At 67.6% G+C, this 121,896-nt stretch overlaps 6 protein-coding genes and 1 non-coding gene across 17 annotated transcripts; 2 read left to right on the top strand and 5 right to left on the bottom strand.

Annotated features, from left to right (window-relative positions):
* Positions 1–737: 737 nt before the first annotated feature.
* NAT8L (N-acetyltransferase 8 like) lies at positions 738–3,945 on the bottom strand. The gene is made up of 3 exons (XM_037529808.2): positions 3,579–3,945; positions 2,770–2,934; positions 738–1,395 (listed from the first exon to the last, which is right to left on the bottom strand). Exons 1-3 carry the CDS (start codon positions 3,943–3,945, stop codon positions 1,028–1,030), a joined length of 900 nt encoding a protein of 299 aa, XP_037385705.1. The 3' UTR covers positions 738–1,027.
* Positions 3,946–7,941: 3,996 nt separating this feature from the next.
* CUNH4orf48 (chromosome unknown C4orf48 homolog) lies at positions 7,942–8,900 on the bottom strand. The gene is given in 4 exon segments (XM_037530274.2): positions 7,942–8,066; positions 8,462–8,550; positions 8,769–8,855; positions 8,858–8,900. Coding segments are annotated over 4 exon segments (285 nt in total). The 3' UTR covers positions 7,942–8,000.
* Positions 8,901–20,064: 11,164 nt separating this feature from the next.
* On the top strand, positions 20,065–32,644 carry NELFA (negative elongation factor complex member A). Of its 2 annotated transcripts, none has more exons than XM_037529895.2 (11): positions 20,065–20,347; positions 27,207–27,378; positions 28,338–28,499; positions 28,966–29,055; positions 30,023–30,153; positions 30,233–30,302; positions 30,514–30,602; positions 31,118–31,226; positions 31,450–31,739; positions 31,837–31,936; positions 32,013–32,644. In XM_037529895.2, exons 1-11 carry the CDS (start codon positions 20,138–20,140, stop codon positions 32,195–32,197), a joined length of 1,608 nt encoding a protein of 535 aa, XP_037385792.1. In that variant the 5' UTR covers positions 20,065–20,137; the 3' UTR covers positions 32,198–32,644. The 2 variants fall into 2 exon arrangements, with proteins under 2 accessions (XP_037385792.1, XP_054544467.1); XM_054688492.1 differs by lacking the exon at positions 20,065–20,347 and adding an exon at positions 20,915–21,130.
* NSD2 (nuclear receptor binding SET domain protein 2) lies at positions 25,402–70,459 on the bottom strand. 8 transcript variants are annotated; one of them, XM_037530717.2, is made up of 22 exons: positions 70,417–70,459; positions 63,425–64,031; positions 62,046–62,208; positions 58,900–59,066; positions 57,739–58,221; positions 55,230–55,374; positions 53,655–53,773; positions 52,545–52,626; positions 51,717–51,841; positions 45,168–45,299; positions 44,883–45,006; positions 44,275–44,475; positions 43,800–43,979; positions 43,566–43,722; positions 43,234–43,439; positions 42,376–42,479; positions 41,487–41,756; positions 40,657–40,773; positions 36,454–36,595; positions 36,226–36,332; positions 35,799–36,003; positions 35,275–35,543 (listed from the first exon to the last, which is right to left on the bottom strand). In XM_037530717.2, exons 2-22 carry the CDS (start codon positions 64,001–64,003, stop codon positions 35,275–35,277), a joined length of 4,077 nt encoding a protein of 1,358 aa, XP_037386614.1. In that variant the 5' UTR covers positions 64,004–64,031; positions 70,417–70,459. The 8 variants fall into 8 exon arrangements, with proteins under 8 accessions (XP_054544465.1, XP_054544464.1, XP_037386614.1 ...); XM_037530718.2 differs by lacking the exon at positions 70,417–70,459 and adding an exon at positions 65,068–69,471; XM_037530719.2 differs by lacking the exons at positions 35,275–35,543; positions 35,799–36,003 and having other exon boundaries at positions 36,294–36,332; positions 43,234–43,335.
* LOC119261517 (small Cajal body-specific RNA 23) lies at positions 36,678–36,801 on the bottom strand. The gene has a single exon (XR_005129051.1). It is a non-coding gene; the product is annotated as a small Cajal body-specific RNA 23 (non-coding RNA).
* Positions 70,460–79,112: 8,653 nt separating the features above from the next.
* LETM1 (leucine zipper and EF-hand containing transmembrane protein 1) lies at positions 79,113–95,410 on the top strand. 3 transcript variants are annotated; one of them, XM_037529704.2, is made up of 14 exons: positions 79,113–79,191; positions 81,976–82,036; positions 83,613–84,042; positions 86,079–86,222; positions 86,584–86,721; positions 86,841–87,044; positions 88,082–88,201; positions 88,911–89,042; positions 89,377–89,520; positions 89,840–89,974; positions 90,994–91,128; positions 92,118–92,308; positions 92,912–93,050; positions 93,722–95,410. In XM_037529704.2, the coding sequence occupies exons 1-14, from the start codon at positions 79,113–79,115 to the stop codon at positions 93,869–93,871; spliced, it is 2,202 nt and encodes a 733-aa protein (XP_037385601.1). In that variant the 3' UTR covers positions 93,872–95,410. The 3 variants fall into 3 exon arrangements, with proteins under 3 accessions (XP_037385601.1, XP_037385600.1, XP_037385602.1); XM_037529703.2 differs by having other exon boundaries at positions 89,837–89,974; XM_037529705.2 differs by lacking the exon at positions 83,613–84,042 and having other exon boundaries at positions 79,160–79,191; positions 89,837–89,974; positions 93,722–95,408.
* A 2,856-nt stretch (positions 95,411–98,266) lies between these two features.
* On the bottom strand, positions 98,267–106,120 carry FGFR3 (fibroblast growth factor receptor 3). The gene is given in 17 exon segments (XM_054688142.1): positions 98,267–99,768; positions 99,837–99,942; positions 100,012–100,111; positions 100,114–100,148; positions 100,237–100,307; positions 100,383–100,505; positions 100,598–100,788; positions 101,070–101,180; positions 101,254–101,375; positions 101,553–101,698; positions 101,886–102,076; positions 103,123–103,273; positions 104,007–104,197; positions 104,274–104,397; positions 104,518–104,687; positions 105,698–105,751; positions 105,835–106,120. Coding segments are annotated over 17 exon segments (2,355 nt in total). The 3' UTR covers positions 98,267–99,585.
* Between the last annotated feature and the right edge of the window lie 15,776 nt (positions 106,121–121,896).

Below are 121,896 nucleotides of genomic sequence, written 5' to 3'. Positions count from 1 at the left end.
AGGGGTGGCCCAGAGCCGCCTCCAAGCCAGGAACGCTCTCCCGGGGGAGAGCACCAGGGTCTCCCTCCAGATGCCAAGCCCCGCGGCCCTCCGCCCACCCGGCCACCCACCCGCCAGGCGGGCCGCAGCAGCGCGCGTGCCGAGCCCCGGGCGGGTGAGGCGTAGACTCCCGTGTGTCCCAAGAGTTAAGTCATGCAGGGTGCTATTCTGTCTAAGTAACGGAGCGAAAACTGGGGCGGTTTCAGGCTAGGAGAAGCTGTGGGCTCAGTGGCGCTGGCAGCCGCCTGGGTTGGTGAAGATTCTCTCGGGGCAGGGCCCGCCGGCGCGGGACAGGAAGGGCCTAGGGTCTGGGAGGGGCCATCAGGGTGGAGCTGGTGCCTGGGAGGGGACCCCGGCCCTGCCCCCCAGCTGTCCTGAAAGGCCCGGCACAGCCGTGCACCAGGCTGCTCCGGGACCCCACCTGGGCGCTGACGCCCGTCGGCCAAGCCGGGGCAGGGGCCGAGGGGGAGACAGGCGAAGCGAAGCCGACAAGGAGAAGCCGGGGCGGGCGGGTGGCCCCGCGGCGGCGGGGCGCGGGCCGGGATTCACACCGCCTGGGTCCAGGCTGGCAGGGCGGCGGGCGGGGGCTGTGGGCATGCGGCATGCTGCAGCCCGCACCCCCTCGCATGCAGAGCGAAGCAGGCCCGCAGCCAGCCTAGCCGGCACCATGGCCCGGCCACAGCCTGGCTGGCGACCAGGGGTCTGCCGGACGGGCTCGCGGCAGAGGCGCTGTGCTTGGGGAACCTTCCCCGGGGCCATGGGCCGGGGGCACCCCTCGAGCCAGCGCCGGCAGCCAGGCCTTCGGGGCTGGGTCTCTCCAGGGACAGCCCTGGCAGGCCGGGCAGGACAAGGGGCGGGGGCTGCAAGCACTGGAGCGACAGCCCCACTTCCCGGGAACCAGCTGGAGGCCCGATCGCGTGGTGTTGGGAGGGGAGGCCCAGCGCAGCGCTGAGGGGGTGGCCGCGGGCGGGCGGGCGGGCAGGGCCGGTCACTCCTCGCGAAGCTGCAGGCGGTAGCGGTGGTAGCGGACCTGGAAGAAGAGGCGCTCGGCCAGCGAGAGGGTCATGCCGGGCAGCACATAGTGGTCACTCGAGCCCATGTGTCTGAAGCCCAGCGACTCGTAGAGCTTGTGGGCAGCCACCTTGACGGCCGTCGTGCCCAGCACCACGGCGGAGTAGTTGTGCAGCAGCGCGAACTCCAGCACCTTGCGGCCCAGCGCCTTGGCGATGCCCTTGCCACGGAAGCGGGCGTCCACTGACATGCGCAGCAGCTCCACTGTGTTGTCCGCCTCGTGGGCCCGCGCCGCCACGATGCCCACCACGTTGCCGTCCAGCACGGCCACCCAGAAGCAGGAGCCTGCGGAAGACAAGGCGTCAGGGCACGGACAGCCACCCTGCTGCCCACTCGTGGCCGGCCCCTGGGTCTGACAGCAGCCGGGGAGGCTCCAGGCTGCAGCCCTCCCCGGGGACCCAGGGCTGGCCGGGCCTCAGCCGAGGGCCCCGCCAGCTCCCCCAGGCCAAATGCCCAGCCAGCCGACCTGCCGACCCAGATACCTGGGTCCCACCAAACTCGACACCCCAGGATTGGAGAGCAGCCAGGAGGGAGACCCAAAAGGACCCCTGGAGCGGGGCTGAGGCAGGCGGGGACAGTGGGGCCACCTCTGGGGCACCCACGCCCCTGGGAGCCCCGTGGGCCCCATGTCAGGACACTAGAGGCAGCCCCTGGCACAGAGGACGCTTCAGAAATCCAGTGGGAGACCGAGGACGGCCGTGGTACTGCTGTGACCCCCACTGACCTGAGCCTCTCCTGGGCAGACAGCCCGGGGGCCAGGCCAAAGCCACCCACCGCCTGGCCCAATCACAGCCCGAGCGGGGCAGGAGGGCCGAGAGAGGCCCCAGGAGGCGAGGAGGGAGGAGGGGGCCGCAGGCCGGGGTGGGGGGTCCCCACAGAGGAGCAGCCCCGCCCGAGCCCTGCCCCCCCACCCGTGCTGCTGGTGCCGTGTGGGTCTCTTTGGACCAGACGGAGCCAGGCAGCGTGGACTCGGGGCTGTGAGGTGCCAGGTCTGCCCCGGGGTGCGGAGGGCCTGGGCTCGCGGGGCGACCAACACTGACGGCACAGCGGCTGGCAGTGCCGGGGCCCCCTCACACGGGGCACCTCGCCCCGCTTGTCCCAGCTGCCCTCCCCTGGCACACACGGGGCCCCCACCTGACCCGAACCAACCGTCCCAGCTCTCCCAGCTGGGGACACCCCCGCACCCAGAAGGCCTCGCCCCCCACAAAGGCTGGAGAGACCCAAGTGGCCGTGCCCCAGGACTCAGCCTGCCCTGGGACCAGGTCCAACCTGCCCTGGGCAGGAGGCCGGTGTGGGTGGCCGGATCCTCCCTCCTGACGTGGGGGATCCTGCGCTCCCAGGGTTCTCTCTGCCCCTCCGCGACCTCTACCCTCCGCCCGGTCCCCCGCAGAGTCCCCTGCCCCCGCCCCAGGCTCCCCTCCGCCCAGGGCCCTGGCACTCCCGGCCAGCCCCGCAGCCACAGGCGGGCGGGAGGGTGAGACCTCCAGCAGCCCCGGGCGCCGGCCGTCAGCACCGGCCGTCGGAGGGCAGGGCGCGGGCCGGGGACGCTGGGAGCCGCGCGGCAGGGCTGGGTCTGTCCCCGCAGCCTGCCGGGCCGCGGCACCGCGCGCGCTGGCCGGAGCCCCTCGGCACCAGGCCCGGAGGGCGGCGAGAGCTCACCCGGGGGCTTCATGTAGTAGCGCTCGATGTCCGCCATGTCCGTGTGCAGCGCGCAGTCCAGGTAGGCGAGGACCACCTTGCGGCTGTAGTAGTAGCGCAGGCCCAGCAGCGCGGCCGGCACCAGGCTGGTGAGCAGCAGCGAGCGGGTCAGCGCGAAGCAGAGCACTGCGGGCAGAGGCGCGCCTGAGCCGGGCCCGCGGCCGCCCCCGCCCCGCCCCTGCCCCTGGGGCCCCGGCCGGGCTGTCCTCCCCCGCGCCCCGGCCGCGGAGCGGGCGCTGCCCCGTCGGGCCCGGCCGCGTGACCTTGGCGTGGCGCCGCGCCTCCCGCAGCTCGTGCGGCCGCGCCGGGCCTCTGCGCAAAGGCTGCGCGCCCCCCGGCCCCCCGGCGCGCCCCGGCCCCGCACAAGGGCGGCCCCGCGGGGATGACAGGCGCCCGCGCCCCGCCCCCACCCGGGCCGCCCGCGGCGGCGCCGGTTCCCACGCCCGGGCCGGCCCCGCCAACGCCGCGGGGCGCGCGGGGGTCCGGGAGCGGTGGGGGGGGGTCCGGGCGCGCGGGGAGCCGGGGGCGCGGGGCGGTCCGGGCGCGCGGGGGGCCGGGGGCGCGGGGGAGTCCGGGCGCGCGGGGGTCCGGGGGCGCGGGGGGTCCGGGCGCGCGGGGGTCCGGGGGCGCGGGGGACCGGGCGCGCGGGGGGCCGGGCGCGGGGGGTCCGGGGGCGCGGGGGGGGCCGGGCGCGGGGGGGCCGGGCGCGGGGGACCGGGCGCGGGGGGGTCCGGGCGCGCGGGGGCCCGGGGGCGCGGGCGCGCACTGACCGGCCAGCAGGGCGTAGAGCAGCTGCGCGCGCGGGTGCTGCCGCAGGCCGCGGAAGGCCGTGTTGGGGATGCGCTCCATGATGCCGTCGTAGAAGATGCGGCGCGCCGCCTCCTGCTCGGCCGCGCGGAACTCGCGGATGTGCACCCCGCGCCCCCCCGGCGGCCCCGCGCCCCCCGCGCCGCCCCGGGGCTGGGGGCCGGGCGCGGGCGCGGGCGCGGGCGCGGGCGGGGGCGCGGCGGGCCGCGGGGGCCACCGGGCTCCGGCGGCGGCGCGCCGCGCGTCCTTCGGGGCCCCCGGCCGCGCCTCATGGTCCTCGGCGGCCACGATCTTCGTCTCGCAGACCATGTCGGGGGGCCCACACTGCATGCACCCGGCCGGGCGGCGCGGGGACGCGGCCGGGGGGGCGCGGCCGGCGCAGGGCAGGGGCGCGGCGCCCTCGGGCCCGCGGGGCGGCGGCTCAGGGGCGCGGGGCGAGCGCGGGCGGCCGGGGCGCGCGCGGGCAGCTGCGCCGCATCTTGGAGAAGCGCTTATAACGCGGCGGCGCGGCCGGGCGCAGGGTCCTAGCGTCCACTGCATTGGCTGCGCGGGTCGCCATGTGATCTGGGGGCGGCGCGCTCCGCGCTGCGCCGCGGCCGGCCGGTGCGACGGGGCGGCCCGGGGGCCCCGCCGGCGGCGGGGGGCGCGCGGCCGGGGCGCCCCGCCCGGAGGCGGCGCCGCGCGGGGCGGCCCCCGCCCCCCCGCCGAGGCCGCCGCCGCGCCCGCGGGAGCCCCCGACGCGGCCGCCGCCGCCCGCCCGCCCGCGCGCGCGGGTCCCCCTCCGGGGCGGCCTTGGGGCGCCGCCGCCCGGCCTCGCGACCCCGCCCCCCTGTCTGGGCGCCGAGCCGGGCCCCGGGGAGGGGCGCCCCGGGCGCCCGCGCCCCCACCCGGGCCGCGGCCGTGGGAACCCGCTGCGCGCGAGGTCGAGGCCGGCGCCGCCCGCCGCCCCGCGCGCCCCGGCGCGGCGCAGCCCCCCCCGCGGCCCGCCGCCCGCCGCCCGCCGCGGGGTGCGGGGTGCGGGGCGCAGGACCCCTCCCGGCTCGGCCCCCGCCCTCCCGGCCCGCGCATGCGCCCCGCGGTCTCGGTGCAGGTGCTTCGGGGCTCCCGCCGCGTCCTCCGCCCGCGCGCCCGGCTCCGCCGCTGCGCCCCGCCCGCGGGGCCTGGGGGGGCGGTGGCCGCCCGGCCTCTCCCCTGCCCGGCCGGGCTCCCGGGGCCGGCGGAGGACGCTCGGCGCACGTGGGCCGCGCGCGGCCGGGCCGGGCCGGGGCCGGGGAGCGGCGCCCTCGCGGGGGGCGCCGCCGGCCCGGGGACTCGGCAGCGGGGCTGCGGCGCGGCCTCGGGGCGGTGGGGCGCGGAGGACCCGGACTCGGGAGTCAACCGGCCCACCGCGGGGGGCCCCCGCCCGGCCGCGACCTTCCAGAACGCGCCTTCCCGGGCGCCCCTGGGGACACCGCGGCCCTCAGGGCCCGTGGGGCGGCGACCCCCACCCCGCGGCCCGGCTGGGCGCTTGGACCCGCTGCTGGGGGAGGGGCCGGCGGGGCGGGGCCGGGGCCGGGGTGAGGGGCCTGAGGCAGAGCCCAGCCCGCCTGGCCACGGGGGCGCCCGCTCCGGCCCGGCCTCGCCGCGCGTCACCCTGCACCCCCCCCCCCGCCCCGTCCCTGAAAGGCTGGCGGCGGGACGGCCACCCCGGGCCCTCGCTGGACGGCCGGGAGGAGGCGGCACCCGTGCCAAGCCGGGAAGCTGCGGCGGCCCGACGCCCCGCCCCGGAGCAGGGCGGCCCGGGCCTGGCTCGGTTCCGTCCTGCCCCTCCTCGCCGCCCGGTGCCCGCCTAGGCAGGGGCAGGCCCGTGGGGCGCAGGGCAGGGAGCAGCCGGGGCCCTGCTCCCCCACCCGGCATCGCCCTGAGTTCCCCAGGGAGGACCAGGGCCCGGCGCGCCCCGAGGCCCGCGGGAGGGGCCCCGCCCTGGCAGGGCGCTCCTCGGAGCAGCGCCCCCCGGGAGGGTCCTGCAGCCCCCCAGACGCGGGCCTCCTCCAAGGGCGCGGGAGCTGGGATGCTGGGGCGCGCTGGGGCAAGGCCAGGAGTCCCCAGGAAGAGCCAAGAGGCCGGGGGATGGGAAGGGAGGCCAGTGCCAGAAGGGCAGCAGCAGAAGCCCCGAGGACCAGAGGCCACAGGCACGCCACCCTGTCCAGTGGCGCAGACAGGGCCCCTGTCGTCCTGCCGCCTGCGGCCACGGCCACGGGCCAGGCGCTGTGCCGCCATCTTCCCCTCCAGCCAGGCCCGGGCGGCCATCAGGCTTTGGGCCTGGAGAGAACAAAGCCTGCCCCTGGGGCTTTGCACTGCAGGCCTGCCGAGGAGGGGTCCCACAGACAACCCCCCGCAGAGAGACGGGCAGAGCAGGCAGGTGGGGTGAGGGTCCGGGTGCCCCTGAGGCAGGAGGAGCTGGTTCACTTGCAGCCCTGTTTCCCGGGGGCTCCTTGAAGACACAGGGAGCCGATGACTCAGGGCCTGGGAGGCAGCGTCTCCAGACGGAAGGGTGGTGGAGGCTGAGGGGCAGGGAGGGCCAGACCTGGGGGTGCTCCCCGAGCAGAGAACGCAAGCGCAGGAGCGCGGCAGGCAGTGGGGCAGGGGCAACAAGGCCAACACAAACTCCAGGAAAAACGAAAGCTATCCCAGAGATGACGCGGGCCCCACCCAGGCTTGCCCAGGCAAGCCAGCCCTGGGCGCCACCTCTGGCACCCACCACACAGGCCACACTCCTCACAGTTGTCCAGCTGGCTCTCTCCGCTCCTCCGAGCCCCCCATTCTGCCTCCCCCACCCCCAAATGACTGCTCTTGCCAAGGTCAACAATGAGCAGAGTGGCCAAGTCCAGTGTCCTTGTTTGACCTCAGTAGCATGACATGCTGACCTGCCCCCTGGCAGGGTGCCCTCATGCCATCAGCACCACCTTTCCTCTGTCCACACTCAGGCTACAGGGCCTGGGCACCACCTCCCACCACCTCCCACCAGCTCCCACCAGCTCCCTCCAGCCCCTCCCAGGCCTGTCCGTGCAGTTGCCTCCTAGGCTTCTCTGCTCAAGACACCCCGGCCAGTGCCTTCCTGCCCAGCCACTCCCTTCCTCGGACCCCCCCCAAATCCCTGCTGGCTCCACCTCAAACACAACAGGGATTCCCCGGGTCTCACCCCTCTGGCCCGCCCTGACCCTTCTCCCCTTTGGCTCCCGGGCTGTTCTCCGCCATGCTGCCCCCGCACCCCCGCGGCTGGGGGCACCCAGAGGGCACTCGGGAAGCAGCTGTGCAAAGCAGCCCCCCGCCCCCCGCAGTTACCTCCCTAGCTTTCTGAGGCAAGCATTCCCGAGGTCCCCATCCTCTACAGTATAGAGACCCCAATATGTGCCCGGGCTGACTGCCCGAAAAGTAAGCATTTCCACTGAAATTTTAATTTGGGATAAACAAGGAATAATTTTCAGCGTGGATGTCCCAATATTCCAGGGACCGTACCTGTCCTTGACAGGACTGCCGCTTTTCACACGAAAAAGAACCCCTTGATCTGTGTCTCCCTAAATCTGGCAAACCAAGCCCAGAACCCAGGCTACATCCGCCCTCCCAGCCGACAGGGCCCCCCGGGACATGCCCTTGAAGGTACCTGTGCGCCCCACACCTGCCCCCTCCCAGCGCCCTGTCAGGGGGTCCCGGGCCGGAGGGCCCCCCACTGTACACCCCTCATGTCTGGACATGAGGGCAGTTGAGGCCCGCACCCCCAGGCCTGTCTGGGTTGGCATCATGGCCCCCACATCCAGCCATCCCCCAGGGCCCAGGAAGGACTCCAGCTTGTTGCCTGGGGTCCCAAAGCCTGTGGCCAGGCGCTTCTAGCCAGAAAAGCACTGACCACAGGGCTGGGCACAGGCAGGGTTTGGGAGGCCACGGGATGGGGGGAGCCTGGGGGCCCAGGAAGGCCTGCTCTGCCAGAGCTGGGCACTGAGGGCTCACAGCTCTGCTCTGCTGACAGGAGGGAGCACGGCGGTGCCCACCTGGGAGTCCCCGTGCCCCAGGGCCGCCCGGGCTGCGGTGGCGAGGGGTCCCGGCCTCCGTGCCCAGAGGAGGTGCTGCCTGAAGCTCCAGGGCCCAGGGAGCTCTGGCCATGGGGCACTGAGGAGCCTGGGAGGCTCAGCGCCAGGGTGAGCCAGGCCAGTGGACACTCCCCCCACCTCAAAACAGGGCCCGCGGGCCAGGGAGCAGGCCAGGCCCACACCACTGGGGCGGGCGCTGCAGGGCCGGTGGGGAAACGGAGGCGAGAGGGCTGCGTGTGGGCGCTGGCGCCGGAGCAGGAAGACAGGACACAGGCTGGCCGGGTCATGAGTTTATTGGGGGGCAGGGCTGCGCGGTCCTCAGCCGCCGGGGGGCCAGCAGGCACACAGGGCCCGGCGCTCAGCTTGCAGGAGGAGGGTCTCGGTCTGCAAAGCCAGGCGGGGGCTCCTCAGGGCCTCATCTGCCACGCCCGGGGTCCTGGGGCCGCCCACCCCACCCGCAGCCCAGCCACTTTTCCTTCCCCGCCTTCTCTTTCCAGGGGTCTCGGACACCCTCCCCCACACGCCCAGGGACGGGCCGCTTCTCCGGGAGCCCCACCGGCATAGCAGGAGACCCCGGCGGGGGGCACAGGTCCCCCCGGGACTACTCAGGAACCGCCCGGAGCGCGGGGCTGGCACCGCGGACACAGCCTGGGGCCACCGGCTCGCTGCGCGCGCGGACTTCGGCTGGGAACCGGGCGCGAGGGGGGTCGGGGACCTGCCCGCGCTCCGAGGGTACCCGGGGCCAGCACGGGGGGGGGGGGGCGCCGGCCGGGGCTCACCCGCGCGTCCAGGCTGTGGGCCGTCCTGCGCAGGTCCTGCAGGGCGCGCTGCATGAACTCGAACGCGTGGCAGTCCACGCACGGGCGGCCTGCGGGGGCGCGGTCAGGCGAGGCGAGGCCCGCCCGCCCCCCCGGCCCCCCGGCCCCCCGGGCCCCCCCGCACCTCCTGCGCCCGCCGGCCCCCGCCGCCCGCGCCCCGGCCCCCCACCCTCCGCGCCCCCCGGCCCCCGCGCCCCCCGGGCCCCCGGCCCCCCCGCCCTCCGCGCCCCCCGGCCCCCGCCCCCGCGCCCGGCCGCGGCGCACGCACTCTGCGCGGGGACGGCGCTCCCGGCGGGGGGCTCGGCGCGGGCCCGGGCGCTCAGCAGCAGCAGCAGCAGCAGCAGCAGCAGCGGCCCGGCGGCGGCGACGGCGGGGGGCGGCGCGCGTGCGGGGGCGCCATGGCCTGGGGAGGAGCGGCCCGGCCGGGGTCAGCGCGCCCCGCGCCGCGAGCCCGGCCCGCCCCCCGCCGGCCCCGCGCCCCCCGCCCCCCGCCGCCGCACCCGCCCCGCCCCGCCCCGCCCCGCGCGCGGGCCCGGCGAGCCGCACCCCACCCTACCGCGGAGCTGCGACCCCGACAGCCGCGCGGGGAGGCGCTCGGCACGGCGCATGCGCCGCGCGCGCCCCGCCCCGCCCGCCCGCCCGCGCGCCGGCGTCGCCATGGAGACCGGAGCGCGCGCGGCCCGTTTAAAGGGGCCGAGGGGAGGGCGCCCCGCGTGGCCCGCGCGCCCCGGGGCCTCGTCCGCGTCCGCGGGCCGGGCAGGCGGGAGGGCTGCCTGGAGGCGGCGGCGCCTGCGGCTGCGGCTCGGCGGCCCGGGGTTTGGGGGGCCCGGGGCCCCCAGGCAGGGCCCGGCGCGGGCCGGGGCGAGGGCAGGGCGGGCAGGGCCGCCTCCGCGCCGGGCCGGGCGGGGGGCCGGGGCGCGGGGAACGCGGGGCCGCAGCCGGCCGGACGCGCGCGTCTCCGCGCCCCGCTTTGGCCGCAGCCCCGCGGGGCCGGCGCTCGGGGCCGCAGGCGGGACCGGGCGGGGCTGTCGCCGGCTCCGGGACGGTGGGCACGCGCGCCCGCGGCCACCGCGCGCACAGGCCCTTGCGCGGGCTGCCCCGGGCTGCGGCCCCCCCGCCCCGCCCCGCCCCGGCCCGGCCCGGCCCGCGCACCGCCGCGTCCGCGCCGCGCCCAGGCTCGGCCCGCCTCGTTGGACCGGGAAGGGTCGCTGGTCCGGCGCCTGCGTCGGGCTCGCGCCCCACCTCCCGGCCCCCGCACCCCGGAATCTGCTTCCCCTCCGGGCCTTCCCCCCCTTCGCAGCCAGCCCGCCGCTCTGCGCCCGTGCGCCCCTACCGAGAGCTTGGGGGGAGGCCCCCCGCTGCTGCCTGAGTCCTGGGTGCCGGGTCACAGCGCTCCTCTCCCCCCACCCAGCCCTCCCCATCCCCCAGGGCACCCACTTGCCCCCCCTCTTTCTCCTTGACTGATTTTTTTCACATTTAAACAAAACAACCCCCAGCACCTCCTTGTCTCAGCACCTCCTTGTCTCACGGGCCAGTCTCTCCCCGTCTTCCTCGGACCCTGGTCCTACCTGCCCGCGCCCTCCCTCCCCGGCGACGCACACTCGTGCACCAGGCCCAGCGATCGGCCCTGGCGCCCCTCTGCTGCCCCTGGGCTCTGCTGGCCACCCCTTCGCCCACACCGTGTCCTTGGCCTTGTCCCCTGCAATCGCCCATGGCCAGCTGTCCCCTGAGCGCTGGCCTGAGAGGAGCGGACTCTCAAGGGGAGTGTCCAAAAGTGCTCCCCATTCAAGCCGGAAAACCCACGCTCCCCAGGGCAGCTGGCCCCCACCTGCTGGGCCCAAGGCCCAGGAGCCAGGGAACCCTGCTGCAGGCCTGGCCTCCCGGGCCCTGGTGCCAGCTGCCCGGCATCTGTCTTCAGCCCCTCGTGCGCTGCTGCCCATGTGGGCCAGTCCCCTGAGACAGCCAGAAGGCCCTCGGCTCACGGGGCTGTTTTATAGCGTGATGAAGGGACGTGATGTCAGATGCGCCCTGTCAGGCCTCTTCGAGTGTCCACCGGCCAGCACCGCCCCCATCTCCAGGACGTCCTCAGCTCCGCCAGCTGGAACCTTAGTGGCTGGACAGCAGCTCCCTGCCCCTGGTGCCCACCATCTGCTTCCTGTCTCCATGGGATTGACCCTGCGAGCCCATGAGTGGGCCGTGGGTGTCCTGTCATCCAGGCTCAGGCTGCGCGGGTCAGAGTCCCCGCCTGTGGGGGCTTGCACGGGGCCAGCGTGACTGGCCCAGCTGCTTGCCCTCCCTCCCGGGAGTGGACTCTGGGCTCATTCCACGTTTCAGCCAACGCAGCCAGGGCTGCCCTGCAGAGGGACCTGACCAGGTGCTGCTGACTGTGCTGGGTGGGTCAGGGTGCAGCACCTCCACGGCGCAGGGACCCTCGCCCCAGCCGCACCGCTCACCGGCTGCTGGGGTGCACTCTGTCCTCTCCCGTGGGGAGGGCGGGATCTGAGGTCTCTCGAGGCCCCCTGTGCCTGCAGCATGGAAGAGAGCTGGGCAGTCAGATGACACAGGGTGGATGGGTGTGGGGTGCAGGCTGGAGGGCACGGGCTAGGAGCACAAGGGCTGCGTCCAGAAGGGAGCTGGCCAGGCACTCCCACCTCAGGGGTGGCAGGACACTGTGGCTGGGCCAGACGTTGCGCCCGGTGGCTCAGCCAGATCAAGCTGGAGATCAGACGGGGAGATGTGATACCTGGAAGCTCTGGGACACCCCACCCCAACACACAGAACCACAACCCCTCTCTCTCCCTGGCTGCTGCCCCCTGGAGCCACAGTGCTGGTCTGGGGCTTTGGCCCCAGCTCTCAGGCCCTCAGAGAGGCTGATCATCCACTTGTGCTCACCTTGGGTCCCCCTGCACAGTCTCAGGGACCTCCTCCCAGAGCAGACGCACCTCACGGCCTCACCCCCAACTCTTAGCACTCAGGATGCCCTCACCTCACCCCTGCACTCACCTTCTCAGAGTAGGGCTGAGAGGGGGCCTGGTGGCCTGGGAGTCGGAGGGCAGAGGGGAAGACTGTGGTGCCACCTCGGGGAGGCGGGGCTGCGCGGTGCAGGGCGCAGGGTCAGAGTGGGGCTTTGCTCAGGCCAGATGAACTTGCCCGAGGCTTCCAGCCCAGCAGCTCCGCTCCACCCCTGGTATGCATGGGCCACCCACGGGCCACCACCTGCGGGGGGGGGGGGGGGGGGGGAGGCAGGGCAGGTGTAGGCTGATGGGCCGCCTGGGGGCAAAGAACAAGCAGAAAACGCCCGTCCCTGAGAAGCTTGCTCGGCTCAGAATGGTGCGGCTAACTGACTGACCGAGAAATGTGAAAACTTAAATTGTTTCTACGGGGTTCTGGGCGGGTCATGCCCAGACAAGTGGCAGAAGTTAACTCGGATGCGCTCTGGGAGAAAGCAGCCTCCGGGCAGGCCTGGCCCTGGAAGCCCCCGAGCCCTCTGTCCGGACGCTGGGTGGGGCAGAGGCCACACGCACCTGGGCCCCGATGGCAAGAAGAATTGACCCCGGGCTTCCCCGGTGGCGCAGCAGTTGAGCGCTGGGTTGCGAAACTGCGCGCGGCCTCTGCGGCGCCGGTTCGATCCCCGGCTGCTCCCCGCCCACCGGAGGAGGGTCCCACATGGCGCGCAGACCTCTCCTGCCGCCCGCTGCTCCCCTCAGCAGTGTCCTTCGGTCCTTCTGCCTGCTCTGCTCCCCGCTCTGGCTCTGGTGAATTCTCTCACCCTCCCGCGCTTCTGACTGTACCCAGTGCATGTATAAACAAAACAAACAAACAAACAAACCAGCAAACAAATAAATAAAGCATGCCTCTATAAAAAAAAAAAAAAAAAAAAAAAAAAAGAAGAATTGACCCCAAGGGATGAGAAACACGAAAATGACCAGACGCAGGTTTTGGAGTAACACTACTTAGCATGTTTTTAAGAAGAACCTTAAAAATGTCAGGAAAGGGAACAGAACCAGTAAAAGTGACAGGTAAGGCTTGAAAAATAAACAAATAGCTTTTGATTGCTGAGTAGCATTCCATCGTGCACATGGACCGCATCTTCTTGCTCCTGTCATCCATTTTGGGGATTTTTTGGGTTGTTTCCATAGCTTAGCTATTGTAAGTAGTGCTGCTATAAACATAGACGTGCTGGTGCTCTTTTTTTTAAGATTTATTTTTTATTTATACAAGAGCTGGGGTACAGGCCAGAGGCGCGGGGTGGAGGAGGGAGTTGGATCAAAACAAGGGGGGTGGGAGTCGTACGGGGACTACGACCAAGATGAAAATGCATACATTGTGCAAAAATGAAAAATGATGTAAAAATTAAATAAAATTAAAAAAGAATAATAAAGAAGGGAAGGCAGGCAGGCAGGCAGGCAAATAGAAATTCTAGAGAATTCTAGAAATCCAGTTAGGCAGGAGAGGCCCGTTGGACTCATGTGGAGCAGAGCTGAGAGGAGCTCAGCTGAACAGACAACACACTGTAAAATGGCCCGAATGAAGAAGGAATCTGGGCGGTGACAGAGAAGTGAGCCCCGTGAGGCGAGCCCCCACCCCTGGGCAGCAGGGGCGCCCGCAGCGTCTGCAGCGTCTGCCTGCGCGGCCCTCCTTGGAGCCCTGGAGCCCGCTGAAGGCGCACAGCGCAGGGCGAGCCTTGGACAGTGAACGGAAGTTCCTTTGGTAGATTTGGGCTCCTGACTCTGGAGCACTGCCCGTCCCGCCCAGGTCGTGTTCCCAGGCAGCCTGCCCCGGCGGGTGGAGGGAGGGTGACAAAAGAAGCCTCTGTCCTCCAGATTCGGGAGCTGTGCCTGGCTGATGGCCGCCGAGAAGCAGCCGGGAAGGCAGCCATCTCGCTGCCCCCGCAGGTTCCCCGGCGTGGAAGTGACTGCCGCGTGCTCTGAGGCCTTTTCTCCCCTCACTTGGCTTTCCACCGCCGCCTGTGTGAGCCAGACTTGAAAAACAAACAAACAAAAAACAAGACTTTTAAAAACAATTGCATGAACAGGAAAATGAGCCCGTGATCACACAGGCTCAGGTGAACCCTCCGGAAAGCCCCCGGGTTTATACTTGAGCACAGAGACGACCTCTGACAGCAACAACCAAATAGTCGAGAATAACATTACAAGAGAGCAAACTCCGAGGAGGCGGAACATCTTGTTTCCAGAGTCCCCACATTATCAGGTTCAAATGTCCAGTGAACAACAGAAACAGGCGGGTCACAAGACGGAGAAACCAAAGCAGGAACCATGCCCGGGACAAATGCCAGCGCACAGACAGCGCCTGGAGGACCCGCAGGACCATCCGCGCCAACGGGACTTAAACAAGCGTCTTGGAGGCGCAGCAAGACCTGCAAGAAGACATGGGGGCAGCCATGCTAGTACCAGACACTTCCATCCTCTGATTCACAGCAGTCCCCAGAGCAGGAGGACATTATCCACGAACGAAAGCTTCAGCGCAGCAAGCAGACGTGAGTCCATGCCGCGAGGCTGACAGCGCCGCGGGAAGAAACAGGGCCGCGGGCAGCTGGGGCTTCACCCCTGCGCAGTGCAGGAGCCACCAGCGGGAGCAGCCAAGGGAGCAGAGGAGGGGCACCCGGACCCATCTGCCCGAGCAGGCAGGCCCGGCGCTCGCCGCCCAGCCGCAAGGACACACGCGCACAGGACCTTGGCACGATGGACGGCGAGAGCCTGCCGGGCGGTGTCAGCGACGTCCTCTCAGCCAGCGCTGCGCTCTTTGGCTGCTGTTTGCACGGAGCTTCTCCCACCCTTTTACGTGCGTGTCTTTGGTTTCTTTTTTAAAAAGATTTATTTTATTTATTTATGCACAAGAGCTGGGGTGCAGGCCAGACGGGCGGGGTGAGAGGAGTCACCAGAGACAGAGTGGGGAGCAGAACAGCCAGATCCACTGAGAAACACTGCTGAGGGGAGCAGCGGGGAGACAGACGAGCTCTGCTGCGCCCCATAGGTCAGCTCCCTGGCCTGGATCGAACTCAGGCCGGCCACAGTGGCTGCTGGTAGCTTGATAGCGGCTGAGAAGTAACGCTTGCGCGGCCAGGGAGGCCCCACTTGGGGTGTCTTTGGATCTGTGCAGAAAGCAGGTAGCTGGATGGTGTGTTTTTATCCATATTGGCAATAAATATCATACAAAGTATCTTCTCTAACCAGGAGAGGGTGAAGTTAGACATCAACAATAGAATTAAAACTGGAAAGTTCACAAATTTGTGGAAATTAAAGAACCAATGGATCAAAGAAGTCAAATGGAAATTGGAGGTGACTTAGGGGAGAACATGTTAAAACTTAACAGGACACAGAGAAAGCAGGGCTAAGAGAGAATTTACATTTTTATAAAAGACCTCAAATTGGGGGGGCCTCCCTGAGGAGGACTGGCCCCCAAATCTCAGCCAGTGGCCGCTGTGGCCTGAATCCGAATCCAGCCAGGGAGCTACCCACAGGGCGCAGTAGACCCTCCTGTCTCACTTGCTGCTCCTCTCAGCAGTGGATTTCAGTGGATCCACCTGTTCTGCTCCCCGCGCTGTCTCTGGTGAGTCCTTTCACCCTCCCGCGCCTCTGGCCTGTACCCCAGCTCTTGTATAAATAAATAAATTTAAAAAAATTAAAAAATATATATAGAAAACTATAGAGGAATGCAAAGAAACAGAGTTGCTTCTGCAAAAAGATCAATAGCATTGAAACTTTTAGTCATATGGAGGCTTTCCAGATATTTTTCACTATTGACTTCTAATTTAATTCCATTTTGACCAAAGAACATACTTCTGATGACCTGAATCGGAGTCAGCTGCACTCGCAGCGGCGGCCCTCTGGGGTGAGCTCTGCACTGTCCGCAGCCTGCTCCCAGTAGAGAGGCGTCTGATACCCTGCTAAATGGATGTTTCCCTAGTTCCCTCCTTCTTCTAACGGTTTTGTTTGCATTTCAAAGTTCTATCACTCATATAATTGTTATATGCTTTTAATGAATTGATTCTTTTATCACTATAAAGTGCTTTTTAAAAAAGACATTTATTTCTGCATACAACAGCTGGGGTGCAGACCAGAGGTGAGTGGGGTGTGAGAGGACCCACCAGAGACAGAGCGGGGAACAGAACAGGCAGACGGACTGAAACACACTGCAGAGGGGAGCAGCGGGGGAGACAGGAGAGGTCTGCCGTGCCATGTGGGTAGCTCCTGGCCAAGATGGAACTCCGGCCGCAGTGGCTGCCGACAGCTTCATAAGTTGTGTCTTAACCCCTTGCGCCACCAGGGAGGCCCTATAAAGTGCTTTTTATCCCTCGTAGTTTCTTACTCTGAAGACTGCTTTGCCTCATGGTAATGGAGCTGCTCAAATTTTCATTTGAACTTTTTTTTAAAGATTTATTTATTTATGCATACAAGAGCTGGGGTACAGGCCAGAAGTGGGGGGGTGAGAGGATTCACCAGAGACAGAGTGGGGAGCAGAACAGGCAGATCGACTGAAATCCACTGCTGAGGGGAACAGAGGGGGAGACAGGAGAAGTCTGCTGCGCCCTCTGGGAAGCTCCCTGGCCTGCTGGGGATTGAACTCGTGCTGCAGAGGCTGCGGATTGCTTCAAAGTGCGGTGCTTAACCCCTTGCGCCACCAGGGAGGCCTTTAAATTGAACTTCTTATAGATCATAGACAATTGGGTCCCTTTTTTATGCAATCTGAAAACATGCCTTTTAATCGGCACGTGTAGACCCTGTGATGCGGTCATCGATGTGGCCGCTGAAGGATGAAGTCCTTCAACCACAAGGACAAAGCCTTTCCTTGAGGGAGAGTGGGCAGGGAGTGGGCGCAGCAGAAAGGAGGCTGTAGGCGCTCCCCCCTCAGGAGCTGTCATTGCTCCGGCTGGTCACACGTCTAGCACCATGCATGTTGACAATAAAAAACAGCCTTCGAGCTTGCCAGATGATGAGTGTGGACGGGAACAGCCTGGCGACTTGCAGTTCAGGACATGTGCGGCCCAAATTGGCGAATGCAGGTCCGCTGGCTGGGTAAAAGGACTGCAGCCATGTAGAGAACCCCCCACCCCCAGCTCTGGCTGCTCTGGCGGGCTGCTGCTCCTCCCCAGACAGGATGAGATGACTCTGGTCTGCAGGGTGGAGATGCAGCAAAGACAGGTGCCTGCAGGTGCAGGGACTGATGGCGCCTCAGCTCCCTCTGCAGGCCTCCTAGCTCCAGTGGCAGTTGGGGTGACCTAACAATTTCCTCCTTTTCTGTTGCTCATTGTCTATTGGATTTCCGGTTCCTCTCCTTAATTTACAAACATTCGGGCCTCCCTGGTGGCAGCAAGGGTTGAGTCTCAGCGCTATCAAGCTGTAGGCAGCCACCTCGGCCTGAGTGTGATCCCCAGCCAGGGAGCTACCCACAGGGCACAGCAGACCTCTCCTGTCTCCCCGCTGCTCCCCTCAGCAGTGGATTTCAGTCAGTCTGCCTGTTCTGCTCCCCGCTCTCTCTGGTGAATCCTTTCACCCTCCTGCGCCTCTGGCCTGTACCCCAGCTCTTATATAAATGAAAAAAAATCTTAAAAATTTACAGGGGCCTCCCGGGTGGCGCAGCGGTTGAGCGCTGGGTTGCGAGGCTGCCCGCAGCCTCTGCAACGCTTGTTCGATCCCCGGCCACCGGGTGAGGGTCCCGCATGGCGCGCAGACCTCTCCTGCTGCCCGCTGCTCCCCTCAGCAGTGTCCTTCGGTCCTTCTGCCTGTTCTGTTCCCCGCTCTGGCTCTGGTGAATTCTCTCACCCTCCCGCGCTTCTGACAGTGCCCAGTGCTTGTATAAATAAATAAGTAAATCTTAAAAAAAAAATTTTACAAACATTCCTTTTTTCATAAATGATAACCCATGATTGCTTTTGATACTGCAAGTACCTCCACCTGTCTTCCCTTTTTTTTTAAGATTTATTTTATTTATTTACTTATGCATACAAAAGCTGGGGTGTAGGTCAGAAATGCAGAGGGTGAGAGGATTCACTAGACAGAGTGGGGAGCAGAACAGGTGGATACACTGAAGGTAATTATTTCAGACTGTCAGCCAGTGATATGAGACTTCTTAGCTGAATTATAGTTTTTGAATACTGGGAAAAATACTGCCTCAATTGTGTGTGTGTGTGTGTGTGTGTGTGCATGCACACGCACTATTCACAGGGTATTAACTACAGACATTGAAGTTTACTCTTCATTGTTATCATTTTCTCTTTTTTAAAATTTCTTTTTAATATATGTATTTTTTTAATATTTATTTATACAAGGACTGGGGTACAGTCAGAGGCGAGGGAGGTTGAGAGAATTCACCAGAGACAGAGTGGGGAACAGAACAGGCAGATGGACTGAAGACACTGCCGAGGGGAGCAGCGGGGAGACAGGAGAGGTCTGCTGTGCCATATGGGTTTCTTCCTGGCTGGCTGGGAATCGAGCCATGGCTGTAGAGACTGCGGACAACTTCACAGTGCGGCGCTCAACCCGCTGTGCCACCGGGGAGGCCCTTAAATTTTCTTTTTATTTATATATTTTCCATCATTGTTCATTTTTATTTATTTTTTAAAGATTTACTTATTTTTATACAAGAACCAGGGTACAGGCCAGATGCGCGGGAGGGTGATAGGACTCACCAGAGACAGAGCAGGGAACAGAGCAGGCAGACTGACGGAAATACACTGCTGACGGGAGCAGCGGGGACACGAGAGGTCTGCTGCACCATGTGGGATTCTCGCTGGCCGGCCGGGATCGAACCCGCGCCGCAGAGGCTGTGAACAGCTTCACAGTGCGGTGCTCAACCGCTTGCACCACCAGGGAGGCCCTTTCATTTTTAAACAATGTTTGCTTCCCCCCACCCCCTTCAGGTGTAGTCCCCACAGAATTTCCTTCACCCGTGCACCTGTGCACCATCACCACAGCCCCCTGTGCTCCGCCCTCCCTCCCTCTGATCCCTCCTCATCCCTCTGTCCTTTTACTTAGCTAGACAATCAACAAAACAATCAAGCCCTGATTTGTAGTGTGTGTCAAAATTCATGGTGCAAATGTGACCACTGTCTCTGAGTTCAAGCTCCTTCCGTGGAAGGAAGCTGGGGTGAGCTTGCAGCAGCACATGCTTACACCACATTCCCAGAGTGGTTACCAGAGGCATAAATAACGTCTAGGAAGTGGGAACGCCTTGGAAGTAGTAAGATGAAGTTAGTATCTTGTAAAGGCAAAGTAGTAAAATAAATACAATGGGCTAATGAGAAACTTGTGAAGGTCCTGGAAATTTAACGATGGGTTCTTGCAAGGCTGTGAAAGCTCCAGCACCCAGCTGTGGGGGGGCAACTGGTACAGCCCCCTGGAGAGCCTCTGGGAGTCCTCTGTAACATCACCTGGTGCCTTTGAGCAACGCCCCTGCTCTGGGGCCTGTATCTCCCAGCCCTCCCAGTCAAGAGGAGCTCCGACCAGGCTCTCACAGGCTGTTTGCAGGGCAGGCAATGGGAAGCAATGTGAGGGCTTAATCCTTGGGGAATATAAAGTTACCGTGCGGTGGGTCTGTCCGCTGAAGACACAAAATACAGGGTTGTCATTAGCATTTGTCGGCACACACGTCAGGACATACTCCAAGCGCAGTAGAGCAGGGGTGAGGTGCTGGGGGAGAGCAGCGCGCTCTGGGGCTGGCGGTGGAAGAAAGACTTGGATGAAATAAAACCACAGTCTGCCCTCACCCCAAGCAAGGAGGACAGCGGGCCCTGACCCCAGGGCACTGCTCTGCAGCCCTCGCAGCAGCCCAGGCGCGGAGAGAAGGGGAGGCCGGACCCCTCCCAGTGGACTCAACCAAGCGGAAAGAGGGAGACTGAGCCATTAGGAAGACACAGGCTCGCGCTCGCGGTCCCCCAGACGGCGCGTGACAGGAGTGGGCAGACGCGCCGGACGGGGGAGGGAGGCGCGGGCGGCCGGAGGACAGGGCTGGGAGGTCGCCCCTAGGCGCGCCTTCCTGCGGTCAGAGGCCGGTTCCCGGGCTCTGGGCCCGGAGACAGGGGCTGCCTGGGGCACGCGAGGCGCTGCCCGGGGGAAGCCCCTGCCCCGGACGGTCCGGCTTCAGCTGAAATCTCTGCTTTGCGGCTTCACGGCTGCCGCCCAAGGACGGCTCGGGCCGGCCCGCGGTGCCGGGGCTGACTTCGACCCGCGGGCCGGACGGCAGCGCCGGCCACGCGGGAGGGGCCGCCCCAGCCCCGACGGGTGCGGGCGGCGGCGCAGGCCCCAGCGAGCGCGGCCGCCGGGACGGGCGGGCCAGGCCGGGGAAGCCGCGCCGGCCCTCGAGCCGCGATCCGCAGCGCCTCGGCCTGGCGGGCCCTCGCGGGAGTGAACGGACGCGCGCCGGGGCCCGCCCGCGGGGAGCCCCGACTCTGCCGCCGGCTCCGACGGCCCCGGGCGCGCGGCGCGCCCCAGCTCCCGCGGGCCCTCCGGCCTCGCCTCCGCGCGGCGCGCCGCCCTGACGTCACCCTCCGCGCCGCCCGCCGGCCCGTCCCTCCCGGCCGACGCCCCGCCCAGGCCCCGCCCCCGACGCCATGTTGGGGCCCTGCGGCGCGTAGGTGTCTCCATAAGATGCCGGCGCGGCGGCGCCCGGCCCCCCAAGATGGCGTCCATGCGGGAGAGCGACACGGGCCTGTGGCTGCACAACAAGCTGGGGGCCACCGACGAGCTGTGGGCGCCGCCCAGCATCGCGTCCCTGCTCACGGCCGCGGTCATCGACAACATCCGCCTCTGCTTCCACGGCCTCTCCTCCGCCGTGAAGCTCAAGCTGCTGCTCGGGACGCTGCACCTCCCGCGCCGCGCGGTGGACGAGGTAGGGAGGCGGCTCCGCGGGCCGAGCGGGCCGAGCCCCCAGCCCCCCCGGCACCCCTCCCCCTCCTCCCGCCCCCCGGCACCCCGCTCCCCCCCAGCCCCCGCCCCCCAGCTCCCCCAGAACCCCGCCCCCCGCGTCCCCCTTCAGCCCCGCCCCCGAGCGCGGAGCCGGGCGAGGGCCGTGACGCCGCTGGTCGCTCCGGGTCCGGCGCCGCCTCTGCGGCCGTGGGGGGCGCGCGGCGTCCGGGGCGCGGGGGCGGGGGCCGGGGCGGGCGGCCTCGGCCCCCCCGGCGGCTTGGGCATGGGGGCGCCCCCGGGGGCCGCTGGGGACCCCGGGACGGAGCTGGGAGAGCCGCCCGGCCCGGCGGTCCGGCCCGAGCGCCCCTCGGTTGCTGGCGGGTCGCTTCGGCCGCCGCCGCCCTGGCAGTTGAGGCCAGAATCGAATTTTGAATTTTATCAAACGCGTAAAATCCCGTCGCAGTGAGGCTCGGGCCCCGCCCGGACAGCCCCGCCCGCACCCCCAGCACCCCCCGTCGTCGTCCTCCCCCCCCCCCCCCGTGACGCGCTGCGGGGTGCCTCGCGCTCCCGGCGAGCTTTGAGGGGCCGCCCCCTGGAAAGGGGTGCAGCTGTTTTGTGCTTTCCTCTTTGGAGCGTTTGTTTCCTGACGGCGGTGTTGCCTCCCGAGCGCGCTGCGGCACGCAAGCTGGCGGGGCACCTGCAGTATTTCTTTTTTTAAGATTGATTTATGCACGCAAGAACTGGGGTGCAGGCCAGCGGTGCGGGGGTAAGAGGACGCCCCAGAGACAGAGTGGGGAACAGAACAGGCAGACCGAGGGAAATGCACTGCTGAGGGGAGCAGCGGGGAGACAGGAGAGGGCTGCCCCGCCCTGTGGGCCTCTCTCTCTGGCGGGCGGGATGGACCCGGCGCTGCGGAGGCTGTGGACAGCTTCACGGCGCTGCGCTCAGCCGCCTGCGCCACCAGGGAGGCCTCGCTGATTTTTTTTTAAAAGATTTTATTTATTTATACAAGAGCTGGGGTACAAGGCAGAGGTGTGGGGGTGAGAGGATCCACCAGAGACAGAGTGGGGAGCAGAGCAGGCGGATCCCCTGAAACATGCTGCTGAGGGGAGCAGCGGGCGAGTCAGGAGAGGTCTGCTGTGCCCTGTGTGCAGCAGCTCCCTGGCCGGGGATCGAACTCGTGCTGCAGTGGCTGCGAACAGCTTCATAGGTTGCGTCTTAACCCCTTGCGCCACCAGGGAAGCCCTGTCTCTTACAAGTTTTCATTAGCAAATCATAGTGCTTTCTAATTTTTAGGATTTTTTTGTTTTAACTGATTATAATGGGGGTTTTAGGATTTTTTTTTTTTAACTGATTCCTCTGTAATTGGGGATGTTTCTTTGTTTCCATACATTAGAAGGAGACGTGTTTTAGCTGTATTAACATTTGTCAGAGAATGTGGTCTACATTATTTCAGTCACCTGAAATCTAAGATTTGCTTAATGGCAAAGTATATGGTCAGTTTTTGTAGACCATGTATGAGCTTGAGAACCTTATTCTCTAGTTTTGAGATCCCTTGTGTTAGTGAGATCAAATTTGCTTGATCATATTGCATAGGTTTACTGTATTAAATTATCAAGTAGTGAGGAGTGTGTTGACCTCTATTATGAATTTAGTTTTTCTTCCTTACAAGTTTGTCAACTTTTGCTATAGTTGCCTGGTGAGCAGAGCCATGGATCTTTATATAGCGTATTCTGTAGCTGATGTTTTTTCCTTAAAGTCTGTTTTTTCCTGGCATTTATTATATAGTTTTTTGTTGGCTTTCCTTCACTGATTTTTCTTTACACAGAGCGTGTGCTTTCGGACTGACCTTGTTACCAGAAAGTTTAGTGAAAGACTTCATTTAGCTAGACTGCTAAAGGACTGAGCCATTCTGGGTAATTTACTTTTCTGAAGAGCATTTTTGTTTTTCATTTATTTTCTTAGTATGAAGAACTTTTCTAAAATATCTTTTTTTTTTTTGTGTGTGAAAGATTTATTTATGCATATAAGAGCTGGGGTACAGGCCAGAGATGTGGGGGGTGAGGGGATTCACCAGAGACAGAGCGGGGAGCAGAACAGGCAGATCGACTGAAATCCACTGCTGAGGGGAGCAGCGGGGGAGACAGGAGAGGTCTGCGCGCCATGTGGATAGCTCCCTGGCTGGGGATCGAACTTGTGCTGCAGAGGCTGCGATTGCTTCATAGTGCGGTGCTTAACCCCTTGCGCCACCAGGGAGGCCCTCTAAAGTGTCTTAATTCACTTGTGTCTGTTCTTTATTTTCAGTTGTTTAAGGACCTGATGCCATCATTCTTAAGACCATATTTTTCTACATAGGACCATAGTTGCAAGACCCGGAGGGACTAGAGGACTGGGTTGGATGTGTCCCATGCTATATGAGACACAGGTCTCCAGAGTCACAGAACCAATAGGGTGTGTGTGTTGGGGCAGGGGTGGGGAGAGTTGTGTTTTGTTAAAAAAGAATGGACTGCTGTGATCCTGGCATCTGAAGTTCTGAGGCTGGAGAGCCATGAGAGCTGATCTAGGCCAAAGTCACCAGGCTGGAGACCTAAGAAATTCAAACCCAGCTCTGTGGTCAAGACAGGAGTGTCATCATGCCTTGTTCTGTTTATGTCTTAAGTTGATTGGATGAAGCCTGCCCACATGGGGGGGCGGGGGCAGCAGTCAGCTTCATTCCTCCAGTTGAAATGTTACTCTCATCCACCCTCACAGACACTCCTGGTATCTTGTTTGAGCAGATGGCTGTGGTCAGTCCAGTGGACACATAAAACTGACAGTTATACACAGCATCTGCTATAACTTGTGTTCCTTAATGAAATCCCGAAGCCATCACTTGTTTGTGATGTGATCTGTATCTCCTTTTTTTTTTTAAAAGATTATTTTATTTATGCATACAAGAACTAGGGTACAGGCCAGAGGTGTGTGTATGAGAGGAATCACCAGAGACAGCGGGGAGTAGAACAGGCAGGTCTACTGAAATCCACTGCTAAGGGGAGCAGCAGCCAAGGCAGGAGAGGTCTGCTGCGCCATGTGGGTAGCTCCCTGGCCGGGGATTGAACTCAAGCATAAGTGGCAGTGGCTGGTGATAGCTTGATAGCGCTGAGCCTTTAACCCCTGCGCCCCCAGGGAGGCCCTGATCTGTTCCTCTTAACAGCCAAGTGAGCAGTAGTTCTCAGCCAATACCAGGGAGGACTTTCCTCATTTGGTATTTTATTTTTTTCACTGAAGTTATAGAAATGAATTCAGGCCCCTCCTCTCTTTAGACTTCACTACCTGGTTAGGGCAGCAGGAATGAGGTCTTGAAGACGGAGGCAGAAGACATCATACATGCAGTGTTTGTTCACTGCAAAGTCTCAAAATGTAATAATGACTTCATGATGTTTTAGCTCTATTTGAAAGGACTGTGAGGAAACACTAATGAAGCCAGTGTCAACTCCAGAAGGAAGTTTTAGGGAGAACAGAGGTGACTGAGAGAGAGCTCCCCGCAGAGTCCTCTGGGCAGCCCTAAGGTTCTGGTCATCACCGTCTGGGGGCCATGCGCGCATCAGCCAGGGCAGCGAACAGGATGCTGTGAGAGTGACATGCCCTAGCAAGCCCTTTTCTTCAGTCACTGTGGCCACCTTGCTCCCGGAGGGACTCTTTTTTTTTTTTTAAAAAAAAGATTTATTTATTTATTTACGCAAGAACCGGGGTACAGGCCAGATTCGCAGGAGGGTGAGAGGACTCACCAGAGACAGAGCGGGGAGCAGAACAGGCAGACGGACTGAATACACTGCTGAGGGGAGCAGCGGGGAGACAGGAGAGGGCTGCTCGCCGTGTGGGACCCTCGCTGGCCGACCGGGATGGAACCGGCGCTGCAGAGGCTGCGGACAGCTTCACAGCCCGGCGCTCAACCGCTGCGCCGCTGGGGGAGGCCCTGCTGGAGGGACTCTTGTCTGACTCAGCCTCTCAGAAGCTTCCCTATTGGATGTCTTGTCAGGAAGAGGGAGCCGTCCCACTCGGGCCTGACGCTCAGAAGCTGCCTCCAGGTCGTCAGACGCGTCACAGGCCTTCCGTTTCTGACGGCATGTTTTGGTGAAAAAAGGTTTTTTTTTTTTTTTTTTTAATAGAGGCATGTTTGTTTATTTATTTATTTATTTGTTTGTTTGTTTGTTTTGTTTATACAAGCACTGGGTACAGTCAGAAGCGCGGGAGGGTGAGAGAATTCCCCAGAGCCAGAGCGGGGAGCAGAGCAGGCAGAAGGACCGAAGGACACTGCTGAGGGGAGCAGCGGGCGGCAGGAGAGGTCTGCGCGCCATGTGGACCCTCACCCGGCGGCCGGGGATCGAACCAGCGCTGCAGAAGCTGCGTGTGGGCAGCTTCGCAGCCCAGCGCTCAACCGCTGCGCCACCGGGGAGGCCCTGAAAAAAGGTTTTAAGTTTATCTTACGAAATTTGTTGGGTTTCTTGAAATCATGGTTGTAGTTCATCAGTTGTAGAAAACTCTCAGCAATCATCTCTTCAAATAATGGCTTCCAGCTCTTTTTCTTCTTGTCTCTGTGACTCTCCCTGGGGTGTGTGAGACTTCGCTGCTCCGCAAGGTCTCCGCTGTGTTCTCGAGTGAGTCCCTCTGCGGCCTCGCACCGCGTCTCCACTGCCTGTCTTTTCCTTCCTGCCGTTGCTTCTGTTTTACTTCTTTTTTTTTTTTTATTTTTATAGAGGCATGTTTTATTTATTTGTTTGTTTGTTTGCTTGTTTTGTTTTGTTTATACAAGCACTGGGCACAGTCAGAAGCGCGGGAGGGCGAAAGAATTCACCAGAGCCAGAGCGGGGAGCAGAGCAGGCAGAAGGACCGAAGGACACTGCTGAGGGGAGCAGCGGGCGGCAGGAGAGGTCTGCGCGCCATGCGGGACCCTCCTCCGGGGGCCGGGGAGCAGCCGGGGATCGAACCTGCGCTGCAGAGGCCGCGGGCAGCTTCGCAACCCAGCGCTCACCCGCTGCGCCCCTGGGGGAGGCCCTGTCACCTAATTTTTGTAAGGCCTCTGAGCAAAGAATTTTTGGAATGTTATGAGGGGTTATTTCTTTTTGGAACAGTGTCCTGTGGTGCTGAAGCCGTGCGGGCTCACTGCCCCCGCCTCTGCCGGCACTGGCTTGCGTCAGCTGCGCTGGCAGAGGTGCTTCGGAGTCTGTGCCTCCGGGTGGCGTTGTTGAGTCATGGGATGTGTTTACTTGGCCAAAGTGCTGACTTTGTGCCCCTGCAGTGCCTGAGGGCTCCCGGGCCCTGCCGTCAGCGCTGCTGCTGGCCCAGGTTTCCGTTTTCTCAGCTCAGCCGGCTGGCCGGGACGCTTGTGTTCTCGCCGACGTCGCTGGCTGAGTTGGGCCTGTGGCCCCGTCTGTTGACTTCTCGGGCCTTCTCTGTATCGTGGCGTCTGGTCATAGCATGTGCCCGTTCCCTTTGGTTCGCTGCCCTCGTGTGGCTCTGCAGGTGGCTCTGCAGAAAGCAACAAACTGAGTCAGGAGCGGACAGGGCCCCAAAACGGCAAGGCGGGGGGCCGCCGGGGGGGGGCGGAAGGGCCACCCCTGCCTGGGCTGAGACCAGAGAGCCGCCAAAAAGCCCCGAAAGGCTGAAAGCGAGGGCTCCGGCAGCACAACACCCGCACGGCGGGGGCCGGCGGCCAGACAGGGGGCAGTGCCCGCTAGGGGACAGGCCGCCGTCCGGGGGTCTCGCCCGCATGCGACATTGCAAGAGCCGTCCGGCTCCAGGGACGGCCACCAGGGGCTCCGTCTTACCCACAGGGAGACGCGCTCGCCGTACCCACACGGGGCGGCTGCTCACCCGGAGCGCGCGGGGGGCGGGGGGGGGGCCTGGTCACCAGCAGCGCTGCCCGGCGTGAAGGCCCCTGGAGGCGGCGTCAGAGCCACCCGGCGCTCACAGCTCTTGGGAGTCGGCGGGCGACGCCAACAGCAAACAGCTCTTTGAGGCGCCAGGCCCGGGACCCTCGGGGCTCCCCTCAGGCCACCGGCAGGGCCGAGGCGGTCCCGCTCCTGCGGGCGCCGCTCTTCCTCTTTTCCCCGAGCCAGGGGCAGAGTCTCCCCGTCTCCTCGGAGGCTGGAGCCGTCTTCTCTCCCTCGGGCACTGGCGCCCACCCTGGCTCCCGGGCGCTGTCAGGCCCCCACGCCTGATCGGGCCGCTCCTCAGTCCTGTGGCGGGCCGGCCCGCAGCCCCGGACGGGTCCAGTCCCGGGCGCAGGAGGCGGCTCTCCATCACAGGCTCCGAGGCGGGTCCCGGCAACAAGGCTCCGTGGGCCAGTGAGCCCGTCAGCTCCCAGCGCGCACCGGATGGGTCCCCCCGTGGTGCGGGCGGGCGGCCGCCACACACAAGGGCTCTGAGGCCACCTGCCGCGGCTGCAGCGACGCAGACCTGCGGGGCCCCGTGCGGCGCCTCCCTGTGGTGCTGGCAGAGCTCGGGCTGGGGCGTGGGGGGTTCCTCGTGCCCTGTGCTGCCTGGCGGCCTCTGCTCTCCTCTGCGCTGGCGGGAGCGCACCAGGCCCCACCCATGCCCGGTGCGCCTCGGCCTCCTCGGCCCCTGGAGAAAGGCGGGCGTGCGCTCAGGGCCCGTCTGTCCTCTTGTGCCACCGCCCCCGGGGGCCCTCGGGAGCCTGGGGCGCTGGGTGTCCCTGGGCAAGGCCCCCTCGCTTGCAGCAGCGGTCGGCCGGCAGGTCATGGAGAAGGCGGGGGGTGGGGGCAGCTCGGGCAGGACAGTCCCCGCTGCTCCCCGCCCGGTGGAGGGGGCTGCCCCTGAGCACCGGCCCTGCTTTCTCCCAGATGAAGGGTGCCCTGACTGAAATCATCCAGCTCGCCACCCTGGACTCGGACCCCTGGGTGCTCATGGTTGCGGACATTCTTAAGTCCTTCCCCGACACCGGCTCGCTTAACCTTGACCTCGAAGAGCAGAACCCCAACGTCCAGGACATCCTGGGAGAGCTCAGAGAGAAGGGTACGGCGCGCCGTTTGCTGGGGTCGTGCACCCGCCTGCGAGGGAGCTGACCTCAGGGCTGTCGGGGGCCGCCCCAGGGGGTTCTGCGCGCCCGCCCTGCCCTCCTGGACGCGGGGTGTCTCCGCCCGTTGCCCGCACGGGCTGCCCATCCTCACTGAGGGCGCCCAGAGACGCGTCCTGGAGACGCCAGTTGGGTCATTTGGAGCAGGAATGCACCCCCGAGGTGCTGTTTGCAGAGCGCGGGAGAGACACGGCGCCTCCCTGGCTTCCTCTCCCTCCGGAGCGTGGGCGCCGCGGCCCTTGCAGACGCCGGTGCCTGCCCCACGGTGGCCCTGCCCCCTCGCCAGGAGGCTCCCGGCTTCGTTCCCTGTGCTGCTGCCTGCGCGGCAGAGAAACTCCCAGAGCTTTGGGAAGCAGACCCTGGGGGTGGCTCAAGGAGGGCCCAGGGGGGTCCACCCCCACCTGGGTGACCTGTTCCAGGCAGCAGGGCCCGGCTCTGTCCTCTGCTCGAGGTGGGCTTCTGGGCATTCGGGGGGATCAGGAGGCCGGGAATGTGCTGGGCTGCCCTCCAGGGCAGTTCCTCGCCTCCTTCGGGCCGGGGGAGCCCCTCTTGGGTGTCAGGCCCACCCGGGATGTGCGGGCTGCTGCTTCTGCGGACCGGGGGCCAGGCGCGGCCAGGAGAGGCTTCTGACCGGGCCTGAGAAGCCTGGAGCTTCATGGACAGGCCTGGCCTCCCGAGGGCGCTGCCCAGCCAGGTCTGCTGTAAAAAGCTCCTGGGCGCCCCGCAGGAGGATACCCGCCCGGGGCAGTGCAGGGCCCGGTTGCTGGGAGGGGGCGGAGGTGCGTTTGTGGGCGCCGCTTGTCTGTGGGTGCCATGGCGGGTCTGCGGCTCGAGCAGAAGCCGCGTGGCTAACGCTGTGCGGGGCCCCGACGCGCCTGGGGCCTTCCCGACCGCGCAGTGAACGAGTGCGAGGCGTCGGCCATGCTGCCGCTGGAGTGCCAGTACCTGAACAAGAACGCCCTGACCACGCTGGCCGGGCCCCTCACGCCGCCGGTGAAGCACTTCCAGCTGAAGAGGAAGCCGAAGAGCGCCACGCTGCGGGCCGAGCTGCTGCAGAAGTGTGAGTGCGCGGGGGGCGCGGGGGGCGCGGGGCGGCCCCGAGCGGACGGCCCCTTCGTCTGTCTCCCCGGCTCGGCGCTGGGCTCCGGCTGGGTCCGTGGAGGTGCCGCGAGGCGGCCTGTCCTGGAACCCGCCCGGAGCCAGCGTGGCTGCCGCGGGACCGCCCTTGACCCAGAGCCGTGTGGGCCGTGCGCTCGCGGGGTTCCCGGCGGCGGGGTGCTCGGGGAGACGGCCCTGCACCCTCGGGCGGGAGCCACCGCCAGGACCCGGCTCGGCGCCGGGGCGCCACCCTCGCCGCCCTCACCCGCGGCCTGCACAGACGCTGTCCCCCGGGGCGGCCTGAGCGGCGTCTCCGCAACCACGTGGACCCGTGCGGAAACGCGCCGTGCGTGCGTGCGTGGCTCGGGGCTCGCCGCCCTGCGCCGGGGCCGCGGGGGGCACCCTGCCACCTGATTTCTTGCCCACAGCCACGGAGACCGCCCAGCAGCTGAAAAGGAGCGCGGGGGTGCCCTTCCACGCCAAGGGCCGCGGGCTGCTCCGCAAGATGGACACCACCAGTAAGCCGCTGCCGCGGGGCGCGTGCGCCGGGCCCCGCCTGGCCTCCTGTGGGCCACGGCCTCTCCTCGGGCCACGGGGGTGCACCCAAAACATACTGTTTTCCCTCGTTCACGATGCCAGATCAGGGTGAGGCCCCAAGCGCCTCTCGGGCCTGTTGAGCCGAGGAGAGCCTGGGCGGGGTAGCCGCTCCCAGCGCCACCGGCCCGCGGGGAGCCTGTCTGCCTGCACCCTGAGCCGGCCGTTGGCCCCACGCCGGCGCTCCAGCCCGCGTCTTTGTCTGGATTGGGGACAGAAAGCCCAGCCCCGTCCCGCCAGAGAGCGTCTGAGGGGAGACGGCGGGCTGCCGCTGGGAGGCCTCATCCCCGCTGCCCGCTGTACGCTGGGGCCTGGCCAGCCCTGTGCCCCGTGCCCCTTGGGTCACTTGCAGCGGTCACCGGCAGGCCCACGCTCTGGATGTGCTCCCGCAGGGCCTGCCTCTGGGTGGCCCCGGCCTCACCTCAGCACGGCGGCTGCAGGCGGCCTTGGCAGCTCGGGCAGCTGGCCTGTCCTCGTCTCCGCGCCCGGCAGGGCACCCGGGAACCCAGAGGACGAGGCAGCGTGTCCTTGCAGCCTCCTGGGGGGGGGCTGCACTCAGTGGGCGGTCCCGGCCCCTCGGCCGTGCCCAGCCTTCGCGTAGGGCAGGGGGAGGGGCGCGGCTGCCCGGGCCGGCCTTTCTCGGGCTAGCGGCCAGGTGGGCCCTGGGGCCCTGACAGGCAGGACCAGGCTCAGAGGAGAGGGGCCCCCGCTGCGCAGTGTGGGTGACGTGCCGGGGGAGGGTCTGCATGGGCGCGTGTCCGGCGTTTGCCCCGCTGGCTGGCGCCCGCCCCAGTGCTTGGCCGCGGGGACGGAGAGGGGGCCTCATCCCCTAGGGCGCGGGGGCACCCCGACAGCCCTGGCTCACCGCCACTCGCCGCCGCCCCTCTGCAGCCCCGCTCAAAGGCATCCCGAAGCAGGCCCCGTTCCGGAGCCCGACCACCCCCAGCGTCTTCAGCCCCGCCGGGAACAGGACCCCCATCCCGCCCTCGCGGACGCCTCTGCGCAAGGAGCGGGGAGTGAAGGTGGGCGCCCCTCCGCGCCCTGGGCCCCGGGGCACGCCTGGCGCCCGCCTGCCACTGAGGGCGGCCTCTCTGTTGGCAGCTGCTCGACATCTCGGAGCTGGACATGGTGGGCGCCGGCCGCGAGGCCAAGAGGAGGAGGAAGACGCTCGGTGCGTGCTCGGTGCTGCCCGTGGGGCCGGGGGCCGCCTTCTGCCCCCCCCCCCTCTCGCGGGTGCCCCTCCGAGGATGAGCCGTCGGCGCTGGGCACGGGGGGCCCTGTTCACCCCGCTTCCACCCGGCGCCCTCGGCAGAAGCCGCCCTGGGGGCTCGGGCCTGTCCGTGGGGGGCGGCCCCGGCCTGACGGCGCCCGCTCTGCGGCAGATGCGGACGTGGTGGAGAAGCCGGCCAAGGAGGAGACCGTCATCGAAAACGCCACCCCCGACTACGCGGCCGGCCTGGTGTCCACTCAGGTAGCCCAGCGCCTCCGGGCCTCGTGGCCGCCCGTGGGCCCCTCGTCCCCGCTGCGTGTGCACGCGTGGGCGGGTGGCTGAGCCGCTGCCCGCTGGGGCCCCGACGCGGGCAGCACAGCTGTGGGCTCGCGGCCTCCTCACCACTGCAGCTTGGCGTTCCCTCCGTCCGGCAGCGGCGGGCACTGGGGGGCCGGGGGGCCAGACGTGGCCCCCATGAGCTCCACTGCACTGCTTGGAGGCCCTCGCTGCTGGGCACACCCACAGGCGCCTTGGCGGCGGCGGCAGCTCCTGGGCGCCGGGCTGCTGTCCTCGAGTGCCGAACTGGGTGTCCTTGGCACGGGCCTGTCCACCTGCACCGGCGCTCGTGGTAACGTGGTGCTGTGGGGCGTCTCCTTCCCGAGTGCCCTGCTGTGGCCAGGCAGAGGCTAGGCAGCGCCCGCATGCAGGGGCTGGACCGGCGGGGGGCGTCTGTTGGGGCCCACAGCCCAGCCTCCATGAGCCCCGCTGTCTTCCAGAAACTCGGGTCTCTGAACGAGCCCGCACTGCCCTCTACGAGCTACCTGCCAGCGACACCCAGCGTGGTCCCGGCCTCCTCCTACATCCCCAGCTCGGAGACCCCGCCGGGTGAGTGGGCTGCGGGATGGCAGCGCCGGCCAGGACCCCGGCACGCCTTTGGAGGCCAGGACTTCGGTGTCTCTTGTGACCAGCGCAGGTTTTCCAGGGAAAACGTTTTCAGCTGCGTTGCCCTTTCTGGGGACAGACGGGCCACTTAGAGTAGGGGTGTTGGCATCGCCCGGGAGAGCGGCCCGGCCCCCAGCACCCCTCACCTGTCTAACTCTCCCTGCAGCTTCATCTGCTCGGGAGACCAGCCTGCAGGCCAGCCGGCCCCCCGAGGAGCCCAGCACCCCCGGCCCTGCTCTGCCCACGCAGTTCAAGCAGAGGGCGCCCATGTACAACAGCGGCCTGAGCCCAGCCACGCCCGCGCCCCCGCCTGAAGCACCCGCCTCACCCCTGACACCCACCACGCCCCCAGCCGTCGCCCCAGCCTCCCAGACGCCGCCGGTGGCCATGGTGACCTCACAGACCCAGCCCCTGGCCCAGCAGCAGCAGCAGCCCAAGAAGAACCTCTCTCTCACGGTAGGAGTGGCCGCTGGCGAGGGGCCCGCCGGGATGGGGGTGGGAGGGGTGGGCAGCACACGGGGCCCTGGCACCCACACCCCGCCTGGACTTGCAGAAGGAACAGATACTGGCCGCACGGGAGATGTTCAAGACGGCCAACAAGGTGACGCGGCCCGAGAAGGCCCTCATCCTGGGCTTCATGGCCGGCTCCCGAGGTGGGTGCTTGGGGCCGGGGGGGGGGGGGGCGGGGGCGGGGCGGGCGGCCTCTGCCCATGGCCCTGCTCTCCGCAGAGAACCCGTGCCAGGAGCAGGGCGACGTGATCCAGATCAAGCTGAGCGAGCACACGGAGGACCTGCCCAAAGCCGACAGCCAGGGCAGCACCACCATGCTGGTGGACACCGTGTTCGAGATGAACTACACCACGGGCCAGTGGACGCGCTTCAAGAAGTACAAGCCCATGGCCAACGTGTCCTAGGCCGCCCGCCCGGGCTGCGCCGTCGGCGCTCGGAGGGCTGGACTGAGTTTTTAAGATTTTCCCAGGGGTTACCTTCTGTGCGATGAGACGCTTTTCTGTGTTCAGTGATTCTATTTTCAATGCTGACGTTCATCCAGAACGTTCGAGCTTCCCGATCCTAGCTGCGGCTTTCTGCCTGTTCGTCTTTCTACCTTTTTAAAATTTTTTCTTAGATTCCACTGGCCGTGCGGGGGGGGCTTTCCTCGCTGTTGCGGCGGCCTCTCCCTCCACCCCACAAGCTTGAGGGGCCCCAAGGTGGCGCCTGGTGCTGCCGAGACTGGGTGGGGGCCCCGCCGGGGCCGCAGAGCCGGGGGCGGGGCCTGTCCGTCGTGGCTGGGGAGACCCTCGGAGTCATTAAAACAGCGTTTCTAAAGCGAGCGCCTGCAGCCGGCCTGTCCTCTGCTCCCGGGCCCGCTCCTCGGGGCGCCCATGGGCGGGGTCCTGGGCCCAGAGGCCGGCGCTCCTGGCCGCGCCCCCTTCAGCAGCCCCCGGAGCGTTCCGGGGCCAGCGCCACCCCGCGGGCTGAGGTCTGGGCGGGCGCCCTGCCCCGCGGGCGCTGGCCGAGGACGGCACTGAAGGTGGGAAACGCCTCCCCTCGGAAGTGCGACCCCAGGTACAAGAAGGTGAAGAAAAGGGCCTTTAAATGTTTTTAATACAAAAATACTTAGACGCAACTTTCCAAACACAACTTCGCTCGCGATGCTCTCCCCCCGGCGGCAGCCCTCACCCCGACGGTCCCGCCTCGTCCCGCCGCGCCCCCCACCCCCAGCCGATGGCAAGCTTTTAGGCCTGTCCGGACCAGCGCCGGCACCGTGCGCCCCGGAGGGCCCGGCCTCGCCGCCAGCGGGCACGTGCCCGTTCCCATTGCATTTCCGAGGGGCTTTCAAGCTCGACGGCGCGGGCGCCCGAGGGCGGCGCTTTCCTCCGGCTCACCCGCGGCGGCGCTCTGCTGGCAGGGCCCGCAATTTGGCAACGGACGGTCGTTTGTGTTACCTTGAAACAGGCGTGTCATTCCTGAAAACGGGGTTCCGGGCGGTGGGCGTGCGCCGTGCTGCTCGTCCAGGTGAATGCTCGGGGGCGCCAGCCGACCTGAGTGGGGCTGGGCGCTGCGGGACGCCTCAGAGGGCAGGTCAACGCGAGCGTCCCCGGGGGGGGGGCGGGGGGGGCCTGGGGCCACGGCACGGCGGCTCCTCGCTCGTGCGGCCTCGGCCTCGCTGCGCTCGGGTCGCTCCCCCGGGCCGGGCCGTCCTCCAGAGCCTGGTGCCGCCGCGAGGCCTCGCGAGCTGGGATTCTGGAGCTTTTCAGTTAGTGTTGTTCGGTCGCTCGCGGCTTGGTGTTGAAGGGGCGGCCACGTCGCAGTGACCCTTCCGGCACGGCCGCGGGAGTCGGAGAACGGGGCTCGGCAGTCAGAGGCTTCACCGTCGAGTGTGAAAGTGAGTTCACGTTTCCCAGCGCGCACGGCAGACCCGCTCGGCGTTCTGCGTCGGGGGAGGACGGGCCGCTCGGCCGGGCCCGTCGCCGGCACCACAGCGCTCCGCACAGGGGCGTCGGTCTGTCAACTGGTCCAGTACTTCCTCGGGCGACGGTCTCGGGTCCCCACGCTTCACCAGCCAAGCGCGTCTGCACAGCTGGCGGGGCCGGTCACCGGCTCGCGCCTTCCCGGGTCTTCTGCGGGGCTGCGCCCCAGGTCACCGGGGGCGTCGGGGGACAGCTGGTCAGGACACAGCAGAGGCGTGGAACCCGAGCCCCCACAAGCCTCCCTTGGGGAGCAGAGCCTTGCTGGGGTGAGCGCAGCCTGGGGGCGGCCACGCCCCACGGGCTCCCCCCAAAAGCTGTGAGCAACGAAGGGGCCGCTGGCCCAGCCGCACCGAGGCGGCCGTCCCTGCGGACGGCGTGTCAAGTCCTGCAGATCGGATGTCCTTTCAGGTGACGCCGAGAAAACGCCGAAAAAGCACCTGCTGCCGAGTCCCCTCCCAGCGTGGCGGCCCGAGGGTCCTGAGGGCACAGGGCGCCCCCTCTGGGTCCAGCGCAGCTCCGGCAAGGACCAGGACTCCACAGAAGCGGCACCTCTGAGAAGAAACCTCGCGGGGCCATGGCTCCCCGGGGACAGCCCCCCCCCCCGAGGGAGGAGGTGGCAGTGGCTGGAAACGGCAGCGGCTCTGGGGTGTCTCCTCAGGCCCTGGAAAGAGACTTCGCAGAAAGAGCAGCTCCTGCAAACCGGGTCCCGGGGGGAGCACCGGGTCGTGCCCGGGAGGCAGAACACAGCTCAGCACCCACGCGCCCCAAGTCGCCACGGGCAAGCTCGGGGGGTCCCCCAGTTCGTTCCTTCACAGCGAGGACGCAGGGGCGCGTCAGAAAGGACACATTTCAGTCGGTGGTATTTGTGGAACAAGTTTAGCAAAAAACATATTGCGAATAAAAGCCAGAAACTGGTAAAGAAAACCCAAGTGGAAACAGCCCTCCGGGGCGCCCGGGCGGGACGCAGGAGCCCATCTTGCTCACGTCCACGCGAGCAAAGGGGGGCTCCCACGGATGCCGACGCCCTCAGCCACCCGGACGGAGAAGCATCTTGAGGCAAACTTCACATTAGTACGAAACACCCACGACAGCTGTTCGCGCGCGGCGCGGCCACGGGCCCGGCTCCGAGGAACCCGGGGCTGAGCCTCGGCCGGGCCGGGCCGGTCTCCTGAGCGGTGGCGCCAGGGAAGAGGCGGCAGGACACGGCGAGGGTCCGAGAGCAGAGCGCGCCCCGGGAAACGGACTAGACTAGACACGACACGACACTCCGGGCGGGAGAAAACCGTCTCACGGGCCAGCTCGTCGTCAACAACTTTAACCTAAAAACGGGGCGGGGGGAGCCTCGACATTCTCGGAGCTCCAAGTGCAGCGGTGACGGGGGACGGCTGGACCTTCCGAGCCAGCGGCCAAGGGCGCCGGGGCGGCTCAGCGGGGGCCCAGGCGTCCCCCGCTCCCGAGCGGGCCCATCCATCCGTCCTCCCCGCTGGGCCACGGCGCCCCGGGCCGGCCGCCGCCCGGCACTACTTGGCCTCCGGGACCCTCCGCCAGCGCCGCCGCCGCCGCCGCCCCTTGGCCTTGGCCGGCCCCGGGCAGCGCGGCTCGGGCTTGGCGCTGCGGGCCGCGTCGGCGCCGAGGTCGTGCTCGCAGCAGTAGGCGCGCCCGTCCTGGGTGGCGCGGAAGGCCGTGCCCTCGAGGTGCTCCTTGCAGAACGAGTTGGGGCAGAGGTGGCAGAAGGCGGCGGAGGGCTTGCCGCACACGTCGCAGTGGTGCCACGGGCACTCCCACTTCCCTGCAACGGGACACGCGGGTCAGCGCGGGGCCGGCCGCGGGTCTGCACGGGCCCCGGGGCCGGCGGCCGCTCGGTGGACACCCCGGGGGGCGGGAGACGGCGCCCACCAGCCCTAGCGGCGGCCCGGGACGGCCCGTGCGGGCGCCTCCTGGCTCGGAACCCCCTTCGCCCGCCGCCCCCCGTCTTCACGAACATCGGATGTCCCCTGCCCCTCTCCGCTCCCCCGACACCCGGGCCCGGGGCGGCGCCACCCACCGAAGGGCCGCTTGCCCAGGCCCAGGCAGGACAGGTGGTAGGCCTTGGTGCAGAGCCGGCGGTCGCACAGCACCAGCTGGCCGCCGTCGCCGCAGCGGAAACACTCGTCCTCCGACCGCTTGCGGCCCTCGCCCCGCGCGCGCCGCCGCCGCTGCTTCTTCTTGCCCTTCTTGCCCTTGTCCTCGGCGGAGAGGGGCGCTGAGGTCTGGAGGGAGAACCCCACACCCTCACTGGGAAGCCCCGGCCACCCAGCGCCGCCGCCGTGGAGAGGCGCGTGGCCGCGGAGCTGGGCCGCCCGGCCAGCGGCTCCAAGACGGGCGGTCGGGGGCCCGGACACAGAGAGGCTGGGTCGGGTTCGCCCCGCGCCCCCGAGGTAGCTCTCGCCGGCCGTCGCGTGCCCGGGAGGGAGGGCGCCCGGCAGCCTCACCTTGGGCCTGTCCCCCAGGAACCCGCTGCAGTTGGAGGCGCCGCAGCGGCAGACGGTCTTCTCGTTGCCCAGACAGTCGAGGTTGTAGTTGAAGGTCAGCTCCGTGCCTGGGGGGGGGAGGCAGACGGCACCTGCCACGGCCGCCCCGCGCCCCGCCCCCGCGGGCCCCCCGCCCCCACGGCTGAGCCTGATCGCGCGGGAGACGCGCGGACCCGCCGCCGGCCGCACCTGCGGGGATGTCACACACGGCGAAGAGGCCCACGCGCGTGTCGCCGTTGACCGTCCACTTGAGGGTCTCGCAGTTGGGCTGGCAGCTGTGGTTCATGAACCGGGAATAGTTCCCCTTGGGACCGGCGTCGATGATGCGGTCCTGGAAGGCAGGACCCCATCTCAGCAGGGCCCACACGGCGCTCGGCACGCCCCGGCGCCCCGGGAACAGGGCGGACAGTGGGTGTCGTACTGGAAACCACGGTGGCCTGTGTCCACTCAGACAGGACGCGCCCAAGCCAGTTCCATTTCTCTCGCTCCTGCAGGGCAGGTCGGGACCACACGGAAAGGACCAAGCCCGAGGAGCAGGGCAGGAGGACCCTGCGCCAGCACTGCAGCGGCCGCCCCGACACCCCAGGCCAGCGGCCGGCAGGGCCGCGCTCAGGCCCCTCGGCAGCCCGGTGGGCGCCCCCACACCCACGGGGCCATGCCTGGGCCGGGATGGCCACTGCACCATGCAGGGGGCGCCGCAGTCGAGCAGGCCGCAGGCCGGAGGTGCAGGTGCCGGCTGCCGCCCTGCCAGCGTCGTGCCCAACAGTCGGGGCCTGTCACAAGGCCAGGCGGGCGCCGTAGCCAGATCCAGCACCCTGTCAGCCCCGGCCGAAGCCGACGGCCTCACTCGAGCTGAGGAAGTTTCCCTCTACCCTAGGCTCCTGCGGCGTCTTCACCAGGGACAGGTTTAAATTCTCGCAAGCAATTGCTCGTGATCCACAAAGACAAAGGACGTGTCGTCCTCAGGGGACAAACGCCCTGCTGTCTCGGCAGGAGAGCGCCCCTCTCCCGGGTCCTCACACCACGGGCTTGCCCACAGGGGCTTCTTGCTCAGCTGTTCCCGCCTCCCCGACATCCAAGCAAATGCTTGGTCTTCGATCCCATTACGACTGTGGGAGCCGCGGGGCCGTCTCTGCCCTGGCCGGACAGGCAGCTTCCGGGTCACCTTCCTCACCTGGGGCCCTGCCCAGGGGCAGCCTCAACTCCCCTTGTCTGGGAACCGCGTTTACAACTTTGACGTCGCCTGGCGTTCCTTTGGGGTTTCGCGGCACCTTTCAGAACCTGTTTCTCACCGAGGGCAGGGCACCCGGCTCTGCCCAGCAACCCCGTCTGAAAAGAGTTAGTGGTCAGTGGCCCCCGGCCTCCCGTTGCCAGGAGGCACCTACTTCGTTTGTGTGTATAGTTTTAAAGCCTTTCATTACAAGGCAGTGGTTCTGCTTTTCTGTTTGTTGACAACCGTGTCATCAACACTGGCTGCCCTTCAGACTGTCCTCGCACTCACACCCGGCTGCCGCCCTCAGCACCCACCAGCCCACTGCTACTGCCAGCAAACCGGCCGGAGCCCTCCTCCCTCACCGCCACCATGGCAGTCCATCAGGAGCAACACTTGCTGTTACTCCAGATGTGCTTTGGCACTCCAACTTGATTAGTTCTGATTCCTGGACACTAGTGATGAGTTTATTCTAATCTCCACTCGCGTCCCACTTTGGGGCCGTGGGGGCCACATGTCAGGCGCACAACATGCCCGGCGCCCTTGCCTGTTTCTGTGCGTCACTGCCAGCCTGGCTCTTCACACTGGACTCTGGAATCGTAGCCCATCTCAATCTTGATTCTTCGTCTAAAAATTTAAGCCGTTTACATTTACTGTGATGGTTGACAGATTTGTCTTTTTTCAATCACGCTTTCTCATTACCATCATTTTTCCTTTTTACTTCTAATATCTCTAATCCAATTTCTACTTTTTTAATGCACCCTCTCACTCTTGAATGATGTGGAAGGTACGTCTTTCCTTTGACTTGTTTAGTGGCTTCTCGTTAGCTTTACGTGAGATTCTGACACACCATAAAGTCAATAAAACCTCTTCTCTCCATCCTCACAAGACAAGCGTCTCACTAGTGCCTCACATTGCTTCTGATGCCCTCTGCAGCCATCAGGATTCAGTGTCCCTCACGCCAAGCCCCGTCCTGCATCATCATGCCGTAGACCCCACGTCCAGCTGGGCCCACGCACCCGCACGTCAGCATTCCTTCAGCATCTCACTTTGCTTTCTCCGGCAGCACTTCCTCTGCCGCATCGTGTCTGCTCCCCCAGTCTTTGGAGTGAGAGTGTGGCAGAGTTAAGCGATCTCCCCTGAACACTCAGGGAGGGCAGTGTGTCTTCTGGCTTCTGCCACACTCCAAGAAATCCGAACACTCTCTGCATTCCCTGGAACATGGCGATTATTTTCTCTCTGTTTCTTCTAATCGTCGAGTCTCTGTTACCTGACCTGCTTGGTTTATCTAAGCATATGATTCACTCTTATTTATCCTGCTTGCAACTTGGTCAATTTCATGAGTAAGATGACACATCACAGATTACAAGAAATTCTTTTTTGACATTATCTCTCCCGTAATTCTGTCTTTTCTTCTAGTGAGCAATTGAATTTCCTATGTCTCTTAGTTTCTTCTATAGTTTTCATCCTTCTTTGCTGCAGTCTAGATTTTCTTTTTGCTTTAGTCTACTTTAGCAACTTTCTCTAGATAATTTTTCATAGCCCGTCTATGGGGTTGATTTTAGTGATCATGTGTCACTCCCAGTTTTAGCTGTTTGTTGAAATCTGCCTGATTGAGAGGTCTTATTCTTTTCTTGTGACCTCTAAACCTCCTGCGGGAGGTTTAAAGGCATCAACCATTTAAAGGCATCAACCACTTCCAACATCTTATGTCATATTTTCTTTCAGAGTCAGTCTCATCACTACCTCAGGATCTCATCAGAAGCTGTGTCTTTACGGAGATGTCCTATTGTACTTGATAACATTTACGTAGGACTTAAATTTTTACTTGTTTTCTTGTTATGGAAAATACTTGAGAGACTTCTTGAAGAGTCTCGTGTGTCCTAAGCTTTACCTTTTCTTCATTCAGGTGCAATAGGCCTCAGCACCTCAGGCAGCATTGTGTGTTAAAACGAATCAATTTAGCATTTTTTACAGCACGCAATAGTTTAACTTGCTATTAAAAACCACGGTTTCAGCTTTTAATAGAACAACTTGTCTTGCAACCCTCAAAAAACAGGATAAGCTACCGACTCAGGTGAGGCCACCAGCCGTCCCCGAGGCCACAGCGTGGCAGGCCCAGAGAGGCGGTCAGCCCCCGCTGCTGTCAGGCCGCTGAGCAGGCCGAGGGCGGTCCCGCAGGAGAGGTAGAACCCAAGCCCCACTGCCCCACGTGGGGTGACCTGGGAGCTGCCATTCCTCACGGCGGCACCTTCTGCTCCCCACCTGCCATCCCACCTGGGTGTCCTGAGGGTGTCACGGGGCTCGGACAGATGCTCCTCTTTCATCTGCAGGTGCCCTTCTGGGTTTTCTGTTCATTTGGAAACCCCTGCTCTGCCTGCCAGGGATGCCAGCACCCGCCTCCCGCAGGAGGCCTGAGGGCGAGGTGGGGCGCCCAGCGAGGCCGGAGGCGGCACACGGCCCGGTGCTCTAGTCCAGGACCCACATCTCCTAATCAATTATTTCACAAAGCCTCAAACCCACTAAGAACAGAACACGGCAATGGCGCCGGCCACACACACATGCCGCCCCTGCCGGCCACCCAGCAGGAAGCACCAAGAGCCCAGGGCTCGTCCGGCAGCCCCGGCCACAGCCTCACTCCCGCGCCAGCCTCTCTGCCTCGCGTGCTGCTGTCTGCCGCAGGGGCCCGGGGTGCTCTGCCTGCAACCAGCCAGGGTGCCCGCGGGACGTGAGGCTGGGGCCAACAGTGGAGCCGCGCTCTGTCCGCCCTGCCGGCGGCGGATGAGCCTCGAGGAGCTGCCCCTGGGGCCGGGCCTGCCGGCAGGGGCCAACAACCAAGATGCCTGCTCTCCACGGCAGCAGCACAGGAGCCACCCGGGGGCCTGCCTGGCAGGCTGCAGCCCTGCACCGCCCGCCGGCTCACCATCACCTGCCCGTCCTCTGGGAACCCTGGCCCCTCGCGCTGCCCTGCCCGCCAAATAGTCGTCCACCTGGGCGTCAAGCAAGCACCGCGAGCCCACAAAATGCTGCTCTGCAAGCGAGGGGCGCACGGCCGCGAGCCCGCACGTCGTCCTGCTCCTGGCCAGCTCATCTGACACGCCCCCCGGGACAGGCAGCGCTCCCGGCGGGCCGGGCAGGACGGACGGCGCGCGGGCCGAGGGGCTCCGCGGGGGCGGCCGTACCTTGTCGATGGTGAGCATGTAGAAGTGTGTGATGTCGTTCTCGTGCGCGCGCCGGATGCGCGCCATGCACTCCTCCTCGTCGATGAGCTCGCCCACGTACTCGTTCACGAACTCCCCCTGCAAGCCGGCAGCGCGCGGTGAGATCAGCAGGCCCGGCGGGCCGCAGGTGGGGCTGTGCGGTGCGGCTGCGCATTACAGCAGCCGCAGCCGCCTCGAAGCCCCGCGGAACGGGCGCTGCCTTGTGTGCGGGGGCGCCCTCGGGGTTTGCGAGCCCCAGGGCCCCAGGGGAAGGGCTTCAGAGCTGTCGCCAGGGGAGGAACCGGCTCTGAGGCCTGCTGGCCTGGCCACACCCAGGCTGGGTCAGGCTGTGGACGCAGCACCCCCACCCTCCCACCGCCACCAGCAGGCCCCTGGCCTCTGAACGGGGCAGCCTCGTGAGGCCTCGGCACACAAAGGGCTCAGGCCTGCACAGAGCTGGGGTTACCCCGTGAGCCAAGCGGCCCCTCAAAAGCTCTTGTTTAGCAGACCTCTCCTGTCTCCCCGCTGCTCCCCTCAGCAGTGGATCCGCCTGTTCTGCTCCCCCCTCTGTCTCTGGGGAGTTCTCTCACCCCCTCCCCCGCCTCTGGCCTGCACCCCAGCTCCTGTGCGCATAAATAAATCTTTAAAAAATAAAAAAAATTTGACCAAAGACAGGTTTTCGGGACTCCTGCGTCTTGCCGGATCCCTTCACGGCCATCGCCCAAGGGCCAGCTGCGGTGCCCAGAGGGTCCTGCTCAGGGAACACGCAGCTCTCGGGCCGGGAAGGGCAGGAGCGCGGGGCTGGCACGCACCTTCCTGATGTCTCTCTTGGCCACCAGGCCCCAGCCTTTGCCGTCGGTCTTGATGACCTTGGTCTCGGGGTACTGGCGCTTGGAGAAGCACTGGTTCTGGCAGGCCGCGCCCGCAGGGCACACCTGCGGGTGGCACTCGAACATCAGCATGCGGTTCAGGCACTCGGAGTCGGCGCCACAGGGGCTCTCGTCCGTGGGCTTGCAGTTGCACTTGGGGATCTCGGAGATGTCGGCCGTGTAGATCTGCACCTTCCCATACGGCTTGTTCACCTGCGGAGGGAGGCACCGTCGGGGCCTGCACCTGCACTGGGCGGCGACGGCGGACGCAGGGTCCCCACTGTGCAGCGGGCTCTGGGCGCCTCGAGCACGTGGGCGCAGGGCACATCCTGGGCGGCAACAGGGCTGCCTCTGCCCCATGCTCCACAGCGACTGCAGGGGGCACGGAGCTGCGCCCAGGCCTCGGGAGAGTGAGCTGACGGCGCCTCCGCAGCTGCGAGGCAGAACTGCGCTCCGGGGACAGCCAGGGACTTGCTTCGGGGACCTCAGGGTTTCCAGCGCTCTGGCGGGCAATCCCACCTCCAGGGCCTTCCGACAAGACCCTCAGCGGAGATCAGTGCAGAGCAGGTGTCCCCCACTCGCAGCTGCCCAGCCCGAGGGGCGGCTCTCCCGCCGCCCGCCCCCAAAGCAGCCTGGCCAGGCCCCTCCGCCGTGGCGACGCCTCAGCCCTGGGAGCGCGGGCGCAGGGAGGTGGCTCATCCCACCCCGGCTCTGGCCGCCCGGCCTTTCATGGAAAGGACGCACTTGCCCCGGCGGTGCCGGCCTTGCCAGCTGCCCGTGGCCCGAGGGTGTGCCCCTGCACGTGAGGGCCCCCGCGAGCAGTCGCTCCTACCTTGATGTGCTTGTAGGGGGGTGGCTTGCGCTCGCTCTCCTGCGTCTCTCTGGCCTCCCTTTGAAGTTTGATTTCTCGAAAACGCGCTTCGGCTTCTTGCAGTGCTGAAGGCAACGAAACATGCGTGAGGGCGCAGAGGGGTGGACGCCCCATGTGCGCTGTGCTGTGGGTCACGCTCAGCGTCCCCCCACTGCTCGGCGGGGCTTCCAGCCTCCGGACAAGCCAAGGTCACGGAACCCCTGAGAGGCAGGTGTCCCTAAGGCCGCACAGCGCCCGCAGGCTTGGAGGACGCCCGGCCAGGCCTCTGCATGAGGGACTCGCTGTGCGGAACGTGACACGGGAGACGCGCGAGGACGGGGGAGGGCGCCCTGCCCAGGGCGGCCCCTTGCCCTCCAGCCCTCCTGTCTAATGACCATGAAGGCTCCGATGCCCACACATTGTCTTGCATCCGAGGGCCTGGTGCGCGGTGGGAGGGCAGAGCTCTCGGGGCCGCCGCCCCTGCTCTCGCCCGCAGCCCAGCCCGGGCACCCCGCACACAGCCGCATCCCAGCTGTGTCCCCGCCGTCCTGGCCTTCCACCTCCCGCCCTGCGCCCGGTGAGGCAGGTCTCCTCTACCCGCCGCCTGCAGGACCCAGGGTGGACCTGGGGCTGGCACAGACTGCGCCTTGCCAACAGCGCGGGCGCCCTCGAGCGACGGGGCCGCGGCGGCTGAGCAGCAGGGCCTCCCGGCACCTCGCCCCCAGCCACCAACCTGCTCTCCTAATTTAAAGCACAGACACAAGGCTCAGCCCAAGCGTCCCGCAGAAACCAGGCGGGCAAAGGTTCCAGGCGCCGCGCGCCTCCTGGGCATCTCCGTACCGTTTTTGAAGACTCTTCCGATCCCTCTGACCCCGTGGTGGCGGCTGCCCCGGTCCCCTTCCATGTACGGGAACACTCGTGCCTGATGCGTCCAGTAATAATCTTTAGACCCAAAGAAAAACACAGGGAATTCTCCAATCTCGTGCTTCATTTTCTGAATATTTGGGGGAACATTTTTGGGATGGCAAACTTCTGCCGGCCACCATCTATTATAAATATTAAAAACAGGATTCACAGACTCTTCAGAGAGAGTGACAACGGCGTCAACACGTCAAGCACTGCAAACAGAACACAGTGAGCAGCGAGACACGGGCCGCGGGCGCCCCCCACACCTGTAGTTCCCGAGCTTGACCCAGACCACGTCCTGGAAGTGCAGCCTCTTCCCGGCCCTGCAGTCGCCGCAGAACCAGCTGCCGTCCGGCATGTCGATGCTCAGGCAGTCGGGGTGGAAGGCAGCCGGGCAGGACTCGCAGCACAGCAGGCTGCCCCCTGCGGAGAGGTGCGCTCAGGCCAGCCCCCGTCCCCACCCCCCACCCCCACCCCGCCGCAGGGGCCCAGCCGCTCACCCTTGGAGCACACGAAGCACCAGCTCACGTTGACGTGGGCGTGGTGCCGCTTGCCCTTGCTGGCGGTGAAGTGGGCCGTGCAGACGATGCTGTTGGAGGCGATCACGGAGCAGCCTGCAGCCAGGCAGGCGTCCCCACCGTGGTAGGCCACAGGGCAGCGGACACACCGCATCATCCTCCCTAGGGGCAGAGGCAGGCGGTGCAGCTGGAGGGCGGGCCCAGGCCCAGCCCATGCAACCACGGAGACTGGAAACCTCGTCCCAGGCGGCCAGGCCGAGCGCACAGCCCTCCCCAGGAGACGCCGCTGGCCAGGGAGCCAGGCCTGTCTGGGCAGGCCCAAGCCTGGCCTGAAGCAACGCAGCCAGACAGCTCTCGCGATCTCCTCACGCGCGCGCCGTGAAAACCAGAGCGAGCAGAACCCACCGGGACAGTACCGAGGTCTCCACAGGCGGGGCGGGGGGGACGGCAGACGCACCTTTGCTCGGCCGTGGGTGGGCCGGGTTGGTCGCATGGCAGCTCACACAGCTGTGCAGGGGGCAGCGGAAGCCGCGGCTCTCAAACACGGTCAGCGGGAACTTCCTCACGCAGGCCTCATGGTAGAACTTCCCACACTGAGACACAGCGCAGCGCTTCACGCCCGCCCGGCTCTCCTTGCACACGAAGCATGCATGGACGCCTGGGGGTGCGAGGGTTGTGGTCAGGCCACAGCCTCAGCACCGCAGCCCCAGGAGACCTGGCCAGCGAGGGTGACGCAGCCGCCCCTGGACACGGGCGCCCAAGAGGCCCCACCCGCGAGCGAGAGGCCTGAAGCAGGGGCCCCGCAGAGGGCGGAGGAACCACGGGAAGAGCCCCAGACAGGAGCCTGGAAACTGGCCGCGAGGTCGCAGGTGCCCTGCTGACTAGGATGCGGTCAGGAGTCAGGAAAGTCCAGGTCCGGCTGTGAACGGGAGGCCCCAGAGGCAGGGCCCGGCCTGCGTGGCCCCTACAGGAGACCGTGCTGGGAGAGCCCGGATGGCCCTGCAGGCCGGGTGGAGGCGCCGAGCAGACCCCTGGCCACACGCGGGACCGGAGCTGGGCACTTGCCTGAGGCGCATGCGTGGCAGGTGAAGCGGCCCTCTGGTCTCCGAGCCAGGCCCAGGCAGGCCGGGTGGAAGGCCCCACAGCAGGGGCCCTGGCACAGCAGCAGGCCACCAGTCTTCTCACACAGCTGCGGGGCGGGAGAGCGGTCTGAGTGGGGCTGCCCAGCGCAGGCCGCACGGTCAGGGAAACGGCTCACCAGAGACCAGAGTCACCCACACGGGGTGGGGGGGCGGGCGGGGGGCGGGCGCAGTCTCCCAGCCCCGCGGGCCGCCCGGCCGCCTCCCTCACCTGACACACGTACTCCTTCTTGGCGGCGCCTCCTCGTTCTGACCTTTTCGATGAGGCGGAGACTTCGGTCTGCGTCTCATCCGCACTCTCGTATGGGGACTCCGGGGGCTCATCACCGGGGCCGTCCGAGACCTGGGGGTGCGGGAGGGGGATGACAGTTCACTAGTAGCAGAACGAGGGGTCACGGGGCGTGGGCGGCACTTGGGGAGGCAGCAACAGGCCCTCTCAGTGGGGACACCTCGTTCAGCCTCGGACACCAGGGCCTGGGTAAGCACCGCAGCTGCCAGGCCGCGCCAGCCAGGAGCACGTCCCCCCGCCTGGCTGCCCCGCGGGGCAGAGCAAGACAGTGGCCGCCTCTGTGGACACTCGTGGTGGGCAGAGGTCCCGAGAGACAGGTGTGGGTCCTCGAGCCTCCCGCCACCTCGGCCCACACACGCGCCCGCCCGCAGCCGCCCCAGACCGGCATGTCTTCAGCCAGAAGCCCTGCCGCACGTCACGCTCGGCGACACGGGCACGGCCCGGGGGGACGCTGAGGCCTTCTGGGCAACGCCAAGGGCTCCCCTGCCAGGAGCACAATCGGCTGCGCCACCGTCTGATTTCCTTCACCAACACGCCCCACAGGCCGCCGCCCGCAGAGGCCGCACAGGCTCCTCAATGCTCCTCTGGGTGAGGCGCGAGGGGGAGGGCAGGGCCTGGGCACGGCTCTGAGGCTGGGGCCTGCTGGCGCTCCCTGGCGTGGGGACAGTTGTGCGGCCCTCCCCCTCGGCGCGTCCCACAACACAGCCTCATGAGGCCTCCCCTTCCCGGTAGGGTGCGCGGCCTCAAGGCTGGACGCTAGTCACAGAGCGTCACTGCTGGCCTGCTCGCCGAGGGCTGCCCACCGCCCGGACACAGCCCCGGGCGCGCCAGCACCAGCAGCGAGAAAGGCCCTGTGAGTCGGCCCACGTCGGACGGTGCCAGACGCGGCGGCCGGGCCATCGGGAAGGGGCCCCGGCCCTCACCAGGCTCGGGAGAGTCTGGGCCTGCTCCGCCCTCGTCGTGGGCTCGGCGGAGTCGAAGCTAGAAATAAAGACGACGTGCGTGGGGAGAGACAGAAGACACAGACAGTCCGGGCTCACGGGGAGGAACAGCACCTTTTATTTGAGATTTACAGAACAGCCAGCACGTTCCAGGGAGACAGCGTCCGCGGCCACAGGAGCCGTGGGGGCGGCGCGGGCGACTGCCGACTCGGGCCGCGTCTGTGGGCAGCGCCCCGCCGGCGCCCGCCTCTCGGTCTGGGACGGCTACGTCCACTCCGCCCGCGCCAGGCACTCGAGACGCCAGGCCGCGCCCTCCTCTCGGGCGCCAAGCTCCTGACTCCGGCGTTCTCCGGAGCCCACCGCTCTCTCTACCTGCTCCGCTGCCAGGGCGCGGGCTCGTGAGCACGTCCCAACCGACTGTGAGAAACGGGGCGCCTCTTGGGGCGACACAGGCCCTCGGGGCGCTGCTGTACAGGCCGCGTCTGACAAGCCAAGCCCCTCACAAGGTGCCACTACGTGGATTTTGAAACACAGTTACAGGCCGTGAACAATAAACAGTCTGTAAACTGACAACATTTCCACTTCTGGCTACGCTTTTGCAAAGGAAAACGGCAGCGTGAAGCTCTGTCTCTGGGGTGCACGGGCCGGGCTCAGCAATGGCCCCAACAGGCCAGCGGGCAGCGCGCGTCAGAGAGTCCAGTCACTTCTGTGCCAGTCGTCCATCCCCTCACACGCGACCGTCTACACTGACACCCCCAGAGTTCCCTGGCTGCCCGGCCCCGTGCCTCCCGTGTGAGCACGGACCGCCCCCTGCGGGGAAAGTGTGTCTCCATAGCGCCCCGCCCAGCGTGTCCCCACAGCGGCCTCCCCTGAGCGGGCAGCTGGGGCAGGGCCCGGCGGGGCAGCACCCTCGGCAGTCACCGCGTGGCCAGCTCCATCACAGTGGCCGAGTGCCCCGGCCGGCCTGACCCCACCCACCACACATGAAGACGCGCCGCACCTCCAGGGCCCTCAGAGCACCCCCAGGATCCCCGTGACTATAGGCCCAGCATGCGCCAGGCCTCCTCGGGACGAGGCCAACGGGCGCAGAGCTGCGGGGGCGGGGGGGGCCTCCCCAGCAAGGATGCTCCAAAGGGAAGCCGCCGCCTGGAGGCCGCACGGTCCCAGGTCCTGCTGCAGGCCAGGACAGCGGCTCCCAACCCGGCCAGCGATCAACAGCCACGTGTGCTCTCCCGGCCGAAAATGGCACCGCGGGAAGCAACACCAATGTCACCGCCCCAAAAAATCCCAAAAGGGAGGAGTCAGTGCATTTCCTTTAAAAGCGCAGCCCTGGGGCCGGGACCTCTCTGGCCGGGGGAGCCCCCACCGCTACACGCCCCGCCTGGCCCAGGCCTCTGCTCCGGGCGTTGCAGTTTCACGCCCGTGACAGACAAACCTCCGACCTGGATGTCAGCCGTTCACTCAGTCTCGCTTTCCTTCCTCTCTAGAACGCTTCTGAGAAGGGCCTCCAGAGGACGCTCGCCCACCCGGCACCCCCGGGCAGCTCCACCTCTGCCCTCGGGCCTAGCCACTCGGGCACTGCGGTCAGCATCTGGCCACTGAAGGCTGGGGTCCACGGGCCCCGCCCAAGCCGCGTGGGGACGGTGCAGAGGCCAGGGGCTGGAGCCGCCTGGGGGGCTTGGCGCCAAGCACAGAGCCCTGTCCTGGGGACCCCGCACCCTACGGCGACCTCCCAACTCAGCCCCTGTGCCTGAGGCCCCGCCGAGTCCCTGGTCACGCTTTAGGAGCAGCCTTCCAACCTGGGGTGGCCGCGGGCTGCAGGACCGAGCCGATGGCTGCACGGTGCCCAGAGCACCAGGCCGCCCCGCATGTCCCCACAGCCACAGGCAGATGTCACTCCACGTGGATACACCAGCCCAGGGCCTCCCGGGAGCACCTGCGTCTCCAGACACCTGCCCCATGCGCCCTGCCGGCAGGTGCAGGCCTTCTCCTCACCACCTGGGCCGGCAGGCGGGCATGTGCAGGGCGGCCCGGGGCAGCAGGGCCAGCTCAGTCAGCCCCCCACGCCTGATCACTGAGACCGGGACCAACCCTGCCCTCCAGCCCTCAAAGAGGAGGGGCCGTGACCATGTCGAGTCGCGGCCCCAGACTCTGGGCAGACACACGACTGCACGCCTCTCAGCTCCCCCAGCACAGGCACCCCGCCCCCCGACGCCCCTCCCCCAGGAAGCCGCGGGGCTCCGGGACGCTGCTCCTCCGCCAGCCAGCCTGCGCCCAGGCCTGCAGGGCACTGACCGCGCGGCTCCCCCGACACCCAGGGGCGAGGCCTGCCCCAGCTGAGCAGCACCGCTGAGCAGGGAGAGGACACGGCCTCGCCCTCGGGGCCGTCCACTCACCCAGCGCCAGGCCTGGCAAAGCCCCTCTGGAGCCCCAGGCGCGGGGTCATGCTGGACCCGGACCGTCCTCGCACGGCCGCTTTCTCACGGCTTTGCAGTGTTGCGTGGGCCCCTCGGGGTCCTGAGGGACCAGCATGACCCACCAGTTCGCACAGCCCCCCACCCCGTCCGGCCTGGGGCCTGCCGCGTGCCTGGTCCCCCCCATGCAGCCGCTCGGAGCGCCGCTTCTCATGCCAAAGCACGACTTGTACTTTTGGATAGAAATGGAATGAGGATGATTTTGTGATTTTTATTGTTAAACCATCATTGTCACAACATGGAACTGCGGCACCCCGCGAGGCGCCCGGCGCCCGAGGTGCTGGACATGCACTACTCAGCGGTCAGGACACGGTGGCTGCGGGGCCCGCCAGAGGCGTCCACAGCACATGCCCACGCGCCAAGGGTGGCCGGCTTTGCCATGCAAGCATGCGCACCCCGACGCAGGCACCCCGGGCCGGCGCGGAGCACGCGGCCACCCCCAGATGCCCACAGACGGCCGAGGACGTGCTGGGTGAGAATGACGGGGTGTGGCGCCCCGTGGCGTCGCCAAGTCAGAGCGCAGGCTACACTATCACAACGGTGCTGGACGGGGTCATCCCACAAACCCACTACATCTAGTGTCATCGTCAACTACTCGGTAGAAAAAGGCAGAATCAAAATGGCCTTTCACGCTGGAGGGCGGGGCTGGCCTGCAGCACTGAGGTCCCAGCGCCGGGCCCGCGGCAGGCGGCTCCTCTCCCACGAGCTGCTCCTTCTGCTCGGAAGGTACAGAGGCTGACGTTTTGCGATAAAAAATCAGTACGAACCGGAGGAGAAAAGGGCCCCCGCAGGGCCAGCCCCCAGCGCGGGGCGGGCAGCCGGGCCTCCTCTGACGCGGGCCGCGCGGCCACGGGCGCATGGGCGTGCTCCCACCATGACATGGACGTGGCTGACCGCATGGCCTGGATCCGGTATCTTACCTGTGTCTTAACATTTGTTATCTGTTCTCTTCACTGTGTATGTCTATTAATACCCACAAAGACAGATCACCACACCTCCTCCTGGCACGCCCGAGGCGGGTCCCTTAGTGTGCAGGACGGGGCGCCCCGCAGCGGCGTCCTTGGGTTTTAGCCATTTAAGTGCAGCACAGGGCGGCGGGGTTCAAGTCCAACTTGGCTGGTGTGGGCTCCCACAAAAGCTGTCACCAGTGAAGGCGAGAAAAATAAGAGTCTGCGCTACTGAGGGAACAAGAAACGAGGTTACAGACACTTAAATCACATTGCTCCTCGCGGCCTGGCATGCAGGGGCTGCGCCCACCGCGCGGGGCTTGGGAGCAGCGGCAGAGCTTGGCGCCTGCGGCCATTCCCTCTAGGGCGGCAGGGGCGAGATGGACGCCTGCGGAGGGCGCGTGACCCAGAGGACAGGGCAGAAACCACACAGCCACTCCGGGGCCAGCTAGCTCCCCGCTGGGCCCCGCCCGCCCCCCTCCCCCGCGTGGCTCTGACTAGGGAGACAACCCCCAACAATGGTGAGGGACGGTCGCCACACGCGACACCAGAGGGCCTGCGGGAAAAGGCCTGGCCGTGGGAACGGTGCCCTAGGAGGAGCAGGCACCAGGCAGCACCTCGCTCGAGCGCACAGGAGTGCCCGCCCGCCGCCTGCCCAGCCCCGCAGCCCTGGAGCAAGGGCCGACTCCCCACGTGCCCGCCTAGCCCCGGGGCAGAAGCCCACGCGTAGTGAGGGCGCCACTGCCACAGCCTGTGCCACCTCCTGGAGGGCGTGCCTGCAGGCACCCACAGAAACCGCAGGGCACACAACTTAGGGCAGGGGACAGCAGACAGGACCCAGCGGCCTTTGTATCTGACCACATACAACTGCAAACTCAACCGACTAAAAAAATACGATGCAAGAAAAATTCACTTAAAATTTCTCTAAACCAAGAGGCCGACTCAAGCAAAAGAGGCCCGGAGGGGCAGCTGCCTCCCTGGGGCTGCCCGAGCCACAGGCCACCTGTCACCCAGCTTCCTGGGCCGCCGGCCTGAGCCCGGACGAGAGCGGAGGAAGGAGACATTCTGCGCGGCAGCTGCAGCGTCCTGCGTCAGTAAACTTCCGGAAGCTCGGGGGCGGGCTCCCCTGCCTTTTCTAGAATGTGCCCCAATGTAAACCCGCTCAGAGACCTACACCCCAAACGCCAGGAGTGCCAGGCGGGCCCGCTCGGTGGGCAGCCGGCATGCCAGCAGGTACCCCACAGTGCCCTGCCCGCTGCGCCCCCCGCCCAGACCCCGGGCTCCCCTCAGGGGCGCAAGGGAGGCTGAGAGAGGGACCCGGGGCAGCCAGATCCGAGGGCCGCCCTCTCGCCGACCCCTCCCTCCCCGCCTCCCTCTGCTCTGGAAAGCCGGAGCCAGCGTCCCCGAGTCTGCACGTGGCCACGCTGCATGTGCGGGAGACCCTGGGACTCGGCCGCGAGAGACCGATGTCTGGAAACAAGCCCCTGAAGAGCAGCCACTGGGACCGGAGCCCACAGACCAGCCAGTGCCCCTCCGCACTGGGCAGGAAAGGGACGTCAGGTCAGCTGGAGCGGCCAGTGGTGGGATGCGATGCCGGGACAGCCTTGCTGGCCATGGCTCCCGCCGCGGACTTGGCCAGCACAGCAGGCCGGAGCGGCCACCCGGGCTGACTCCCCTCAATACTCCCGGTCCAAGAAAATGTCAGCAGCACAGGAGCAAATCTCAGAGTACCGGGGACACCCTCTGTGAGCCCCACCGGGGCCCAGGGGCTGTGGCGGGCCTGTGTGCACCCCAACCGGCGTCAGCTTGGCCGACATATGCGTCCCCAGGGCAGAGCAGGCCCCCTTCTCGTGGAGGAGCCCAGGCAGGCGCCTGGGCCTCGGGCTGAGGACAGGCTGCACGTGTGCTAAGCGGTGGCAGCACCAGCGCACACGCGTGTGCTCATACCGAGGGCTCAGGCAGCCAGCGCCACAGAGCAGAGCAACCCCGAGACTCGCCTGCCTCGTGGGCACCAGCACCGCCACGCCCGTCAAGGCTGCCCTGGCTCACCCCCCAACTGAGGCAGCTAGAGGGCCCGGGCGATCGCGTGCTTGTCGTCCCGCGTTTTACCTCGTTCTCAGTGAGGGACGCGGAGGGGGACGAGCTCTTGCTGAGCACCAGAGATGCAGGCGCTGCCGCGGGGGCCCGGTTCCGCTTCTTCAGTGGTTTGCACGCGTCAGACAGGTTTTTTGTTGCTGTAAAGTAATTTTGGCTTATACAGTTTGAAATCTCAAACCCTCAGTACCTTCACTGCCCGAAGATCACCCTGTTAATGCGTGAGACCCTAAAAGCGGCCCTGCTGCTCTGTGACTTTACTGAGGTTCTAACGCCTCATCGTGAATGAATCCGGGTGTCAACAACAGCAGGTGAGCTGGACCCTGCATGTCAGGTGGCCCCAGAACCACAAGCTGGGGCAGCACTGCGCCCCGCCCCCCGCCAGGGTCCTCTGGCGCCAGCCTGCGCAGAGCAGCCGCGCGAGCAGCTGGCTGGGCACGCAGGCTGTGCCGCCCCAGAGCCACTGCTTCCATTGGCACCGGTGGGCGGGGCAGGAGGCGGCAACTCTCAGCGGGGCGTGTGCCAGAGCAGGATTGGTGGAGGGCAGCCGGCACCCCCCAGCCCCCACAGCGCCCCGCTAGCTTCCACACTCGCCCAACACGCGCGAGGAGCTGGGACACCGAACGGGCCCCGTCACCTGGTCCAGCCACTTCTTTTGCACTATTTTATACTGAAAACGAGAGCGCTGAGCGGGCGGAGCAGCAGATGGGCTCCAGGCAGACGCAGCAGGAGTGGACGGCCCAGCCGGGGAAGGGCTCCCTCCCCCCTAGCCACCTCCCAGGCGCCCGGGGCCCCGGGGACAGCCCAGGCAGCGGGGCCGCTCAGGAGCACTGGCCACATTACCTGCCTGACTCTTCAGCGAAGAGGCGGCCTCGAGGGCCTTGCAAGCACCAGCCCTGGCCGTCCTGTCAGCGATTGTCTCTCTCTGTCGTCGACAAAGGAGAGAAATAAAGAAGGAGAGAAAGAGAAAAGGACACCGACCCCAGCCAGCACTGCACAGCGGTCGTGGGCGGCACCCCTGGGCCAGCAGTGAAACGTCCCGTGAGTGCCTCGGCTCCCCCGGTGGGTGTGGCAAGGGGACGGGTCCCCCACCCGCGGCTCCCAATCAGCTGAAGAGCCACAGTACCCCTCTAGTTTCCTGTGCTGGGGGCCCCACTTCTGAGACAAGCCCCAGGAGCGCCCCTGCTGGTGGCCGACCCACACTGCCCAGTGAGAACACAGCCCAGAGGGCTCGGCTGCTGCCTGGCGCTCCGCAGGGTCCCGCGCTCACATCCCTCCCTGCCCGGCCGGCCGGGGCCTGGGGGCACAGTCCAGGGCAGAGGCAGGCGGCCACCCCAGACTGGGGGCGGAGCTGGGCAGCCAAGGGCTCCTCAGGGCCACAAAGCCCAGCAGGGGAGGTGCTGCCTCTGCTGCCCACACTGTTCCCACCAGGCAGCTCAGCCCGCACACATGGCCCCTTGGGCGTCCAGGCCACACTGGGCACGTGGCTCAGACGCCTCAGAGCACTGGCCACCACGGGTGGCCAAGGAGGCGTGGAGGCCCCAGACCTGTGCGCACAGCCCCCACGGGCCCTGGACCGGGTGGCCACCCTGCTGCAGACCCAGCTGCAGAGCAGCGTGGCGGGCCTGGCGGCCACGGGCCCACACCACAGCCACAACAGCCCCCGGCTCAAGAGACAGTCTGAGCTTTAGCCCACGGAGAGTGGCTGCCCACAGAGCTGGGCTGAGCAGCAGCCCCACGCAGGCCAGCCGCACAACGCCGGGAAGGGGCTGTGAGGTGTCTGGGTGCACCGGGGTGAGGCCGAGGCAGGGCTGTGGGCACCCACTCCCGGGGCACACCCTGGCCGGCAGGGCCGCTAGGGGTTGCTGCTCTTCAACACCCTCCTCAGTCTCCGGGGAGAGCAGCCAGCGGCCCTGAGCCCGAGAACCCCCCCGCGAGCTGTAGTCCCGTTACCTTCCGGAGGCCGTGCTTGTCCATTCTGAGCCTCTTCCTGGGGGCGTCCTCAACGTCCACGTTTTCTGTGGGATCCCGTGTCCTCTTAGTGTGGTTTCTCTTTTTCCCACTTGGGGTACCTTGGGGCGGGGGAGGGGAAACGTGAAAAAAGCCCCATAGGCGCTGACGCACCAGAAGCCGCCAGGGCCCGGCCCGGCCACCCCAACTTGGCCATCCCCAGCAGCACCCAACACGGAGCACTCCTCTGGTCAGACACAGATGGCCACTGCGCGTCACACCTGGCAGGGCCCAGCGCCTTTCCACTCTCTGCTCCAGGGACCACAGGCATCTGAGCTGCTCACGCAGCCCCCAGAGCCGCCTGGGTAGCAGGTCGGGTGTCGGGCACCAGGAACAGCACCCAGGCCAGCCCTGCAGCAGCACTGTGTTGGGGGGTCCAACCAGTCCTCCCTCAAACAGCTGTGGGACGGCAATGTCCCTGGTGAACAGCTCCGAGGTGGCCAGCAGTGCCCAGGGGTGGTGTCAGGAGCCCGCCCGGCACCCACAGGCACAGGCCCAGCTCCAGGGTCCCCTCCTGGCTGCAGCAGCATGGGCTGGACACCAGGGGGCACCAGAGGGCCTGGGCAGCAGAGTGTGCCCAGCCACTGGCCGAGAATGCAGCACAGGCCAGCCTGGCCCTCGCCAGAGGCTCCTGCCGGCCATGTGTGCTCAGCTGGCCTCCCGGAAGCACGTCCACCGGTCCCCACTCTGTGCCCCGCGCCAGGACGGGTGCCGGCCCGAGTCCCTGCACAGCCTGGGACAAGGCCATCACCATGGGCTAGCCCTGGGGTCCCGGGCGCAGGGTCCAAGGGCAACCAGGAGCCAGCCCGGGTCAGATGAGCCGGGGGCAGGGATGGGCCCGCCCCCCAGCCCCTATACTTGGGGACACAGCCAGAGACCCTCTCCTGGAGGGGCCGTGTCAGCTGAGGCAGCCACGGACGGCCCCAGGCTGAGCGCGGACGAGGGTCGGGGCTGTCAGAGACGCAGACCAGCCCCACCCCCCCACCCGCAGACACAGCGCCTGGCTGACGCTGGCCGGCCGGACCGCCTCAGGGCTAACCGACGCTTCCGGCGCTCTGGCCCTCACACCCGAATGCCCGGCCCCCGGGCAGGGCCAGCTTCGTGCCCCAGGTCTCTCCCAAGTCTCCTCGGTAACCTTGAGAGAGAGAAGTTGTCTGTATTTTAACCTGACGCCCAAACACATTGTCCTTAGGACACTGGTCCCCGGGCAGCACGCCCCGGGCCTCAGGGCCTTGGCTTCCTGTTCTTGCCCAAAGCACTTTTTGCTTTTTAAACTGACGGCCTGAGGACACAGGGGCACACCCCAATTTACAACCAGCCCCTTGGGCCTGCCGCCATGAGCTCTCAAGCAAGTGGGGCAGCGCCCGCTGGGTTTGGCCCCCCGCAGCCCAGCGCGCCCCGAGGCGCAGGCTGAGAGCAGGTCCACTGGGTCTGCCTGAGGCCACCATCTGTGGCTCCCCACAGCCACTGGCCAGGGCCAGAGCCAGGTGCCGGGCGCAGCCCCCCACAAAGCTTTACCAGCACCGTCTTCTGAGGGGGCAGAGGTCACTGGGGCGAACTTGGTGTGGTAGCGAGCCCGCTGCTTCTCATTGAGCATGTTCCACTGGGACCCCAGCAGCTCCTCGATCTCCTCCCCTGAGGCATCGGGGTGCTCCGCCACCACCTGTGAACACCAGAGAGGGCGGTGAGGCCGGGCCCGCAGCGTGCCCTGCCAGGAGAGCCGAGACCACTGGCTGGGAGGCAGCGCTGGGAAAACAGGGTGGCCAGGAAAGACGCACCTTCCCAAACCCCCAGGCCTCCAGAAACTCTCCGCCAGGCTGACCCCCAGGCGCGCTTTAAGCCCAGCCATTCCTATCCCTTCTCCCTCCACGGCGGGCAGCAGGTGCCACACGCCTTCAGGGGGCTCGGCTGGCCCACCTGGCCCTTCTGCGCAGACAAGTGCTCGGGTGGGGGGGCCCTGAAAGTGCCCCGCTTCCCACGGGCGCTCAGTGGGTCTTGTGCCCGGCTCCCGCGCGCACCCCACATGGAAGGGGAGGGCCTTGCACCCAGGCTCAGCTCAGTCAGCTGTACAACGGGGACGGCGGGGCCATGCTCAGAGCCCCGCAGCCCCAGCCTTGCGCCCCTGCCAGTGACCTGCAGATGCCCAGTGCCCCTGCTCCCTCCTCCACCAAGCACTGGAAGCCGGAGTGCGCGGAGCCAGGGACCGGCCCCCACAGCAAGCACGGCGGCATCAGCAGCCACGCCGGCCCATGTGGGCCTGAGAGAAAACAAACGGCAGGCTTGGGAGACGTGGGCGGTGCTGGACCATGGCGGTGCTTCAGACGCAGCAGAGCTCACCTGGCCAGCTCTGGCTAGACATGGTACAGGGCTGAGGTTTTGGTTTTGAGCCCCGAGCTGGTTTTGGAAACCGATCAGGTCCCAGCCCCCTCCGGCACCAAAGAGATTCAAGCGCCCACCGGCACAGTCAAGTCTTGGACACAGCTGGTCTGGAATGTGGCCCCATCGGGCGGGCAGCCTGGGGGGCGGGGCAGGGGCCACTCATGGGGTCCCTTGGTTGAGAAAGCTGACTCAGCTTGGGAGAGGCCTCAAGAGAGACTTGGGTGGCCCCCACTGCCCCGGCAACATGTCTCATACCCGAAGGCCCAAGGGCCGCCAGCCTGGGTCCCAAAAGCAGCAAGGGTGCTCGGTGGACAGTGCTTTGAAGCCGCAAGCACCACGGGGGAGAGGCCGGGGCAGGCAGGGGGCAGCTCAGCTGTGGCAGGCCGGGTGCTCGCGAGTGCCAGCACTCCCTGGACAGATGTCCCTGCTCCAAGGGACACCCCAACTTTCTGGATGCCATGGGGAGATGGGGCGGAAAGTTGTGACTCAGACTGGAAGTCTCGGCTCTGCCTCCCGCGCCCCTCATGCCCCGTCCTGGGTAGCGCCACCTGCAGGAGCCGGCGTCTGCCTGGTGCTCAGCCAATGACTCTACAGCTCTGAGCCTGCAGGGTTCCCCTGGCACACGCCTGGGGCGTCTCAGGGAAGAGCAAGCACCTGAGGACATGTCCTAAAACGGAACGTGTCCCCTCGTCTACACCACTCGCTGCTGCCCAGCACAGTGCGGACCAGAGTCAGTGACGACCCGCCGCGGCCCTGCGGGGACCCTCCCTGCCACATCCCCCTCACTCCGGTCTCCCCTCGTGGTCGGTGGTCAGCTGGCTTAGGAGAAACTCCCCTCTCCCCTGTGACGATGCTGCTGTGCAGGGCCAGGCCCCGGGGCCCCGGCGTGGCCACATCCTGAGGCTGCCTCTGTTCCTTGCTGCCCCGGCCCCGAGTCGCCCTCACGCCCGCCAGCCCTCTGAGTGCCGGGACACCCTGCAGACTGGGTTCACGCGTGCTTTCTACACTGGCCTGTCCCAGGACTGCACTACCACGTTCCTTCCATCCCACGGCACCTGGGAGCCAGAGAGGGGGTGGCGGGAGGCAGATGGCTCTGCGTGGGATCCAGAGGGACGTGCCAAGCCTCACCAGGGCCGAGGTGCAGACAGCCCCAGGGCCCCCTGCACCCACGTGGGCTTCCTGGCCTCCCGCCCTCCACATGCAAGACACAGCCCAGCAGTGCTCTCGAGGGCGCGGGGCCGCCAGCGCTTCCGCCGGACACAGGACTGTGCATTTGCGAAGGGCCCTCAGACGGCATGCTCCGAGACGAGCTGCCCCGCTGCGCTGCCAGCACAGCCCTGAGAGGTGCAGGCGGTGCCCAGGGGGCACGCCAGGCTGGGCTGCCGGGCCAGCAGCAGCTGCAGACCTGGGAGTAAGCTCCCGGGCCAGGCGCTACGCAGAGTGTGCCAGGGGTTGGGGAGGTGGGGGGGCACGTCCCATGGGAAGCCTCGGCAGCCACGAGCACAAAGGGCTCTTCCTTTCACCCCCAGAGTTCACACAGCGTCCCTCGCCAGATTCATGCAGCCTGCCCCGCGCAGGGCGGCGCTGAGGGGGCCCTCGCCTCAGACACACCCCAGCACAGAGACGCACCCCAGGACGCGGCACCCACCTCGTCCCTGTGCTTCTGACAGAAGACCAGGAACTGGGACGCAGCTCCGCCCTTCCGGCCCCTCGGCGTGGAGGCCGGGGCCTTCTTCCTCCCCGTGGGAGACCCCACACCTCTCTTGGGGTCCACCTCCGTCATCTGCTGAGGAGAGGTCTTCCCTGTGCCTGGGTCACATTTGTGGTGCTCGCCAGAGCTGAGCAGCTTGGCCCTCCGCCTCCTCTTGGCAGACACACCCGCCTTTCCGGGGGACACGGGGGCATCGACCACCTCTCCTCTGGCCGCAGAGGCGTCCACCACACCCCCCAGAGCCTGGGCAGTGAGGCCTGCCTCCTTGGCTACGTGAGGGTTGAGGTGAAGCTGGTCTCCCAAGTAGAGGAAGGTGAACTTGGCCTTCCGCTCCTCCACTGACATGCCCGCGGCCGCTGCCGCCTGGACGATGCCCATGTCCCACTGGGCCCTCAGCTTCCCCGAGATGGGTTTCAACAGCTGCAAAGGAAAACACAAGTGACTGTATTTCATTACACAAATGTAAACATTAACTCGCTTTAAAGAAGGATACTTCCTGGGGGCCTCCCTGGGGGCGCAGGAGTTAAGTCTCAGCACTACCAAGCTACCTCCAGCCACTGTGCCTGAGATTGATCCCGGCCAGGGGCTACTACCCCCAGGGCACAGCAGACCTCTCCTGTCTCCCCGCTGCTCCCCTCAGCAGTGGATTTCACTCAGTCTGCCTGCTCTGCTCCCCGCTCTGTCTCTGGTGTGTCCTCTTATGCCCCCCCTGCACCTGTGGCCTGTACCCCAGCTCTTGTGTGAAGAAAGAAAGGAGGGAAGGGAAGGGAAGGGAAGGGAAGGAGGGAGGGAGAGAGAAAAAAACTTCCAGCATTTCAGATAACTTCAGAGATCCAAAACTATAGAAACAGCTTTGCTGCTGCTTTACACTGGAGGGAAGCCCAAGCGCATCAGCCCAGGTGGCGTGGCACACGACACATCTGTGTTCCGGAAAAAAGACAAGGGCCCTCAGGTAAGTAAAAACAACAAGCTGTGTCTAGAGACGTGGGCAGCATGGGCAGAGCAGGCAGCGCGGCACCGCGCGCTCCTGGAGAGCCGGACGAGCAGGCGGGGGACAGGTGGGAGCGGGCCGGGGCGGCACTGATGGGGCGCCCGCACCTTGACTTTCTCAGCTTTCGTGGGTGCCTGCTTGGCGCTCTCCTGGCACAGTCTTTCAAACTGTCCTTCTCCTTCAAAAGCAACAAGGCTCTTCTCAAATATCCAAGCTCTTTCTGGGGCGTCTCCAAAGAACTGCACGTGATACTGGCGCGCGCTCTTTTTCTGCCCTGGTTTTTAAAATAAAAGTTAGAATTTGGGATGAAATGAGGCAAATCTATTAATAATCACTGACATAAAGTCAGGAGCGGCTTTGAAGTTGTCTCCCCTGGTGCCGTTTGTCTGTCAAGCTCAAAGTCTGTCCTGCCCTTGCGTCCCCTCCACGTCCGCGCCACAGAGGGCGACAGACGCACGCGACGCGGAGAAAGTCCAAAATCGCCTGGGACGGAAAACAGGGCGGCTGGCACACCTGCCCGCCCCGGCCACCCAAGGTGCTCGGGGAGATGCCCAGCACTTGGGAGGATGCAGCCGAGGGCCGCGTGCGAGGCCGTGCTGGGCAGCACAGTGGCAGCAAGGACCAGGTCCAACTGCGTCCCCTCAGCTGCCAGTGGAGCAGCTCGGGCTGGCCGCCCGGTGGAGCCCTGGGGCAGAAACACCCTCCGAGGGCCACTGGAGGCCAGGGGGGCTTGTGCTCCTGGCTGGGGAGGGAGTGGCACGCTCCAGAAGCAGAGGGGCCTGCGGGAGAGCAGCCCAGGAGGGCGCCAAGCCAGCTGAGGGGAGGGAGGCTGCACTGTCGGGGTTACCAGTCCCTGCTCCCTTCCACAGCACCCCGCCATCAGAGCCAGGCGCTTCCAGAGGGCTGGCGCGCCCAGAGGAAAAACCTTTCTGTCACGTCTTCCCCGCTGAGAGGCCGGGGTCAGCCAGACCCGCTGGAACAAGCGAACGGTCCCGCAGGTGGGCAGGACGGCCCCTCAGGCGCCAGGTGGACGCCAACATAGGGCCACGCCGGACAGACAGTGGCCCAGGGCGCACCTTTGCTGAGAAATGAGAGAGGGCACGCCACTCGAGACCACGCACAGCTGTGGCGCCCCCGGCGAGCTCAGAACCTCCACAAAGGAAAGACCAAGAGGAAAAAGGTCCCCTGGCGAGGAGCGGTGGGGGGAGGCAGGCAGTGGCCTTCCAGAGACAGGAGCCCCCGCAGCCACCTGCTCCAGCCACGCTTCGTCCCCCAGGTGCCAGGAGGCAGCTCGGGCCTGGAGGACATGGAGCGGCCCCCCGGCCGGCGCATGAGCCAGAGGAGTGGTCTCGCAGCTACAGGCGCCCACACACTCCCTCACACTCCACCAGCGCCCTGAGACACCCCAGCACTAGAAGCCACCAGGCCGGCGGGGGCACCCGGCCCCTCGAAGACCACGGCAGCCTGCAGGCGCCAGAGGGCTTAGAAGAGAGCCAGGGAGGAAAGCCGAGGGGCACAGCCCCAGCCGGCGAGAGCCCGGCAGCCGGGCGGACGCGAGAAGATGAGTCGGGGTGGAAGAGGCGGTGCAGCCGGACACAGGCTCCCCCCAGGAGGACGCTGTGCAGGGCAAGTCAGAACAGAAGGAAGCCCCAAAAAGACTCCGGCCACGCGGACGGCAGAGCACGCGCCCCCACAAAGGCAGGCAGAGCTCACAGGACGCGCAGCTTCTGCGCCCGGCAGCAGCGGCGAGCTAAGCCCGGGGCGGGCAGGGGTCAGCCTCAGAAATGGCCGGTGGGGAACTGTAGTTAAAACTACGGGAAACACCGAAGGAGTCAAAGGCAACTGCCTCTGAGAGGCGGAGAGGACTACGTCTCGCTCTGACGTTGGAGTCCTGTTTATTTACAAGTGTCCGCATCTTTGATTTTAAACGCCCAAGACTCAAAAACACATCAAGAAACGTGTGCCTCCCCTGCTCAGCTGTACTTTAATGCTTTGAAACAACTTCCCCGGCCATGACAGTGAAGAGCAACTCAAGTCACAACATTGGGGTAACGCCAGAAATCTATTACAATAAAGGGCCTCCGTGGGGGCCTAGGGGTCAGTCTCAGGCTGTCACCGCCGTGGCCTGAAATGATCCCCGGCCAGGGAGCTACCCCCAGGGCGCAGCAGACCTCTCCTGTCTCGCCCGCTGCTCCCCTCAGCAGTGGATTTCAGTCCGTCTGCCTGTTCTGTTCCCCGCTCTGTCTCTGGGGAATCCTCTCACCGCCCCCACACCTCTGGCCTGCACCCCAGCTCTTGTAGCATAAATAAGTAAAATAAATCTCTGAAATATAACAATGAAAGGAAGATAGTCTGGGACTCAGCAGCAGCAGGCCCGGGTCAGCCGCCAACCGTGGGCAGAGCTGCAAAGAGGACCTGCAGGAAACACAACCACCAAAACACAACCGATTCAAACGGGCCAACTTACGAGACAGGCCTCTGTCAAGATAAACAAAGGGCCGCTATACCCATGAAGAGATGCCAGCACCGCGGGCATCAGGGAGAGCAGGGAACTGCCCTGAGGGGCCACACCATGCCCCAGGAGGACTGCCCACAGAGAGCCAGAAACCCCAAGCCTGGGCGCTGCCTAGGGACACTGGGCCCAGGCCCTGATGGCGGGAAGGGGACGGCGCAGCCACCAGACAAACTACAAGGGGCCTCAAAACACCACCAAACTCCAGCGCCCGGGCCTGGCCAAAGAGGGCTGGGCACCGGGTCTGCGGGCCCCGCGGGCACCCACAGCCAGCGCAGAGCTGCTCCCCACCAAGGGCAGGGGCGCCTTGGAGCCCGCGGGAGGGACACGCACGGGACCAGCCCCACAGGGAGTGCTGGCCAGCTTGGGGGGACAAACGGGCCCTGCTGCCCACGGGCGGCCTTGAGAGCGCAGCCAAGTGAAAGGAGCCAGGCCCGGAGGGCCCCGTGGGCGAGCCCCTCTCCCCGGAGCGGAGACCATCAGGTCACGGGGACAGAGGTGAGGGCGGCCGGGCAGGCCGGGGCCTCACGGGGTAGAGCGTCAGCTCCATGGGTGAGAGGAGCTGCGGAGCGGCCGGGGCAATGGCTGCAGGCTCCAGGGTCCCAGATGGCGCTTCAGCGTGGGCGAGACGCAGACTTTCCGCCAGCGTTGGGGCGGCACGCGGGGCAGGGAGGAGCCAGAGCAGGGCCACGGGAGGCAGCCGGGAAGCTGCAGGCGAGAGAGAAAAGCGCGACGCGGTACCTTTCAGTTTGGTGTGGCAGCGGAGGAGGGGGTCTGCGGAGACCATGCACGGCCACCATGGGTACCCCGACACCTTGGACCACACCAAGTCACCCACGGCGTATCTCAGCAGGGGGTCTCTGTCTCCGGAGGCGGCGGGGCAGGGCTCTCTCCCGGCGGGGACCTGGAAGCGAGCAGCAACAAGACACGCTAGTGCGCCTGGAGCCACCCAGCTCGGCCCTGGCCACGCTGACAGGAGGCCCGCGATGCAGCCACACCCCCACCAAAGGGGCGTGCACCCCCTCGCCCCGCAGTCCAGGGCCCTGCCACACCCCGCCACGGCCGCCTGTCTCCCCTGGGCCGAAAGGCCTGCCGTGGTCAATCTGCGTGGTAGCTCCCCGGCCTGGCAGCCGCCTCTAGCCCCAAAACCATCAAGGCCCCGTCCCCAACCCCAAGTGTCCTGTCCAGGACCCAGCAGGGTGAGGACTGGGGCAGAGTGAGCCTAGGCCACCGCCCGTGGGCGCCTCCCCCACACCACACCGCGCTCTCCAGCGGGCACACAGGCCAGCATGGCCCGGGCCGCCCCCGGAGTACTAGATACTCTGGCAAAGAGCTCAACTTCAGTGGGTCTGCTTCCTCACGGAGAGAGCGAGCGCCAGGAGGCGTGCCGGCGTTACACCCCCATGGCAGAGCTGGGAGCACGCGCACGGCCTGACTACGTGGTGGGGGTCTGGCCCGAGCCTCTTGGAACACCCCACCCTGCAGCTGCATCAGCAGGAGCTAAAACAGCCCCCGAGTGACCAGAAAGCACGAAGTCCTCAGATTTCTTCCTCATCTCAACAATTTCAGGGAGGCTGGCCATTCCCCCACCTGTGGAAACTGCACGACACCTCAAATGTGCTTCCAGACAAAGCACCCGCCCGGTGACCATGCCCACAGGTGGCCGCCATCCAGGAGACGCCAGGGAGGCCTTCAGCTCGCCACGGCTGACGCTCAGAGCAGCCCGAGCATCGCGCAATACGAGGCTGCCGAAGCCGCGTCGCTGTCCTCAGGGCTTCCACCCGGTCTCCGTGACCCGCACCGGGGCTGAGCTCTGCCCGGGCCCCAGAGAGCCCTCGGCTCCCCACTCACTAGACGGCAGACAGAGGAGCCTCGCACCAGACCCCAGGGCAGCCCATGACAGAGGCCGGGGTAGGGAGGTCCTCGGACAGGCGCGCCCCAGAACCACAGAGCCCGAGGGCCAGGGAGGCCGCCTGGGCTCGGAAACCGGCCTCGCCTCTTCTGAGCCGCATCGCCTCCTCAGCCAGACCTGCTAGCCCAGCACCTGCTCCCGGACACGGTGAGCCTCCAGGAGCAGGGCGGCCCCCCACGCCCAGCCCCAGACAGAGCCCCGTAGGCACCTTTGGATCGGAGGGGCTGGAGATCTTGGACACCAGAGCCGCCTCGGCCAGGCCCTGCTCCAGCAAGGAGTCGTACTTGATGCTCCTCTTCCTGCTCCTGCGGGCCTTGCCTTCCGGCTTCTGCCCGCTGTCCTCGGACTGCGACACGGCAGCAGCCCCGTCGCCACAGATGGAAGATTCAAAGAGCGGCTTCCCGTTCATGTACGTTTTGGTGATTTTCAGCTTGATTTCCGGAGAGCCGTTTTTGGTCGGGGTGGCGAGGGGCGGCTCCTGGGACTCAAAGCGCAGCTTGGCCTCGTGCGCCCCGGGCTCTCCGTTAAACACGCGGGACGTCAGGTCCTTCAGCCTCTCGGCCGGCAGGAAGGGCAGCGCGTCGTGGCCGTTGAACCTCTGCACGACGCCCTCCTGCAGGCCGGCCGAGAGCGGGGCCTTGCCCAGGAGCACGGAGCACTCGCGGCTCACCTCGCAGCTCTGTGCCTTCCCGCTGGCGCTGCCGAGGGCTTCCGGCGCCTGCTTCATCGCGAGGCACTTGACGACTTTCTGAAGGGAAAGCGGGCTTTTTCTCACGCCGACTTCCATTCAGCCCGACACGTCCGCCTTTAGAACGCTGCAGGGCAACAAAAAGAAACGTCAGCGCACAGAGGACGGGCCCATGGCTGGCCACCGGGACGAGAGGGAGATGGCGGCTGCACCACGAGGCCCTTCTGCCCCTTCTGGCAGGGCAGCTCCCCAGAACCGAGACGAGATCGCTGACACACACCCCCATGGGCACCTGGACATGCCCTCGCTGACCACCCGCAGGGCCAGGACACTGCGGGCTGTGTGCACGCGCATGTCCGCACGCCCAAGACCACGGTGCCTGCCGACTGTGAGGGCCGTGGCCGGACCGGGCAGCCTGCTGAGCCCCAGGGGCCAGATGCGCTCTTGCAGGACACACCACCTCAGGCGCAAAAGGGCTGTGAAGACCACAAGAGAGGCGGCCTGGGGAGAACCTCAGGGGCGCCGGGTGCACCTCAATGAAGAGGAGGAGCGGCATCTCTGTGATAGGAGTGCCGGCACCGCTGGGCCCTGGGGTGGCCCCGGCGTCCCCTTGCTGCTTCACAGAGCGGCCGGGGGCATGGTGGCCATTATGACACCTCAGAGATGAGACAAAGGCACAAAGTGAGAGCCCGAGAGGGACAGGGGGAGCGGCAGGCAAGAGGGCAGAGACCAGTGGCCGGATTTGTGCTGGACACGTGCCCGGGGAGCACGGGCTGCCTGTGCCAGGCCACCCCAGAAGGCAGGGAGGCGCCCAAAGCCGATAAGATGGCAGCGGAAGGTCCCGCGACAGGCCGGACGGACACCCGTGGGAGCAGATGGTTCTACAGGCCCAGGGCAACAGGATGAGAAGAGCCTTGGCGTCAACTGGAGAGGGACGTGGTCAGACACCCAGCCCCGCCGGCGCAGCTCTCCTCCCAGGGCGGAGGGACCCGCAGCACGGGACAGGCCGGGCGTCCACTAGGAGCGACAGAAACCAGGCTCGGCGGCTGCAGAGGGAGGCGCCCGAGGGTGGGCGGGCACGCGCCAGGAGGTGCTGCCGGGGCGGGGCTGGGAACAAGGCGGGCGCATGTGGTATGGACGGCCAGGGCTGAGCGCTGAGTTACCTCAGGCGACGGACGGACTTGGCCCCGGGTCTCCAGGCCCCGCGGGCACCCACGGTCACCGCAGCGCTGTTCCCGGCAGCCGAGGGCAGAGATACCCGCAGGCCCCACGTGGACAGACATGTGGGCACCATCCCCACGGGGAATGCTGGTCAGCCTGGGGGGACACACGGGCCCTGCTGCTGGCAGGAGGCCTTGAAGACGACGTTGAGCAGAAAGAGCCAGGCCCAGAGAGGCCCCAGGAATGTCAAATTCAGACAGAAAATAGGGCGGTGGGCACCAGGGGAAGCTGGACTCAGTGTGGGCAGTTCCCATAAGGAGGGGATGAAGTTACAGCGGGCCAGGGAGGCTGTCCCCCCACAACTGGGTGGTAGCACTTGATACCAAGAAAAAGGCTCTTCAAGGTGAAGGCCAAGCACGTGCTAAGAGATCAGAAACCGCGAGGCTGTCACTGGCAGGGACGGCCTGAAAGGAACCAGCAGCTGATGAGAAATGAGACAGAACCCAGGTCGTCAGGGGCCAGCGGAGGACGCCAGAGACGGTGCATGTTCTTGTTCCTCTGAGTTTCTTTAACATTCAGGTAACGGGGCCTCTCTGGTGGCGCAAGGGGTTGAGTGCAGCACCATGAAGCTGTTCGCAGCCTCTACGGCCTGAGTTCGATCCCTGGCCAGGGAGCTGACCCACAGGGCGCAGCAGACCTCTCCTGTCTCCCCGCTGCTCTCCTCAGCAGTGGATTTCAGTCAGTCTGCCTGTTCTGCTCCCCACTCTGTCTCTGGGGAATCCTCTCACCCCCCCACACCTCTGGCCTGTACCCCAGCTCTTGTGTGCATACATAAATCTTTAATAAGCAACTGAAATTTAATGCAGACTCAGAGCTTAACAAAAAGAGCCCAACAAGCTGTCCACAGGCCACATCATCCCAGCACCTTCCACGGGGCTCGGGCCCAGGACGCACTGGTGGCAGCTGTCCTTGCGCTGCTGCTCCCCACGCTTAGCGCTGCCCCTGCCTAAACCCGCTCCCCTCCCTCCCGAGGAAGAGCACATGGCCTTCCCACGCGCTCCTGCCAGCGCACGCCTCGGCTCAGACCATGGCCTCTGGACGCAGGGAAACCCACCAGGGTCCCGGCTCACTGCAGAGCAGCGGGCTGGGGGGAGCTGAGGGGAGGCCGTGGGGCCCACCCTCGCCGAGTTTGCCCTCTCGCAGCTGGGCATCAGAGACAGGGCAGTGGCTGCCTCAGAGATAGACAGCTGCTAGAGAGGATCCCTGCATTAAGGAGCCTTCGCGGGATGTCCGGCCCCAGAGCCCTGAGCTAAGCTCGTGAGTGCCGTGAGGACACTGCGGACAGCAGGCAGCGCCCTTGCCCGTCTGGTTGTGTGGGACGACCTGGGGGCCACCCCTGGCCCTCGTGCCCCCAGCAACAGGCTTCCTGAGACTCATGCAACGTCCCTCCAGGGCGGCGCCCGCCCAGCCTCCAGTGGGCGGGCTGGCCAGGACCCCAAGGCCGGTCACAACCCAAAGCACGTGACTTGGCACAGACCCGGCGTGGCCTGGGACATGCGCTTCGCCAGCCCTGTGAGGCCGCGCCACCCATCTTGGGCAAGAAGACGAGGTGCGCTCACAGACGCGGCCGCACACAGCCTCCCAGGCCTGGTCAGCAGTAGCCCGGGCGCTTCCGGGCAGCAGCCATGCCCAGAGGACCTGCCGGGGCCCTGCCCACCGGGGGGCGGCGACAGGTGGGAGCTGGGACAGGCTCAGAGACGCGGCATCTGCGGACTCCGGAAGCCACGCCAGAGGCCCCACGCAGCGCCAGAGCCGCAGCGAGACCGTGCGAGCCAGGAGCGGCCACCAGAACAGGGACCGGCGCCGCGCCAAGGGCCAGGCCGCCTGTGCTGGCGACTGTGAAGCCCCGGGACACACGCCACTGCAGGCGAGCTCAGAGCGTCACTCTGGAAGGAGCCAGAGAGGGAACTGGCTCCTCCCCTCTCCCGGCCACCGGTGCCCGCTCCGCCGGCTCTTTCCGGGCTGCCTCGGTCCCTGCCTCCCCTACAGCGTCCACCCCCGCGCCGGGCAGCCCGGTGCCCAGCACAGCTGCTCGTCCCTGAGCCTCCTCTCCCGCCTGGCATGGTGACCCACTTTCCGACCTCACCCCCGGGCAAGCACGTTCAGGCCACCCCCCCCAGTCCACACGGCTTCTGAGTCATGACACACTGAACTCCAGTGGGGGCTCCCGCCACCCCCACTGCCGCAGGGCGAGCAGGCACCGGGGGTGTGGCGGTGACGAAGCCACGGGAGAGCTCCCCCCAGACGTCTCAGCGGCCGGAAGGGGGGGCGCGTGACCGCAGAAGACGGGCGGTAAGTGCCCAGGGAAACGCCGCGGCAGATGGGGAGCAGCGGGTGCAGCAGCGTGTTGTGTCAGGGAAGGCGCCTGGGGGGGGACGTCTGGCCAGGACCGCAACGCAGGTAAGGCGAAGGTGATGCCGGCGGCCGGGGAACAGCATCCAGGCAGATAGAACAGCGAGCGCAGCAACCTGAGGTCGGGCATGGTGCAGGGCTCAAGGCAGGCGGGGTCCGGTCTTGCCACAGCACATGGGAGTGGAGAGCAGGCGCAGGTGGGTGGACACAGCCAACAGCCCTCGGGGGCTTCTCCGAACAGGCAGGGCCAGGGGTGGCTTCCCAGGAGTGACATCCGAGCGGGGTCCTCGAGAAGAGGGAGCTCGGAAGAAAGGCCAGCCGTGCCACACTCGGGGCGTGTGGCCGTGTGTGACAAAGTGAGCTAAGGCAGGGGGCCCAGGGGAAGCCTGGCAAGAGGGCTGAGGGTGCAGGCACAGAGGGAGGGGAACAGGATCGGCAGCAGAAAGCCCAGGAGACACCGGCCTCGGGGCCCAGGCCCTGGGGAGCCGTGGGAGGCAGGCTCCGCGAGCACACGCGCGTTTCCGAAAGACCAGCCGGGCCAGCGCCGAGGCGGTAAAAGCCAAGTCAGAGGCGCCTGCTGAGACGCCTCCAGAGCACGCCAGCAAGGGCCACGCCAAGACCTGGCCAAGGGCGACAGGCGACAGAAACACCCCTGGTCAACCCGCTTCACCGACTTGCCGGACAGGCCTGGGCTAGCGATGTCCGCCTCCTCCAGGGAGCACTGACTGGCCGCGCCGGCTGCTGGGCGTCCAGAGGCCCTCAGCGCCACCACCGCACCGCTGCTTCCACCCTCAGATACCTCGCCGGGGGCCTCGAGGACGGCATCGGAGTGGCGCCTGACTACCCCACGTGGCGAGGAAGGCGAACTCAAGAACCGAACCAATGTGAGGTCTTGGCTTTTTGAACGCACAAGCCCAATCCCTCAAGTCAGCGACGGCCGGCGGGAGCGGCGGCGCACCCACAGGAAGGCACGAGCCAGCGGGACCGACGCGAGCCGCTGTCCTCTCCGAGCACTGGCCCAGCAGGCGCTCCCGACAGGAGCCATGGAGGGGCTGCGAGGCGCGCGCCTGGCCCTGCACGCCCGCTCCCCCCGCACCGTGTGTCTGTTCCCTGCTGTGCCCGGCGCAGAGTGGCCTAGGGGGCTCCCACCCTCCTCTACCGGCTTATTTGCTCGCGACGTCTTACAACTTCTATCCCATGTTGGCGTTAACCACAGCGAAGAAAGGAAAAGGGGGGAGCAGCGCTGCCTGCGAACAAGGCCTGGGCCCCGCAAGCACAGGCCAGCCCCCCGCCCCCCCCCAGCTTCTCCAGGGGTCCCTTTCTGCCCCAGCATGATGTCTCACAGAGGCCAACTGGCCTGGTGCTGGTAGCTACATGGGCAGTTCGCTGACCCCAGTCACGTGCCCACCTGCTCAGCACCCACCGAGCGCCCACCGAGGGCGTGCCGCAGAGGCCTGGGGCTGAGCCCTGCCTCCAAGAGCTCCTGCAGAGGGGAGGGAGCCCTGCAAAGGCTGGGTGCCCCTGCTCAGAAAAGGAGATCCACGCACACCAGCGCAAAGGCCTGGCATCAGGGCCGGCACCACGTGTCTGGGGATGAGGACACCCTCGTGTGGGCCTGACGAGAGTGAGAGGCTCGGAAACCGGGGCGCGGGTCCAACCCGCACAGCCCCAGCCAGCAGCCCCCGGGAAAAGCCCAACGCGAGGATGAAACCTCTGGCTTCCGCCCCCTTCTGGTCCCCAAAGCTTTTCTTTGCCAGGACTTGTCCAGACCTACAGGCACAGCGCCTGCAGGCCACACAGCTGGGCACCCGGGCGCGCCCACTCTGGGTGCAGGAGGCCGCACTGACCAGTGTCTGCCACCCTCCCGGGGCGTCCATCCCGACTCCTCCTGTCTGCTTCACCCTGAGGTGCTGAGCAGAAAGGAAGTGCCGGCCGCACGGCGCGCGCGGAACCCTGAACCCCGCAAGCCCGCAGCCGCAGAGGGCACCCGGTAGGTGCCAGACCCCGCGCTCCCCTCCCTGAGCCGGGGGCCTCTTGCTGCCCAGAGGCCTGGCCCGTCCCCGCCGCCGCCTCAGCCCCGCCGCAGGCAGCGGGTCCACCGGAGCCCCCGGCTCTGCCTCCAGCGAGCTCCGGCGACGGGCGCCCCGCGCGGGCTCCAGGGCCGGCCCTCACCCTGGGGTGGACGGCCACGGCTGCCGGCCGGGATGCCCGCGCCCGCGCCCAGCCTGCCCTGCCCGGCGGCGCGGCGAGGCGGGACGCGACCGCTGAGGGGAGGAGGCCGGGCCCGCGCGCCGGGCGCCTGACGCGACCCACGGGGCGCGCCCTCCCCGGCCCGCCGGCCGGAGCCCGAGGCCGGCGCCGAGGCCAGGGCGGGGGAAGGAAACGACTCCAGGCCGCCGCGGCCGCGCGGGCCCCGCCGACCCCGCCGCCCGGCCGCAGACCCCCGCCCCCGCGCCCGCGCCCGCGCCCGCCCGCCCGCCGCCCGGCCGGCCGGCCGGCGGGTCATTGTTCGGCCGCGCGGCTCGCGGCGGCGGCGGCCTCACCGGTCGCGCCCGCGGGCCCTTCGGGCGGCGGCGCCCCGAGAAGTTCGGCCGCACCGCGGCCCCGGCCCGGCCCGGCCCGGCCCGCGCGCACAAAGCGGGGCCTCGGGGCGGGCGGCACGAGGGGCTCCTCCGCGGAACCAGGCCGCGGCGCCTGTCAGCGCGGGCCCCGACGGGGGCGCCCGCGGGGTCGCGCCCGCCGCCCGCCCGCCCGCCCGCCCGCCCGCGCCGGGAGCCCAACCGCCCGGCGGCGGGGCCGGGGCCGCCCGCCCGCCCGCCGCCCGCGCCCGCCGCGGCGAACAAAGGGGCCGCTCCCGGCACAGGTGCAGCCCGGGCCCAACATGGCCGCGCCGCCGCCCCCCCGCCCGCCCGCCCGCCCGCCGCCGCCCGCCCGGAGACCTGCGAGCGGCGCGTCCTCCGGCGGCGGCGGCCCGGGGGCGGCGGCGAGGCGGCCAGGCCCAGGCTCTCCGCGCGCGGCGCCGACCCCGCCCCCGCGCCTCCCGCCCGCCGCCGCCGCCGCCGGCCGCCGCCGCCGCCAGCCGCGGGAAAGAGCGCGCCGCTGATTGGCTGCCGCGCGCGCGGGGCCGCGGCCGGGCTTTTCAAATCCGCGCGCGGCGGGCGGGGGCGGGGCGGGGCCGGGCGCCCGCGACGGCGCCGAGCCCGAGCCGAGCGCGCGCCCGCGGCCGTTCCTCGCCTCGCGCGGCGGCGGCCGGCCGGGCGGGCCCGCGCGCTGACGTCACGCCGCGCGGCCAATCGCCGCCCGCGCCCGGCCCCGCGGCGGGAAGGGGCGGCCGGGGGCGGCCGCGCGCCCGCGGACCCGTCGGGCCCGCCGGCCTCCGGCCCCGCGTCGCCCGCTGGGCCGCCGAGAGCGCGGCCCGCGGGGAGGGCGGCCCCGGAGAAGGGGCGCGGCCGGCGGGGCCGACGCGCGGCCGGGGAAGGCGCGCGTGCCGGGGCGCCGACGACCGGCGCCCGCCCTCCGGGGAAGCGGACACCCCGCTCGCGGGGCCGCCGAGGAGGGCCCGAGGGCAGGCCCCGGGACGCGGGCACCTGCAGACCGCCCGGCCGCTCAGCGCGGTGCGCGGGCGCGGGGCCCGCCCAGGCCGCGCGCACCTTCGGCCGGGCGGGGTGGGCCTCCCCGAGGAGGCAAGCGACGGGCCGGGGCGAGGGAGGCCGCGGGCCTGGGCCCGGTGCCAGGCAGAACCGGGATGGCGGGGCCGTGAAACCACCGGCAGGCGCCCGCGGCCGCGCCCCGTCACAGCCCCCAGGAGCGCGCGCCTGCGCTCGAGCCCTGCGGTGCGCTGTGGGCTCCGGGTGAGGACGGGGAGTCACATTCAGCAAGTGGACATCCGCTGTGGGCAGCGGGAAGGCCCGCCGCGGGGTCGAGTCCACATAGAACCCGACTTTTCAAACATTTGTTTTAAGATTTATGTATTTAGGGCCTCCCCGGTGGCGCGGCGCGGCGGGTGAGCGCTGGGCTGCGAAGCTGCCCGCGGCCTCTGCGGCGCCGGTTCGATCCCCGGCTGCTCCCCGGCCACCAGAGGAGGGTCCCACACGGCGCGCAGACCTCTCCTGCCGCCCGCTGCTCCCCTCAGCAGTGTGCTTCGGTCCTTCTGCCTGCTCTGCTCCCCGCTCTGGCTCTGGTGAATCCTCTCGCCCTCCCGCGCTTCTGACTGTACCCAGTGCTTGTATAAACAAACAAATCTTTTAAAAAAAAAAGAAACAAGGGCCTCCCCGGTGGCGCAGCGGTTGAGCGCTGGGTTGCGAAGCTGCCCGCAGCCTCTGCGGCACCGGTTCGATCCCCAGCTGCTCCCCGGCCACCGGAGGAGGGTCCCACATGGCGCGCAGACCTCTCCTGCCGCCCACTGCTCCCCTCAGCAGTGTACTTGGGTCCTTCTGCCTGCTCTGCTCCCCGCTCTGGCTCTGGTGAATTCTCTCACCCTCCCGCGCTTCTGACTGTACCCAGTGCTTGTATAAACAAATAAATAAATAAATAAAACATGCCTCTATTAAAAAAGTCATTGTTTATTAAAAAAAAAAAAAAAAAAAAAGAAACAAGACAAAGATTTATGTATGCACACAAGAGCTGAGTACAGCCAGAGGTGGGGGGTGCGGTTTAGAGGATTCCCCAGAGACAGAGCGGGGAGCAGAACAGGCAGACGGACTGAAATCCACTGCTGAGGGGAGCAGCGGGTGAGACAGGAGGGGTCTGCCGTGCCGTGTGGGTAGCTCTCTGGCTGAGGATCGAACTCTTGCTGCAGGGGCTGCAGACAGCTTCATAGCGCTGTGCTTAACCTCTTGCACCACCAGGGAGGCCCAGAACTCTACTTTCTCCTCAGTTTTGCTGGAAATCTAAAACTGCTCTAAAAATCAAAATCTTGAAAAGTCGAGTCTTAGCCCTCGCCACCTGAGCTGTGACCCTGTTTGAAGGTGCACAGGCTGACGGGCTATCCGGGGGGACCAGGCCCTTACAGGGAGGGGGGGCGCCGCCAGTGTGCTGGAAAAACTGCAGGTGAAGCTGAAGGCAGCGATGAGGTGGGTTCTAAGCCCAGGGATGGCAGCACCCCACGGCAGGCCGGGCCAAGAGACCCACACCCACCTCCGCTGCCGGCACCTGGTGCTGCGGGGGGACGTTTCTTGTTTCATTCGCCATGTCCGGGTGCCCTACTCCCGCAGCCCCTCATCTGCAGTTGGCCCCTCAAACCACAATTCAGCCTCTGCATCTGAGGGCCAGACCTACGGCAGCTGGAGGGGGCTGGACCAGAGTTGGGGACGGCGGGCCTTAGATAGCCTGGACATCTGTAGGGGAGGGAAGTGGGTGAAGTCTCCTTACTCCCCCAGAGGATTGCACCCCACAGCAGGAGACATGGCCTTAGGTGAGCAATGGGACCACAGCAGGAATGGCGCCCACGCAAGCTGTCCCATGGCCCTCAGCTGGCGTCCACTCCCTTCTCCCTATGTCATAGCCACTGGCACCTGGGCGCCAGCCCCAGCGGCTGGGCAAGGAGGCAGCAACACCTCGGCCGTGCCCTCCGCACCAGGGCCCACCTGCCACCACAGACCGGAGTGGTCAGGTCACCTGCAAGTACAAACTAGCAGTGCCAAGGCCCAGCCCTGGTCTGTTCCCCAAACCCCCAGATCTCCCCAAAACCTTGATGGTCGTAATCCAGTGCTTGTTCTCCTAATCCAAAAGGAAGGAGAGATGGGCCAGAGAGGTTGGAGAGCATTTTGCTCAGGCCTCTCGGCCAGGACTGGGGGTGGGGTGGGGGCACTGCTTGGACTGGGGCCCCTGCTCAGGGGGGTGGGCCCACATGACCCCGAGGCCACCTCCTTGGTGGCGCAAGGGGTTAAGCACAGCCCCCTATGCTTAACAATGAAGCAATCTGTAGCCTCTGCAGCAGGAGTTCGATCCCTGCCCAGGGAGCAACCCACATGGCGCAGCAGACCTCTCCTGTCTTACCCGCTGCTCCCCTCAGCAGTGTGTTTCAGTCAGGCTGCCTGTTCTGCTCCCCACTCTGTCTCTGGTGAGTCCTCTCACCCCCTCCCCCACCTCTGACCTGTACTCCAGCTCTTGTATGCATAAATAAATCTTTAAAACAAAACAAAAACAAAAGGAAAGAGGGCTCCCCGGTGGTGGTGGCTCAGCGGTTGAGCGCTGGGCTGTGAAGCTGCCCACAGCTTCTGCAGCGACGGTTTGATCCCTGGTCACTGGTGAGGGTCCCACATGGCGCGCAGACCTCTCCTGCCGCCCGCTGCTCCCCTCAGCAGTGTCCTTCGGTCCTTCTGCCCGTTCTGTTCCCCGCTCTGGCTCTGGTGAATTCTCTCACCCTCCCGCGCTTCTGACTGTACCCAGTGCATGTATAAATAAATAAATCTTTAAATTAAAAAAAAGGAAGGAGAGGAAGGGCCTGGGCGCAGGTGGGGTCCATGAAGACAGAGCAGGATGAGGGAACCTACACCAGCCTCCCCAGAGCTGTCTGCCTCGCTCCTCGCACCCACGGTTCCTGGCTCACGCCCTGAGCCCTGTATGTGCTGCTACTGAAGGCAAAGCCTTAGCCCAAGAAGCCTGAGCCCCAGGCTGGCCTCCCCACCCCCTGCCAGGGCCAGGGTCCCAGGGCAGGTGCATGGCTGTTTCCATGGGGATGCGTGCACTCTGACCCCGGCCTTTCTCCACTCCTGGCCAAATAAAGAGGCTTTTGAGGGGGAAGCAGTGGGCTCAGGCCACCACTCTGTCCAGGTCACCCTGCCTCGGAGGAGGCCAGGAAAGGGAGGCCCCGGGATAGGCCCGCAGCCCAGGGAAAGCATGGTGGCGGCTTCCCACCCCCAACCTTCCTGGCAGCCCACTCCCAGCCCTGACCACGCCTGCGGGCTGGAAACCTGGCTGCCCAAGGGCCCGCATCCCCAGCCCAGGCCCGCTGCGGTTCCCGAGACAGCTCTTGGGAGCGTCTGTGCTCACCCAGAGTTGGTGGGCAGCACCGCCAGGTGCCTTGGGGTCATGTGGGCCCACCCCCCTGAGCAGGGGCCCCAGTCCAAGCAGCGCCCCCACCCACCCTCAGTCCTGGCCAAGAGGCCTGAGCAAAATGCTCTCCAACCTCTCTGGCCGGCCTTGCTGCGTGCACCTTGGAGCTGACCCGTAGGCACCCCAACCAGTCTGAGGGGCCCCCCAGCAGAGTCCCAGTGGTCCCTCCAAGAGCAAACTACAGTCTGGGGCCAGGGTCCAATCCTGAGGGCAGCGGCAGACCTGTCTTTCCTGAAAAAGCTGCTTCTTGGAGATTCCGCCCAAGCCGGCCTATGCCTTCCCCCAGCTGGCTCCAAGATTCTGAAGTGGAGACCCCTTCTAATCCACTTGTCCCCTCTCCTGCCCAGCCACCTGGCCCGCTCCCAGCGGGCCTTCCTTCAGCCTCCTACTGGAAGCTGGGTGTCCACTGGTTGCCCTGCCCTGCCCTGCTTCCCCTCATCCATTCTCCACACCCAGCTGGGATGTTTTCTGAGCCACAGAACTGACCGTGTCACCTCCCTGCTCAAAACCCACTATGACTCCCCAGCGCCTCCACCACAAAGCCTGCCCTCACCCAGCCTCACCCTAGACACCACCTCCACCTCTCCAGCTAGGTTCCTCCCAGGTCTCCTGCCTGGCACAGCTGGCTCCCGCTGAAGCCGCCCCTGGACAGCCACAGGGACCTGACCTAGGGAGGAGCCTGATGGCGCTTCTCCCATGCCAGTCCCAGGGGACACTTCCCCCAGAAGCCTCCTGGCCACGTGGGCCTCCCCGAGGTGGCATGGTCAGTGTTCAGCCCAGGTGGCAGTGCAGCCTGGGGTGGCCGCCACTTCAGCACTGCTGCCCGCGCATGTGCCGCCCTTACTGTGCCCCGAGGCAGCTGCTCAGTGGGCCTCTTGCAGCCCTGGAGGCCAGAGCCGGAAACCAAGGTGTGTGCAGGTCTGCTCTGGCCCTGCCCTCCCGCCAGGAGCCCGAGCTCCTGGGGGCGAACGTCCTCCTGCTCCCTGGCTGCAGACCCGGCTCTTCTCACGCCACCCGCCTCTGACGTCTCCCACACGGACACGGGCCATGGCAGTAGGGCCCACTGACCGCGCCTGCGAGGCCAGTTTCAGGCAAGGTGGCACTGGCGGGCGCCGGGAGGTCGTGGCTCCCAGCGCGGGGCGCGCAGAAGGGATGCCAGGTCGCGAACGGCGGTGCGGGCGGGAGGCGCCGCGCACGGTGCTAGGGCGGCCTGCGGGGAGAGCCCAGCTCCTCCCCGCGCGGGCTCCTGGGCCCCGCCCCGCGCCCCCCTGGCCCGCGGCAGGAGTCTGCTCTCCAGCTGCGGAGCCCGACGGTCGGATGCGGGGCAGGCGGCCCAGAGCCGGCCGAGGAGGGCGAGCGCCCCAGCCGCGCAGCCTCCCCTGTCGCCCGCCCGGAGCCGAGCGCGCACCCCACCTCCGCGGGGCCGCCGCGGGCCGCGAGGCCCACTCACAGCCCCGGCACGAAGAGGACGTTTTGTGCTCACGTGGCGTTTCTTTTTCTAATTATGGAAACCGAAGGCTGTGAGAGCCGAGACTGGCAGAAAGGGGGAAATGCGGCTCTTGCGCGCGCTGAGCTGCAGCAAAGTGAACGCTGGCAGGGCCGGGGCGCCTGTGTCCGGCACTGGTGCCCCCCGCTCTCTGGGGGCTGCCGCGGACCCCAGATGCAGCCTGCAGAGACAGCCTGGCCTGCAGCCACGCAGGTTTTCCTTCTCTTTATTGCAACCACCTTAGATTGATGGAAGAGGCGGAGATTGCAGCGCAGCCCCCAGCTGTGCAGGGGTGGACCCCTCACAGGCAGTGGCAGCTTTGCGCTGCTAACAAAGCAAGGCCTGTCCACCACAGCTCCTGTCCAGACTTGACTCGGGGCACCCAGGGCATCCCACAGAGGCAGCTGGTTTCTTTTTAAAGGAAAACCCAGGGCCTCCCTGGTGGTGCAGGTGGTTGAGTGCCGCACTGTGAAGCTGTCCACAGCCTCTGCAGCCCGGGTTCAATCCCGGCCTGCCAGGGAGATTCCCACAGGTCACAGCAGACCTCTCCTGTCGCGCCCGCTGCTCCCCTCAGCAGTGTATTTCGTCAGTCTGCCTGTTCTGTTCCCCGCTGTCTCTGGTGAGTCCTCTCACCCTCCTGCACATCTAACCCATACCCCAGCTCTTGTATAAATAAATCTCAAAAAAAGGCAAACCTGGAAAGTACAATGCAGGTTGGGGGGGGTCACAGCCGTTGGCTTGGGGTCCACCCTGCTGTCCACCCACCTGCGGGTGGTGGGCGGCAGCAAGTCAGCCAGCTCTGCTAGCCCCAGACCAGAGGTGCCCAGGCCTGCTCACCCTGCTGCATTTGTGGGCAGCTTCTGTGTGAGACAGAGAGGTGGCACCCAAGCTGGCTCCCCAAGAGGGGCCCACGGGGAGGGCGCTGGAGCAGGGTGCAGACCCTGCAGTCCTTGCTGAGGGATGCATGTGTGTAGGGAAGGCCCCCAACTCAAAGACAGCTAATGCCCACTTCTGGGGGGTGGCAGAGGGGAGACCTCATCCAAGCCCCCTGGACAACCAGGGCAGGAGCTGAGATTGGGGTCCATGCACAGGCTCAGCACCTGTGCCGCCATGTGTAAGACCCCCCCCCATGGCCTAGAGGCTCCAACAGCGCTGGACCTTGCTTGCAGCAGGCAGTCCCTCAGTGGGCCGTCCGGGAGCGTGAGCCGGGTGCTTTTGGCCCCAGGCCTCCCATGGGGTTCTGACCAGAGGCAGGGCCTCTATCCACCAGAGTCTGATATGGAGCCAAGATGCTTCTTTTCTGAAAAGGTTTTATTCATGTACACGGGGGTCAGTCTTTCTTGGCAGCAGCCTTCCTTAGGCAAGCCAGGATGGTGCCAGGTCCCCTCTCTTACCCCCACCACGCATGTGTCTCCACCCTCTTCTAGATGAACTCGAGGGCTGGCTTGTCCTTGGAGACTTGAGCAGCTCCCGCGCGCGAATTTGGGATGTGTGGTGAGGTGACCACCTCCCGGCTTGCGCAAGTTCTTGGTGACCAAGTGGCCCTTGTTGAGGCCCGCGGCCATGGGGGAGCGCAGAGCTGTGGCGCCGGCCCCTCCACCGCGGTGCCAAGGAGGCTTGCTCGGGTGGCAGCCTTGGGGAAGCCCCCCGTGCTCACTCGTGTCCTGTGACAGGGGACCAGCTCCTCCGAGTAGGAACCCTGAGGGAACAGGGCGGAAGCTGCAGGGTCATCAGCCAGCAGTCTGGCCTGGGAAAGCACGCACCCAGCCGCCTCCAGAGCAAGGTGACGGGATCCAGAGATTCTACCCATCACCCCAGGGCCAGGACAACGCAGTCGCTGGGCAGAGGAAGCCAGGAGAAAACAAACGCCGGACGCGGGGGGAGAGCCGCTGACAGACGCGGCCCTGCGCACAGGCAGACGCGTGCTCCGGGGCGCCCAGGCGGTGAACAGCGAGGGGGGCCGCTCCCGGGGAGCCGCACCGGCTGCTCCGGGGCCAACGCGCGCACGGCCCGGCCTGCGGAAACGTCCCGCCGGGCCCCGGAGACCCCAGCGGCGGCGGCTTCCAGCGTAAAACCTGGAGGCACCGTCTCCCGGGGGCGCCCGGCAACCCTCGCTGGCCCCGCTCCGCCCTCGTCCTCCCGGGGCGCTCCCGCTCGCCGGGCAGAAGAGCCGCCGCCCCGGCCTCCCGGCGCGCGCCCCGCTCCAGGCCGCGGCGCGGGGGCCAGGGCCGCTCCCCGTCCTCGGGCCGCCCCGCCCGCCTCCCTCCCCGCCCGCGGCCGCGGGGCCCCGCACCTGCGCCGCCCGGCGGGGCCCACACGCAGGGACAGGGCGCCGCGGCCGGGGCGGGAGGCCGAGCCGGGGCCGGGCCAGGCGGGCGCGGGCAGGACGCGGGCGCGAGCCCCGCGAGCGACGGCCGCCCCGGGGCGCTGGCCTCGGAGCCGCCCCGACTCGCGGCAGGGCGCCCCGGACGCGCGGCCTCGGCTTCCGTGGGTCGGAACAGCGGGCGCCGCCCGGGGGACCCGGGGATCCGCGCCCCCCGCGCCCCTTGGGCGGCCCCAGCCTCACATCTGCAGTCGCGACCCCTCCCCCGCGCAGGCGCCCTGGGCCCGCCCTCCTCCGCGCAGGCGCCCTGGGCCCGCCCTCCCCCGCGCAGGCGCCCTGGGCCCGCCCTCCCCCGCGCAGGCGCCCTCGGCCCGTCCTCTCCCCGCGCAGGCGCCCTCGGCCCGCCCTCCCCCGCGCAGGCGCCCTCGGCCCTCCCTCCTCCGCGCAGGCGCCCTGCCCCCACCCCGCGCAGGCACCGCCATCGCGCAGGCGCCGCCGCCCCGCGCGGGGCACGCCGGGAGCGGGAGGCGGCCGCCCCCGGGTCCGCCCCTCACCTGCCGGCGGCGGGCGCCGGGGCCCAATGGGAGCGGCGGCCGCCGCCCCGCCCAGCGCCGCCGGACGTCTGTGCCGGACATGGCCGCCGCCGAGCCGGGTCCTTGAGCCGAGCGCCCGCCGCCAGCAGCCCGCCGCCGCCAGCCGTCCGCGCGCGGAGGAGGAGGAGGCCGAGCGGGGCCGGGGCCGGGGCCGGGCCGGAGGCGCAGCGGCCGCGCATGGCGTCCATCTTGCTGCGGAGCTGCCGCGGCCGGGGGCCCGCCCGCCTCCCGCCGCCCCGCGCCGCCGCCCCGAGGGGTAAGCGGCGGGGCCGGGGCCGGGCGGGGCGGGGCGGGGCGGGCGGCGGCGGGCTGGCCGGGGTCTCGGGGGCAGCGGCGCGGGCCGGCGGCGCGGGGCGGCGGGGCCGTGACTCACCGGCGTGACCTTAGCCGCCGCGGCCGCGGGGCGGGCGCCTGAGGGGGCGCGGCGGGGCGGGCGCTGGCCCCGGGGGGGGCGCTGCCCGGGGGGGGGCGCCTGAGGGAGCGCGGCGGGACGGGCGTTGGCCGCGGCGGGGGCGCTGCCCGGGGGGTGGGACGCCTGAGGGAGCGCGGCGGGGCGGGCGCTGGCCGCGGGGGGGGGGGGGCGCTGGCCGCGGGGGGGGGGGCCTGAGGGAGCGCGGCGGGGCGGGCGCTGGCCGCGGGGGGGGGGGCGCTGCCGGGAGGGGGGGGGCGCCTGAGGGAGCGCGGCGGGGCGGGCGCTGGCCGCGGGGGGGGGGCGCTGGCCGGGGGGGGGGGGCCGCCTGAGGGAGCGCGGCGGGGCGGGCGTTGGCCCCGGGGTGGGGGGGGCGCTGCCCGGGGGGGGGGCGCCTGAGGGAGCGCGGCGGGGCGGGCGTTGGCCGCGGGGTGGGGGGGGCGCTGCCCGGGGGGGGGGCGCCTGAGGGAGCGCGGCGGGGCGGGCGCTGGCCGCGGGGGGGGGGGGGGCGCTGGCCGCGGCGGGGGCCCCTGAGGGAGCGCGGCGGGGCCGGCGGGAGGCTGTGTGGCGACCCGGGCAGGTGCCTTCGGACCTGGAGCTTCGCGGGGCTCCCCCGGCTCCTCCTGCAAAGGGTCCCCGCTGGGGCGCGGTGGCGGGGAAGACGCGGCTCGCTCGGGCTCCCCGAGGCTCGCGGCCTCCCGTGCTCTCTCAGCGGCTGCCGGGGCAGCGGCGGCTGCCGACCCGCTCTCCTGGCGCTCGCCCGGCGGCCGAGCGTGCTCTTGTCCCCGCCGGGACGCGGCCTCCCCGGCGCTGAGGGGCTGCGAGCGGCCGGGCGGGTGGAGGGACCCCAGTAGGGACGCTGCCGCCGGGCGCCACGGTCCGCTGCTGACCCTGCCAGCCCGGGGTGGGCCGTCGTGACCCCTTCCTCACTAGCGAGGGCCGCGCTGCGACGCGCCTCCTCTGTCCTTTGTCCCCTGCTTTCTGCTGTCACACGCTTTTCCTTCGTCCTGCACGCCGCGTGCCCCCTCGGTTGCACAACCTCCTGCCCCGCGCGCTCTTTATCCCAGCGGCTCCTGGCCCGAGACCCTGCCCAGAGCCGGCTGCATTCAGTCTTCGCTTCTCCTGAGCGACCTCTTGGCTGGGGCGGTGTCTCAGACTCGCGCGGGCGGAGAGGCGCCCTGGAGGGTGATGTCCCCGTGGCCAGGCGGGGCTCACAGGTTTGGGGGAGAGGGTCCACGAGAAGCGTCCTTCTCTTCACCAGTGGGAGGGTGCCTCTGGCCACGAGGGAGCGCGTGGTGGCCCTGGCCTCCGCTGGGGGTGTCGGTCAGGGTCTGTACTCTGGAGACCCCGGCAAAGTCCCCATCTCCAGAGGGTCCCCAGGAGCAGCCTGTGGTGCCCCACCCACCCTGCTCCGGGGAAGTCCAGGTGCCTGTCTCCTCTCCCCGTCCACTGCGGGACTTCCCTCTCATGCTGGCTCCCAAGGGGGCTCTCAGCAGCCAAACCTGCCCCTGCCCGGGGCCCCTATAGTATCTATGGATGCCTGCCCACTTTCTTTTTCTTTTTTTAAAAAAATTTATCTATGCCTAGAAGAAGTGGGGTACAGGGCAGAGGTGTGGGGGGAAGTTGGAGGATCCACCAGAGACAGAGAGGGGGACAGAACGGACAGATGGACTGAAATCCACTGCTGAGGGGAGCAGCAGATGAGACAGGAATGGTCTGTTTCGCCGTGTGTATGTTGGTCCCTGGCCGGCCAGGGATCGAACTCGTGCTGCAGAGGCTGCAGACAGCTTCACAGTGCTGTGCTTAACCCCTTGCGCCTCCAGGGAGGCCCTGCCTAGGCTCCCTGCCGGCACCCAGATGGGATGGCAGCCCCCCCATTTGTCTTGTCCCTTGCATAGGGTTCGACCACAGGTGGCCTGAAGGGGTGTGTCCCGGGACTGAATCTGGTGGGCAGGATAGACCCCAGGACTCTTTCCTGGCATGGAAGCCTCGGAGCGTGGCCTCCGTGCTCCTAGGGCTGAGCCGCGGCTTCTTGCTGCCCGGCCCACTCGCAGCTTCTGCTGCTTCTGATGATGGGACAGAAACAGCTCCGCTCACGATGGTAAACACCCTTCCCAACTTAAAGGAGAAAGAAGAAAGGTCCCCCGGGGGCTGCTCGTCCCCACTTTCGCCCCTTGTGGCCCTTGGAACGGGGCTTTTGTGGCTGTGGGCTGCTTGTGTTGGTCATCAGAGCCCCAGCCTCCGCCCGCACCCACAGGTGAGGCGGACCACAGCCTGGGTCCTGGCTGGTAGAACTGGGTGTCCCCACTTGGGCAGCCGGGAGCTGCCATGCCTCTCCTCTCCCTGGGGCCATCCCAGGATTCTGAATTTTTGAGTTGGGATCCAACTCGTGCCACAGTGGCTGGGATAGCTTCATAGGCTGCGTCTCAACCCCTTGCATCACCAGGGAGGGCCCTGAGAATCTGTATTACCTGCATCAAACCCTTCATTTAGCAACACTTAGAAGAAGCTTCTAGAAAATTACTCTGCAAACCAGATTGATGCTTTCTCAGGCCCCAGAGGCCTGTGGTGTGGTTGGAGACGTGCCACCCTGGCGGGGGACTAACTCTCGTTCTCCATGTTTTTGTCCAGAAGGCCTGGGGGACCGTGCCTGTCTCGGCTGTGCCCACGCCTTGAGGTTCATAAGCCGCACGTAAGTAAATATGTCTCTCCCTGTCTCCCTGAAAGTGGGCGTCTGAGGACATTTTGGGGACTGCGACCAGATGTCTGGGGAGACACCCATCCCACTTACCTGCTCTTTGTTTTACTGCTCACATCTTTGTCTCTTCATTTTGAGACATGTGACTGCGCACTTCACTGTCTTTGGAAACGAACTGATGCTCGTCATCTCCGCATTGGTTCCAGATTTTAATAGCATTTGATGACTTCCTTAAAGTTCTTTTTTTTTCTTTCTAATTTAAAGATTTATTTATTCATGTATACAAGAACTGGGATACTGTAGACCGGAAATGTGGGGGTGAGAGGACTCACCAGAGACAGAGTGGGGAGCAGAACAGGCAGATCCACTGAAACACACTGCTGAGAGGAGCAGCGCAGAGACAGGAGAGGTCTGCTGCGCCCTGTGGGCAGCTCCCTGGCGGGGGATCAGATTCTGGCTGTGGCGGTGACAGCCTGAGACTGACCCCTAGGCTACCAGGGAGGCCCCTGAAGATTGGTTTTTCTTGATAAATAAATAGTTATCGATAGGTAATTACTGAGCAGTTAAAATGTGAGAGCTGTGAGTTTATAGAACTTGGTTTAGGAATTGACATCTCAGGTCGGCCTCAGCATCCAAACCGTGCTTTGTGTTGACCGCACAGCACGAGGAAGCTGCCACCGAGGGAGCAGGTGCTGGCCCCTAGCTGGCCAGGCGGGGCACTGGCAGCTTGCAGTTCCTTACTGGGCATGCAGACTGATGCAGCCTCTGGTCTTTGGATGAGCTCGACCGCATGGAGGCAGCTTTGTGCCGGCCAGGGCAGGGTGTGTGGCTGGCAGGGAGATGAGGGCGCTGGGACGCTGGGACCCTCGCTGGGCTGACCAGCACTGAGCTGTGTGGGTGCCCGGGCCTGGACTGGCCCTCCTTGCCTGGGGCCCAGAGGTCCAGGCCGGCCTAGAGGAGGCCAGAGCCTCTGGGTCTCTGTGGCTGCTGCTGTGGTCTGGAGGCAGCAGCCTGACTGGTGGGAGATGGGTTGCTGGTGAGCGACATCCGCCTGCTAGCCGGGCGGCCTTTGTGACTGGGCTGAGCTCAGTGCCTGTGGGAGCAGGGCAGGGGCTGGCAGCGGAGCCTGTGGAGAGAGAGTAGTCCCTGAGGGAGGCTAGGACTTTCCTCCTGGTGCTGCTGTTCACACAGATGCCCTTGGGTGGCAGCACTGGGCATGTCCTCACCAACCTGAGACTTACTCAAGATCCAGGGGTCTCCGTAGAAAGTCACCTGTTAGGAAAGGGGTCTCAGACGCGGCAGATCCCTCCCCACGTGCCACTCCCCCAAGACCCAAAGCAGTGGGCCCTGCACGCCTCTGACCGCTAGCCAGCCCGCGGGCCGCGGAGGCAGGGCTGTCTGGGCTCCACTCTCACTTGGGGAGCCTGCCTCAGCCTGGGCTTTTGCGCAGAGGTTTCCTAACTCTGGAGGGGCTCCTGGGGGGGCGTCTGGCCCAGCACACGCCTAGAGGGCCGGGTGGTCTCAGGCGGTGGCTGCCCCTCATTGGTCGCGCTTCTCTCTCCTTTTTAAGGAATGTTCCTTTTGGCTGCTATACCCGGGCCCACCCTGGGTGCCTGTCCCTCAGAGGGGAGTCCCTGGGCTGCTGGACTCCGAGGCCCAAGTGCCCGGGCTGCGCCTCCCGCAGGCCGTGGCTTGTCCCAGGGCCCGGGCTCCTGCACGCACGCTGCTGGCACTCATCCCCACCCCGGGCTGACGACTCGGTGGTGGAGAAGTCCCTCAAGTCCTTGAAGGACAAGAACAAGAAGTTGGAGGAGGGCGGGCCCGTGTACAGCCCGCCCGCGGCTGTGCCCGTGAAGACATCGCTGGCGCAGAAGGTGCTGGACGAGCTGAAGCACTACTACCACGGCTTCCGCCTGCTCTGGATCGACACCAAGATCGCCGCCCGCACGCTCTGGCGCATCCTCAACGGCCACAGTCTGAGCCGCAGGGAGCGCAGGCAGGTAACGGGCGTCTCCAGCCGCCAGATGGCTCTGGGCTGCGCTGGCCTCGCTCCGGCTGCTTTTTGCTTAAAAAAAAACAAAAAAAAAAAACAGAAAAGTCCGTGAAAGATGGTGCTTCCGTGGGACGCTGCTGGCGCCTGCCGCTGCGGCCTTGGCCCTCCTGTGCCTCTGTCCTTGCGTGGCATTCAGGGTCAGGCTCCTGACCCTGAGGCTGCATGCGTGTGGTCAGCTGTAGCCCCCCACCCCCACCCCGCTATCTTCTGGGGGAAGCCCCTGGGCGCTGGGCCTGTGCATCTCTGCCAAGCTGGCTGTGAGGTGCTGGGCCGTGCCATGGCGCCTCTCCTGTCCCTACCTGCCCCTGCCTTTCTCCCAGGGCATGGGACAGCCTCACACCCTCGGGGCCCCAAGACCCAGGGGGTACAGAGATGCCCTTCCCTCGAAGGATCGGCCAAGGACTTCCTGCAGTGGATGCGTGGGGCCGGGTCAGCTTTTTCTTTCTCTTTTTCTTTTCTTTTTTTTTTTTTTCCCCGAAGATTTACTTATTTATGCCTGTAAGAGCTGGGGCATAGACCAGAGGTGCGGGGTGGCGGGGTGAGAGGATTCACCATAGACAGAGCGGGGAGCAGAACAGGCAGACTGACTGAAACACACTGCTAAGGGGAGCAGCGGGCCAGACAGGAGAGGTCTGCCGCGCCATGTGAGTAGCTCCTTGGCCGGCTGGGGATCGAACTAGTGCTGCAGAGGCTGCAGATTGCTTCACAGTGCTGTGCTTAACCCCTTGCGCCACCAGGGAGGCCCGGGCCGGGTCAGCTTCTGCGCGTGGCGCTCTGCCCTCCTCGAGGCCGCCAGCTGTCGGGCTGCTCCTTCGGAGGGGGCGGTGAAGGCCCCGGAGCCCCATTCTGCTGTGAACTTCACAGGTCTCTTGGCTACTCCATTAATGATGGGGGGGCCTTAAGAAGAGGAGAGAAAAGAGGGAGGTGGGACGCTCTGGGGCAGGAGCTCGGTTGACCCAGCTGTTGGGGTTAAGAGGGGGATTGTGGGGCCGTGGGACGGTTTTCTTGGTGTGGGGCCTCTCGGGAAATTTGAATTTGAGGAAAATATCAGGGATCCTAGTGAGACAGAAACGTAGCTGATGCTCACAGAGGCAGAGGCGGGCGGCGCTGAGGCCAGGGCCGCCGTGCAGCTGCTGAGTGGGGACCGCCCGCGGGCCTCAGGGAGCCCCTCACCTGCCCGGCCGGCCACGGCCCCCGACTGGCCACGGCTCCTGAGAAAGATGACGCGGGGCGGCTGCCCGAGGGCCGGGGTGAGACCGCTGGAGCTGGGGTGAGGGAGCCCTTTCCCCTCACGTGTCTGCTCCACGTGCCTCCCCGGGCCTGCACGGGCTGTTTCCTCGCTTCTGGTGCCCTTCACGGCCGAGCGTGCGTGCGACGTTCCCGGGCGTGCAGCCGGCGGCGCTGCGTGTCTGCTCACGTCTCTCGTCCCCGTCAGCACGGCTCCTGGCCCCGGCGCCCGGTCCCCCCGCCTTTCTCCCTGAATCTGCCAGGCCTGGGCCCTCGGCGGCTGTGGGCCCATCCTCTGGGCGGGCGGCGTCCCGGGGGAGCGCGGCCTGCCTGCTGTCCTTGGCGCGCCGCTCCGGGGGCCGGCCCGTGCGCTGCGGGGACTTGGAGACCTGGCGCCTGCCGGGACACGCTGGTCTGGCTCGCCGGCGTCCCAAGCTCAGCTGTCAGCTCGCTCTCTTATGTACATTCCGTCAGCTTTTGTCAGGAGCGGGTTTTGGGTTTTGTCAACTTTGTGCGTCCCCTCAGAGCTCCTCTCTTTCAGTTGTGTTCAGGAGCGTGCCGGCCACGCAGATGCCCCGCTGTGTGCGCCCCAGGGCGCAGCACGTGTCCAGGGGCCACGGACCAGCCTGGGGTGGCCTGGGTGGGAGCGCGGCTGAGGGGCGCGTGCAGAGGGGCTCGCTGGTGCTGCTCCTGGGCGGGCCCCTGTGGCCGAGGGGCTGGGGTGGTGACGCGCGTGGGCCTGGCCTTGCCCCCCAGTTCCTCCGGATCTGCGCCGACCTTTTCCGCCTGGTCCCCTTCCTGGTCTTCGTGGTGGTGCCCTTCATGGAGTTCCTGCTGCCCGTCGCCGTGAAGCTCTTCCCTAACATGCTGCCATCCACCTTCGAGACGCAGTCCATCAAGGTGACGTGGGCTGTGGCCGGGCCACGGTGCCCAGGCAGGGGTTTCTCTCCGCTGGGGCTCGTGCCATGGCCCTCAAACGCCGGCCTGGCTTGGTCGTGGTTTCTCTGAAGGCCTCAGGCCTTGGGTGAGGCCTGCCCAGGGTTCCCTTGGCCAGGGCAGGCAAGAGGAAGGTGGTGACCACTCAGCACCTCTGCACTGCCCGGAGCCGGGCTCGCTTCTCCCGGGGCCTCCTTCCGGGGCCACGTGGGGCCCAAAACCACAAAAGGGATGGTTGCAGTGGCCCTGCGCGTGGTGGTTCTGGGGGCCGGGAGGAAGAGGAGGCTGGTGCAGGGTGGGGTGCAGTGTTCTCTCTGCCCTGCAGGAGGAGAGGCTGAAGAAAGAGCTGCGGGTCAAGCTGGAGCTGGCCAAGTTTCTCCAGGACACCATTGAGGAGATGGCCTTGAAGAACAAGGCTGCCAAGGGCAGCGCCACCAAGGACTTTTCCATGTTTTTCCAGAAGGTTGAGTTGAGACCCAGGGCTCCTATCTATCCCCAGAGGGCAGGGGCTGGGGGCCCAGCCAGCGCAGGCTGGGGCAGGTGGGGGTGCACGCCGTGGTGACCCTCGCGGCTGCCCAGCAGATCCGAGAGACGGGCGAGAGGCCCAGCAATGAGGAGATCATGCGCTTCTCCAAGCTGTTCGAGGACGAGCTGACCCTGGACAACCTGACGCGGCCGCAGCTGGTGGCGCTGTGCCGGCTGCTGGAGCTGCAGTCCATCGGCACCAACAACTTCCTGCGCTTCCAGCTGACCATGCGGCTGCGTTCTATCAAGGCCGACGACAAGGTGGGCATGGGGGCTGGCCGCCTCTCTGCAGGCCACCTTCCCCTGCCTGCTGCCCTGGCCTGGCCTGGCCTGGCTTCCCAGGGGCCCCCAGTCTCCCTCCTGGCCTTTAGAATAGCTGGCTGGTGCTGGAAGTCAGAAACACCTGCTGGCCCTGGAGCAGGCTGTTCCCTGCCCCTCCTGTGCTCCCTGCCCCTCCCCGTGCTCCCTGCCCCTCCTGTGCTAACCTGCCCCTGCCCGTGTTCCCTGCCCCTCCTGTGCTCCCTGCCCCTCCTGTGCTCCCTGCCCCTCCCCGTGCTCCCTGCCCTCGCAGCTTGTGTGTGCCCCAGATGTGCCCTCCTCAGGGAGCGTTCCTGGGACCTCCCCCTTGCCCTAGCGATCTCCTGCCCATGGTGCCGCAGGACGCACCTGGGGTTGCCAGCTGTGTGGCACCAGGCAGCCGTGGCCAGCCCCTCCTCAGACTTAGACCCGCTGCACTGGCCTCTGGGCTGTCGGTGTTGTGGCCTACCGGCCAGGCCCTTACTCCTCCCAGCCTGTGTCTTCCGAATCTCCTGGTTGCCTTTTTTGGCTTCAGGTGCCCTCACCCCTCCTGAGCTGGCCGTTGCCTACTTTAGGAGTCTCCCCGGCTGGGCGAGAGTCCAGGGCAGCTCATTTGTGCCCCGTCCTCCTACCCCCGCCCCCACCCCTACCCCGGCCTGCTTCAAGATTGCTCTGGCCCTGCCATCCTGTCCCTGCTTCCTGCAGCCTTGGCCTGCCCCCGAGGTGCCCAGTCACCTTGGGCCCTTCTCTATTGCTGCCTTGCGCCCCTAGACCCCAGTTGTCCCAGCTTTCCTCTGCCCAGACCGTGTCCTCTGCGTGGCCCTGGGCTCTGCTGGGGAGAGGTCTCCTTGGAGACAGTGGCACCTGCCCCCGGCTCCCCAGCGGGCATGGAGCTTTCCTGCGAGCCCTGCCCTGTCTGCTGGCCACACTGGGCCCACCTTAAGGCCCCCTGCAGTCTCTGTGGACCTTTCCTGCGGCCACCAGGTCATCTTCCCTTCCAGCTGATCGACGAGGAGGGCGTGGACAGCCTGAATGTCAAGGAACTGCAGGCGGCGTGTCGGGCGCGAGGCATGCGTGCTCTGGGCGTCACGGAGGACCGTCTGCGGGACCAGCTGAGGCAGGTGCGTGGAGCCCGCCCCACTGGCCAGCTTGGGCAGAAAGCCCTGGACATTTCCCAGAGCCGGGCCGGCATGGCACCAACCTGGCCTCCCGCCTCCACCTGGCCGGCTCCTGACGGGCACTGGTGCCCAGGTGCGGCAGCCCTTCTCCTGGCTTCTGCGGACAGATGGGAACGAGGTTGACTTCCCAAGTGTCTGTGCATTTCTGCATGAGGCCAGGACATCAGCCAACCTCTTGCTTCCACCACTGGGGCTGGGACCTGCCTCCCCCAGGGCAGCTCTGCCACAGGCCACTCTGACGGCTGCTGGAGTGGGTGAAACATAGGGGCTGGGAGGCAACCCGGGGCACAGACCACCTCACGGGGCTTCTGGCCTGCTCTCCTCAGCAGGTGCGTCCCCGGCCTTCTCTGTCAGCGGTGGCCGCTGGGGGCGGGGGGAAGGGGGTTGCGCATGTGTCACCCCCAACCCCTGCTCCGCGTCTTCACTGCTCCTCCAAGCCCCGGCTCTTTCCGGCCCGCTTGAGTCCAGATGTCATTGTGGGGCTTTGTGAGCTCAAACGTCTTGTTGTCATGAAAATAGCCTAAAATAGTGGGTGACCCCCCCGGCCCCTGCTTCCCCATCCAAACTGAGGGGGAGTCCCAGTCTGAGCCCGCCTGCTGAGCTGGGGCCTCGAGGCAGGGCTGCCGGTGACTCAGTCCCTCCCTCTCGCCAGTGGCTGGAGCTGCACCTGCGCCAGGAAATCCCATCCTCGCTGCTCGTCCTGTCCCGAGCCATGTACCTGCCGGACACGCTCTCGCCCGCCGACCAGCTCAAGTCCACGCTGCAGACGCTCCCGGAGATAGTGGTGTGTGCGCTGGGGCGCTTTCCAGGACCCCTTGCTCTGGGGCGGCCACCTCCCAGCCGGAGGCCCTTTGCTGCCCCCGGGCCTGCGTCCGGCTATTGCAGAGCCCTCGGACACTGCTGGGGGAGGGCCCCGGCTGCCTCTCGCATTCAACAGCTACCAGGAGGCCCCCTGGGCCGGTGCAGGGTGCCGGGTGGGCGTGGGTCAGAGATGCAGGCAGAGGGTAGGGCACAGAGTATCCTGAGGGGTTGCCAAGCAGTGGCCATGCCTCCTGGCTCCCACAGTGCCCTCGGGACCCCTGCCCCTGGGGTCACTCACAGGTGTCCTCTCTCTGAAGACAAAGGAAGCCCAGATGAAAGTGGCCGAGGTGGAGGGCGAGCAGGTGGACAACAAGGCAAGGCTGGAGGCCACGCTGCAGGAGGAGGCAGCCATCCAGCAGGAGCAGCGGGAGAAGGAGCTGCAGCGGCTCTCTGAGGCAGCGGTGAGCCGCGTCCCAGGCCTGCCGGGGGCTTCTCCAGTGGGGGCCACGGCAGGTGGGACAGCGAGGAGTGGTAGGCAGCACATGAGGGGATCGCCTAGGGCTCTGGGCACCTAGTCACCTCGGAGCAGGCTCATCTCACTTTGCAGTGGCCGGAGGGGCTCCTGGCAAGCAGGCTGCCCGCTGCTGGTGGGTCTGTGCAAACCTCAGGGCCACGGGCAGCACCCGGCCAGGCCTGCCCTCTGGCGGACGTGCGTGGGCTGGGAGCTGCGGGGGCCGGGAGCTGCGGGGCCAAGCTGAAGGCGGCCTTGCTGTCCAGAAGGAAGCCGAGCCAGATGTGGTAGTGGTGGAAGCTGCCCCCGGGAGGCCGGCACCTGAGCCGCAGCCGGAAGCAACTAGTGTGACCCTGCCAGCTGAGCCCCTGAAGGACACCGCCCCCACCCTGGAAGGCTTGAAGGTGACAGCAGCGAGCCTAGGGGTGCTGGGCAGGCGAGAGGGTGGACACAGAGGTGGCAGGTTCTGGGTGGGGTAGCAGCTGGGCCAAGCTGTCCCCAGCCCTGGAGGGCTCCTTTTGGGGACTGGCAGGGCTGGGGTAACCCCAGAGTTGGGGAAGGCAGCGGAATTCCAGGGCCACTGCTGAGGCCTGGTCCGGGGTGACGGAAACAAGCGCAGAGGCACCTCTGTGTACCCAGACTGGGAAGGGAGCCCCGGGTACCTGGCCAGGCACCTCAAAGGGATTGAGATACGAGGTCTTGGGGGCACTGTGGGGCAGGGGCTGCTGGGCAGCGAGGAGGGGCCCTGTGGTGGATGCTGGGCGGAGCGGTCTCCCCGTGCAGGCAGACCTGCCATTGGCGTGGGAGGACTGAGGCACAGGCCCTGGCAGGGAGCACAGACCCTGGCCACCCCAGGTCAAGGAGGGGCCGCCCTCTCCTGGGTTGAGCTGCTTCTGAGGCTGGGCCGGACATCTCGGCCAGGGATGGGAAGTCCCTGAACGTCCGACGGGACAAGCGCCGCCACCCTCACAAAGGGGTTACAAGAGAGGCTCGTCCGGGGGTTGCAGGTCTGCGTAAAACTTAGACATCACCGTAGCTCCGTCTGAGAATCACGGAGGAGCCAGGTGTGGGGCCTGTGTAGTAGCGGGGCCAGGACGGCCCTCTGAGGCCACCCATCACAAGGGACAGCAGCTGCTGCTAGCCATGGTGGTGCCACGCAGGGGCCTGTGGCCGGGACAGAAAAGGAGAAGCAGAGCCCTCCGGGAGGGAGGGGGTGTCTTGGCCTGCGAGGATGTGAGTGCGAGAGGCCCAGGCTGGCCGGCCCGCCTGAGGGCAGGTGCAGGAGGAGGGGCCCCGTGGCTGGGGTGGGCCCGAGCGCTTGTAGCATCACCCATGTCCCACAAGTGCCACTCGAGGGGACGCCCAGGCCACCGCACATAGCGGGCTGCCTCCCCATGGGTTCTGGATGCTGGTTCCCCCCCAGGGCGAGGAGATCACCAAGGAGGAGATTGACATCCTCAGCGACGCCTGCTCGAAGCTGAAGGAGCAGAAGCAGCCCCTGACCAAGGAGAAGGAGGAGCTGGAGCTGCTCAAGGAGGACGTGCAGGACTACAGTGAGGTGGGCCCAGAGGCCACAGGGGACATTCGGTCTCTTCAGTCTTCCTGCGCTCCCCACTTTTCCGGGCACAGCAGGTTTTGTTTTTCTGAGGAAGACTGTGTCCTCAGCTTTTGTTTTTGCTCTTTTCTTTTCTTTTTTAAAGATATATTTATTTTATGTAAGAACCAGGGTAAAGACCAAATGCGCGGGAGGGTGAGAGGATTCACCAGAGCCAGAGCGGGGAGCGGAACAGGCAGACTGTTCTGTTAAATGCACTGCTGAGGGGAGCAGTGGGCGGCAGGAGAGGTCTGCGTGCCATGTGGGACCCTCGCCGGCGGCCGGGGATCGAACCGGCGCTGCAGAGGCTGCGGGCAGCTTCGCAGCCCAGCGCTCAACTGCTGTGCCACCGGGGAGGCCCTGTTTTTGCTCTTTTTAAGAGAGATTTGATTATGCATACAGGAGCTGGGGTACAGGCCAGAGGTGTGTGTGGGGGGGGGTGTGTGAGAAGGTTCACCGGAGACAGAGTGGGGAACAGAATAGGCAGACTGATGACATACACTGCGGAGGGGGACAGTGGGTGAGACAGGAGAGGTCTGCTGCGCTGTGTGGGTAGCTCCCTGGCCAGGGTCACACTCAGGCACAGCACTGAGACTGACTGCCCGGGGAGGCCTCGCCTCCTGGTGTGTAACGCTGCCTCTTGCCTGGTGAGAGCTGCTCACCCGTGGTGGGCACCTCTGGAGGGCACAGCACATCCACGCGAACCTTCCCGTGGGTATTCCGGGCGAGCTCATCCCTTGGCCTTGTCGCCCCGCACCCTCCCCTTGCCCTGCGGATGCAAGCACTTGCCCTCTTTTCGGTTCTTTACGGAGTGCAAAGAGAACCGCGGTCCAGGCAGATCCTTCCGTCGTGGCACAGAGTAGAGCTTGGGATTGCGCGAGTGGAATGGGTGTGTGTGATAGTGGTGAGCTGAGGGCCCTCGGGGCTTGAGCTGACGCCTCACAACTCTGCAGGACTTGCAGGAGATCAAGAAGGAGCTTTCGAAGACTGGTGAGGAGATATTCGTGGAGGAGTCGAAAGCCAGCAAGCGGCTGACGAAGCGGGTGCAGCAGATGATCGGGCAGATCGACGGCCTACTATCCCAGCTGGAGACTGGCCAGCGGGCGGGCGGGCCCGGCACCCCCACTGAGAGCACGCCCTCGGGGTGAGTGCGGGCTGGGGAATGCCCAGCCAGTCCCGCAGTCCTCACCCGTGCCCCACCTCTGACCCAACACCAGCCAGAGCTCCATGACGCTGCCGGGTCCTGCCGCCAGCAGGCCAGCACCTGTCAAGAACGCCTGGGGCTCCACTGGCGTCCCAGGTCCACCCTGCTCACATCTATGTCCAGGCTGTTGTTCTCTGGTCCTTCCATGCCACAGCCCCGGGGCCCACACCCTTCTTTCACGTGCTCCCCACCCCAGCCACACTCTTTGATCACACAGCCTGTGGGGCGGCCCCAAGTGGCCTGGGCCCTTGGGCATCCATGGGATGCCTGCCAGGCAGGAGAGTGGACACTGTGTCCTGGGTGCCCGTCTCTCTGGGTGCCCCCTACCCCAGCAGCCTGCTGTGCTGCGTGAGCCCCACCCCACGGGTCAGGCAGCATAGCCATGCACAGACCTTGTGACCACCATCCGAGTCGCCATAGGCAGGGCCTGCCGGGCGCCAAGCGCCTCCCGCGCCCGCAGCTCGCACACGCCCGCCGCTGATGGCCGCGTCTGGAGGAGGGGGTAGGAGGCCGTGCCACCTGCTCCTCTGGCTGTGCCCGCAGGGAGACCGTCGTCAGCACCACTGAGCTCATCACCGCCATGAAGCAGATCAAGGACATTCCGGAGAACAAGCTCATCAGCTTGGCCTCGGCGCTGGACGAGAACAAGGATGGCAAGATCGACATCGACGACCTGGTGAAGGTGCGTCTCGGGCCGTCTGCTGGCCGGGGCTGGGGCTGGAGCCGGGGCCGGGGCCCGTCCGTGCGTGCTGGTGCCAGCACTTGGTGGCCCTGGGAGGCCTTGGCCCGCCGCGGTACCTGGGGCCACTCTACACAGTTCGAACATGTGTGGTGCGGTGTCTGGCCCAGCCCCCGGCCCCATTTCTGTCCGCTGGATGGCAGTGGGGAGTGCTGGGGGGCGCGCGAGTTGGTGGTGGGGCCGGGTATCGTGTCGGCGCCTGGTGCCAGGACCTTGGGTGCCCAGGGTACCCACTGATATGCTTTCGGTCACTGTTGGATGCCAGCAGCCAGGGGTGGGGCCGTCACCCGCTCTTGCTGGTGCCCGAGGAACCCCTGCCTAGGCTGGCCTCACCTGAGGAGGGGCTGCCCAATCCTGGCCCACCTGCCACCACATTCCTGCCCGCCTAGCTGGGTGCGTCGTGCTTGGCAGCCTCACCTGTATCTGGCAGACCACAGGCCACTCGCTCTCTGAGGCCCTCCTGGGGACACTTGGTGGCCCGCTGGCCCTCCTGGGTGGGGTCCGGCACGCCGAGCGCCCAGGGGCCCTGTGTATCTGGCCTGGGCCCCGGTGGGACGGTGGCTGGGGGCGCGCTCCACCGGGCCGGCTGCCCTGAGCCCCGCCCTCCCGTGCAGGTGATTGAGCTCGTGGACAAGGAGGACGTCCACATCTCCACCGGCCAAGTGGCTGAGATCGTGGCCATGCTGGAGAAGGAGGGGAAGGTGGAGGAGAAGGAGAAGGCCAAGGAGAAGGCCGGGAAGGAGGCCGTGGAGGTGAAGAACTAGGCCACTGGCCATCTGCACCCCGCTGGGCCCCGTGCTCCTGCCAGGACCAGGGCCGCTCGGGGCGCGCCGAGGTGGCGAGCAGGGACACGTCTGCGCTTTTGTCTGGAATAAATCAGAAACTCTCATAATCAAGTAATTTTTAATTTTCATCATTCCACGAAGATGGTTGGGCCGCAGCCTGGGCCGCCCGGGCAGTGGTGTGGCCCCCGTGGGCCCTGGCCTGAGACGCAGTGCTGGCCACACGGGGCAGGGAGCGCCCGCGAGGGGCGGCTGCATGGACCCCACTGCTGGTGGAGTCTGGGCCGAGGCCTCCGTGGGCGCCGGACACTTACGCACATCCTCTGCCTGGGGACGCACCATCTGGGCCCCGGGGACGCGGGCTCGGACGCTGGACAGCACCGCGACGGCCCACCCTGCCTGTGCCGGAGCTGCCCCTGGAGCGGCCAGAAGACGCGTCCACTCGTCTGTCCATGGCCAGAGCGTGGGTCCCCGGCAGGAGTGTGCCAGAGCTCGCTCTCGATTGACCTGGAACTCTCAGCTGACCCTTCACCCGCTCCCCAACACAGATGCGTGCCCCTGCCCTGCTGGATGACACCCCACGCCATGCGGGGTGAAGCCAGGCACGATGGGGCGTGCTGGTGGTGGTGCTGCTGGAAAGTGGCATCATCCAGGTTTGCTCTGCATTGCCCCGAGGGTGGTGGGAGCGGTCTCCTGTGCCCCTAGGGACTCTGCGGGGCTCCGCTGCCCGGGGGCAGCCTCCGTGGGCGTGGCAGCCAGCCCTGGCGTGGGGCGGGCGTGGTGACTGCTGTGTGTCTGGGCAACTGAACACGGGCATCCCGACCCCGCGCCTGGAGAAGAGGACTCAACAGCGGTAGCTTCTAGATCACCGGAGAACCTCCCCCGCCACGACACGCCTGCCCGGCATCTGGACTGTCTGGTGGGTAGTGCAGGCCCTGCCCTTGCGCCCCGTCCTCCCACTTTTGCTGCCCTCGCTTGCCCAAGCCGCTGTCTGCGGGCAGGTGTCGCGAGTGGCCTGGACGCCCAAGTCCCGCGGCACGTTTGTCAGGCGCTGCGTCTGCCCGAGTGGCCTCCCTACCCGGTGCTCGTGTTGGCGGCTGCGCGGCCTCTGCCCGCCTGAGGGCGCATCAGGGTTTCCTGACCCTGGTGCCTCCGTGGCCCCTAACCTGACCCCGCTTTTGGTAGGCATTTGGGCAACTGACGTGCGACCTGCGGAGTCGCTCCGGAAGGGCAGGCCCAGACTTCCCCGTGAACTGAAGGCCCCTTCGGATGTCGGGAGGGCCTCTGGCCGGCGGCCCCGGGGCCAGCGCGTCCAAACAACCCTTGAAAGAGTTTGTTTAACAGGCCTCCCGCGTCCGGTGCCGGCCAAGGACCAGGTCCTGAGCCGCCTGGCGCTGTGAGCTGGTGGCGCAGGGCAGTGGGGTGGCCTCCAGGGGGAGCCCGGCCGCCCCTGGCCTGGAGACTGGAGACCCCCGGCTGGCGTCGGTGGGGGGCTGGGGGGAAGGGCTAATAAAGCGCTGTCTTCACAACCTGCCCTCCCGGTCTGGGGACGGGGAGGCGACTCCCTTCTGGCCAAGCCCCCCCTTCGGTGGGCACCTCAGGCTGGGAGGGTCTGGGGCCCAGGCTGCTGGCCCCGGTGGCGTGCCAGGCCTGAGATGCGGGAGGGTGGGCAGGTACAAGAGGGCGTGTTTCAGGGGTGGGACAGCAACTCCCGGGGTCACCTGGGAGGATGATTCTGTTCTGAATTATTCTGGGGGCCCTGGGGGGGGGTGCTGCCCCAGGACTACTCCCTCTGCTCTGCTGCTCAGCAGAGCTTTCCTCACCCCGCTGCCCAGACCCTGGACGGGCGGGGCCCGCACCCCGCCCTGTGCAGCAGGGAGCTCAGGGCACCCCTCCCCCACACATAGGGGCCCTCGGCCAGTGCCCCCCTCAGGCTCCTTGTCCTCCCTGCCAGCCCCAGGACCCAAGCCCAGGACACTCGCCTTCTTGGGGCCTCGCTCCTGTAGGGAGCCCCGTCGGGCATGGTCTCCTTGCACTTCGTCGGGCTCCACGCCCACCCTCACATCTGTCTACCTGCCCGACCCCCCCCAAGGGCACAGACTCCATGGCTCTGCCCAACCCGCCGCTGCCCCTGGCCTCACCCTAGGCCCCAGGAACGGGCCTGTTTTTTTAAAAAAAAAAGATTTATTTCTACAAGCACTGGGTGCAGTCAGAAGCGCGGGAGGGCGAGAGGATTCACCAGAGCCAGAGCGGGGAGCAGAGCAGGCAGAAGGACCGAAGGACACTGCTGAGGGGAGCAGCGGGCGGCAGGAGAGGTCTGCGCGCCATGCGGGACCCTCCTCCGGCGGCCGGGGAGCAGCCGGGGATCGAACTGGCGCCGCCGAGGCCGTGGGGAGCTTCGCAACCCAGCGCTCAGCCGCTGCGCCACCGGGGAGGACCAGGTGTTTTTTTTTTTTTTTTTTTTTTTTTTTTAAGGTTTATTTTTATTTACGCTGCAAGAGTTGGGTGCAGGCCAGAGGTGCAGAGGTGGGGGTGAGAGGGCTCCCCGGAGGCAGAGCGGGGAACAGAACAGGCGGATCCACTGAAGTAGACCGCGGGGAGCAGCGGGGAGACAGGAGGGGTCTGCTGCGCCCGTGGGGAGCTCCCTGGCGGGGATCGCATGTGCCTCCGTGGCTGCGACACCTCCTGTGCCCCCAGGAGGCCCCGCATGACAGCTGGGCCCGAGGCTCGGCGGGCAGGGTGGGCTGCGAGGGCGCCCCGGAGCCGGCTGGCGCGGGCCGACTCCCCCATGAGGGCCAGCTCCCCGGGCTCCCGAGCCGGCCGGGCCTCGCGCCTCCTGACCCGGAGCCGCGCCCGCGGCGGGCAGGGCTCCTGGGCCCCCCGAAGGCCGGCGCGGAGCGGTCCCCGGCGTGCCCGGACGGCCGGCCTCCCCCGGGCTTGGCGGACTCCCTCAAGCGGACGCCCCGCGACCAGACCCCGAAGAGACCAGCTGGTCTCCGTGGAAACAGCCGGAGGTGCCGCGGGCGGCCGCCCCGGAACCCCGCCCAGACCGCGGAGCGTCCGGCCAGCCCGCCTGGCCGGGCAGGAGGGTGGGGACGCGCGGCCGGGGGCGAGGAGGCTCCCCCTGGGCAGCGGCCCGGGCCCCCGCGGGCTGGGGAAGGCGGCGGCGGGCGCGAGGCGCGGGGGGAGCCGAGGAGCCGTCGGGCGAGGGCCGGGCGGGGCGCCCCACAGCGCGCGGCCCGCCCGCCTCGCGCCGGGCTGGTGCATCCCTCTTGGGACCGGCCCCTCGCCCGGGGCGCAGTTGCAGCCCTGGGGGCCGGCCTTGCGGGGGCGCCGGGTCCCTCGGTGTCCCGAGCGCGCCCCGAGCCCGGCCGCCCCGCTGCAGCCCGCGCCAGAGGGCGCCCCCGGCCCGCTCTGGCGCCCCGACTCCCGCCGCTCCGCCGGCGCCCTCCAGCAGGGGCCCGGACCCTCAGGCCCTCGCCGCCGGCACCTGGCGCGCTGGACACAGAGGGCCGGGGGCAGGCTGGAGGCGGGGAGGCAGACCACTTACCTGAATGGTGGTGGTTTTGCAAGCAGGCCCTCTGGGACCCAGAAAGCAGGCCCAGCCCCTCACCCAGAGGGTACAGCGAACATGCAAGGGGTAGTAAATGCCTCAGAAGATACACTGCAGCCCAGCAGTGGAGCTCTGTGGCGTCCCCAATGGCCTGGACACTGACACCTCCTCCAGGAAGCCCTCCTGGACTTACCCTGCCACTGCCATGTGGAAGTCCTGCTCTTTGCCCTGATGTTAACGGCAGAGCAGAGTGGGCCAGACCTGTCACTGGGGGGTGGGGACACATCTGCAAAGGCACAGGTGCCATGGCACGCAGGGGGCACAGTGGAGCCCACGATGGGGACAGAGGAGCCACCAGAGCAGGGGTGCGACCAGTGTCGACAACGCTGAGGCCTCTGATGGGGTGTCAGGGCACTGACACAAGGACTTTTCCTACAGGCAGCTCTGTGATGGGGAGACTACTGACTTGGGGAGGGGTGAGGCCTGAGCTGGTGTGGTGCCTGGACATGACCTGAGTCCACCTGGGCTTCATGAGCTGGGGAGCAGCCCAAGCCCTTCCTTCTGGGTTGCCACCGCTCCACGCCTGAACACCGCAATGCAATGCCCGCGCTCCCGGCCCTCAGCAACCAGACAGGCCACAGCTGTCGCGGGCTCCGCAGGGGAGCCTCCTGGAACCCCTGGCCCTCAGCTAGGTTTTGCCTTGACCCAGCAGTCGAGACCGAGGGGGAACCCTTGGGGAGCTGCAATAAGTGGCTGCAGCCCCCGCTCCCTCTTCTGGGACAGAGGACAGGCCTGTCACCGTGGGCAGCAGGACAGTGCCCGGGACCCTGGCGCAGGAGGCAAAAAGGGGACAGGCATCTGAACCAGCTGTCTCTTTATTTTGGGGGAAGCAAATCTGCCGCCTCGGGCCAGCACGGGCCGGGTGCCTGAGAACCGGCCCTCCTGGCACCCCGGCCCGGCGGGCCGGCTGACCGCAGAGGACAGCCACTGCAACGGCGTCACAGAGGCAGAGCTGACGCGCGGGCGCTCACCCAAGCTTTGACAGGCAGTGGTCAGGGTGGAAACGTCTAGAAGCGTTGCGTAAGAAGTGTTAAACCTACAGTGAGTACATCTCGTAAAAACTCAATAAATTATATAGATATATATAAACTGTAACATCTAGTAACCTCTGAACCCTGCCCGGCCCGCCCCTCCCTGCACGCCTCCTGCCTGGACACGTGGCAGTTAACCAGCGTACAGGAGACACCAGGCGGCTTTGAAGTCCAAAAAATAAGTCTCCTAAAGAAAAATCCTATAGAATTGAATCCCCTGCAGAAAGCCAAAGGAAATAGTGTCCCCCCTGGACTCGCCACCCCCACTACGGCCCCGGAGTGTGCGGGGCCGGCTCCGGCCAGGGGCTGCCGCGTCCTCGGCGGCTCCCTCGCTGTTACTACTTCGAAGCTCAGGCTGGAAGCTTGGTGGGCAGCAGGTGGGGCCTGGCGGTCTGTAAATGACTTCACCCACGGGCGGGCCCAGGTCCAATCTGCTCCACAGAGCCGTGGGGTCAGGAAGCCCCCATGGGGCTGCCCTGGCAGGCCGGGCCTCTGCTGGCCAGCCTCTCTCCCCCCATATAGATATTTTTATATATATACCTATGTGCGCGCCACGTGCGCGCGTCTATTTATATAAATGTACACCGTTTCTGGAATAAACCTTTCCCATAGAAGTTAAAGGCTCCGCCTTCAGGTACCCGTAATGTCAGTCTCCGAGGGGCACGGGGGAGGGGGGAGGGGGGGCTGTGTGCAGACACCCCCGGAGCCAGCGTGTGAGGGAGGTGCACACGGGGCTTCCTGCAGGCCCAGCTTTGGGCGCTGGGGGCCAGCCCGCCGGTTCTTCTGCGGGTGTCAGGGGACGAGGGGGCCTGGGAGGGGACCCCTGGGAGGAACCCTTACATTCTACATTCGGTCCCCCTGGTGCTGGCGGGCACGGCGGCCAGGAGGTCATTTACAGCAGGTGGGCCAGGGGCCCAGCACCGGCCTGAGGGGCGCGCAGGGACACGCAGCGTCTCCATCCGCCTGTCCACCCAGGTCCCCGCCGGGCTGGCGCCCGGTGGACCACACACCAGCAGCAGCAGCAGCAGCAGGAGGGAAGCTGGGGTCCACGCTCACATTGGTGGGGCTCGGCCGCAGGCCGGCAGCCCTTCACGTCCTAGGGCCCCCGCTGCCAGGGGACGCGGGGACAGCAGGTCGTGGGCAAACACGGAGTCGTCCCCCGAGGAGCCGGAGCTGGGGGTGTCCTGGCCGCCCGGCGAGTACTGCTCGAAGGGCACCGACAGGTCCAGGTACTCCTGCGGGGGCAGGGGTCAGCGCTCCGGCCTCGCCGGCCCCCCCCCAGGGCGGCCCGGGGCGCGCTCACGTCGGTCGACGTCACGGTGAGGATGCGGTCCAGGTCCTCCACCAGCTGCTTGAAGGTGGGCCTCTGGGACGGCGCCGCGTGCCAGCACTCCCGCATGATCATGTACCTGCGCGGCGGGGGGTCAGCGCCGCTCGGGGCGGGCGGGGGCGCGCGGGGGCGGGGGGCCGGCACTCACAGGTCGTGCGTGCAGTTGGCCGGCTTGTCCATGCGGTGGCCCTCCCGCAGCAGCTTGAACAGCTCCTCCACGGGGATGCCGGGGTACGGCGAGCCCCCAGGGTGAAGGTCTCCCAGAGCAGGACCCCAAAGGACCAGCTGCGGGGGCGGGCCCGGTCAGCGGCGGCCCACCTGCGGGCCGCGCCCCCCGGCCCCGCCCACGGAGGTGCCCAGGGGCGCCACGTACACGTCGCTCTGGTGGGTGTAGACGCGGTCGAACAGGGCCTCGGGCGCCATCCACTTGACGGGCAGCCGGCCCTGCGGGGGGCGGAGGACGGCGCGGTGGGTGGGCGCCCCGGGCCCGCGCCCCCCGCCCCCCGGCCGCGCGCTCACGTTGGTGGTCTTCTTGTAGTAGTCCAGGTTGTGCACGTCGCGGGCCAGCCCGAAGTCCGCGATCTTCATCACGTTGTCCTCGGTCACCAGCACGTTGCGGGCCGCCAGGTCCCGGTGGATGCACTGGGGGCGGGCGGGCGGGCGGGCGGGCGGGGTGAGCGCGGGCGGGGGGCGGCGGGCGGGGGGCGGGGGGCGGGCGCGCCCCGCGCACGCACCTTCTGCGAGGCCAGGTACTCCATGCCGCGCGCCACCTGGTAGGCGCAGGACACCAGGTCCTTGAAGGTCAGCTGCTCCTCGGGCAGCTTGCACGTGTCGAAGGAGTAGTCCATGCCCGGCGGCCGGCGCGCGCGCAGGTACTCGCGCAGGTTGCCCTTGGCCGCGTACTCCACCAGCACGTACAGGGGCCCTGCGGGGCGCGCGCCTCAGCGGGGGCGAGCGGGGGCGCCCCCACCTGCCCAGGCCCCGCCCCTCAGCCCCGCCCAGGCCTAGGCCCCGCCCCTCAGCCCCGCCCAGCCCTAGGCCCCGCCCCCTCAGCCCACCGCCCCGCTCGTAGGCCACGCCCACTGTCCAAGCAGAGCCCCGCCCTGCCCGACCCAGCCCCGCCCGTCACCCGCAGGGCACGCCCACTCACCCCCGCCCTGCTCGGAGGCCCCGCCCCGCCCCGGGCCCCGCCCCGCCCACACCCACCGCCCTGCGTGCAGGCCCCCAGCAGGTTGATGATGTTCTTGTGCTTGCCGATCATCTTCATCATCTCCATCTCCGACACCAGGTCCGACAGGTCCTTGTCAGTGGCGTCGTCTGCGCAGCGGTGTGGCGGTCAGGCCAGTGTCCACCGCGCAGCCCGAAGCCCCCACCGCGGCCCGGCGCTCACCTTTCAGCATCTTCACCGCCACGGTGACGGGCCTGGCCGCCCGGTCCTTGTCAATGCCAACCGCCTCCGCCATGACCACCTGGCCGAAGCAGCCCTCCCCAAGGGGCTTGCCCAGGGTCAGCCTGGCAACGGGCAAGGGCAGCGTCACAGGCAGCGGGGCCAGAGACCAGCTTGTGGCAAGTCGCTCGCTCCCGCCCTGCCGGCCTCGCCCCAGCGGCCCCCAAGGGCCGGTCCAGCGTGGTGCCCACCCAGTGCTCCACCGGGGCCCCCCCAACATGCCCAGCCCCTTCCACACTGACCGGGCCCGGGACAGCTCCCACTTGGGGTCGGCAGGCAGCTCCAGCTCTGAGACATTGGCCAGCGCAGGGCCCTCCCCCGAGGACAGGCGGGCGACGCGCACCAGGGGGGTGTTGGAGTTCATGGACGAGTCGGACTCCAGGGACACCTGCTTGGGGCGCAGGGGCAGGTCGGGGCTGCACTCCAGGCCGGGCACCCCGGGGGTACCCCAGATCCACACAGCGACCTCATAAACAAGGCCAGGCCCTCCAGCCGGCTGCCGTCCCGGGGCAGGGGCCTCAGTACCGTGGTGCCCATGGGAGCCGGCACAGCGCGGCGCGGGGATCTGCTGTTACCTGTCGCTTGAGCGGGAAGCGGGAGACTCTGTGCACCGCGGGCGAGCCCAGGCCCTTCTTGGGCGGCCTGTGCAGGCGGCAGAGCACCACGGCAGCCACCACCAGGACGAAGAGGAGGAAGCCGGCCCCGTAGCTGAGGACGCCCGCGTACACGCCACCGGCCTCTCCCGCCTCCACCAGCTCCTCCTCGGCTGCAAAGACACGGGCGTCGGGGCCTGGCCAGCTCACAGGCACCCCCGGCGGGAGCCGGAGGCACAGTGGGGGCAGGCGGGGCCACACCCCGGCCGGTGGGGCGGTGAGGCCCCGAGGCCCACACATCAGGGCCCTGCAGTTGGAAGCGCCGAGTCAGAGGCAGGCCCAAGAGAGAAGGAGCCCAGCGGGCCAGCAGCACCTCACCCCGCCACCCAGGGAGACGCCAACGCCGCCGCCTGGGCTGTGGCCTCGGGGCCCATGGGAGCCCCGCGCAGGGAGGCTCTGGCCCTCCTATCCCCGGCGGCGTTGGTGTGTCCCGAGCCAGCAGCCCAGGCGCAGCGGAGCAGCAGCAGGACCGGTACCTGGGAGCACCACCAGCCACGCAGAGTGATGGGAAAACCCGATAGAATTGCCCGCCAGACACGTGTACTCCCCCGCATCCTCAAAGGTGACATTGCGCAAGGACAGAACCTCTAGCTCCTTGTCGGTGGTGTTAGCGCCCGCCGTCTACAAAGAGAGAACAGAGCACGATAGGCACGCGCCAGCACCCATGGGCACCAAGCCAGTCCACTCGGCGACGGTCCAGCCGGACTGCAAGGAAAACGCCGCTGCCGCCACCACCGCCATGGCCGGGCCGCGTCCTCCGCCTGTGCGTCCACACCGAGCCGAAGCCGTCCCTCCACCGGCGAGTCCTCTGTCCCAGGTGAGTGCCAGGCGCGCGGCCGTGCAGACGCGCATGCGGGGTTAGCGCGACGCCGGGCGGGCAGCAGGCAGACAGGCGGGGGCAGAGTGGCAGGGCGCCAGAGAGGCGGCGGTGGGCGCGGGCGTGGAGGGCAGGTGCGCAGGCCGGGCTGGGGAGGGCGGGTCGGCAGGGCCGGGGCCCAAGCAGGCGGTCACAGCGGAGGCCAGAGGGGCTGGCGGTGCAGAGTGGCCGCGTCCGGGCGCGGGCTGGGGTGGGAGCGAGCAGGGGCGTGCAGGCGGGCGCTGGCCAGGGTGTCGGAGCTGCAGCTCTGCGTGCCAGGCAGGCGTGGGACAGAGTCGTTACCTGCTCGGGGCTCGTGCACACGCAGCCAAAAGGCCTTCTCAGCCACGCCTATGAAATTGGTGGCTCGACAGAGGTACTCGCCCCCGTCGCGCTCGGACACATTGGCCAGGCGGAGGCGCGCGTCAGCCTCCACACTCTCACTGATCCAGGACTGCGGGGACAAGAGACCGGGCTCAGGCGCCCGTGGCAGCCGCCCACCATGGACGAGGCCCAGCTCAGGCGGGAGCGGAGGGCCGCCGGCGGAGGGCCGCCGGGCGCACGGTGGTGGCTGTGGCTCGGCGGGCGGGACCCTGTGTCCGGCCGCCGCGGGCTCCCCCAGAGAGGCCCCGCCTGCCGGGCCGGGCCGGGCCGGGCCGGCCAGCCTGGGCCCTGCTCACCCTGGGTGCTCCCACACGGGCGGAGCAGCCGGGGCCCTGGCCTCTGGGCTGGCCTGGCCCGCACTCAGCCCCGGGCCTGCTCCCGCCCCGGCCGGCTCGGCTCTAAACAGATGTTTCTCTTTGTTCCGTAACCAGTGTTGCAAGAGCCCAGGCGGCCCCCACCCGTGCCGCGGGAACCCCGCCGCTGTCCTGGCCCTGAGGGTGGAGGAGGCAGGCGGGGTGGCCGCCACCCTGCCCTGGGCCCCTGGGGGGGCTGGCTGCCCCGGTGGTCCTGGGCCCTGGAGGTAGAGCCCACCCCAGAGAGTCTTCTGCCCCCTCCAGGGCCAAAGTGGCCCCTCGCGCAGGCACGCCGCAGACTTGAGCGCCGTCTGGGCCACCCCCTCTGCCCACGGGACCATCCCCAAGGCCACTTTCTCCCCTAAGCGGTCCAAGCCGCCCAGCCCCCTCCTATTACCCCAAGGGCTGCCCTCCCGGTCTGGGCGCCCAGGGGCCCGCAGCAGCACCCACCTTGAGCACCGTGACGTACGGGGTGCCGTCGGGCCCCACCTTGCTGCCGTTCACCTCCACATGCTTCAGCCACTGGATGTGGGGCTGCGCGTCGCTGTACACCTTGCACTGGAACTCCACGTCGCTGCCCAGCACCGCCGTCTGGTTGGCCGGCAGCCCCGCCTGCAGGATGGGCCGGTGCGGGGAGCGCTCTGCGGGGCAGGCGGACTCAGTGGCTGGACGCAGCCTCCCGCCCGCCGCCGCCCGCCGCCCGCCGCCGGGCCTCACCCAGCACGTCCAGCATGTAGGTCTGCTGGATGCTGCCGAACTTGTTCTCCACGATGCACGTGTAGTTGCCGCGGTCCGAGGGCACCACGCTCTCCATGACCAGGCTCCACTGCTGGTGCCGCAGCTGCAGGGCAGGCAGGCGGGGGTGAGCTCGCAGACCCTGGACCCCGCGACCCCCCGCCCGGGTCCGGACCCCACAGCACCCCAGCCCTGTGCCCGACGCCGCGGCCACCCACCGCCCCACCTTGATGCCCCCGATGCGGTGCTCGCCCCGGAACTCCTTGCCGTTCTTCAGCCAGGAGATGGACGGGGTGGGGTTGCCGGCGGCCGGGCAGCGGAAGCGCACGGTGTTGGCGGCCGGCACAGCCAGCAGCTTCTTGTCCATCCGCTCAGGCCGCGTCCAGAAAGGGGCCCCTGATGGCCAAGGGACTGGTGAAGACCATGATCGCCTGAGCTCCCCACTGTGCCCAGCCTCCCCACTGTGCCCACTGTGCCTCAGTTTCCCCTTGGGGTGCGGAAACTGGTTTTCGAGGCTCCCCGCCTGCTGCATTGTCAGGACTTGGCCCCTCCAGGGTGAGTAAGTCCAGGTGGGCACCCACCCCGGGGCACAGATGGGGCAGGCCTGGCCAGCAGAGGCAGAGGCCCCCTGCCCAGCTGGCCCAGCCCACCAAGTGGACAGTGGCGCGGTGAGGGGCGGGGGGGGTGTTGCTCGGGAAGTGCCCTGGAGTGGCTGAGACCCTGCGCTGCCACCATGGCCTGACAGGTGTGGGGGCGGGGTGCCCCACCTGTCTTCCAGGCTGCCCCACCCCCCATGGCCAGACTGGTTTTTCTCCTCCTTTGGGGAGGCTGCAGGGGCCCCCCGGGCAGCCCCTCCCTGTGGGCAGCCCCTCCCTGTGACCTCGCTGCTCCAGACGCTGCCTGTAGGAGCCCAGGTGGACAGTATAGGCAGACGCCTCCCAGGTGGAGACCCAGGTGACCGGAGAGTCCAGCAGGCTGTGCCCAGGGACGAGACCAACGGCTCAGCGCCTGGACCGTGCCCTCAGGGAGGCTGAGGTTGTGGCCCTCAGACCGGAGTCTCAGGGCAGGAACCCCAGCAGCCTGCACCCGCGGGGGGCCCCGAGTACTGGGCCAGAACTTGGCCGAGCTTCCTGGAAGCCAAAGGGCAAAGGGACGACGGGCCCCCAGCCCGGCCCTGGAGCCACCCCGGCAGAGCCTCACGCCGTGCTGGCTCGCTCCCTGGGGCCTGCCCCCACCCCCCTACACATCTAGCCTCTGAAGCCCCCAAACCCTATACCCACCTCCTCCCTCACCCTCCCACAAGGCTGGGCAAGGCTGCCGCCTGCTCCACCCTAGCCCCGCCCCCGCTGCGGTCTCCCCACCAGCACCCTCCCGCCCGCTGGCACCCCCACCGCAGAGGGGCTCACCTGCGTCTTCCGTCTCGTCCTCTCCATCTTCGTCGTCTCCCGAGGACGGGGCCTCTGCCGGGCAAGGGGTAGGTCGGCCCAGGTCGTGTCCCAGCCGCTCCCCCTCCCACTGACCCCCGGGGGGGGGCGCCACCCACCTGCCACCCGCACGCGGAAGCGGCACAGGGCACGCTGGGTGAGCCGCTGCCGGCAGCTGTAGGCCCCGGCGTCCTCCTGGGAGGCATTGAGCACCTGCAGCTGCTGCGACCCCACCAGGACGCGGGCCGAGGGCACCAGCCCCGCCCCGTCCTTGACCCAGATGGTGGGTCCTACAGGGACGCCTGCCGGCACGGGGCAGCTCAGCCGCACGGTGTCACCGCTGCCAAAGACCAGCTGCTCCTGGATGCCCGGCTCCGGCCCCGAGGCCTCTGCGGAGAGGGGCATGTGAGGGGCCACCCTGGGCTGCGTGGCCACTGGGTCTGCTGTCCAAGGGGTCACGGGCTTGTCCCCCTGCACTGAGCTTGCTGCCCTACACCCGGGGCCAGCAGTGGCCCAGAGGCCGCCCACCCGAGAGGCCTGGCCCTCAGCCCGGCCCCGCACGGAGTGCCCCGTCCCTGACCTGGGAGGTTCGGTCAGCCTTGGGCTAAGTCTGAGGACACACGGCCAGGGGCTTAGAGCCAGAGGGGGAGCACCGGGTCTGGTCAGCGGGCCTCACAGGCCAGTGGGCGGGGGCCAGGACCCCCAGGACATAGGCAAGGGAGGGTCTTGGCCCTGCAGGTGCTAAAGCTAGATCCAGGCTGGGAGCTGCTGCCCAGAGGCTGCCCAGCTCCCAAGGGGCCAGTAAGGCCCAGAGGCCCAGTGCCGCACTGCCGGCCCTCACCGGGCCTCGCCAGGCCAGACAATGTGCAGCGCGGGAGGGCAGCCTGGGCTTGGGGCCCAGGGAAAGGGTGGGTGGTCCCACCGGGCAGCCTCCCTCCCCAGGCCCAGCTGGGTCAGTTGTGCCGATACTTGTCATTCTGGCCGACACACGGCCTAGATTCGAGGGCCCAGCTGCCCGCTCTAGCCACGCCAGCCCCTGGCCCCCCAGACAGGTTCCACCCCCACTCTCAGTGTCCTCACAACCCCCTGCTTGTCCCCATGGTGTCCAAAGAGTCTGCACCCCTGGAGTCCCCAGTCAGGAGGTCCTGGGCCCCAGGCCTGGCGGCTGTGTCCCGCGGGGACCACCAGGGTCAGGCGTTGACCAAGGCCCCCAGAAGGCCAGAAGCAGGCCAGTGGGGTGACCTCAGGCCAGGCGCTGGCCCGAGGGCAGAGTGTGGGTCCGGCTGGCCTGGGCGGGCTGCAGGTCAAGCTGTCCCCACAGCGCTCATTTCAGTTCAGAGGAGCCTGGAGGAAAACCGGCCACTCCACAGGTGTGGGGGGATGGGGCCAAGGGCTCCCCCACCTGCCCTGCCAGGTGCCCTGCGACCCCACCCCGGGGCTGAGAAGGGCAGCGCCCACACCTGAGCCTGGGACCAATGGCAGGAGGTGGGGCCCAGAGGGACAGGCCCAGAGCAGCCCGAAGAGCCAGGGTCTGACTGTGCTGGAGGCAGCGGGGACTTGCCAGCCAGCCCCCCCATGCCGTGGGCTCTCAGCACCCCCTTCAGGGTCCCTAACCCTGTCCCCCTGATCACAGCGCTAGGGCAGCGGCAGCTCTTGGTGGTCCCTCAGCCCCCAGGCCCACTCCAGCACAGGGCGCCCCAGGCCAGCTCCGGGACGCTGGTCTCCTCGCCAGCAGCCCTCGGCCTCAGTCCCCCCGTGCGGCTGAGGGCCCCAGGTCCGCGCCGCAGCCAGAGTGCTGAAGCCTGTGAAAGCAGGGCCAGACCCCCACCCGGCCACTGCCAGGACTGACGTCCACCAGGTTGCGGGCAGTGCTGGGCAGGCCACACCCCGCTGGTTTGGGGTCACTGTGGGGTGGCCCACCAGCGTGCAGGGGGGTGCTCCATCAGAAGGGCCTCGGTGGCCCCACTCGGACCTGAGAGGCCCTGGGGGGCTGCGCGGGGCAGGGCTGGGCTCAGGGACAAGGCCAGGTGTGCCCGAGACAGGAGGGCACCTGCAAAGGGCCAGCCGAGAGGGGAGGCCGGTCTCCCTGCCTCCCACCAGGAAACATTCTGAAAAGTTTCGTAACAGGAAAAAAAAGGGATCCGGAGGCCCTAATGAGGGCTTAGGGACGTCCGCCCCGCCCAGCCGGCCAGCCCAGCCCCAGCCCCAGGAGCCCTCCGGACAGGTGGGGGCCGCGGGGCAGCCCTGCCAGGTGGTGCCGGGAGGCTCCGCTCCGCTTTCACGTGTAAATGGCCCGTCCCCGTCTCCCCCAAGGCCCGTCTGGGCTCCTGCCTGGGGTGACCCTCCCTCCTCCCCAGTCCAGCCATAGCCGGGCTTTGGCAGGGCCCCCAGCAGCTCGGGCGGGGGCTGGGCCGCCCGCCGGGTTAATGAACCACCCGGCGCCGGCCGCGCGCAAAGTCCGCGGGGCGGGGCGGGGCGCCTCTGCCTGCGGGAGCCCGCCCCGGCCCTCCTGGCTGGCTGGGGGGCATGAGGCCGGGGCAGGGCCCCCCACGCTGGGGGCGGGCCGGGGCCTCTCGGGGAGCGCCCCGGGTCGGGGACAGGCGGCGCGCGGCCCCGGGCGGCCCCGGGTGTCCGGGCAGGCGGGCGGCCCCCGCGGCCCCGCGGCCCTTGACCTCGGCCCTCGCCCCGCCACGGCGTCCCGGGAAGGCGCGGGGGCTCTGGAAGCCTCACCCGGCCGCGGTGCTTTACTGCGGCGCGTCCGCTAAGGAGCCGGATTCGGTTTACGGAGCTGTCAGCTCCCGCCGCCCGCCCGGCCCCGCGGCTCGGGACCCTCCCGGGCGGGCCCCTGCGGGCCGCCCCGGCGCCCTGGACGCGGCCGCGACGGCTCGGGGCGCGCCGACCCCCGGCGGCCGGTCACGCCGCGGCCGACACGCGCGCCCAGGGGCAGGGCCAGGGCCACGGGGCGCGCAGCCCCGGCGGGCGGCCGGGCGCGGGGAGGGGCGCCGCCATCTGCCCCGGCCGCCGGCCCGCGCCCGCCTCGCGCCTCCCGGGCCGCCATCCATGCGCGGTCTGTGGCCGCCGGGTACAAAGGAGCGGCTGTTCGGCCCCGCCGGGTGGGGCTGCGCGCCCCGGGCGAGGCCGCCCTCCGCGCCGCCGCCGCCGGGTCCGGGGCGCGCCCCGAGGGGCCGGTCTCGGGGCGGGGTCCCCCCGCGCTGCCCCCCGGGCCGCCCCCCGCGTGGTGGCGCCGCGCCCAGGGCGCTCGCGGCCCCTCGACGCGCGCGGGTCATCCCCCTCCCGCGTCCAGCCGGCTCGGAGCCCCCGGGCGGCGACAGCTCGGGGCGCCAGACACGGGGGGCGGGCGAGGCCCTGGGGCCGGGGGTGGGGGCCGGCGGGCGCCCGCCCCGTCCACCGAAGCGCGGCCAGTCGCTCTGCCGAGGCCGGCCGGGATCCGGGGCCGGCGGGAGGGGCTGGCGGCGGCGCCGGCAACAGGAGCTGCCCGTCGGGCAGGGCGCGGGGCGCGGGGCTGAGGCGCGGCCCGCGCTCGGGGGTTCCCGGGCGGCCGGCGCCCCTGGGGCCGGGCGAGGCTGCGGCGCCGCCGTGGTGCCCGCCCCGCCGCAGCCGCGCACTCGGGAGGCGGCCCCGCGGCCCCGGCCCCAGACGGCGCGCCAGCCCCGGCCTCGGAGCGGGGGGCGGCGTCGGGCCCGCGGCGGCCGCCCCGGGCGCCCCCACCCCCCGCCCGGCGCCCTCCCGGCCCGCAGCCCCGCCGCCGGGGCCGGGCTCCCCGCGCCGCGCCCCTCTCACCTGCCGCTCTCCGCGCGACGCGCTGCTCCGCGGCGCCGGCCACGACGGCCGCGGCCACGCACACGGCGAGGGCCCAGGCCGGGGCGCCCATGGCGGGCCGGGGACGGCGTCCTCAGGCGGCGCGCGCGGGCTCGCTGCGCCCCATGGCCCGGCGCCGGCACCGGCGGGAGGACGGCGCCCCCGGGGTCTGCGGGGGCGGGAGGGGCGGTCAGCCCGGGGCCCGCGCCCGCCCGGCCCCCGCCCGCCGCCGCCCGGGGCCCCGGCGCCGGCCGCCCCTCCCGCCGGCCCTCGCGGCGCGGCCGAGCCTCCGGGGCGGGAAGCCGGCGCCCGGCGATCCGCCGGCGGGGACCCTCGGGGCCGGCCCCCGCGCCCCGCGCCCCGCGCCCCGCGCCCCGCGCCGCGCCCCGACCTGGCGGCCGCCGACGCCGACTCGCTGCGCGCGGCTCCCGCTCCGCTGGCGGCCCCGCCGGCCCCGCGCCCGCCGCCCGCCGCCGCCCGCCGGCCCCGCGCCCGCCGCCCGCCGCCGCCAGCGCGCACTGAGCCCCCGGCCGGCGCGCGGCTCCAGAGGGGCCGGCCCGCGCGCGCCCCGCCCCCGCCACGCCCGCCGCCCGGCCGCGCCTCCTCCCGGGCGGGGCCGGCGGGGGCGCCGGGCGGTCTCGGAGGGCGTGGGAGCGGGCGCGGCGCGGGACCCCGGCTCGGCGGCCGGCCCGGCGCCCCGAGGGGCCCAGGCGCGGGACGCGGCCCGAGCGGGGCGCCGAGGGAGGCCGCGCCCGAGCGGGGACCGCGCCAGCCCGCCGAGCGCGCGGGGGTCCCCCGGCCGCCGGCCGAGGGGCGGCCCCTGGGGGCGCGCGCCTGGCCCGGGTCTGAAGTCCTCGTACCCGCACCCCAGAAGCGGCGCCCTCGGAGCCGTGTGGCGCCGCCCCAGCCCCCCACCCGCGGCATCGGACAGCGGGTGCCTCCGGGCGTCAGAATGGGGCCGCCCTGAGAGAGGACGGCTTAGGGGGCTCCCGGCCCGCCCCAGCTGGCCCCAGGTGCCAGGCCCGGGGCACTGAGAAGGGCACAGGCGGAGCCTGGGGAGACCCACCCGGCCCCCATGTGACTGCCCTGCCCGGCCTGCCTGCTCTCCAGAGGGCTCCTCTCCCCTGCGCGGTCCCGGGCCCTACCCAGGGGAGGGGGCGGTGGGGCATCCTGGGGCCTCTGGGCTCTTCACCCAGCGCCTCTGCCCTCCTGGCCGGCGGCTGCTGGGACTCACTGTGCTCACGGACAGGGGCAGTGGGTGGCCTGTGGGCAGCTGCCCCCTCCGGTGTGCGCAGCAGAGGCCGGTGCGCGGACATGCCGGCCTCCAGGCCAGACTCCAGGGCCCTGGAGGGACCCCGCAGGGCACCCTCCGCCACCGCCCGTGAGTGCCTGTGGTGCGCCCCCTGCGCCCCCCGCGCCCACTCAGGGCCACTCACCCACTGCCAGTTGCCTCACCAGTAGGTGCTTAACTTGCCGGGTTCCCCTTTTCGTGGGAGACCCGCTGCCTTGGTGAGAAGGTGCTGGAGGGGCCTGGCCATCGCTCCAGGGTGACTTCCTGGGGGCCCTCTGGGCCCAGGCAGGGTCTGCCCTGTCCCCATGGGTCCCCTGCAGGGCCTTGTCACAGACTGCCCTGGACCCCAGAGGGGCACCCTGCACCCTGGACTGAGCATCTCGTTATGCGCCCCAGGACCGGCTGCTGGGCCACACGCCCATGGCTGTGCCCGCACCCCTCCCTCCCCGTTTGTCCCAGCCAAGCCCAGGCCCAGGCCCTGCTCCCCAGCGCCCGGGGGCTTTGCTGCCACCCCTGCCCTGCAGCCTGCAAGGCCAGGCCTCCGCTGCTCCAGCAGCAGGCCTGAGACCCAGGCCCAGGGCCCCTGTCCTAGGCGGCCAGAGCAGATGGCCACAAACTGCAGCTCAGAAGCCTGACACCAGGCGTTGGGGCACCCCGGGGCCGCCGTCTGGGGCCCCGGGTCCTGGGCTCTGGGTGGAGGCCCCGATGACCCAGTACGGCCCCGCCTCCGGAGCTTACCTTAGCCACACCTGCATGTGGGGTGTCTGGGGGGAGCCCCGCCCGCACCCAGGCCTGGCGGCGCCACTGCCTGCCTCTGCTGGCACCTTCGCAGCTCCCAGCAATCCTGCCACATCGCTTCCAGAGGGTCTGCGTGGTGCCCACTGCGCCCCAGGGGACTTGCCTGCCCGCCGCCCACCCGGGTCCTCACCAGAGGCATTTTCATTTTTGTTGTCAAAATAATTTTATTGTTCCCAGTGATTGTTCCCAAGTCAGCAGCTCAGCTGGAGGCCCCCCGGGTGGCCGGCTCCTCCGGGTCCTGCCCGCACTGGCCCTGCTCTGCGTGGGAACGCACCGTGGCGAGCCCTGCCTGCCCGCGCGGCCCTGGCCCTCCAGGCTGCGGGCAGGTGAACCGAGGCCAGGCCACACCCACGGGGGTCCCGTGAGGCGAGTGCGGGCGCGGAGGGCGAGGCCGGGGAGGGCCCTGGCGGCCCAGCCTGGCAGGGTGGTGACTCACGCTGGGCTGCTTGCTGGGGCCTGTGTGGGGAGCACGGGCTGGGGGTGCGCTGTGGGCAGTGCGGCCCCTGCACCCTGCTGGGGCGGCGGTGAGTGCGGCTGGCTGAAGAGTCTGGTGGGGACTGAGTGGACGCCCGGCCTGCTGTCCGCCAGCAGCAGCTGCATCAGGGCCCCGTGGGCGCCCCGTGATGCCCATGCTGGACCTGGCCCTAGATGGGGCACCTGGGCCAGGGCCTCCTGCAGAGCTCATAGCCACCGCCTTGGTCCAAGCCCTGGCCAAGAGAAGGGCAGCTAGGATCTGTGTCTGCCCACGAGGAAGCTGAGTGGAGAAATGGGGGAGACTGAGGCCCTCAGGTCTCCTCTGCCCAGCCCACCCACTGCCCCCAGGGGGCTGCTCCGGCTGCCATGAGAGCGCCTCTCCTTCCCTGCACAGCACTGCCCACCCTGCCAGGGGCCCAGGTCCTGCAGAGGAGGTGGCAACCCCCTCCAAGGCCCTTGGGGTGGGCTGGCCTGGTTCCCTCCCCTAAAGAGAAAAGAGCAGATTTGAGAGAGGCTGCTTTGTGGCTCCTGGGTAATTTCTGCCTTTTTAATTTATTCTTGGAGAATTTGAGGAAGATTAAAATTAAGAACACAGGGGCCTCCCTGGGGGTGCAGGGGTGAAGTCTCACACTATGTAGCTATCCGCAGCCACTGCTGCACGAGTTTGATCCCCGGCCAGGGAGTGACCCACGGGGCGCAGCAGACCTCTCCTGTCTCCCCGCTGCTCCCCTCGGCAGTGGATTTCAGTGGGGATCTGCCTGTTCTGTTCCCCACTCTGTCTCTGGGAATCCTCTCACCCCGCACCTCTGGCCTGCACCCCAGTTCTTGTATACAGACAGAAATAAATCTTAAAAAAAAAATTAAAAGCACACATGAGTTGCTTGCAACAGAAATGGAATTTTTTTAAAGATTTATTTTTATTTATTTATGCATACAAGAGCTGGGGTACAGGCCAGAGATGCAGGGGCAGGGGTGGTGGTGAGAGGACCCACCAGAGACAGAGTGGGGAGCAGAACAGGCAGATCCACTGAAATCCACTGCTGAGGGGAGCAGCGGGGAGACAGGAGAGGTCTGCTGCGCCCTGTGGGTTGCTCCCTGGCCAGCCGGGGATCGAACTCGCGCTGCAGAGGCTGTGGATTGCTTCATAGTGCGGTGCTCAACCCCTTGTGCCACTGGGGAGGCCCAGAGATAGAATTTTAGAGGACACCGAAAGAAGGAGAGAAAATAATGTAAAATCTACTGGGCAACATTAGTTTCTGCACAAGACCCTTAATTTCAGCTCTGAGCTTCCTGGCAGGCTAAGTAAAAAGGGCAACACCATGAATCATGCGCTGTTGGGAGGCGGTCTTCTTGGATGTGCTGTGCCAGCCCCAGTGAAACATTCTGGCCTTTTTGCCCCTTAGTTCACTCAGACCACTAGACCTCAAATCCTGAATTTAGGCTTGGAAATCGTGGTCGCTCCCAGATGAGCAAAGAAACACGGGAGAGGAGTGGGAGGAGGCAGGGGCAGGGGATGGAGCTCAGGCTCCCCCCCACCCCCCAAACCCCCCCCCCCCCCAGTAGAGTTGGGCCCTACCCCCCCACCCCCCACCCCAGCTGGCACCAGGATGGATGTCCTTCCGCCATGGGAGGGCCGGGAGGCAGCCGGTGGGGGCAGAGCCTGGCTGGGGAGGCCTAGGACAGGGCAGGGGCGTGGCCAGGGCCCAGGAGGGGGGTTGTTGAGGCCTCCACGGCCCCCGACTGGCCGGGGCCAGGCCGGTAGCCGCCGAGCAGCTCAGAAATCTGTTTTCCTAAGCACTTGGCATTTGCCTGAAACCTCAAGTGTATTTTCCCTAAGTTTTATTTTTTCTGTGACCCCAAACTCTGGTAAATTTAAGGGAAATTTAATTATGGTGTTTTGGGTCCATTTACACTTAAACCTTCTCAGCATTTTTTCCAAGACCCTTTTGGAGCTCAGCACGACCAGGGAGCTTCTAAATGAGCGTTTTTATTATTATTATTTTTTGAAAAGGCTTCGCTCCCCCTGAGTGCCCCCAGCACCAGCCTTCCTGCCAAGAATAAACAAGCCGCCTCCACAGGCTCCAGCTGAATTAGGAATCCGAGCCTCAGGCCACTGGGCCCAGCTCGCCCCTGCCGCGCCTCCCCGCCCCTCCCCAGGACACCCCTCCCCAGGGTCCCCTCAGCCCTTCTCAACACAGACACCGCCTTCTGCCCGGGGGCCCCTCCTCAGCCCTGTCCTCCCACCGTGTCCCCGCGGACCCGCACAGACGACACCTATGGACGGGCCAGAGCCGGCCCGGCCAGTGGCCAGGCCTCAGCCAGGCGGGGAGGGGGTGCCGCAGGCAGCCCCAGCCTCCTGTGGGGCTGGAGGGGGACTGGGCCAGGGATGGCGGAAGCCCGGGCCGGGGGTGCTGTGCCTTCCCACCAGCCCCATCGCCCCGGCCTGCCAACTGGGGAAGGTGAGGCAGAGCCTGTCGAGGGAAAGAGTGACCAGGTGCGCTGCCCGTCCCAGGGCCAGGTCGCTGCGCTGGGGGAAGATGGGCGCCCTCAGCAGAACCGGGAGCCCGGCTGCAGGCTGGACCCGGCAGGGAGGGAGCGCCCCGAGCTCGTCCGTCCCCAGGACCCGCACGCAGCGCCGAAGACCGTGAGGCAGCTGCCCGCAGGAACCCTGGCAGGGAGCCCCGCTGCCGGGAGCCCAGGCCCCCCGGCGCACCCCCAGCAGACCCACCATGCTGGGCCCCTCCGAAGAGACAGGGGCTCTGGCCTCCAGGCCGCCCACTGAGACAGGCCACGGCGGGCTGGGCTGTGCCGGCCTGGGGGCTCCCGGCCCTGTGTCCTGTGCGGAAGCACAGGCCTCGGGGGGCGCTTGGAGTGGGGGCGGGCACTGAGCGGAGCTCGGCAGGGGCGGGCCTGGCTCTGGGGGCTCTGGGCTGCCCGTGGCTGCCCGTCCCTTCGCCCTCTCTGACTGCCCAGGAGCAGAGGCCCGTGGGGCCCTCCCGACGCCACCGCCGCGAAGAGCTTCAGTTCCCGAGCGTCTGGGAGCCTGGGCCTGGGTGCAGGCGGCGGAGGCTGCCCTCCCGCAGGGCCGCCCTGGGCCCACCCTCCAGCAGACTGGAGTGTCTGGGTTCCCCGAGGCCCGAGCCTCCCAAAACCCTGAGCTCGTGGAGGGACACGGACATTGGGCACTCCGCCTGTGCCAGCGGCAAGCACTGGGGGACCTGCTGAAACCCAGGGTGCCTCTTCACAGGTGGGGAAACTGAGGCACAGTGCACAGAGTGCCTCACACGGGGTCCTCCCAGCCTCTGTTTGCTGAAGGTCTGCTCAGGGACGGGGGCCCCAGAGTGCCCCACTCAGAGGGAGGCCCTGGGGCAGGGGAGCCCATCCCTGTCCACTCCCCGGCCTGCCGGGCCTGCCTCTCAGGGGCCCCTGGGACCCCCGCCTGCTCCTGGCCTCAGGACCACCCCTGCGGGCGCCGCCCCCTCTCCACGCCCAGGCCCCTAATAGAGACGTCTGCCAGCCTCCGGGAGCCAGCCTCCCCGGCTCTGCCGCTGCCCGGCCCTGACAGCTTCATTGTGGGGCTGGCCTGCCCGGAGGACAGAGGGCGTGGTCCAGGCAGCCCCGTCTGAGGGGCCCATGCCGTGCAGCGCTGTCTGCCCCGTGCCCCCAGGGCCAGGCTGGGCAGCTCCAGGCCCAGCCATGAGGCTTCCTGGGACACCCTGGGGAGAGGGGTGGGAACGGGGCAGTGCGGGGAGCTGTCCCCTCCAGATCAGAGAGGCTGGACACAGGGGCTGGGGGTGAACCCAGGCAGTCCCCAAGGGGGAGGGTCCAGGCTTCCCCAGCTGCCAGTCCACTGGGTCCTGGGGCTCGGCCCTGCCCTCGAATCAGGGTCTGGCGGGGCGGCCTGGGAGGGAGGCTGGGCTGCAGGCCGGGGTCCCAGCCTGCAGGCCGGGGGGCTCCGCGTTGCTCAGCGCAGACCGAGAGGCCTCCTCCGCCCCTTCTCCTTCACCGCCCCGCCCTCCCCCAGCGCCCAGGCGCCTCCCTGCCCTCCCCCCACCCCTCCACCCCTCCCCAGGCCCTGCGGCCCCTGGGCGGAAGGCAGGTGGGACAGGAGGAGGGCACCACCTCAGCTGACTCAGGGATGAGGTGGGGGGAGGGGGGCCAGAGCGAGGGGGAGCTGGGGGGCCAGCCCCCGCTTCACGTGTGCTCAGAGTGGCTGCCCCCCCCCCACCCCCCTCCTGAGGATGTCATGCCAGCAGGTGCTCCAATAGGCCCCTGTGGGCCCTGAACCTCTCCCTCCCCCACCCCTTGCAGCCCCGCTGGCCCAGCTGGGACAGGGCTGGGCTGCTCCCGGAAAACTGGGTCAGAGCAAGGCCGGGCAGGCTCCCCAGGCAGGCTCCCCGCACCGCCCGTGCCCGGGGAGAGACTTTGGATCCGGCCTCCCGGCTGCCAAGACTTGCGCACGTGCCGCTGGCCTGCCAGGCCGGGCCGGGGGCGGTCAGGCCTCCACTCGGCAACCTGGCCTCTGGCCTGGCTGCGGGCAGCGTCAGGGCGGGTCCTGGCAGCTCGGGGGTTGACCCTTCCTGGCCCCTTGGGGCTCTCAGGAACAGACTTGGAATCCACCTTGACCCGCGCAGCACTGCCTGGAGGGGCTGTTCCCTGCAAGCCCCCGGCACACTCCGTGCAGACCTCCAGCAAGCATAGAAGGCTGTGCCCGGCTCCCCTGCTCAAGAGCCGGCCTCCTGTGGGGCCCAGGCCAGCCCAGGGGAGAGAGGGACTGTGCCCTGGGGCTGCTGCGGGGCGCAGCTGCTCCCCTCACCTGTGCTCCCCAACTGCCCTGGGACCCCTGCTTTCTGACCCCACCGCCTGGCCTTGCCCGCCCCGCCACCCGCCCTGTGGAGTGCAAAGCCCTCCGGGGCAGGCACGCTCTGCGCAGCCTGGGGGAGGGCGGCCCGGGCGGCCTTGGGTGAGCACTGGCCGCAGGGTGGCCCAGCCGGCCCCACTCACCAGGCGCCGCCAGGTGCAGGGCCCCCAGAGCCCCCTACTCACTCCCAGCCCTGGTAGGTGACTCGCTTGCTGACGCCTATGCGGAGACCTGGGCCCAGAGCCTCCCCGCTGGGCGTGAGGGTAATGCCACGGCGGACAGTCCGGCCCGGAGCCCTGGGCTGGGCGGGCGCTCACCTGCTCGGGACGCTCCAAGGAGCGGGCTCGCATGAGCCTGTGCGCGCCAGTGTGAGCACCGGACAGGGCGGGTCTGGGGCACCCCTGCTTGCCAACTGGGTCAACAGTGCGGCGAGGGTCCGGACTGCCCGTCCCGCCACCCACAGTCCGACCGGCACTTGAAGGCCAGCCCTGACCAGGCCGGCAGCAGGGCCAGGGCTACCAGGGGAGGGGCCTCTGCGTGGCCTGAGCTGCTGGTGGGTGAGGCTATTGGCCCTTTGGGGCTGCTCAGCCCCGCACCACGGCTCTGCCTGTCCACCCTCTGGGAGCCCATGTGGGGCGGGCGCTGCTAGGCCAGTGAGCCGCCCAGACTCAGCCCCCGAGGCCTGAGGCCAGGTGGGCATAGTGGCAGCCGGCAGGACAGGCCCTCAGCTCAGGGTGGATGTGGGTGCGGGCCTGGATGCGTGGAGGCCACCAGAGGGCAGAGAGGGCAGCTCAGGCAGAGGGCCCGACCCGGGGGAGCTCAAGGGGTGCCCACAGTTGTGGCCCAGCGCTGGGGAATTGCTGCAAGGCAGCAGCCATGCGGTCAGCTGAGCCAGCACCCAAGGATGTATGTCCCTGGGAGTCCCCTAAGCCCAGCACCCCTTTGGCCCCTTCCCTGACTGGGGTTTCGTCACACCTGTCCAGCTGGCCCCTCCACCCGAGCACCCGGGCACGGGACAGCTCACCTTCTCAGTGGGGGGAGACCCTGCTGCCCACAGGCTCCATGCCAGGCCCCCGGGCTCCAGAGGGGTGACCACAGGGCTCCTGGCCACCGCTGCCCCTGGGCTGCCCCTCCCAGCTGGGCTTCCCTGGACCCTGCCCACACCCCTCCGGCCAGTGGGGGAATGATGCCAGGGCAGGTGAGCTGGTGGGAAGACCCAGCTAGCATGGGCACCCCCACGCTCAGAACTGTGGGGGCCGGATGGCCCAGGTGGGCATGGAAGCACTAGGGCGCTATCCGGGCCCTGGGGGATCAGCCTGCCCCTCGGCTACCCTGTCCTCCCTTCCACGTGGCTGCAGGGCGAGTGCCCACCTGGGCCCGGGATGCCACAGTCCCAGGCAGCTTCTGTCTGATGGTGGCACAGCCTGTGGCCGTGAGGGGTCTGCCTTGGGCTGGCGGCCGAGGAGGCCTGGCGCATCGGGAGAAGGGAGGGCAGCGAGGACTGGGGCTGACCTGGGAGAGGGGAGGCTGTGACCCCTCAGTGCCAGCCAGCGGGGCACTGAGCCCCAGGGCCTGAGGCAGGGCTGACCTGGTCTCCTTAGGGCTGGGTCTCTGGCCAGGATGGGTGAGTCTGGCCAGGCCAGGCAGCAAGTGGTCAGCGCAGGCCCAGGCCCTAGCCACCCAGGAGTTCCGAGCCTGATGATGGCAAGGCCGGGAGGAGGCAGGGGCCGAGGAGGGTCCCGCGCGAGTGCAGGGGCGCTGACGGCTCAATCCCACCCGTCACCGCTCAATGGGCCCTTGTCCCGGCCATTGACGCTGCTTTCCCGGCCCCCTGGCGACGGCCTGGCCACGCCATCTCCGGGGAGGCTGGAATGTGGCAGGCGGGGCCCGGGGCTCGGGCTGGGGGTGGGGGCTCCCGTTCTCACGCCCATGGCCACTCAGGCCGACTCAATTGGAATTTAAATGCCGGCCATTGTTGTACCCAGAAAGGCAGGAGTCAGCACTGCCCTGGGGGCCAGGCCGGGCCCTTCTGTCCTGTAGGCATTTGCCCCGCCCCCTCCTCCAGGCAGCCCTCCTGGACCCCGCCAGGCCTGGCTGTCTGGCTGGGGCTGGGACCTGATCTTGACAGCTACTGTCCCTGGGGGCCTTGTCCAGTGTCCTCTCTCCCAGCCCCTCTGAGGTGGTGCTGCCCCTCCAGAGCCCCCAGGCCAGGACTGCCCAGGGCCAGAGGTTGCTGTGTGCCCTGGAGCCCACCTGGTGGCAGAGGAGGCTGGGGTGGTGAGGGACTTGGGTCCTGACCCCATAGACCTGTGTCCATGCCCTTGGCCCTGGGTCCTTGGCCTGCAGAGCTTGGGTCTCAGGATCCCATCCTGGAAGGAACATGTGGGGGCCCCCAAATCCTTGGCTCAGACCTACCAGCTGGGCCATTCCTCTGGGTAAGGGGTATCCCCAGGTCCAAGCTGGGACCCCAGGAAAGTGCGCAGTTGAGGGAACACCCCCACTGCCTGCCCCCCCAGGCCTCCAGCCCTGCCTTCCTCACAAGGCCAGCCGTACTGCTGGACACACCGAACCAAGGCGGAGCCGGCCCCAGCCTCTGTGGGTGCCCTCCGCGGGTGACACCCCAACCTCCAGGCCTCGTGCCTCCTCTCACAGGCAGCTCAAAGCCCCGGCTGGTGGGCACATTGCCTCCGGGCCGCCAGCCTCCCCCCACCCCCCGCCTGGTGCCCTCCCTAGGTCGGGCCGCTCAGGGGTGCCCCCGGCCTGCCCCCCAGCCCCTTCCCACCACCTCTTCCTCTGCTGAGACTTCATTCATTTATTTATTTGCTGAACCTCTGACGTCCCTGAAAGGAGCCTTTGTCCGCGCAGACAATCAACGGGCGAATGGAAACGGGGTTGTTTGAGCAGAGTCTAGTGTGTGTGTTTGTGGGGGCGGGGGCGGCGGTGCAGGCCGGAGGTGGGGCGCACGGCCAGCGCACAGCACGGCCCTGCGGGATCCCCAGCACTCGCGCCAGCCAGCAGGGGCGCGGAGGCTGGACTCAGCTGGGCTGGACCATGCGGGGTCCCCACCCGCCGGCGCACCCCGCCAGCCCGCTCCCAGCTGCTGTCCAACCTTGAGCCCTCAGGCCTGGGCTGCCCCCGGGTGCAGGGACCTCACCGCAGCCAGGACAGGCCCTGCATGCACCCAGGGACCAGGGCGGGCTGGGCCGGTGCGGCCGGGGGGCCGGGGTGCTAGAGAGACTTGTGCTGGGCTGAGCCCAGGCCTGGCTGGCCGAGGTGGGTAAGGTCGGATCAAGGTCTCCGGAGCTTGTCTGAGGAGATGGGCTGTGAGGCCAGTGAGGCCAGGACTGCAGGGTCCGGCGGAGGGGCAGGCTCCGGGGCCAGGTGCTGACGGCGGCGGGCAGGAAGTGCTGGGCCCCCCAGGCTTGGTGTGAGATGGGCACAGTGGGGAGTGGAGGATGGCCGTCCAGCTGGCTGAGCCCGCACGGCCTTCCCCAGCCCCCCGGGGAACAAAGCCCCTCTAGGCAGGGCGCCCCAGCCCCGGGCTGGGCCAGAGCCGCCCCAAGGCTGGGACGCAGGCCGACCTCCCGGAGGGCGCCCTGGCGGAGGTGCTGTGGAGGGTGGGCAAGGTGGCGCGGCCCGGGGTGCAGAGAGGGCGGGGTGGAGGAGGCTCCTGCCTGTGCGGGCAGCAAGCAGGCTGGCTCCGCTGGGCCCCGCATCCAGACCTGCCCCCCACCCCGCCCCGTTCGCTGGCCCTGGGGCGGAGGCGCGAGGTCCGTCGCCGTCGCCGGGGCTCAAGGCGGGGCTGTGCAGGGCCTGCGTGTCCTCCCATCCAAGTCGGCTGGCCTGGCAGCGGCAGGGGCGGGCGCCGGGAGTCCCTGAGGCCTGGGGACCAGAGGAGACGGGGGTGGGCAGCGGCCGGCCCTGGGGGATAGGTGGTGCGTCAGATGTGGGGTGCCGGGGCAGCCGAGGGGCAGAACGGCGGGCAGGGGGCTGCAGGACCATCCCGGTGACGGGTGAGGCGGCCGGCCTGGTGGCCAGCAGAGGAGATACGCATGGGGGACTGGGCGCCCCTCTAGACCCACCCATGCCCGCTGCGCCCTGTCCCAGCGCCCCACACCAACGCCATGTGGGTCCGCGGGTCAGGACGCCCCCCGTCCCCGATGGCCAGGACGGGCGGGCTGGGGGCTCCAGGGCCGCTTCGGGCCGGGCTGAGCTTTGAGGGGTGAGACCATGTGGCCAGAGCCAGAGCGGGCGTGGCCTGGTGGCAGTTGGGGGCAGGATGGAGCCTCTGCTGGGAGAGGCCGGCGGGCAGTCACTGGGGACAGCAGGCCCATGCCCGGCGCGCTCGTCCCCACCCCCCACACCGGTGCCACCTGAGCAGGAAGGGGTCTGGACACGAGACGGCCCCAAGCGGGCACCGGCGGGGGGGGGCCCAGCCTCACAGGCGGGGCGCGGCTCCCAGCCCCTGGGCCAGCCTGCCATATCGGGGCAATCACCAGGGAGGGCCGGGGCTGGGGTCCCACTGTCTCCGTCCCAGGGGACGGCTGGGCAGGGCTGGGTTTCCAGCTGGCCCCTTCCCAGGCGCCGACACCTGGCCGGTGTGCAGATAGGGCCTCCGTGCACCGGCTGTCCGGGAACAAGGGCTGGCACCAGGCTCGGCGCGGGAGGCCAGGGCCCAGGGGACACAGCGGGAAGCGAGAGGCCAGCCCCCTCCCAGCAGCTCCCCTCCCTCGGGGGTCCGGGCTGCCCCTGGCTCCCGAGTAGGTCCCATGCCCCTTCCTGCCCAAAGCCCAGGGCCCTCTGGGGATGGGGGAGCACACCCTGCGGGGCAGGCTGAGGACCCACCCGCTGTCCGAGCACCGCCCTCCCTGCTCCCACCTGCCCGATGTCCCCACTGGGTGAGATAAAGTGGTGGGGAGGGGGCAGAGGGAGGCCAGG

This window comes from Talpa occidentalis, unplaced genomic scaffold (assembly GCF_014898055.3).
Source record: "Talpa occidentalis isolate TD23 unplaced genomic scaffold, MPIMG_talOcc4v2.1 talOcc4.6, whole genome shotgun sequence".
NCBI lineage: Eukaryota > Metazoa > Chordata > Mammalia > Eulipotyphla > Talpidae > Talpa > Talpa occidentalis.
The sequence above is the reverse complement of the archived record's forward strand: the minus strand, read 5'-3'. Positions and strand labels throughout refer to the sequence as shown.

Coding starts and splice junctions, on each gene's coding strand:
- NAT8L (XM_037529808.2), bottom strand. CDS start 3,945: ATGCAGTGTGGGCCCCCCGACATGGTCTGCGAGACGAAGATCGTGGCC. Junction 2,935..3,578: donor GCTCTACGCCCTGCTGGCCG/GTCAGTGCGCGC, acceptor CTCTGCCCGCAG/TGCTCTGCTTCGCGCTGACC. Junction 1,396..2,769: donor CTACTACATGAAGCCCCCGG/GTGAGCTCTCGC, acceptor TGTCTTCCGCAG/GCTCCTGCTTCTGGGTGGCC.
- NELFA (XM_037529895.2), top strand. CDS start 20,138: ATGGCGTCCATGCGGGAGAGCGACACGGGCCTGTGGCTGCACAACAAG. Junction 27,379..28,337: donor GGGAGAGCTCAGAGAGAAGG/GTACGGCGCGCC, acceptor CCGACCGCGCAG/TGAACGAGTGCGAGGCGTCG. Junction 30,154..30,232: donor GCAAGGAGCGGGGAGTGAAG/GTGGGCGCCCCT, acceptor CTCTGTTGGCAG/CTGCTCGACATCTCGGAGCT.
- NSD2 (XM_037530717.2), bottom strand. CDS start 64,003: ATGGAAGTCGGCGTGAGAAAAAGCCCGCTTTCCCTTCAGAAAGTCGTC. Junction 53,774..55,229: donor CCCCTCAGAAGACGGTGCTG/GTAAAGCTTTGT, acceptor CCCCGCCCCAAG/GTACCCCAAGTGGGAAAAAG. Junction 43,723..43,799: donor GTGCTTCGTGTGCTCCAAGG/GTGAGCGGCTGG, acceptor ACCTCTCCGCAG/GGGGCAGCCTGCTGTGCTGC.
- LETM1 (XM_037529703.2), top strand. CDS start 79,113: ATGGCGTCCATCTTGCTGCGGAGCTGCCGCGGCCGGGGGCCCGCCCGC. Junction 86,722..86,840: donor TTTCCATGTTTTTCCAGAAG/GTTGAGTTGAGA, acceptor GCTGCCCAGCAG/ATCCGAGAGACGGGCGAGAG. Junction 87,045..88,081: donor CTATCAAGGCCGACGACAAG/GTGGGCATGGGG, acceptor CTTCCCTTCCAG/CTGATCGACGAGGAGGGCGT.